Source organism: Balaenoptera musculus, chromosome 13 (assembly GCF_009873245.2).
Source record: "Balaenoptera musculus isolate JJ_BM4_2016_0621 chromosome 13, mBalMus1.pri.v3, whole genome shotgun sequence".
Taxonomy (NCBI): domain Eukaryota; kingdom Metazoa; phylum Chordata; class Mammalia; order Artiodactyla; family Balaenopteridae; genus Balaenoptera; species Balaenoptera musculus.
This window is the reverse complement of record NC_045797.1, coordinates 50,806,753-50,934,999: the sequence shown is the minus strand read 5'-3', so window position 1 is coordinate 50,934,999 and position 128,247 is coordinate 50,806,753. Positions and strand designations below refer to the sequence as shown.

The 128,247-nt window shown below is 48.8% G+C and overlaps 1 protein-coding gene across 1 annotated transcript; it reads right to left on the bottom strand.

The window, feature by feature from the left end:
- Positions 1–18,501: 18,501 nt before the first annotated feature.
- On the bottom strand, positions 18,502–74,255 carry KCNK12 (potassium two pore domain channel subfamily K member 12). Its single transcript, XM_036873924.1, has 2 exons — positions 73,027–74,255; positions 18,502–20,843 (listed from the first exon to the last, which is right to left on the bottom strand). The coding sequence occupies exons 1-2, from the start codon at positions 73,415–73,417 to the stop codon at positions 19,942–19,944; spliced, it is 1,293 nt and encodes a 430-aa protein (XP_036729819.1). The 5' UTR covers positions 73,418–74,255; the 3' UTR covers positions 18,502–19,941.
- Between the last annotated feature and the right edge of the window lie 53,992 nt (positions 74,256–128,247).

Genomic DNA, 128,247 nt, shown 5'->3' with positions numbered 1-128,247 from the left:
TGGGGTTATATCAGTAACATGTGACTGCACCTCTTCCCTAGGCTGTTACTTCTAAGAGAAGAACAACCCTTTCTCCACTGTTGTATTTGCACAGCATTCAGTGTATGGCCACATTGGGCACTCATTTAGAATGAAATATATTCATGCAAAAATCTTTGTTCTGCCTCTGGACCTCAGAACCTTAACCTCATCTTCCACCTCTGTAAATTGAGGATGATAATAGAATTTATCTAATATACCTATCTACGAATAATCAGAACTTTTTTGCTTTCAGGTGAGAGAAAGCCAACCTATACCAATTTATACAAAAAGAGACATCTGGGGTCGGAGCTGCTGGAAACTGGAGCAGTGCCGGCTGGCCTCCCTCCCTCCCTCATCCCTTCCTGTCTGGGTGTTGTCCTCGTCCTCAGGTTCCTTCATGTGACAGGCAGGAGGCCTTCATACCCTTACAACTCTCAATCCAGAGAAAAGAGGGCCTCTCTCTTTAGGGTCCACATGTAAAGTCCCAGGAAGGATTTCAATCACCTTGACGTGAGGCAAAGGCTACCAGAACCATGCCGCATGGGGGAGGGGCTTCTTAGAGGAAATGGGGGGCAGTGCCATGATGCGAGGAAGTGAAGAAAGGGTGCTGGGCTGAAGAAAAGGGCACATGGCCACACACTTCTTTTTGGAGGCTTGCGAGGATCAGAAGAGACATGCTTCGGGAAAAGCGGAGCACGGCGTCTGGCGACCCCTCAATAAGTGTCAGCTGCCGCTAACATGGCCGCTGGAGGGAGGGGAGGGAGGGGAGGGAGGGGAGGGAGGGGAGGGAGGGGAGGGGGAGGGGGAGAAAGCGGAAGGAACAGGAACAGTGATGGGGCAGCTCTGCGCCTTGCATGGGGTGGCCAGCTCGTGGCTGAGGGGGTGACACTGCCGCCTTCACTCCACCAGTCGCCCTGCTCTGGCCTTTATCTGCTCAGAGGGGCGTCTGGTTCTCATTACCACAAAGGCCTCTGAGGAGAAGGGGATCTCTTTGTGCTGAGGCACAAAGAATGAAGGTGATTCTCAAGTCTGGAAAAGGATGCTGAACTGGGGCGTGAATTGGTGGCTGGTGGGGCAATGAAAGGAGGAAGGGTTTCAGAAAATCATTTTCTAGGAGCCGTAAGCTACAGCCTGGCTTGGTTTCCAAGTAGAAGTCATCCTAAGGCCTCAGAGGTGTTAGTCAAGGAGGGGGGGCACCAGAGAGTATTCGGTTGGCCTCAGCATTCGGGATCCAGGGGAGCCCTGTGCCTCCTGTTCGAGGCTGAGGGGACTCCGCTGAGTGTGGACAGCAAAGCCGGGGGGCGGGGGAAGGGAACAAAAACCGATGAGCACCTGGTGTGCGCCACGCGTCTCATTTAATCCGCACGCAAACCTGTAATCTACACAAACACGGAAGCGGAGGCTCAGGAAAGAGATGCTACTTGCCTAAGGTCACTGAGCTCACGAGAGATGGGAGGACCGTCCCCACCATGCCTCCCGCCCCAGTGAGCTGGCGCCCGGAGAGAGCACCGTCGCAAGCAAGCCGGCCGGCTGATGGAGGCGAGGTGGGTGCTTTCCCTGCGTACCCGCTAGTAAATGGAGATTCAGAGAGGTGAAGGGCCTTGCCCAAACTCAACACGGCTGGTAAGTGGCAGAGCTCGGCCTTCTGTCTCTAAATCTGCAACCCTAAACAACCCCACTAGCCGCACTGGCAGCGTTTTCTCAGCAACGTCTTTGCAGGAATCTTGCGATCAAATTCCTGGTGGGTAGTGGCATGCAGAGATGATGGGGTGTTTCATTCATCATGTTGATGGGTCCTTGTTTCTCACTGTGGCAACAGAATTTGTAAGATTTTCCTCTTTTATCAGCTGAGAAATGCTGCCCCACGCTGTTTATCAGGCACTTTTGTAGGGAGATACTTTTCCCCTAATTCTTCCAGGGGTTGCCTTAAGTTTGGGCAGAACTCAGGTGGCGGGGAGAAGTTTTTAAGGAGGTGGAGGCTGACTGCTGGTGCTGCAAAGCCCTCACTAATGGGCTCTCTGGCAGACTGTAGTGTAGGGAATGCCTGGCCTGAGGCAGCTGTCTTTAATGTATCCATCATCTGCTCATTTAGCTCGTGGTGGTTTCACATTCCCTCGTGGACGGTCCAATTAAGATCTTGGAAGGAATCTGGACTCTGTACATTGTCCTCAGTGGAGCAACTGAGAGCTGAACACAGGAAACGGAAAGCCGAGACAAAGCCAGGGCCCAGGTTAGGAAAATGAGACTCTGAGGCTTCTTCCTTGTGCAGGAGGAGAAAAATGTCCTAGTGGTGTCCATTAGAGAAGGAAATGTTTTATCAAATCAGATGTAATCCTGGCAATTGCCTTCTGTTGGAGCTTGAAGAGAGGTCTGGGAATGTTTAATCTCCCAACACTTTCTCTGTACCTCCCTTAAGACACTTTTCACTTTCGCCAAGTCATTTGTATCTTGGTCTTGATATTTAATTTTCACTTCTGTGGACAACTTTCAGTGGCTTGTACATAGAAGGTGCTCAAAAAATGATGTAATATAGATACATGGATGGATGGGTAGATGGGTAGATGGATGGATGGATGAATAGATGGATGGGTAGATGGGTGGAACAGTGAATGGCTGGATCAATGGATGAATGGTTGGTTGGGTAGCCCCTTATAGTCAGGTTGGCACAGGAAAAGTAGAATTTGTGGATTGATAAAGGGAGATAAGAAGGGAACTGAATGTCTGTGCTAAACACTGTGTCTGGCGCTTTATAATATCATTTCACACCAATGCAGTAAGGTAGGTTTGTTTTTCCATTTCAAGATGTTGAAACTGATGCTAAGAGAGGTTAAGGAGTTTGCTTAATGGGACCCTCATCCAGGTCAGTCTGAATAGAAAATCACACCACACTCTAGAAGTCAACCCAGCACCAAGTAGACACCAAAAGTTGATTTTTATGATGTTGTTTACTCAGAGCATTGACTCAGAAAGCATGTGGGTGCTGGATTAAAGTGGATTGAAGTGGAGTAGGCTCGGGCTTGACCGAGGGTCTGCAGTAGGGGCTGAGGGAAGAGCTGCCCTCCACCAGGCCTGGATGACTCAAGTGTCAGCCTCAGAAGACTCTTCTCCTCCTTGGTTTGAGAGGAGTCTGAGGACAGGTGTGGCCTCAGCAGACCTGTCCTGGAATGCTGTGTGCTGGAACCGGTGGGGCCCAGGCCAAGGCCAGCTGGCCCTGCCTATCTTGCTCCTTCTCCCCTCCCATGTCCCCCAGCCCTGCCTTCCCCCAGGCAGCAGATCACCCCTTTCTCAGTGCTTATTCCAGAGTGTAAAAGCTGAGAGCAGGTGTCACCTGATGGACAGGCCTCAGAGGAGGAGTGAGATGAGGTCTCATTGCGGGAGCTGGGGGCTGCCCAGGAACAATGTTTGCCAGGCCTGGTGTCACTCTCAGAGGAGATGGGGCCGGCTGGGAGCCAGTGGGCAGAGCGGTTTGGGAGCCCAGCCTGTGGATTCGGTTCTGGAGACTGAATCCTTGGTGTGACAGCCCAGCATGATTGTGGTTTGACCCCAAAGCCTACCGCCACCCTGGCTGTGGGCCTGTCCCTCCCAGAAGCCCTGTCTAGGTGACTTGTGGGGTGAGGCTCCATCAGCAGGCCCGCCCTTGATGGAACCGTCTGCCAGGACTGCTCTGTCTCTTTGAGGCTGGGCTTCTGAGCTTCTGACAAACCACAAAGCTGCTGGACCTTTGTGCCCTCCCACCCCCTCCCCACCCCCAGCCCCTTGTGGTACCAGTGAGGCCTGCTATTTCTGCCTTTAGCTTTGCCATAAACAGCCCCATGCAAGGGTTCTATTGTCAGTCATCTATCTGTGTGGTAGTATAAGTGGAAATCACGGTATCTCCTTTCTCCCTGGTTATTTACACTTCAAGTCATATTGTGCAGAAAAAGTTTCTGTCAGCAAAAGAATAGTAATCCTCCTCATTTCTATTCATCAGGCCTCCAATGGTAGACATAATTTTTCTCATATGTCATCTTCTGGGCATGGAGTATTATAACCCTGTTTTACTTGCATCCCTGTGGAGGGCTCATTTGCTTACGTGGCAGCTCTGGCAGGCCCAGGCAGTATTGGCATATCTTTGTACAGGGATCAGGGGTCCCTGTGGCCTTTGGAGTTGGCAGGGGGGAAAACAGCCCCAAGATGGAGGAAAGAGATCACCCCCTCCATCCACCAGGATGTTGACACGGTAGAGAAGAAACTCCTTATGAGGTTGCAAAGACTTAAGGCACTTGCACTGGACCTTGGAATTCTGTGGGGAGAGGTACTTTTGGGTATGACACTGTGTAGTGCCATGTGAGTACCCTTTGATATGCATTGTCCCTGGTTCCCTGAGCGAGAGAGCTATGGGAAGAAGAGACAGCCGGGCCTGCTCTTGGGGACATTACTAGGGGCTGTGACACTGGTAGAGAGAGAACGTCTACCTTCCAGAAGAGCTGAAAATGGGGCGTGTGTGAAAGTGATACAGCGGAGTGACGTCACCAGTGGGCGTGCGAGAGGAGCATGTCAGGGTCCTTCCCACTCACGTGGAGGCAGGAGGCAGAAGGGATAAGGGTCACCTCTGGTGGCCGCAGCAGGACAATTTTTATGACCACCAAAGAGAACACATCAGCCCCTCAGGTCCCTGTTCGGGGAAGAGAGGGTCTGTGGGGCTGGGATCTGGTGCCGATTCTGCTGGGAGGGGCCGTGGAGCCAAGCCCAGCTGTGCTTCCGGTGCTCTTCTTGCCCATTTTGGCCACTGGCCTCTGCTGGCGTGACCCAGGGAGGCAGAGTCTGCCTTCCAATGAAGAACTGGGCCCGGGTGCAGGTGTGTGCAGGGAAGGGTCTACTCAGCAGGCTGGGGGTGCTCACATCTGCACGTTCTCAAAGGCCTGGCCCTTGAGCTGCTCCGGGGAGATAACCTCTGAGCCCTTGGAAGATCCTGCCTGATAGCAGTGTCTTTGCACACCTGGAAACTCGAGCCACGCTACATAGTTTACACAGTGTGATTCATGGTGATCACCTGGGCCCTGGGCAGTGCTGTGTTGGTTTGCTCTCTGGAGGGCCTGAAGGCTGAGTAGCTAAGGTCAGTCCGTGGGTGCTCCCTGCCTGCGTGACTGACCCTCATGAAAACCCTGGACACCAAGTCTCAGGTGAGCGGCCCTTGTCGGCAAATACTTCGTACATGTTGTCACACATCAGTACTGGGAGAATTAAGTGCTGTTCATGTGGTTCTGCTGGGAGAGGACGCCTGGGTGCTTGCACCTGGTTTCTCCTGGATTCTTGCTGATTTTAATCTGTATCCTTTCACTGTAATAACCCACAACTGTGAGTAGAGTAGCTTGTCTGAGTTCTGTGAGTCCTTCTAGTGAATCATTGGACCTGAGGGTGGTCTTCGGGACCCCTGAGAAAAGAAGCCGGGGTCTGAGCCTCATGTTTGTTGCCAAAGTCCTACAGCAGGTGGTCTTGCCAATTTTCAGCACCAAGATGCTGGTGGAGGAGCATTGTTTTTTCTTCAAGTGGTACCATTGGTGAAGCTGGGGAAGAGATGCCTGAAATCTCAACCCAGGGGCAGCTGCTGACTTGCCTGGGGGTTGCACCTTTTCTTGAATGTCTCAGGTGGTGTGCTGGCCACTTCATTTTCAGTGAGCAGCAAGTAAGCACTGGTGGGGACTGGGCCCTGACACGGGCACTGGGGCACATGGGGTCGGGGGTTGATGATGGAGAAATGGGGAGTAAAGAGATTTTATACTTAACAATTGTGCTGTTTCCAAGCTATGTCTCTTTTTATTTTCACAAGCTCCCTAAGAGATATGAGCTAACATTTTAAACTCCACTTTGTGGTTGAGAAAAGCAATCCCCAACAAGGCTGTGACTTGTCCAAGTAAACAGTAAAAGGGGGGACAATTTGGCCTTGTTCTTGGGGGAGATCATGAGCTCCTGGAGCAGGTGGGGACACACACTCAACCATGATGAGAACAACTATAGATGCACAAGTGTGTACCGGTCAGGATAAGCAATGTGAAGCTGCAGTAACAAACAGTCCCCACATTTCAGTGGCTTGACATTTCAGAGGTGTATTTCTTGTTCATACAAAGTCTACTGTGGATCTGGATGACTCTCTGGGCAACTGTCTGGGGGACTCTCCAGGTGGGCTGGGGTCACCTGGGGTTAGACCTTGAAGGCCTTGAAGTGAGAAATGTTAGAAGAGAGGGAACCTGTAAGCAGCGGAGGAGAGCATCCCCTTGGGGGTATGGGTCAAGGCCATGTTCTCCCTGGCTATGGCTTGACATCATGGAAAAAGCAGAGGCTGTCTGCCAGAGGTGCCAGCAGATGTACTTCTGGTCCAGGCTTTTCCCACATACAGCCAAGAGACTCTGGCCAAGTCACTTCTCTCCACCTAGGCTCCTCATCTGTAACACAGGAGGGTCAGACTAAACCATGGTGGGCTATGCAGGCATCTGTAGTTTGGGAGGATTTCTTGGATCTCCCATCCAGAAGAGAGGTGGCCAACTCAGGCTGGAATCTGGCCTCATCCACAAGCTGCTTGCCTGTGTGGCTCTAAGCAGTTTCCCCAGTGTGCAGTGGGTGAGCTGGAGCAGGCAATAAGATGGCAGTGATACTCGTCTTGCTCCTTCTGTGGTCAGATGGCTTATTTCACCACTGCCTCTAAGGGGGCACTGAAGTTGGTGGTAAATCTCTCTGGAGTTTCTGAAGCAGGAGTGAAGCTCCTCCATTGCATCAATGATGGAGCAGCGGGTGTGAGCCCAGCCTGGAGTCCACGTGCGGGCCCCACAGTCACGGTGCAGAGAGGATGGGGCGCTCACTGCGTGAGGCTGTGGGAGGAGTGAGGGGGTCTTGCTGCCTTCAGGAAAAGGGGTTGAGGGGGACTGTAACATCCAGGAGAAGGCTGCACCCTAAGACATCTCCGGGCCAGAAAGCTTGACTCTGCCTCCAGCATTTTGCGTCATTTTCATTAACTGGTTTAGGATGAATAAAATTGCAATAGTAATACTTTTTCCGCTTTCTATTATTTCGATTTTTAACCAATGAAAAAGAAAATTCCTTGTTAGGGAGAGTGGGGTGAGAATTGGAGGGCTGGGGAGGGGCAGACCTTCCAAGTTTCTGGAACAGAGATGCCCCTGGCTTTCTAGCCAGGAGGACTCTCCCTCCCGCCACCCTCTTGCCCCAAGCTCTGGATGCTCAGAAGAGAATCTGGGGAAGTTGGAACATGGAAGAGAGAGACAGATTGAGAGATTTCCTGCGAATGTTGGGGTGTTTGGTTAATAGAATTAGAAGCCGGGCTGGCAGAGACCCTGCCACATAAACATTAAGTCAACACAGGAGACTGAGCATTTGTTAGAAATGTTACAGGGGATGGCTGGGAATTTTTTTTTAAGGGAAGGAGTGTTAGGGCTTCTATTCAGTTTCAGTTCTCTGAAGCCTGAGTCAGCAAGGTTGATCCATGATGCCATCAAATGGCCTTTTCTGTGGCCTTTGTCGGATCAGTAGAGCTCCCATCTCCATATGCCAGGAGCCAGGGCTTTTCCCTCCCTCTGCTCCATCAGAACCTGGTCTCAGGAGAGGCTCCATTGTCAGTCATTTACACTTTAGTGTGAAATGTTATTGTACTCACTCTCCTGGAGCGAGTCTGCATTCCAAGACTGAACTTTCCTATGAAAGTGGCTATCGAGTCTGCATTCCAAGACTGAACTTCCCTATGAAAGTGGCTATTGCTGTAAAAGGCATTTCAACCCTCAAAGAACAGGGAACGAGTTAATTTGGGGTAAAGAGACAGTGTTAGCCCAAATCTTTTTGGTTGCAGGATAACCTAACTCAGCCCACAGGCAAAGGTAAAGAGACAGTGTTAGCCCAAACCTTTTCGGTTGCAGGATAACCTAACTCAGCCCACAGGCAAAGGGGGAAATTACAGGTTAACACCGGTAAAGAAAGGCTGAGGAAGCTCCCAGATTTGGAGGAAGAACTGCAGGCACTAGGCCTCAGGGAGCACAGCTGGGCTCAGGCAGGCGGCTAGGCCAGCCTCTGCTCGCTCTGCACGGTGGCTTCCCTCTCCCCTCCTGGAGGCAGACCCTCCATGTGGCAGAGGAGGGGGTTGATCGCTGGCTGACAGCCCCTGCCGGCAGGATGTGGCAGACAGGCATTCAGCATCTAGTCCACCCTCCTCGTAGCAGGCTGTCCTGTACTGCAGAGGCTAGAAGGCTGAAAACTACACTTCCCAGACTCTCTTGCAGCTACCATTCTGGATGAGATTCCAAATGTTAGATGTACTTGCACAAGATTGGACGTAGAGCCCATGCTTCTGCTGCTTTCTGTTGGCAAGCGGGTGTATCTGGTTTTTGGGGAGTGGCTTCTTGATCATGGTGGCCTTCATGAAAAGGGCTGCTTCCTGGTCATAAGAGAGATAGCACCACCCTGTGGGTGTGTCTCTCCTGAGAGTTGGTCCTGAGAGCCCAACCTAGAGTCTTTTCAGCTTTCCCAGTGATGGGCCATTTAACAGCCCAGGTTAAATTAAAAAATGAAGCCCATCAGAGACCAAAAGTAGAGTGCGGAGTGAAAAAGTTTTCTGCCAAGAAGGAAACCTGATCCAGGACAGGGTCTAGGAAGGCCGTTAAGGCTGTTTCGATGAGGATTTTTTTTTTTTTTTCCTGGCTGTGCCCTGCGGCTTGTGGGATCTTAGTTCCCCAACCAGGGATCGAACATGGGCCCACAGCAGTGAAAGCACCGAGTCTTAACCACTGGACCACCGGGGAATTCCCTGGATGAGGTTCTTGAGGAAGAGAATTGGTGAAGATCTTTTAAAACCAGAAGACTGCTGTAATGCACAGCATGGTGACTACAGTTAATAATACTATATTTCATAGCGGAAAGTTGCTGAGAGAGTAGATCTTAAAAGTTCTCATCACGGGCTTCCCTGGTGGCGCAGTGGTTGAGAGTCTGCCTGCCAATGCAGGGGACACGGGTTCGAGCCCTGGTCTGGGAAGATCCCACATGCCGCGGAGCAGCTGGGCCCGTGAGCCACAATTACTGAGCCTGCGCGTCTGGAGCCTGTGCTCCGCAACAAGAGAGGCCGCGATAGTGAGAGGCCCGCGCACCGCAATGAAGAGTGGCCCCCGCTTGCCGCAACTAGAGAAAGCCCTCGCACAGAAACGAAGACCCAACACAGCCATAAATAAATAAATAAATAAAAATTTAAAAAAAAAAAAAAAAAAAAAGTCCTCATCACAAGAAAAAAAATCTTGTAACTTTGTATGGTGACAGCTGGTAATGAGAATTATCATGGTGATCATTTTGCAGTATATACAAATATCAAATTATTATGTTATACACCTGAAATTAATGTTATATGTCAATTATACCTCAGTTTAAAAATAAAGGCTGCAAATTCCCTCTCTGTCCCATAGTAGGAAAGCAAAATCTCTGAGTGATATTGGCTGGATTTGTTGGCTGTGTAAGCATTTGGGGAATGGTGGTGGCCTGTTGTGTACGAGTGGTGCCTGTCTCAGGATTATGGTGTCCAGATGTCTCTCCTAAGCACATAAGACCCTGCCCGGGGACTATGGCATCAGTGCCCTGTGACATGCCTGAGTCGTAGTATGTAATTCTGTCAGGTTGTCAGTGTCAGTGGGCTGAGTGGCCAGGTCAGAGTTTATCACCTACAATAAATTTTTTCTGCTTAAACCAGCTGAACTGAATTCTGTTGTATTAACTTTACCCTGACTGGTGTACTAGGCCTAACTTGTATTCCAAGAGAAGAAAGGGCCACTCTATCACCTCCAGTCCTTGTAAGGCCAGGAAGCTGCTTGCCTGGCCAGGGGCATGTGCCCTTCCTTAGACCAATGATTGTGTCTTTAAGGATGTGGGACCATGATTGATCCAGCCTAGAGGGGAGGGTGGCAGGGACCGTAGGTGGTCTTACTCCACACCATCCCAGTTCCCTTGCCCTTGCTGTCCTCCTGTATAGAGGATTGAAAGCAAAATGCATCATCTCCTGGCCTCCCCTGTAGGTAGTGGTGACCATGGGACATTCTTCTGGTTAATAAGATGCCAGCAGAAAGTCCCTAGGGAAGCCTGGGAAAAGGCTCGCTGGGAATTCTCCCTTCCTACTTCTTGCTGCTGGTAACATGGATGTGAGACTTGGAGGTGTAGCTACTGAAGTCACAAGCATGAGGACCAAAGCCAGCATGCTAAGGACCCCAGGGCAGAAGAGAGGAGGAGCTGGCTGTACGGCGGGCATCACCGAGACACGCACAACCCCACACCACCTGCCTCCAGACTTCTGGTTATCGTCATCAAATAAACCCCTGTTGGGCTTCCCTGGTGGCGCAGTGGTTAAGAATCCGCCTGCCAATGCAGGGGACACGGGTTCAAGCCCTGGTCCGGGAAGATCCCACATGCCGCGGAACAACTAAGCCCGTGCGCCACAACTACTGAGCCTGCACTCTAGAGCCCGTGAGCCACAATTACTGAGCCCACGTGCCACAACTACTGCAGCCCATGTGCCTAGAGCCTGTGCTCCGCAACAACAGAAGCCACTGCAATGAGAAGCCCGCGCACCGCAACAAAGAGTAGCCCCCGCTCGCCGCAACTAGAGAAAGCCCGCGCGCAGCAACGAAGACCCAACACAGCCAAAAAAAAAAAAACCCTGTTTCTGCTTCTTTAATCTACTCTCTGTTGGGTTGTCTGTTAATTGCAGCTGAATGCATTGGTAACTAACACAGGAGGCACCCTATGATCCACAGGCCCGCTAGACCACAGGGAGATGGGCTGGAGTTTTTTGCAAAGGATAGAGTGACAGGGATACTGTTCCCATAAGAAGGAAACAGGAGAGCATCCTGGGCAGACAAAGACAAAGGCTCTAGGATCTACTTTGACAGGCCTTCTCAACACACCTAAAGTTTCACCTGCAGACAGCTATGATTCCAACTACGAACATGCCCCACAATCATGGTTTGTGCCTACTGAGTGCAACTCAGCAGTACTGCGACGTGGGTGTGAGAGGGTCTTTAAGAACCTGATCTGGAGCAAATTTAGGTGGAGGAGCAAAAAAGATGGGGTGTGGGTAGAAGAGGTCTCTAAACTCTGGTGTTAACTGGCTGCTGAAGTTTTGATAAATGAAGGATGTATCTTATTCTGTGCCAGGTGGAAAGTAGATGAGGGATGGGGAGCCACAGGACTAGAGCTGGGGTGAAGTACAGAGCCACCCAGTGCTGGGCATGGGGCTCAACCCCAAGCCCTGGCTGTGCCTCCTTCTGGGGTCACCCACCACCACGTCATAGCTCCTCGACCACAGTGGGCGGGCTTCATGTCTTATTGACTATAAGTGCTATAGGGCTAAGCGCAAAGCATACACGCAATAGGTGCTCATACGTGTTTGTTGAATGAATGAACACAAGGCCAGGCAAATGGGCTGGACAGAGCTGTGGGCCAAGCAGGAAGGCCATCTGGCTTCTGCTGGAGATTGGCTAGTGAATTGCTGTGTGACCTTCTCCTTGCTAGGCCTCATTTTCCTCCATCTGCAGAATCAAGCAAATGCTCCTTTTTTGTTCCCTCTCTGCCAGAACATTCCTCAGTGAATGTTCAGATCAAAGGGAACAGCTCTATGAAGTTTTGCTTCATGTCTTATTTGCAGCAATTCCTGGAACTAGGCTTTTAATAGAAATGTTTGTGTGCCCGTGCATGCACATATGCATTTGGACCAGGGGCTCTCATGTGTGAGGACATGCATCCCGAAGAAATCTACCCATGGCCCCAACATCTATGGGGGCTGTGGTGGGAGAGGCTCCCATTTTACCAATGTGGATGTCACCCACAGTGGTATAAAGTCCTAAAGGAGGCCTCAAGGGGTAACCAAGGCATGGGGGAGGGGTGGGTGCCCCATGGTGAACAGCAGCAGGAGGGCTTTCCATAGGGACAACGGAGAAGAGGCCACTTGGAGGTGGAGGAGACCACAGTGGGGCCTGGTGGTTGGGGAAGAGCTTCCACTTCAACTTCCGCCAGCCCCGGCCGCAGAGCCCCCATGGGGTTCAAGCTTTCTGATTGCAGAGCTCCTCTAGAGCAGCACTGCAGCACAGACCTCGCAGCAGTGAAAGAAATATTCTGCGTCTGTGCTGGCCAATATGGTAGCCATTAGCCACATGTGGCTCCTGAGCACTTGAAGTGTGGTTAATGCAGCTGCAGAGCTGAATTTTTAATTCCACTTAATTTAAATTCATTTAAAATTAACGAGCTGTGCGTGGCTGGCGGCTACTGCATCGGACAGCACAGCTGTAGAGAATGGTACAAATGAAAACCAGGACCCGGCGCTGGCGGAGGTTCTTACAGGGTTGTGGGTGTGCTGGAGCCGCAGCTTTCAGCAGGAAGCTGGCCAGTCCTCAGGGGGCACAGTTCCTTCCCTCCTGCATCCAGATGGCTGGTGCTCCTCAGCGCAGTCCATGGTCAAAGAAGAACAGGGACAAATTGTTGAAGCTGGGTTGGGCATATGGCTGAGGTTAGCTAACGGTGGTTCTTTTTTTTTTTTTTTTTTTTTTAAATTTTATTTATTTATTTATTTTTGGCTGTGTTGGGTCTTCGTTGCTGCACGCGGGCTTTCTCTGGTTGCGGCGAGCAGGGGCGACTCTTCATTGCGGTGCGCGGGCTTCTCACGGCGGTGGTTTCTCTTGTTGTGGATCATGGGCTCTAGGCGCGTGGGCTTCAGTAGTTGTGGCATGCGGGCTTCAGTAGTTGCAGCACGCGGGCTCAGTAGTTGTGGCGCACAGGCTCTAGAGTGCAGGCTCAGTAGTTGTGGCACACGGGCTTAGTTGCTCCGCGGCATGTGGGATCTTCCCGGACCAGGGCTCGAACCCGTGTCCCCTGCATTGGCAGGCGGATTCTTAACCACTGCGCCACCAGGGAAGTCCCCTAACGGTGGTTCTTGATAAGAATCCCTGTGGCACTCTCACATTTCTCCTCCCAAACCTCAGAGTTACAGAGCTGAGAGGCCAGCCCCTCACTTTGCTGACATGGAAAAGGAACCTTAGGGAGGGGAGGAGATCTGCTCACAGTTGGCCAGAGAGGCAGAAGTGAGCGCTCATCACCGGGCGTTCGTTGCCTTATGGTTAAACCTTTCTTGAGCGATTCCACCAACATCCCTTCTGTGAACATTTCCCTCAGAATGGAGTAGGAAGGGGGCTTGAAAGTAATTTTCTTTGCAGGGACTCCACTTCTTACAGTCAAGAAAGCACTGTGCAGGCTCCAGGCCCACAGGACTGCACACAGCTCTCCTCTCTGTCTTCTCACAAAGGGCTCCTTCTGCAGCCGGCTCACCGTGGCCCCTCTCGGGCTCAGCTTGGACAGCCTGCCTCTGAGAGCCTCCCCTGACTGCCTGGCGGGCTGGCCGCCTCTCTGTGGGTGCTCCTGGCAGCCCAGACTGCCCGCGGACGAGGAGCACTCATCCTGCAGAACTGCGGGGCCCTGTCCGCTGTCAGCTTCCCACAAGCCTGGAGTAAGGGCTGTGCTGTCTTTCTCACTTTGTCTCTCCAGCCCCTAACATGGCAGGGGGGTCCTGGCCCCAAACTAAACAAATTACTTATCCCCTCTGACCCAGGACAAAATGAAGGGAAAGTACCAAATTCCCAAGATTGGTAGGAGATTAAGTGAGAAAAATATGCAAATCTCTTGTCCAAGTAAATATAAGTGTTTTTTTTTTTTCTTATCTTCTCATCAGGAGAACAGAAAGGTAACTGACCAACTGACCATATAAGGGAGAGGGTTGGCAATCCATCCAGGATGGCTGGCTGGGGATCTAAAATGTCATAGGAATCATAGGCCTTAGAGCTTGAAAGGAAGGTAAGGACCACTTCATGGAGCTAAAACACCCACCTGAATTGATTACACAGCTGGGGCATGAGACCCAAAGAGAGAGGAAGACTGATGGGTGAGCAGAGCCCAGGCCTGTCCAATGCCACAGCTAGCTTGTGGGTCTCAGCTGGAAGCAGGGTAAGAGAAAGGCCTCTTTCCAGAAACACCACAGGCTAGAGTTTTTCAAACTGCTGGGTATAATTCCTAGGCAGATCAGGAAATCGATTTGATAGCTTTGACCAGCACTGAAACAAAACAAAACCAAAAAACCAGAATGGAAAATAGTACACTGTGTATCACTGCAGCTGTACGAAATCTTTGGGGCTGGGGGGAGCCAGAGAGTGATTTTGCAGATTGAGGCAGGCAGGGCCTGCACTTGAGTGACCTGTCAATTACTTCTCATCTCTAGGGCAAACTGAAGGAAAAAGATGATCTGGGGAGGGGGCTGTGGAGGAGAGAGGAAGTCTCAGTGGAGTTTGGCGATGGTGATTAAAGAGGTGCCAAAAAGGAGAGGGTTGCAAAGGCATCGTGGGCAGAAGCAATCATCTGGCTGCAGCCTTCTCCCCCAGCTGGCACCACAGAAAGGACCCCCTGCAGAAGCAATAGGGGCTGCCTGGTCTCTTATCATGAAATGCCTCTATAACAGTGATACTGTATTTGTGGAGCATTTACACTTTTTGGCGTTCCCAGCCTCCTGCGAGGTGATGGTGAGGTGGGGGGTGGTGGTGGGGGGATGAGATCGTTCTCCCATTTTAGAGATGGGGAAACTGAGGATCTGATGAAGCCGACTGCCAGATGCGGAGCTAGAATCCAGACCTCCTAGCTTCTGAATGCGTGCCCTTTCCACACCACAGTGTGAGTGCTCTGTGTTTAGAGTGTACGTTTCAGACCCTGGTTGCCCTTTAATTAATTAATTTATTATTATTATTATTTTTTTGGCTGCGCCGCGAGGCATGCGGGATCTTAGTTCCCCGACCAGGGATCAAACCCATGTCCCCTGCAGTGGAAATGCGGAGTCTTAACCACTGGACCGCCAGGGAAGTCCCCCTGGTTGCCCTTTAGAATCACCCGGGCAGCTGCCAAAAAAATTCCATTGCCTGCCCGCTCCCCTCCTCATTGAAATTGAAATCAGAATCAGGGAGTGGGAGTGGGGCCAGGGCATCAATATCTTTCAAAGCTCCCTTCAGAGAATCTAGTTCACAGCCAGGCTTGGAAACCACGGCCACAGTTGGGGTCATTTCCCCCAGTGCTGGGTTCCTCATGCACCTACCTTCTTTCCAGCCCTGGCCATCAGAATCTGCCTTGGCCCAGTCTGGCCAGGCTGCCTGCAAGGTCCACTGGTGCCCTTAGCTCAGATGGATTTCACTGTTGTTTTGTAAAGTAACTCCCCTGGGACGCTGCCACCCTGGCCCGATCCTCATCCTCAGAGCTGACATCTCTTGGGCCCCCCCCCCCCCCCCGAGAGAAGGTGTGATTAGGGAGATGGGGAGGCAGGCGGATTTGACAGACGAAAAGCAAACAGCTCAAAGGGGTGGCAGGCTGCATTTTATTCATCGTTAATTTAAACACCCCTCAAGCCCTCTCTTGGAGTGTTGCTCGGAAAAATAAATGTATTGTCTAAGAAACCCTGCAGGCTTGCCCCGCATGCTCTAACCCCCTCCTGAGAGAATGGGTAACATAGAAAATGATTTATAAAGCAAGGGGGGCAGCTTCCCTAGGGAGGAGGTGGGGGGAGGCTGACAGAAAGGGGAAGGGGGTCCTGGGCCAGGTCGGTGCAGAAATCTCACCGCTTCAGTGATGAGACTGGCCGGGCGTGGTACCTGCAGGTGTCAGAGCTGCTCCAGGGGCGAGAGTCCGGGCCCTGAGTCCATGCCGATGAGCCCGTCCTGGGGGTCAGGAGCGGTGTCAGCAGCCCTCCCCGCCCCAGGGTGGAGCCTTCGGTGGCACCAACCAGCACATTTTATAACAACCATTCCAACAAAAAAACGGGCCCCAGCCAGCGCCTCTTCTGGACTCAGAAGTGCCTCAAGCAGTCTGTCTGAATGTGCTTTCCAGACAGTGTGCGTGTGGAGTTGTGCTTTTTGTTTGTGAAGAATGTAAAAAGTTACAGTAAGGTGGAGCCGCCTGGCCCACGGCTCCTGTGGTCTCCGGCTCTGTGGGCTGCCGTGGCCAGGAGGGCTCGGGCGCCCCTCACCCAGGGCGCAGGAAGAGGGATCTGCTAGGAGGCCTGTCTGAGAGGCGGAGCCTGTGTACATTCAGCAGCTGTTTTCCAGGGTTTGGCTTGGGTTTGGTCGCTGGCGTCTGTGTAAAACACATACATGCAAAGTGTCCATGAAACTCCCCCCAAGACAGGGAGGAATTTTCCAGGCCCCTGCAGATCTCCAGGGAGTTAAAAATGCAAAATCCTTCTCCTTAAAGTGGCCCAGACCAGGATTATTTTTCCGTGGGGAAAGGGGCTAGTAGCTCTTTATAAGGCTGACGTGTGTGTGTGTGTGTGTGTGTGTGTGTGTGTGTGTTGTGTGTACACCCATGTGTGTGCATGATGCTGTGATGTGTGACACTCCTGGCAAAGCCCAGGACTTCGTGGCATTTTCCACAAGCTGAAGGCCTGAGGCTGCCTGAGCCTTCCGACTCCTTCACCAGGCCCGGGGGTGCCGGCTTCAGAGGACACAGGGCCCTGACCACCTGGCCTTCTTAGAGAGCAAGGGCACCAAGGGTGGCTCCTTCCCTGCCTGCTCAGCTCTGAGAAGGCCCGGCTGCAGTCTAAGATCCTGGCCTCTGTGTGGCCACAGCCGAGTGACAAGAGCCCATGCTGTCTGAGAGCCCATGCTACCTTTACGGGAGCCCCAGAGCCCCAGCACAAGAGGGGTGAGTGTGGGCCTCAAGTTAGGAAGCAACTCGTGGAGCCTGGGGACGTTGTGATTACAGTGAGCTACCAGCTGTGGGTCATACTGGAGACCCCTGCATGGTGGGAGAGGCCACAGCATCTAAGAGGAAGGAGCCCTTTCTTAGCCTGAGGTTCAGAAGAATCTGCACCAAAGAAAGGGGTCCCTATCAATGTCTATAATCCTGAAACGATGGAAGGATCCCATCCCAGCTTGTCAAGCAGGTCTGGTTCTCTATGCTCGCCATCCTGTCAAGCAGGATGTCAAACAAGCCCTTTAGGCATGGGTCTAGGCTCCAACAAACCCCCTGACCTTGGGAGCCCGGCTTTTCCCAGCAGCCCCTGGCATCTGGGGCACTGAGCCCTTTGGCCTGAGGTAAAGGACAATGATGATTGAAAAGGGCGGCGGTAGGGGGGAACCAGGGGAACATGGACAAAAATACGTGCATACCACTGAGTCCTGAGCTACCACTGTACACTAGAGGACTGGTGTTTCTCTGGGAGGTTGCTGAGCAGGAAGGGTCCCTTTCCTAGCTCCCTTGAACCATGCTTTCGATTCCTTCAGCAGCGTGCTCAAGCTGCCTGCAATTGCCTCCTTCCAAAGCCAAAGCATAGGAAAAGAAGTGAAAACAGCTAAGGCTGCAGCATGAGCAACTCAGAATAGACTTTAGGAAGCAGTGGTGACAGAGAAGACTGCCAAGGAAGGTTATGAGCTTTCCTACTCTGGAGGCAGGTCCTGTTCCCGCCTGTGGGGATGGGATTCTTTGCAGTCCTGCGCGCCAGTCAGCAGATTGCCCGGATGCCTTTTTGGCCCGTCTAGCTCAAGGAGCCATGATGACTGTGTCTTAAGCCTCCTGTTCTCTTCCTGGGGCTCACTTTCTCTGGGTTGGCTGCTATTTTGCCTGCTATTAAGTCCTCATGGTCTAGATGTCTCTGTCATGGGGATGTCTACTTTCCCCTCTGGATAGCTCAGATCCCCAAATTATTTCCTGTTGCCTAGGCGACACCTCTAACTGGATGCCTTTTAATCTTTCCTTCTTTTAAAGGGATAAACCTGATACTTTATTTCTAGGTCCTGCTAGAGGACTCTGCCCTAAACAATGCGTGCCTCTCTGAGCACAGTGTGACCGCAGCCGTTGCTCAGATGGGGGAAGGGTGGCAGTGTTGGGGAGGCTCATGGAGCTGGCCTGGCTGACGTCACAGTGCATCCTGGAAGCGTGGCTCTCTGGAAGCCTACCCTTCAGGAACTGGCAAGACTGACTTCTGTCCTGGCCAGCTCCTCCTCACTGGGGCTTCACCCCAGCTTACAGTCTGTGTTTAAAAACCAATCCCAATCCAAATTAGAAATTATCCCTCACCCCCCAAAAAAGAAGTTACCCAAAGTAGCTGGAGAGTTACTCAGATCTTAACTTGTTTTTTCCTTCCTGCCATGAACTGGAAGGGGCGAGGGGAGGCTGACATTCAAGTATGACTCTTAATGCTGTGTGTGTGTGTGTGTGTGTGTGTGTGTGTGTGTGTGTGTGTGTGTGTGTGTGTGTGTGTGAGTGTTCTAGGCACATATGCTTCCTTCACTGCCAGGGAGGGAGATTTTACGGCTTTTGATGCTTCTCAGGCAGACGGTGTGAGGTGTCCTGGTGCTTTCCTAAGACTTCCTGTCAGAAGCTCTATATATATTGGTGGGTCACACCGTGTCTGACTAGACTCTGGTATTTGCCCTTGGGATCGTCATCTTTTTGGATGAGAAAAAATGGGCCAAAAGAGTATTGTTCCTTTACAGTCCAAGACCCCCATCTCTTCAATGAAGGCTGGGTATCTGGCCTTCCTCCAGGTCAGTGACCTCCTATGAGGTAGAGGGTGAGTCTGGGAGAAACTGTCCTTCACCTTGAGGATCATCCAGAGCAAAACTTTAATCCTAAAATTGCTTCCATCCACCAGCTCTCTCCCTCCTGCCTTCCTCCACCTCCAATACAGACTGTGTGTGTAGAAAAAACACATTCACTTGAATATTAGTGGGGGCCAAACAGGGTGTAGAATGGGATGTGTCCCAAATACATCATGGGCTCTGGAGTCAAATTCTCTGACACTTGCAGGATGACTGCTTTGGTTCCTGGTGCTGCAGGCCCTGGTGCCCACCAGTGTAGCTGGCAGAGCCCTGATGCAGAGGAGGGGCAGCTGGAGGGGGTACCGCGCTCTGTACCCTCAGGCTGTCTAAAAGGGAAAAAAAGATAAGAAAAAATCCACACCAACAAAGAAAAATCTTGTCTGAGAAGACTCAGACATTCCTGGTTAATAACGAAAAGCATTCCCGTGGATGATGCTGGTGAAAGGAAGGAGCGTTGAGGGGATTCAGAGATGTGCCCTGAGCCTCAGAGATCAGCCAGCTGAAGCGGAGCTGGGCTCCTGCAGCCTGAGTGCTCCTGGCCCTGCAGGCCACTCCAGGCTTTCCCTCTTTAAAAGGAGTTGCCCTGTGTGCTGTGCTAAGTGGACTAACTCCAGGCTGAGAAAGGCCAGCCAAGCCCCTTACCACTGCGATTCCCAAATCTCTGGGAAATGCCACAGTCCGCAAGTTGGTGCTATGTTTCATCCCATTGCATAATACTACGCCATTCTCTGTGTGTAGCGGCTGTACTATATATATACATCAGGAGGCAACATATGGCTCTCCCCATCCCCACCTGTCATAACTGTGACTATATCACTTCTGACGACCAGAAGGAAGCTGCTGGGCTGGGCCAGGATTCTAAATGCTGCGGAGGTAATTCAGAGCCATGAAAAGTTGCACCATATGCTTTGGGGTTGCCAGCTGCTTACGTGCATCGAGACGGGGTTTAGTGCCAGTCTGCAAAACCCAGGGGTGGCACTCTTCTCACTGCTGTGTGCACCGGGCGAGGGTCTGGGGTGCCACTTTTTCTCTCCCTGGAGGAGAATCTGCTGGGGACCACAGTTCTCCGAGAGGGAGCCCATAAGGAAAACAGGCTCCCCCCAAACCTGCCCTTGATAACATCAGGCCTGGCCAAATAGTATTTCTTTAAAAAAAAATTTTTTTTTTTTTTTGGTTTCATTTTATTGGATAAAGGTTAAGAAAGCGCCAGCGTCTGAGAGAAGGAAAGCAAACGCCGCCCGGCTGCACCCCAGCCTGGTGAGGGTCCGTGGCGCGGCGAGGCACGCGTCTACCTGGAGGCGCTGGTCTCGGCCAGGCGGTTGTTCATGATGCCCAGCGCGCCCACGCCGCCCGAGAAGCCGTTCTGGCGCGTGTTGACGCACACGCTGCGCGGGTAGCCGTTGGCCGTCTCGGACAGCTGCTTCTGCAGCAGCGCCAGCGACACCTTGTTGGAGGCCGTGAGGTCGCGCATGGAGATGAGCTCGCCCGACAGGCGGCGGCCCTCGGCGTCGCTGTCGCGGGCCGCGGGGTCGGCGCCGAGCGCGGCCAGGCGGCGGCGCAGCCGAGAGCCCGGGGTGATGGCGTTGCGCCGGGCCAGGGGCGCGCCGGGCGCCGGGCAGCAGCGCGCGCAGCAGCGGCAGCTCAGCTTGCGCAGCATCCAGTTGAGCACCTGCTTGATGAGGATGGAGATGACGTTGAAGAGCGAGTAGATGCAGCACACGCCGAGCAGGATGAAGAGGAAGTTGCCCAGGCGGTAGAGCCCCTGGTTCCGGTAGGCGGCGTGCTGGCTGCTCACCAGGTCCCCGAAGCCGATGGTGCTGAAGGTGACGAAGCAGAAGTAGAGCGAGTCCACGTAGTCCCAGCCCTCCACGCTGGTGTACATGGCCGAGGCGCAGCACGACAGCAGCACGGCGAACAGACCCAGGATCAGCAGCACGTGGTACACCGAGGGCTTCCAGCCCGCCAGGCAGTCGGCTTCCGAGAGCGCCGAGCCGCGGCGGAAGGTGGCGGGCAGCCGGCCGCTGCGGCGCAGCTGGCGCTCCCGGCAGGCGCGCATGATGAAGGCCAGCAGTGAGATGATGCGCTCCAGGAAGAGGTTGAAGAACAGGATGGTGCCGGCACAGCCGAACAGCCCGTAGGCGATGAGGAAGGCCTTCCCGCCCACCGTCGCGGGGGTGGTCATGCCGAAACCTGTGGAGACCAGAGCAGGGGTCAGCGAGGTCCTGGCTGAGCAGGTGGTCCCCACCCTGCGCGGGGCAGGCATCTGCAGGTGCTGACATGGCTCCTATGCTGAGTGGCATCGCTCAAGTGGTATTTAGACATTTCTCTCCCTTGGTGGCACTAGATATGGTTCCTAATCTGGGCAACCCCTAAACTGATGGAGGAGACATGGCCCCTCGTCTGGGGGGGGGATCTATAAATCAACATGGGTGAGGCAAGATGGTCATAGGATTGCTGGGGACCAGGTAGGGTGTGTTCAGTCCAGGTAGCTATATTTGATGGTCTTTGAAAAGGGGTTTATGAAACGGACAAATGGATTGTTTGAGAGTGAGTCCACAACCTTCAGCGAGTAAGCGTGGCTCTGCCACTGGACATCAGCTCCTTCTCACCCAAGGACCACCATCACCCTTGCTCACACTTGTAGCCAAGGGAAAGGTTTTGGCCCCGCTGGGTTCTGTGCTGCCGTGTGTCTGGAGTGGCTTTTATCCTGAGAGGTCTGCTCTGTGCCAGGGCAGCTGCTCAGTGCTTTGACTCTTGTAATTAAGTCTTAATTTACCCATTTGTTCAAAGCACAGTCTTTAAGGGAGCTTCTCTATCAACTGATTTCTGCAGAAGGCTTGGCTTCCCGCCAGGATGCTCGGCCCATGTCATCCAGGGCAGTGCAGAGTGGCGGCTCTGCTCCTCCAGCCTGAGCTCTCAGCCAGCTGCTGGTTGTGATGTCCTTGTGGGACCCATGCTGCCTGCCTCTGGTTATGGGAGGGGATGTAATCCCTTAGCATGAAGATCTACTGCTGCCTGGAGTCTGAGCAGAAAATGCATCATCTGTCTGAGTGGCACAGTAGCACCTATCAGCACCTCTGTAGCAGAAGTTCAGGGGCATCTCTGTTTAATGCATGCCCGACCAGTGGGGTGGCGCCAGCTCTGGGAAAGGGGTGGCTTACCATTTCCCTAAAAAGGCCAGGGAAAGTTTTTTTCAGAATGATCCCTTAAACTTGTATGCTAATCATTTTCTAGATTCCTTGGAGGAAATGCCCAATTGCCCGACATTGTCTTCATCTTATGCTTAATGACTCAAGTTAGGAGAAAATCTTATAATGATACCTCTGTCGAGGAAGATGGAGTATGTCCCTAGATTCAGAATTTGGCCGTAAGAGTGTGAAAAAAGCCAAACTAGCAGTGTAACCAGGAACTCAATACAGGGATTTTGCTACACTTTAAAGCCAAACTTAAGTTCTTGAATTCATGAAGAAATCAGCTCTGAATCGATATGACTATACGTGGAGTGGGAGTGTTTGTATTTGTATGTGTGTATATTTATAAAAAGTCCTAGGTTGATAACCCAAGTGTCCAACAGCCTAATTCATAGTCTGTTCATACAAGGAAATACTATACAGCAAAGAAAAAGCACAAACCACTGCTACTTGCAACAACATGAATGAATCTCACAAAAAGAATGTTAAACAAAAGAAACTGGACACAAAAGAAGTATCCCATTTGTATAAAATTCAAAGCCAGGCAAAACCAAGCTACAGTATCTTTTTAGGGATGCATACTTGGCTGGCAAAATTATAAGGGAAATCAAGGAAGTAATTTTGATAAAAGTCAGAATTGGGGTTTCCTCTGGGGATGGCAGGGTGTGGTGACTGGAATGGGACCCGGGGGACTCTGGGGTGCTGGAAATCTTCTGTTGATCTGGGTGGTGGTTACATGGGTATTTGTTGTATAATTACTTTCAAATTGTGTGTTTTATGATTTTTCTGTACTGTCATGATAAGAAAAACTTCAAAATGCCTAGACTATTAGAACTGTGAGGGACCTTAATTCTGGTCTGCCCCTCGCTGTATAGGTGAGGGAGCAGGGGCAGAGGGGACATGACCTACAGCTTGTGGGGGACAGATGCCATGCATGTGTCCTGGCTTCTAGCTCGGTGCTTAGACCATCATACACAGCACTGCTGCTACCCATGAAGGGAAAACAACACCTCTCGTAGGGGGATCACTTGGCTAAATTCCTAAAGAAATGAAAAATCCTGAGCCTGGAATATTAATACTATGCCTAAGAGGATATTGAATGGGATTTTCCTATTTTTGAGAATTTTCAGCTAAAGTCTTAAAGCTAAGAGTGACATGTAATATGTTAGCCCTCATTCTAAAGAGAAGTTTTAGATACATCTGTCATATCGATTAAAATAGCAAAATGGGTCTGGTGACTAGTAACCCCTACTACCCACTTCCAGGCTGTACAGAAAGGTTAGAAATTATCCAGGGATAAGGGGAGACGGTCCTGAAGTAGGAGGGGTGCTGTGGCACCCGCAGGTCTAGAGATGGTGGTGGTGGTGATGGTGAAGAGAACGTCAGGCTGCAGCAAGGGCAGCCTGGCAGTTCATCTCCCAGTGGATGCTGGCTGAGCTGCAGACGCTTGAAAGCTTACCCAGGAGCACTGGAGTGGAGCATGGTGAGGGTTTCGGGAGAGCCAGAGGTGTCTCCTGGAGTCTGACGCTGTGCTGGATAGTCCTCTGGGTCAGAGGCTGACCGGAGCAACCCACACAGGCAGGGACAGGAAGAGGGCACCAGTGGGAGCAGTCTATACTCCCAGGGCACCTTGCACCAAGGATGGGGAGAGTGACATGGGTCAAGCAGACTCTGCAGACGGCAGCCACATCTGAAGAGACTCTGCCCGGGAGGGCTGCCTGCTGGATCAAGGGTGCCTGAGGGGCGGAGGGCAGGGGACAGCATGCGACGTAGTCACAGGAAGCACCACCCGCTCAGGGAAAGGTGCAGGGCAGTGGTCCCTGTATTGGGGGGAAATCTCCAAAGACCCATATGAGCTCCACGAAAGGGTATGTCTGTCCTAGCAGTGGGCATTGTGATGCCACCAGCAAAAGCTAAGAAAGGATGATAGTGGCACCAGTGATGTAAGACCAAGAGGAAACAAACAGATGACCCCTCCCACACTGCAGGTCCCTGAGCCGGGGGCCAGGTCAGAGCTGGAGGGAGAGGCTGAGCTTTGATTAGAAGTGAATTTGAGGATGGGATTTAGATTGGGTCGGACATCTGAGAATGGGTCTCAATTTTAAAACTGGTGGTACTTAAAAAAATATTATTTGGAAAACTCTAGCATCTATCCAAGATGTTGTTAAGGAATCCAAAGGAGAATTCTTCAAAACCATAGATGAAGACAAAGCCATTTCCCGTGCCAGCCCATTTAATAAACTGGTTCCAAAGGCCCACCACTCACAGTGCCAGCCCCGCAGGTCTCGTTTCGCTCCGTCTCTACAACCTGTGAGGGAGGCACACCCCTGTTTAACAGATGAGGAGACCTCGGGTCAAGGGGCTAAGTAGTTGCCATGGCCGCACAGCCCAGAAATGGTGGGGCTGAGCCTGAAACCCAGGTTGGCTGGTGTCTAACATCCACCTTCTCTCTGCCACCCTAGACTGTCTTCCGAGGGCACCGCAGGGCCTCCATGCCTCTTAGAAAACCAAGGGGGCTGGCAGCTGGGAGACCACTTTCATGTGGGGGGGGATGGCTGACCCTCAGTCACAACTCCTGTCCCCAAGGGTCCACTCTCCTCTTGTGGCTCTCTCTCCACTGACTGTTGCTGGGGAGAGGGGCCACTGCTCCTCCCTTAAGGTCTTCACCAAGGTGGACTCATCCCCCTTCCCGTGGCACAGCTAAGACAGCGGGGCAGTTCAAACCAGACTCAACCCAGGGCTTGGGGACAGCAGGAGGAGGCACAGAAGGGACCACTGCTTCTGGCCCCCAGTCCAGCCGGTTGCCCCCAGGCAGGGGACTCATCTGCCCACTGGGCTCCTCACAGGACTGCCCCTGCCTGACCTACCCCCGAGTCAAAAGCCATCTCCACTCTCGGGGAGCGTCTTCACATTCCTCCCAAATCCTCCATGATTGGACTCCTGGCTTCTGCCCCAGCACCCCCTTTAGAGTCTGGGTTTCTAGCTGAGGATCTGCCTCTTCCCTGGATGACAGAACCCAGAATGAGCCTTATTTTTCCACCCACGCTTCTCCTTCCCCACAGGGCTGTGGCCTTTGCCAGGGCCTCTGCACAACAGCAGCACCAGATATGCACCTGGAGCACCGTCATCCACCTGCTCATTCCTTTTTCCGGCAAACACTTCCTGAGGACCTGGTTTGGCAGGCCTCGGGCTGCTCTCAGGGCTCTGGTGGAAAACCAGACACCCGCACAGAGGATCCGGGCTGCCTTCTTAGAGGTTTTGCACAGCTCCCCACCCCTCTGCTGCCAGTGGCTCAGCCCTGAGCCAGGGCACAGCTTTACCCTGCTGCCCCCATGCAGAGGCTGGGCCAGACCTGTCCTGAGGTCTCCTCATGGCTGTGACTCCAGGCCCAAAATGATGCCAAGTGCTTGACTGGCTGTGGCACTCTCTGCCCAGAATGAAGGGGACAGGCAGGTCAGGAGGTTCTCTGTCCAGCACAGAGGGCACCCAACACGAGTGTCCCTCTCACTGCCCCGATTCCTGAGGTCTGGCTCCTGTGCCCACTTCACCTCCCTTTGCTTTCCTACAGACCCATGTCGGCTCAGCTCCAGAGGCAGGGCGGAGGGGGCACGGTCTACCCTCCTGCCCCATCAACGCCAAGAGGCTCAGAGCTATGGGCTGCTGAGACCCCTGGGCCAGGCCTCTTGCTGAGGGCAGTAGGGTCCGTGCCCAGTGCTGCTGCCTAGCCGGATGCTTCCCAGAGTGGAAGAACAGTCCCCCAGGCTCTGGGGAGCCAGGCTGGCTCTGGAGAGGGGCCCTGAAGCTTCAGCCAGAGAAAAGGCAAACCCAGCCACCCCGAAAATCCCCCTTTCCCCCACTCACACCCTGCAGAGGCAGGCGTAATCTGTCCCCGGGTTCACACCAAGCCTCTATTTTGTTTATGCCACAATTGATCTGCCATCCCAGTTTGCAAAGAGCAGACACTTGGGGGCTTTATTATGCCACTTTGACAAAAGCTGTGAAGCTCATTCCCACAGCCTGTCTGGTGCCGCCTTCGCAAATGGGGCCCCGGTGACAGGGCCTCCGGAGTTCAGCTCCGAGAGCCTGGAAGTGAGATGGGGAGACCAGCACTGGTCTGAATCGGGCCCTGGGTGGCAGCCTCTGTGCTGGACACTGGACGCATGTCCCCTCATCCAGTCCCTCCAACCACCCTCAGAGGGACGCATCATCAACCCCAACAATGCAGGCAAGGACGTGGGCCAAGGGAACTGAAGATACTCAGCCAAGTTACCGTTTGTAAGTGGCTGAGCTGACCCTGAAGCCCTTTCCACTGCGCCAGATGGGAAGCCTGAGCTCATCACCTCGGGGACTTTTTCCCACTGGCTCTGAAGTATCGACTTGGCGGAGGGGAAATATAATTTATAATCCAATCTGGGATACTTTTGAGCGCAAATAATTACCCCAGGACAGCAGGTGTAAACCAGAGCTGATCCAAGCAACTGGGATGTGTGATTAAAATGCAGATTCCAAGGCAGGTCCCACCCCAGAGGCTTATTTAGTGGGACCCAGGAATCTACATTTTAACAAGTGTCCCCTGATGATTCTAATGTGAATGGGCTAAAGCCCTTCCTTTAAGAAACAGTATTATGCTGTATCCCTGATGACCCTACTGGTTGGAATCTGCCCAATTTCAAATATTTTGATTTAAATTTCTTTTTTAAAAAAAATTTTCAGCTTTATTGAGTTACAGTTGACATATAAAACTGTAAGATATTTAAAATATACATCATGATGATTTGTTGGTTTAAATTTCAAGTGACCTAAAACCCTTGTCGTGGACATTGCAGCTGTCTCCTTAACAACCATCACCCCACCCCTCAACCTAAAGTGTAGCAGCCGGGCCCCTTGGAGAACTGACCCAACTGCCGGGGGTGGGCTCCGTTAGTCTAGGCCAATCAGGAAAATCCAGTCCCTTACCACGACTGGCTCAAGGATGGATAGGCCTAAGCCAATCAGTGAAGGCCATTTTCATGGCTACAGAGACTTGCTCAGGAATGGGTATGTGACCCCATTCAGGCCAATCAGATGAGAGGAGAGTTTCTCTGATAGTTTCTGGGTTAAATGCGTCTCACTTTTTAAAAAATACTTATTTATTTTATTTATTCATTTTATTTTATTTATTTTTGGCTGCATTGGGTCTTAGTTGCGGCACGTGGGATGTTTATTGAGGCACGAGGGATCTTTCGTTGCGCCGTGTGGGCTTCTCCCTCTCTAGTTGTGGCGTGCAGGGTTTTTTTTTTTTTTTCTCTCTCTAGTTGAGGCTCGTGGGCTTAGTTGCCCTGTGGTGTGTGGAATCTTAGTTCCCCGACCAGGGATAGAACCCGTGTCCCCTGCATTGGAAGGCAGATTCTTTTTTTTTTTTTAATTTATTTTTGGCTGTGTTGGGTCTTCGTTTCTGTGCGAGGGCTTTCTCTAGTTGCGGCAAGCAGGGGCCACTCTTCATCGCGGTGCGCGGGCCTCTCACTGTTGCGGCCTCTCTTGTTGCGGAGCACAGGCTCCAGACGCGCAGGCTCAGTAGTTGTGGCTCATGGGCCTAGTTGCTCCGCGGCATGTGGGATCTTCCCAGACCAGGGCTCGAACCCGTGTCCCCTGCATTGGCAGGCAGATTCTCAACCACTGCACCACCAGGGAAGCCCAAAAGGCAGATTCTTTACCACTGGACCACGAGGGAAGTCCCTAAATGCTTCTCACTTTTAAGAGCTGCCTTGGGTGTGGAGGGAGCAGGAGGTGGCCCCAGGAGTGGTTGGTGGCCACCTGTGGCCGTGAGGAGCCAGCCTTAGATGAAGCTGACACTGCAGAAGGCTGTCAAAGTATCCTGAAAACCCTAATGAGCTGTCCAATCAAACTGGCCAGACTGCCTGACCTACCCTTGGACTTCCAGTTACATGAGCCCATAAATCTCTTTTCCTGCCTAAGCCTTCTGTGACAGGCAACCAAACACACTCCAGCTGGTGCCGATGGTTAAGGGCCTGGTTAAACATCCCAGGGTCAAGGAAATGGTATCAGACTTGAACACAAAGCTTTGACTGCTGTTGTAGCCTCTATCAGCCAAGTGATCGAAGCAAGTCACTCTAACTCCTCTGAGCCTCTATTTCTTCATCTGTAGAACGTCAACCTCCTGATGCGAGCCCTCTCTGTGAACTGTAATATAACCTGCCAATGGGTGTTCCTCAAGATGAGACAGTAGACTTAATGCGACGTAGAGAGAATGCCCATGATTAAGAAAAAGAAATTTTAAGTAAAGTGAAACACGTTTATTTACTGCGGGACTTTTTAGAGCACTCACCGTGTTAATGTGATTTATGAAACCACCAGGGCTATGCTAACACTATCCAGCGTTCCCCAAACTAATTTGACCATCGAATGTATTTAGTCACCTCAGGTGACTTGAGTATTTCAGAGAGTAATATTTGGGAAATGCCATACTCTATCCTCATGAAGAATTAAGGATGAGGCATTTAAAAACATTCTCGAGGATTTCCCACGCTTTAAAAAGTCACTGCAACACTGCAATGCCTTTTCAGTGCCTGGCATGTAGAAGGTGTTGGGCCACGTCTGCTGAGTGAATGAATAGACTGTGACTCTACTTGTTTGGAGCAGTGATTCTCAAACTCGATTATCTAGGACCCACCTGGGGATCTTGTTAGCTTCTGGGGTGGGGCTAACAATTCCAAATTTCTTACCTGGTCCCAGGTGAGGCCACTGCAGCTGGTCAGTGAACCTTATTTTGAGTACCAAGCACAGATGACTTATAGTATTAATTACCTCCAGGGGCCTGTCTCCACAATGAGATTGGGAACCCCTTGGGAGTAGGGACCAAATTATATTGGCTATTTGGAAGCATAGGTTATATGGGCTGCTCAGGTTTGAATCCTAGCTCCACTACTCCCTAGCTGTGTGTCTTTGAGCAAATTAATTGACCTTTCTGTGCCTCATTTTTCTTATCTGTAAAGTGGAGATGATATTTGTATTTTTGTACTCAACTGAGTCAATATGTGCAAAACACTTAGAATAGTGCCTAGCACATTAATAAGCCCTTAATAAAGTCTTCTTCTTTCTGTTCTCCACAGTGAGCAAGGGAATCATGTATAAATTAGGCACTGATAGTTATTTGTTGACTGAATAACTGAAAATAAAAGTTTCAAGAACATCTCAAGGGTGAGAGTTAAATATCAGGGACAGTGAGAAGGCTGAGGTGTGGGGTTGGTGGGCAGAGGAGGGGAAAGGACCCATTAAGACTCATCAGATAAAATACAGGACTCCCAAATAAATATGAATTTCAGATAAACAAATCAATTTTTAATGTAAGTACATCCCAAACATTGCACGGGCCATATTTACACTAAAAAATGCTTCGTTGTTTTTCTGAAATTCATATTTGACTGGGAGTCCTGTATTTTTATCTGCTAAATCTGGCAGCCCTACCCATGGCCCTACTTGTCTGCTGGGCACACTACTTTGAGGAGCGTCTCCTAACATCGCCTTCTCCCGGGATCCTTCCTGACTGGCTGGAGGAGGGATAACAGGCTCACTTTAGCAATCAAGGAGCCTAAAGGTCACACAGAAGTGGGCCTTGCCCACACAAGGCCAGGCCAGCAACCTAGTCTTCCAGCGCCTCTTCCTCTCCAAACAGGGAACAGTGGGAGATGTGGAGTGGGCTGTGGGCAGAGGGTGGGGCTGCCATCGGGCTGCTCTGTGGTTGGAGCTGAGACACGGACTCTTGGGGAGAAGAAGGGAAGCTCCAGGCCACGTTCCATGGAGAAGGGCTGGACGCTTGAGAGGAGACACTTCCCTGGGACTGGAGCCCCAGGCCTGGAACCTCAAGGCTGCCCATGTCATCCTTCTCCAAATCCCTCCCCTGAGGAGGACAACTGACCAGCCTGGCCAAACCTTTTGGGAGGGCTGGGAATGAAAGGAAGGCTGGAAGAACTTTAGTGACGAATGGAAACGCGGAGGGGATAATAATAGCTGAAATGTGTTGAGCCCTCACTATTTCCAGGCACTGTGCCAAAGCTTCATGTGTATCAATGCATATTCCATCCTCACAGCTCTGTGAGGCACTGGGTAGCATTCATTCTAAGTCACAGCCTTTTTCCTCAAATTTTAACAGCCCTGAAATCAGGATGCATCTTACGATCAATGACTTGACATGGTTTATTTGGCAGCATTCTAAATTCTTAATGGTACACGTTATTGGTGCATTTATAATTGATGGTGTCTTAGATTTGATGAACTACAATGGGAACTATTATCATTCCCATTTGTGAGATTAGTAAACTGAGTCACACTTAATAAAGACACTTAGGTTAAATAACTTGCCCAGATCACAGAGCAAGCAAGTGGCAGAGCCCAGGTGTGAAACTAGAGGAGGGAGCTTGCGATGTGATAAGGGAGAAAGTTAAACGCACAGGAGTTCAGAAGAAAGAGACATAGGTTGCTTTTGGTTGGAGCAGCAGTTCTTAACTCTGGCTCCATAATGGAATCACCTGGGAAATTTAAATTAGTCCCCAGACCAGCTTAGGTCAGAAGCAGGGCTGATGTTCTCCTGGTGCAGAGACTGGGAGAGTCTTATGGAGGAAGAGGTATCTGAGTTCAGTCTTGTAGGGTGGATGGGATTTCGAGAGGGAGGAAGTAGAGGGCTGGGCTTGAGAAAGGTGTGCCCTGCCGGGAGAGCGCTGTGTACAAGGCCAGGGTAAAGGGCTGGGTTCAGCCTGGCTGTTTCCCACGTGCAGCTTGGCGTCTAGCCCACAGACAACGTTTAGTAACTCTTGCCGATGGAGTGGATGAACCTGTGGCAGAAGGAGAAGGACAGGGCTGGGAGACCCTCCCATCCACACTGTACTCAGGCTGAACTTGCAGGAGCACTGTGGCTGTGAGGGTGTCACCCGACACCGACACCGCAAGAAGCTTCTCCATCATCTGGGCCTGGCATCCAGCAGCATGTCTGGCCTTGTAGAGACTTACAAACCCTGGAAACATCAAGCTGCAGAAGATAAACTCAGGGAGTCTCCCTTCCTGCAGGCTTGGGAAGGGCCAGCATCAGCTTTCTTGGAGAGTTGAGAGCAGAGGCTGTGGCGTCAGGCTCTGGCGCCTCCACTTGCTGATGGGCCAATGGGGACACGTTATTTCTCCCCCTAAAAGTGGCCTGATGACCGCCTACTTCGTAAGGTTTCTGTGAGGAGTAAACGAGGAGGTGGCTCCCTGGTGAGCTCAAGAAGCAGCAAGCTTAACTGGGAAACGCCCGGGCGAGGCCCCAGCCCTCACACTGCAGCTGGAGAGCCGAAGGTGGAGCAAGGAATGGGCGAACCACGAACCACGGACTAGGAGTTTCGGCAGAAAGGACAAGCCCCCTGTACACACACCTAAGACGACGCTACCGCTAACTTGCTGTCCCTGAGTCTCACCAGGCCTCTGTGTCCTCGGCGGTCCCCGGTGAGTGGCAGCGTCCCATCTGGGCTGGCTTCAGGCTCTGGTCCCTGCGCCGGGGTTGGGGGGGCGGGGGGGAGGCACCACCTTTTCCAATCCTGAAATCAAGGGTGGCAATGGGGGAGGGGGACGCCAGAGAGTGGGCCTGTGGTGGGAAAGCTGAGACTGTGGGCTGCGATGTTTGCTGCCGCTGGAGGGTTTGTCTAAATTGTAACCGAGATGGGCAGCTCCCTGAGGGCGCAGCCCTGGGCTCCTTCCCACCGCAGCCGGGCGCAGGGCTGGGCTCGTGCTGGATGCTCCCTGACTCAGGACAAAGAGGCAACACAGAAAAACACAAGTCACATGGAGAAAGCGGACCCTTCCATTCTCCTGTTCAATTTTGCTTGTTCTCTGGGGGCCTTTGGGATGATCTTTGTTTGCTGAGAGCAGGGGGCGTGTGGGGATGGCTGAGAGGGCAGAGGGGCTAGGAAAAGAAGGCTGAACCCCGCAGGCTGCAGGTCGGGGATTTTTAACATTAGGAAAGTGTCGGTAATTTAGGAGTGATGGGCAAGTGACCCCAAGAATCAGCTTCGAACCTCGGCGCTGTTTTCCTCGCTAGTGGGGCTGATTGAACCTGCCCCCTCTGCGCGCTTTATCTGTGGGATTAAGGTTTTCTCTCCTCACCAGAAATCATTCAGCAAAATGAGTTATTAAAAGCCAGTTAACTACTCCTGCCTCCAGCAAGCTCCCGCTTACCAATCTCTCCCGGGGCCCGAGCTGGAGCAGCTGTGAAGCTCGGGCCCTCGGAGGTGGAGGGAAGATGACTCATTTACATAGAGCCCTTCCTCCGTCCTGCCCCCCAGATCTGTCCCTGTCTCTCTGATGACTAATCCTTTCCAGGGATGAGCTCACCGCCCCTCCTGCCCACCACGAAAGGAGCAGAGCCTTAGCCTCAGCCCAGAATTTGGGGAGAAGACTGGCTCCAAGGCCAGGGAAGGCAGGGACGGTCCCTGATGGGACAAAAGTCTGGCCATCAAGAGCCCGCGCTGGGGCAGTGAGATGAGGAAAGCCCTGAAGCCCGCCCAGCCCTGGCCTTGCTCCCTCCACCTTAGGGTCCCACACACACACAGGGCTGTGGTGAGGCTGAGGCCACCTCTCAGAAGGGCAGACACACCTGCCGTGGGGAGAAAGCAGGTCCACCAACCCGGAAGTGTCAATACGATATCAGCTGAATTACATTTCATCTCAAATCCTAGATCAGAGAGTAGCAGATTTTTTTTAAAATTAATTAATTTATTTATTTTTGGCTGTGTTGGGTCTTCGTTTCTGTGCGAGGGCTTTCTCTAGTTGCGACAAGCGGGGGCCACTCTTCATCGCGGTGCGCGGGCCTCTCACTATCGCGGCCTCTCTTGTTGCGGAGCACAGGCTCCAGACGCGCAGGCTCAGTAATTGTGGCTCACGGGCCTAGTTACTCCGCGGCATGTGGGATCTTCCCAGACCAGGGCTCGAACCCGTGTCCCCTGCATTGGCAGGCAGATTCTCAACCACTGCGCCACTAGGGAAGCCCAGGAGAAGATTTTTTTTTTTTTTTTTTTTTTAATTTTTAATTTTATTTTTGGAGGAGAAGATTTTTAAAAGGGAATCTGCGGTGGTTCCTGTCAAGCAAAGGCCCCTGCTCTCACGTGCACAGTTCCAACTCCTCTCAGTTAATTCAGTTTTTATCCACCTGGCGAAGCTCGGGCTCATCGCTGCCCACGCAGCTGTGAACCACATTTGAAGGAGGGCCTCTGCGCCCAGGCTGAGGGGAGACACGAAGAAAGGGGCCAGTGCCCTAGAGGCTCGTGCCTCGGGGCCGCTCCTCAGGGCTCCGAGTCCATCCCGCTGACTTGGCCTTGGTGCCGGGCCGCCTCGCCATACCTCTTCTCACAGAGGGCGGTCTGGCGGGCTGCTCCAGAGGAGCAAGCAAGCCAAGGAGGCACGATGAAAACAAACCGCACTGTAAGCTGCGGCCAGGGGAGCGCTCTGGAGGGTCCCCGGGAGCCCTGGGCGTGGCCTGCTGACGTGGCCCCTAGCCCGAGAGGCTGGTAAGCCAGCACGAAGGGCTCCATTAGGGTCCGGCTGGGTCAGGATGGCCTAGACTTGTGCCCCTGGACTGAGGCTAAGGGCTGAGGGCGCCGCCTTCTGCAGAGGGGGCGGCGGCTGTTCCTACCGCACATTCTGCTCCCAGCCCCCCTGCGGGGAAGGGAGGTTGGTCACTGGCTTACGGGGAGGGAGGGGCGGAGGGGCTGGATGGCTAGAGCCTTAGGCTATGCGCCGCACTCCGCTGGTGCGTTCACAGAGGGATCCCCGGAGCTGCTCCCGGAGGCTGCGGCAGTGTGTGGCTTCTGGTCACTATTGAGGAATGGAAACCGAGGCTCAGAGAAGTAAAATGACCAGTGAGAGAACACCACCAGCATTCAGGTCCCAAGCCCCACATTCACGGCTCTTTCCATTCCACGTCTTAAGGCCTGACTCAGCCTTTGGTTCAGAGATCGTGGCTGTGATTTTGTGGTTTTTGTTGTTTTTTAAAATTAATTAATTTATTTATGGCGGTGTTGGGTCTTCGTTGCTGCGCGCGGGCTTTCTCTAGTTGTGGCGAGTGGGGGCTGCTCTTTTTTGCGGTGCGTGGGCTTCTCATTGCAGTGGCTTCTCTTGTTGCAGAGCACAGGCTCTAGGTGCGTGGGCTTCAGTAGTTGTGGCACACAGGCTCAGTAGTTGTGGCTCGCGGGCTCTAGAGCGCAGGCTCAGTAGTTGTGGCACACGGGCTTAGATGCTCCGTGGCATGTGGGATCTTCCCAGACCGGGGTTTGAAGCCGTGTCCCCTGCACTGGCAGGCGAATTCTCAACCACTGCGCCACCAGGGAAGACCCTGTGATTTTGTTTTGAAACATGCAAACAACTGTACCATGCAGGAGGACTTGCTGTGGCCAAAATGCCTGCCCTGGGCCTATGGCATGAGTCCGTACCAGATCCCAGGCAACAGGAGACGGAGGCTAGGGCTCAGAGGTGTTAAGGACCTTGTCCAACGTCCCAGAAATTCCAACTCAGGTCTGCCGACTCCAAATCCCACACTCCTTCCACCTCATGGTGATGACCTTGCCTTTAATCCCCTCCCCCCACTTGCACAGAGAGGCCCTGATGACTTGGGACCCAGATTTCTGGTTTTCTGAAAACATTCTTTCTCCTTCTGGTCCATTCTGCACATTGTCCCAGATCGATTACATTGAAGCACGGCCCTGCCCAGATCTCTCTCCTGCTCACTCCACAATGAGCTCCCGAGTGACAGGAAGATCCGGAATTTCTTAGACTGGGATTCAAGGCCCCAACTTTTCTAGCATCAGCTCCTCTCTTTGAACCTTCTTCTTCAGGGCCACGAGTCCCCTCACTGACCCATACACACACATATTCATCCGCCAGGTAGTTACTGAAAGCCTGCTCTGTGTCAGGCACTGTGGGGATATGAGGTGAGCAGGACAGGCAGAATCCCAGCCTGAAAGAACCTAGTGTCCAGCAAACATACCAAGAATATTCCCTCCTCCGTGCCTTTGCACCCGCCATTCCCCATCTCTCAAAGTCTGCAACAACTTCTTTCCTTTTCTGTTCACCTATCTGAATTGCATTTGTCACCTGACAGCACTTAAGAGTTCATCAGGCATTTAATTATGTGCTGCTCACAATGGCCCCTGTACTACTGACTGTGGTCCCACAGGATTATTTAACCTTGTGTGTTTCTGTGTGCCTTGCCAATGAGGATGTGATCCGTGTCTTAGGTTTCCTCTCACACTTTATAATGCAGGAGCTCAAGAACAGCTGCTAACTTCCTGGCAGAACCAGCGGTTTGTCTAGTGACCACCAGCAGGTTCCGTACCAGAAATATGGTTTCCGTCTTAGTTTCAGTTAATTTATCTAACATGTTTTTGAGACCTGATGTGTGCCAGGCATGGGGGAGGGGAGGAATACTCAGATGTACAATATTGTCCATGCCCTGCTGCCAAAGGCCACCAGGTACACACCTGCAGTTGAACAAAATTGAGTCTACTGACTCACTTTAACAAGGGAGACTGTCCACCATGGGGGGCATCGCCGTCAGCAGGTATCAGAAAGGACTCATTCAGGATTTGGGCTTGAGTTAGGTGACTTGGGGGAGGGCTCAAGAAAGCAGGGCTTTGCTCTGGATTGGATGCTACCAAAGCAGGCTGTGAGCAGGGGTAATTCCAGGATTGGGTATTTTAATAATTCTTACCTAGAAGGGGCAATGATGGAGGAAGGCCAAAGCTGGGATTGGTAAAGAAGCAGCAGTTGCTCATGTTAACCAGATGGGGGTGTTTGGTCATTTTTGTGGTTTGGATGATGTTCTTATTTGGTCTCCGTTCAGACATGATTACCGGTGAGTGGTTTGGTTTTTACTCTCACTATCCCCTGGTCCCAAGGTGGCCTCATGTGATGTAGATGTCCTGGGAAATTGCTTATGTTCAAGGTCAGAACCCCACCCCCACACTCCCTGTTGCCTAGCTGTGAGTGCCGGGCCGGCTCCTGGCTCTCAGAGGTTGCTTTTGTCTTTCTCAAGACAGTTCTGCACTTAGTGTTCCATAAGATGCTATTCACTATTTCTTTTTAAAGAAATTCCTTCCAAATCTTCCAGTTTATTTGGCTATATATATGGGAGACATCATAGAATGCCAGGAAACAAGAGAAGAGGTCTGGGTGGGCTTCCTAGAGGAGGTGCTGCTGGCTGAATAGTAAAGATGCCTTACCCAAGTAGGTGGAGGCAGTGGGAGAGAGTCTTGGAGGTCTGGGCTGGAACTTGGGTTCAAGGGTCATGTGGATAAGACATCCCAGGAAGCATGTACAGTATGAGAATGGGGACCCCTGGGGAACCCCAGCATTTAAAGAGCAGAAGAGGAGCCTGTGAAGGAGGCTTTCATTCACTCAACAAATAGTTACTGAGGGCTCACTATCTACCAGGCCCTTGGGAGTCATGAGTGATCAAGACAAAGTTCTCTCACGAGGCTTACATTTCAGCATGGGAGATGGATAATAAACTACAAACATAATGTTCAAGTAAACTACGTGGCATATTGGAAAGTGGCAAGTGTTATGGAAGAAGAAGAAGGAAAAGAAGGGGAAGAAGGAGAGGAAGAGGAAGGAGAAGAAGAAGAGGAAGAGGAGGAAGAGGAAGAAGGAGAAGGAAAAGGAAGGAGGGGATGGGGAGGGGAGGAGGAGGAGGAGGAGGCTTCTCTGGTGGCGCAGTGGTTAAGAATCCGCCTGCCAATGCAGGGAACATGGGTTTGAGCCCTGGTCCAGGAAGATCCCACATGCCGCGGAGCAGCTAAGCCCGTGTGCTACAACTACTGAGCTTGCGCTCTAGAGCCCACGAGCCACAACTACTGAGCCTGCGTGCCACAACTTCTTTTTTTTTTTTTAATTAATTAATTAATTTATTTTTGGCTGTGTTGGGTCTTTGTTTCTGTGCGAGGGCTTTCTCCAGTTGCGGCAAGCGGGGGCCACTCTTCATCGTGGTGCATGGGCCTCTCACTATCGCGGCCTCTCTTGTTGCGGAGCACAGGCTCCAGACGCGCAGGCTCAGTAGTTGTGGCTCACGGGCCTAGCTGCTCCGTGGCATGTGGGATCTTCGCAGACCAGGGCTCGAACCCGTGTCCCCTGCATTGGCAGGCAGATTCTCAACCACTGCGCCACCAGGGAAGCCCGAGCCACAACTTCTGAAGCCCAGGCGCCTAGAGCCCATGCTCTGCAACAAGAGAAGCCACTGCAATGAGAAGCCCATGCTCAGCAACGAAGAATAGCCCCTGCTCGCCGCAACTAGAGAAAGCCTGCGCACAGCAACAAAGACCCAATGCAGCCAAAAATAAATAAATAAATAAAAATTTTAAAAGAAGAAGAAGAAAAAAGACTTGGCTGAGGGGGTGGGGAGAGCCTGGGGAAGGGAGGAGGCAGGTTGCAGCATTAAGTGGGTGGGTCAGGGCAGGCCTCGTTGAGGAAGTAACATCTGATGAAGGACTGGAAGGAGGTGACATCTAGGGGAAGGGTGTTCCAGGCCAATCAACAGCCAGAGCAAAGGCCCTGAGGCAGGGAGATGGAGGTGGGGGAGAAGAGAAGAGGGAAAAATAAAGGAAACACTGGACAAAGAGTTGGTCAGCAGATCTCTTATGGACACTCTCAGGGCAAAGTTTAAGTTACACAAATGCCCCAGAATATGAAAAAAACCAAGGAAACTTCCACAAGCCTCTTAGATAGCCTCATCACCAGAGGGCAGACAGCAGAAGCAAGAAGAACTACAGTCCTGCAGCCTGTGGAACGAAAACCACATTCACAGAAAGATAGACAAGATGAAAAGGCAGAGGGCTATGTACCAGATGAAGGAACAAGATAAAACCCCAGAAAAACAACTAAATGAAATGGAGATAGGCAATTTTCCAGAAAAAGAATTCAGAATAATGATAGTGAAGATGATCCAGGACCTCGGAAAAAGAATGGAGGCAAAGATCGAGAAGATGCAAGAAATGTTTAACAAAGACCCAGAAGAATTAAAGAACAGAAAAACAGAGATGAACAATACGATAACTGAAATGAAAACTACACTAGAAGGAATCAATAGCAGAATAACTGAGGCAGAAGAACAGATAAGTGACCTGGAAGACAGAATGGTGGAATTCATTGCTGTGGAACAGAATAAAGAAAAAAGAATGAAAAGAAATGAAGACAGCCTAAGAGACCTCTGGGACAACATTAAACGCAACAACATTCACATTATAGGGGTCCCAGAAGGAGAAGAGAGAGAGAAAGGACCCGAGAAAATATTTGAAGAGATTATAGTTGAAAACTTCCCTAACATGGGAAAGGAAATAGCCACCCAAGTCCAAGAAGTGCAGGGAGTCCCATACAGAATAAACCCAAGGAGAAGCATGCCAAGACACATAGTAATCAAGTTGGCAAAAATTAAAGACAAAGAAATATTATTGAAAGCAGCAAGGGAAAAATGACAAATAACATACAAGGGAACTCCCATAAGGTTAACAGCTGATTTCTCAGCAGAAACTCTACAACCCGGAAGGGAGTGGCATGATATACTTAAAGTGATGAAAGGGAAGAAGCTACAACCAAGATTACTCTACCTGGCAAGAATCTCTTTCAAATGCGATGGAGAAATCGAAAGCTTTACAGACAAGCAAAAGCTAAGAGAATTCAGCACCACCAAACCAGCTCTATAACAAATGCTAAAGGAACTTCTCTAAGTGGGAAACACGAGATGGTCACAGGAACATACATATAGATAATTACCTTAAACGTGAATGGATTAAATGCTCCAACCAAAAGACACAGGCTTGCTGAATGGATACAAAAACAAGACCCATATATATGCTGTCTACAAGAGACTTCAGACCTAGGGACACATACAGACTGAAAGTGAGGGGATGGAAAAAGATATTCCATGCAAATGGAAATCAAAAGAAAGCTGGAGTAGCAATACTCATATCAGATAAAATAGACTTTAAAATAAAGAATGTTACAAGAGACAAGGAAGGACACTATGTAATGAGCAAGGGATCAATCCAAGAAGAAGATATAACAATTATAAATGTATATGCACCCAACATAGGAGCACCTCAATACATAAGGCAACTGCTAACAGCTCTAAAAGAGGAAATTGACAGTAACACAATAATAGTGGGGGATTTTAACACCTCACTTACACCAATGGACAGATTATCCAAACAGAAAATTAATAAGGAAACACAAGCTTTAGATGACACAATAGACCAGGTAGATTTAATTGACATTTATAGGACAGTCCATCCAAAAACAGCAGATTACAGTTTCTTTCAAGTGCGCACAGAACATTCTCCAGGATAGATCACATCTTGGGTCACAAATCAAGCCTCAGTAAATTTAAGAAAATTGAAATCATATCAAGCATCTTTTCTGAGCACAATGCTATGAGATTAGAAATCAACTACAGGCAAAAAAACGTAAAAAACACAAACACATGGAGGCTAAACAATACGTTACTAAATAACCGAGAGATCACTGAAGAAATCAAAGAGGAAATCAAAAAATACCTAGAGACAAATGACAATGAAAACATGACAACCCAAAACCTATGGCATGCAGCAAAAGCAGATCTCAGAGGGAAGTTTATAGCAATACAAGCCTACCTCAAGAAACAAGAAAAATCTCAAATAAACAATCTAACCTTACACCTAAAGGAACTAGAGAAAGAAGAACAAACAAAACCCAAAATTAGCAGAAGGAAAGAAATCATAAAGACCAGAGCAGAAATAAATGAACTAGAAACAAAGAAAACAATAGCAAAGATCAATAAAACTAAAAGCTGGTTCTCTGAGAAGATAAACAAAATTGATAAACCATTAGCCAGACTCATCAAGAAAAAGAAGGAGAGGACTCAAATCAATAAAATTAGAAATGAAAAAGGAGAAGTTACAACAGACTCCGCAGAAATACAAAGCATCCTAAGAGACTACTACAAGCAACTCTATGCCAATAAAATGGGCAACCTGGAAGAAATGGACAAATTCTTAGAAAGGTATAACCTTCCAAGACTGAACCAGGAACAAATAGAAAGTATGAACTGACCAATCACAAGTCATGAAATTGAAACTGTGATTTAAAAATCTTCCAACAAACAAAAGTCCAGGACCAGATGGCTTCACAGGTGAATTCTATCAAACATTTAGAGAAGAGCTAACACCCATCCTTCTCAAACTCTTCCAAAAAATTGCAGAGGAAGGAACACTCCCAAACTCATTCTATGAGGCCACCATCACCCTGATACCAAAACCAGACAAAGATACTACAAAAAAAGAAAATTACAGACCAATATCACTGCTGAATATAGATGCAAAAATCCTCAAAAAAATACTAGCCAACAGAATCCAACAACACATTAAAAGAATCATACACCATGATCAAGTGGGATTTATCCCAGAGATACAAGGATTCTTTAATATACGCAAATCAATCAATGTGATACACCATATTAAAAAACTGAAGAATAAAACCATATGATCATCTCAATAGATGCAGAAAAAGCTTTTGACAAAATTCAACACCCATTTATGATAAACACTCTCCAGAAAGTGGGCATAGAGGGAACTTACTTCAACATAATAAAGGCCATATATGACAAACCCACAGCAAACATCATCCTCAATGGTGAAAAACTGAAAGCATTTCCTCTAAGATCAGGAACAAGACAAGGGTGTCCACTCTCACCACTATTATTCAACATAGTTTTGGAAGTCCTAGCCACAGCAATCAGAGAAGAAAAAAAAATAAAAGGAATCCAAATTCGAAAAGAAGAAGTAAAACTGTCACTCTTTGCAGATGACATGATACTATACATAGAGAATCCTGAAGATGCCACCAGAAAACTACTAGACCTAATCAATGAATTTGGTAAAGTTGCATGATACAAAATTAATACACAGAAATCTCTTGCATTCCTATACACTAACGATGAAAAATCTGAAAGAGAAATTAAGGAAACACTCCCATTTACTACTGCAACAAAAAGAATAAAATACCTAGGAATAAACCTACCTAGGGAGACAAAAGACCTGTATGCAGAAAACTATAAGACAATGATGAAAGAAATTAAAGATGATACCAACAGACGGAGAGATATACCATGTTCTTGGATTAGAAGAATCAATATTGTGAAAATGACTATACTACCCAAAGCAATCTACAGATTCAATGCAATCCCCATCAAATTACCAATGGCATTTTTTACAGAACTAGAACAAAAAATCTTAAAATTTGTATGGAGACACAAAAGACCCCGAATAGCCAAAGCAGTCTTGAGGGAAAAAAACGGAGCTGGAGGAATCAGACTCCCTGACTTCAGACTATACTACAAAGCTACAGTAATCAAGACAATATGGTACTGGCACAAAAACAGAAATATAGATCAATGGAACAGGTTAGAAAGCCCAGAGATAAACCCACGCACCTATGGTCAACTAATCTATGACAAAGGAGGCAAGGATATACAATGGAGAAAAGACAGTCTCTTCAATAAGTGGTGCTGGGAAGACTGGACAGCTACATGTAAAAGAATGAAATTAGAACCCTCCCTAACACCATACACAAAAATAAACTCAAAATGGATTAGAGACCTAAATGTAAGACTGGACACTATAAAACTCTTAGAGGAAAACATAGGAAGAACATTCTTTGACATAAATCACAGCAAGATCTTTTTTGATCCACCTCCTAGAGTAATGGAAATAAAAATACAAATAAACAAATGGGACCTAATGAAACTTAAAAGCTTTTGCACAGCAAAGGAAACCATAAACAAGACGGAAAGACAACCCTCAGAATGGGAGAAAACATTTGCAAATGAATCAACGGACAAAAGATTAATCTCCAAAATATATAAACAGCTCACACAGCTCAATATTAAAAAAACAAACAACCCAATCCAAAAATGGGCAGAAGACCTAAATAGACATTTCTCCAAAGAAGATATACAGATGGCCACGAAGCACATGAAATGCTGCTCAACATCACTAATTATTAGAGAAATGTAAATCAAATCTAAAATGAGGTATCACCTCACACCAGTTAGAATGGGCACCATCAGAAAATCTACAAACAAATGCTGGAGAGGGTGTGGAGAAAAGGGAACCCTCTTGCACCGTTGGTGGGAATGTAAATTGCTACAGCCACTATGGAGAACAGTATGGAGGTTCCTTAAAGAACTAAAAGTAGAATTACCATATGACCCAGCAATCCCACTACTGGGCATATACCCAAAGAAAACCATAATTCAAAAAGACACATGCACGCCAATGTTCATTGCAGCACTATTTACAATAGCCAGGTCATGGAAGCTACCTAAATGCTCATCGACAGACGAATACATAAAGAAGATGTGGTACATATATACAATGGAATATTACTCAGCCATAAAAAGGAACAAAATTGGGTCATTTGTAGAGACGTGGATGGATCTAGAGACTGTCATACAGAGTGAAGTAAGTCAGAAAGAGAAAAACAAATATTGTATATTAATGCATATATGTGGAACCTAGAAAATGGTACCGATGAACCGGTTGGCAGAGCAGAAATTGAGACACAGAAGTAGAGAAAAAACGTATGGACACCAAGGGGGGAAAGCAGTGGGGGGTGGGGGTTGTGGTGGGATGAATTGGGAGATTGGGATTGATATGTATACACTGATGTGTAATAAAATGGATGACTAATAAGAAAAAAAGAAAAAAAGAAAAAATAATAATAAAAAAAAAAAGAAAAGAAGAAAACCTAACACTTGTTTGATTTTAACATGAGGGACAAACAGATAAACAAGTAGTTTTATAAAAAGAGGAAGAAATATAATAAATATTCAAGTAGATTTCCAAGGACAGCTAAGATGCTGAATATAACTGTTTTTTTCCTCTATGAGCAGAATCTTGTGCCAGTTTAGAAGGTATTAAGATGATAAGAATAGCCATCAACAGTTTTTAATATCTCTGGACAATGAATAGAGCAAACTTTTACATCTTATCTCATTTGATCATCACCATAACCCAGGAAAAAGAATGTCATCATTGTCCCATTTTATAGATGAAAAAATTGAATCCATGGGAGATAATGTAACATAAGTGGCATCTGACTTCCTCGAGTCTGAGCCCCTCTGCTCTCTCTCAACCTCATCTCTCAAGCCTATAATCTTTCAGTGATAACAAGGGAAATATTTGAGGGCATATCAGTTTGTATTTTGTATACAGTGTTAATATACACTCAATCAATGTGTATCTACTAAAAATTTTACATGACAGTAATACAAAAAAAAGGCCAGTCCCTCTGGTTGCTGTGCTAAGGACACCTGAGGGGTGGGACAGGGAGTCCAATTCAGAGGCTGCGGCATCAAAGAGGTGGGGTTGCCCAGAGCAGGGCGTTAGCTAGAAGGGGACTGAGGAAGGGACACCAAAGGGAGGGCACAGACACAGGAGAGAATGAAGTCACTGAAGCTAGAGGAGGAAGCAGGAATGAGGGGAGGGGGCAGGGATCAGAAACTTCTAGAAGGGTCTAGTAAGATGGGACCCTAACTGTTCCCCTGGGATTTGGGGAGGAAGCTGGCTGTAGACGTGAGGGGAGGGAGTACAGCCTCGTGGATGCCAGACTGAAGGGGGCTGCAGAGGTGCCGAAAGGGGAAGAAATGAATGCGTGTGGGGGACTGCCTTTGAAGCAGCTTATGGGGAAAACTGGGACACCCACACCTGGGAAGGCCAGAGCCAAGACAGGCACTTCACTTACTTTACCTCAGGAAGTATTATGGACTGAATGTGTCCCCCCAAAATTCAGAGGTCGAAATTCTAACCTCCAATGTGATGGTACTAGGAGGTGGGGCCTTTGAGAGGTGATTAGATGAGGGTGGAGCCCTCATGCATGGGATTAGTGCCCTCGTAAAAGGGGCCCAGAGAGCTCCCTTTCTCTCTTTCCACTATGTGAGGACACTGCGAGAAGGCGGCCATCTGGAAACCAGGAAGCGGGCCCTCACCAGACACCAAATCTGCTAGCGCCTTGATCTTGGACTTTCCAGCTTACAGAACTGTGAGAAAGAAAGAATGTTTAAACCACTTAGTCTGTGGCATATTTGTCATAGCAGCCTGAACAGACTAACACAGGAAGGTTGAGTCAATTGCTGGAGTATCAGAGTACAGTGGTTAAAATCCCTGGCCCTGGATTCAGAGATTTGGGTTGCATTCAGCCCCCAGCACTCACTCAGAGCTACTGGCCAAGGCTTCATGTCCTCATCTGTCAAATGGAGACAGTATTACCTCCCAGTATGGCTGCAAGGGTTACCTGGGGTGGCTCCTGTGCTCGGCACAGAGTGGACACTCAGTAAACATGCTCCTCACTCAGGTTACACACCTTGCAGAGGTCAGAGAAGGGAGAATGCTTAGCTGGGCAGACCTCTGTCTTGGAGAAAATACCTAACATTTCATAACTGCATGTCAAGTGTCAGATCTTGCTTTGAAGGCATTCACTTCCTGTCTTAGTCCATTTGGGCTGCTGTAACACAATTCCACAGACTAGATAGCTTATAAACACAGAAATTTATATCTGACAGTTGTGGAGGCTGGAAGTCCAAGATCCAATCACCGGCAGATTCAACGTCTGTGAGAGCCCTCTTCCTAGTTCACTGACAGCACATTTTCACTGAGTCCTCACTGAGTCCTGGAGGAAGGGGCAAGGGAGCTCTCTCAGGTTCTCTTTTTTTAAATTTTTTTTATTTGAATTTTTGAATTGTATTTTATTTATTTTTTTATACAGCAGGTTCTTATTAGTTATCTATTTTATACATATTAGTGTATACATGTCAATCCCAATCTCCCAATTCATCACACCACCACCCCCACCCCACCGACGCTTTCCCCCCTTGGTGTCCATATGTTTGTTCTCTACATCTGTGTCTCTATTTTTGCCCTGCAAACCGGTTCATCTGTACCATTTTTCTAGGTTCCACATATATGCATTAATATACAATATTTGTTTTTCTCTTTCTGACTTACTTCACTCTGTATGACAGTCTCTAGGTCCATCCACGTCTCTAAAAATGACCCAATTTCGTTCCTTTTTATGGCTGAGTAATATTCCATTGTATATATGTACCAACTTGGGTTTCTTTTATAAAGGCACTAATCCGAGTCATAAGGGCCCTGCCCTCATGACCTACTCACTTACCAAAGTCCCCACCTCCTAATAACAACACCGTGGGGGTTAGGTTTCAACATATGAATTTTGGGGGGACGCAAATATTTAGACCATAGCATTCCCTCACATGTGCACTCACCTGTTCACTCACTTTTGTAGCATCATGAAGTGCCTACCGTGTGCCAGCCATGAGGTGTGTCTGCTGTACCAAGGGGCTTAGTGTCTGGCCTGGGAAGTGGGAGGGCATAGGCTCACCCCATTAGGGGCTTGAACGAGCCCAGAGACCCTAAGCAGTAAGTCCCCTCTTGTGGGAACTCCAAATGCCATCTCAGTATTAGGTCAGGTCATCAGAAAATAGCAACCATGGACCATATTACCTGCTCCCCACAGAAATGCCTTCACTGTGATTTAATGTTTTACCTCATGCCTTTAGGAAGGGGTGGTAGAAACATCCATTTGAAGGCCACGTCTGTATCTTTAGCAAAACCAAAGAAAAAACTATCACTGCCCATGCCCCTTATTTAAGACTTGTGAGATTTGTTTCTCCTTGAATTCAGGATCCAAAGTGCTGGTTTCCTAGGGGCACTCGTTCACTAGCTCCCTTTTAGTGAACGCTGAGTGCCCATCTGCCGGCTCAGTAGAGGCTCAGAGCCAGTGCAGTGATCAGTTGCTGTAGGATGGCGTCTAGCACGTGGCACATCTCTCATCAATTCTTAATTATTTTCAGCTCCCTCCCTCCCTCCCTCGTCCTCTTCCTTCTGTCCACAATATCTGTTGAGCACCTGCTAGGGGCAAGCCCCGTGCTAGGATACAGTCCTGCCCTCTTAGAACGTACAGTTCAGCTTATTTTAGTTTTATCACCTAAATTTGTTCAAATCCTTTGTGGAAGTAAGCTGGCTTTTAGTCATGTATAATAAGCAACAGCAATTTCCAGAAATCTCCAAGTCATAGTAGTCCCACCAAATACATGGACCCTCTTTCTCTAAGGTGGTCTTTAAAATGCAGACTGACTCTCTGTCACCCAGGGGGGTCCTGACATGTTTCAGTTTGAAGGCAGGGGAATGGCCTCAATGACCTCTTGTCTCCCCAAAATTCATATATTGAAGCCTCTAGTATCTCGGGATGTGACTGTATTTGTAGATAGGGTCTTTAGAGAGGTAATTAAGGTAAAATGAGGTCATATAAGTAGGCCCTAATCCAATATGACTGATGTCCTTATAAGAGATTAGGACCCAGACACACACCAAGGGAAGACCATGTGAGGGCACAGTGAAAAGGCAGCCATCTACATGCCAAGGAGAGAGGTCTCAAAAGAAACCAACCCTTCTGATGACCTTGATCTTGGACCTCTGGCCTCCAGAATTGTGAGAACAGTAATTTCTGCTGGTTAAGACACCCAGCCTGTGATACTTTGTTTCCGCAGCCCAAGCCCCTGTTTGCTGGGCTGCAGAAGCGCTGCATTGCTGCGCCCTTGCTCGTTCTGTTTCTGCAGCAGCCAAGGCTGCAGGGAGCTCAGATGCAAAGCTCAGTTTCTAAGCCCTGATGGGGAAGGAGGCTGTGTTTATATTTATCCTGCTAACTGCAGGGGACTGTTTCTACCCAGAGCAATAACCTCCCGGGGGAGATGGGGGCATCCAAGGAAACAGCTGCCTCTGTCGGCCGGCTGGGTTCCTCTAGCAGGGCCCACACTCTCAGGCCCCACGCTTCTCAGCTTCCTCCTCCCTTCAAGCTCTCTTTGATGCCTGGCTCTCCTAAGCCCTACATGGGGCTCAGGCTCCCAGACCAGAGTCTAGTCTACCTGGCACACACAGATTGTGAGGAGGATGACTGCTCTCACAACCTCTCCAGAACGTGCCCAGATCAAGGACTGGTGCTTTTGCAAACAAGCTCTGATGCTAATCTCACTTAACCTGTCTGACTACAGATCAGAAGATTCTATCCGTTGCATCACTGGCCCCTCCGAAGATGCTAATCTCACTTAGATTCAGCACAATACCAGGTACTTAGTAGGTGCTCAAAAACCAGAATAAAAAGTGGGGTTTTGTTTTGTTTAAAAAATTTAGTCTACATTCATACCTTCATAAACTGTAAAGCGCTTCTGCCACCTGTCCTCCTGGGAGCTCTGAGGGGATGGTCTCCTGGGAGTGGATCCCAGCAACCCTGGGCTGTTTTGGGCTCCTGCAGCCAGCCAGGAGCCTACGGGAGGTTTCAGCTGGACCCTGGCCACATTGCATAGGTTCTTGTTTTATCAGAGTAATCGCTGCTGCACGGGGACCCTTGAGGTCCTCAGGGATAGTGTGAGGTGAGAGTACCAAAGCCAGGGGGAGGCGCCCAGGCTGCTGCTGCTGTGGAGAGCCCGAGCCTTCAGGAAGCCAGGACGCCGCAGGGACAGGCAAGAAAAGACAGGGAGAAGCTTACGGGTTTTCAGTGCTGGCTATGGAAACACTTTCTACTCCTGGTGGATAAATACATGGGTCAGTCTATGTGCCGACATGTGAATGTGTGCTCTTTAAAGGAATTATTTGAGGTGGGAACTTTAATTTACTTGAGCAGGGGTGTCCATGGAACTATGAAAGAAAGATCCGCCAGGGCCTTACGTAGCAGACCCTGTCACTACCGCAAATAGCTACAACCCCACTACAACAGCATGCATGACAACCACTTTTTTTTTTAGCTCTGATCACTGCACTGCATCACTTTCCTTACGAGGCTTCTGCGGGGTTTATGGTTTTAGAGGTCATTTTCCCCCAGTTTATGTACCTTTCCCTCAAGCATCTATGATGTGGCATATACATCATCTATACATGGCATATACAAGCATCTATAACACTCTCCTGTTTTCAGATGCACAATCTGAGGCTCAGAAAGGCATGGTCTAAGGCAAGTAAGTGGTGGAGGTGGTGTCAGAAATCGGGTCAGTGACCCCACGGTGGCTGGCCCTCCCCTTGCGGGTCTGTGACAACACTGTCTGGGGCTTTCAGAGCAGAAACCCGTGGGAAGCTCAGCTGTCCCGCTGGGTACTCCTGCCCCCCTGGCTGGACAGCTACCCCAGAAGGCAATAGGGGGCATTCCCCCAGGCGTGTGCCCTGTTGGATCTTTGGGAGAAAGGATGGTCGGGAGGTCCTGGACGCTGCTCCCGGACTGGTCTTCTGGGAGCTGGGCCAGCAAGCTGGGGTGGGGAATGGCTCGTCCCTCCTCTCTCCCTGCTGCTGTGATTCTGGAGATCTGGAGAAGGATGTTCCACATTTTTAAAGTCTCTGTTTCCCATCCCTCTGCCAGGGAGTGAGGCATGGTCCACCGGCTTCAGTTCTCATAGCTATTCTGCCACTGATGGGAGGAGGGCAGAGACTCTTTCCACCAAGGAGCCAGGAGAATGCCCCATCACTGCTCCTGGGAGCAGGCTCCCCCAGATGTGGTGCTGAGTCCCCAGGGCCTGCCCTCCCTCGGCTCTTGGTGGCAGCAAAAGGCCAAGTAACATTCTTTTTTTTTTTTTTTTTAATTTTATTTATTTATTTATTTTTGGCTGCGTTGGTCTTCGTTGCCGCGAGTGGGCTTTCTCTAGTTGCGGCGAGCGGGGGCTACTCTTCCTTGCGGTGCGTGGGCTTCTCATTGCGGTGGCTTCTCTTGTTGTGGAGCACAGGCTCTAGGTGCACAGGCTTCAGTAGTTGCAGCAGGCGGGCTCAATAATTGTGGCTCGCGGGCTCTAGAGCGCAGGCTCAGTAGCTGTGGCACACGGGCTTAGTTGCTCCGTGGCATGTGGGATCTTCCCGGACCAGGGCTCGAACCCGTGTCTCCTGCATTGGCAGGCAGATTCTTAACCACTGCACCACCAGGGAAGTCCCCAAGTAACATTCTTGAAACCCCCAATTTCACCTCTTTTTTTCAGACTGACTCCACTATCTCAGAGGAAACCAACCTTGACCCTGATGCTGGAGGCACGGACATGCCCGAACCCCCCCTTTGCTGCCCCATCCCCTGCCTCCCCCTTGACATACACATGGTGTCTCAGGGATAAAACAGACCAAAGGAATTCTCATCATATCTGTTCTTAGCGCTGTCTCAGCCTGTCTCTCAAGGCCTCATAGCTCAGGGGAGCCCCGCATCTCTCTGTGTGGAATGCTCGCCACGTCAGCTCCAAAGGACAGGGCTTGCTTACTGACAGCAGCACCTAGGAAAGCCTGTCTCTTTCAAACCCTACTTTCCCAGGCCTTCAAGATGGCTAGCACCATTGTTCTCCACGTTTTTACCAAAATACATCACCCCTGTGTGCTTTCCTGTCTGAGTAACTCATAGGTTGCAAAAACTGTAATTTCCTGGGATCTGTTTTAAATGCCCTTTGCTGGCAGATGTGGGCTCAGCAGGAGTTCTCTGTAATTTTCCAGCCTCCTAAATGGCCCCCCTGTAGCTAACATGTACCATGCACCGAACATAACTCACCCGCTTTCCACCCCGCCCCAGATGACCCAATTACTCACAGAGTCTTCAGCAGGGCCCTCCTGGGGGTCCCTGGCTAGGTCCTGGGCAGGGGTGGGTGGATGCAGTCATGCTTCTGACAAACTACAGCACATCCTCTCCAAGAAACACTACGTATCCAACAACAGGGATGCTTGAAAAGTTTATTTCTACATCATATATCAGTATATAAAAAGCAGGACCCCAAATTTTTGTCTAGAAAAAAAGGCTTGTAGTGATTCTATTTTAGCGGTGAAAATGTGGGGATTTTTTTCCCCCTTTCACTTCTTTTTCAAGAATTCTAATGAGCATGTATTATTTTAATGAATTACAGACAGCTCATTTTGTCATTATTTTTTACAGTCAGGGTCTGACAGCATGGTGGGGCGGGAAGTCACACACCTGTGAGAAGATAAGGCAGTGAGGGGTTGGGGTGGGTGGTCAGATGATCATAAGCAGAAGTGAAGTTAAGAAAGAGGGTTGGTGAAGCCTGCATTATCAGGGTGGGCTCTGCAGAGGAAGTGGCCCTTGAATAGCGCGTGGACTTGGGGGAAGTGCAGGGGGATGGATGGGAGAGGGTATTCTGGGCAGAGGTAACGTTGTAATGAGGACCCAGAGGTATGTGGTACCTGGTCTAGCTCGGCTACAGCTAGTGCAGCAAGGGGAACATTAACTCCCTTGGGCTTGGAGGGGTTGGGCCAGTTTGTAGAACCCTGAACTGTAAAGGAGGTTTCCCTGGAGGAAACCAGGGAGGCTGCTGCCAGAGGATGGACCCTTTGGGAGGTCTGGATACAGGCCAATGTCTTTCCCCAATTCAGTCCTTTTTTTTTTTTTGCCACGCCGCACAGCTTGCAGGACCTTAGTTCCCCCACCAGGGATTGAACCCGGGTTCCAGTAGTGAAAGCCTCAAGTCCTAACCACTGGACCATCAGGGAAGTCCCTCAGTCATTTATTAAGTACCTATCATGTCTCTTAATTCCTCATCATTCAAGCAGCACCAACTTTGCCGCCCAGGGCAGGGTGGGAGGTGGGTGGGATGGCAGAGACGGTAGGGCCACCTGGGTTAGAATCTCAGTTTGGTCACTTGTTAGCTCTTTGATCTGAGAAAGCCATTTGACTTCTCTTTGCCTCGGTTTCCTCATCTGTAAAGTGTGGGTATGAATGGTACCTACTTCCACAGGAGGTGATGAGGATTGCAGGAGATAAAGTGTGAAAAGCACTTAGCATGGGGCTTAGAAATGTTGACCATTTGTGCTGTTACAGAACAAGGAACAGAGTTTCTAAAGATAGGGTGTAAGGCAGAATAGAGAAGAGGAAGGTGGGGAAATGAGTACAACCCCAGACTGAATTTCACTAAGCTCCTTTTGTTCTCTTTGGGGAATTAATTTGTTCAGGAGGCCAGCTGGCATTACCTAGGTGCTTTTTGGGGAAGAATCCACCCCCACGTTAATCTCCCAGAGAAAGAGACAACTACAGTCCAGACCAGATGGGGGAAAGCTGTAAAGGAAGTAGCACTTAAGGGGCCCCGGAACAGCCCCTCCCCCATTCCAAAACTTCCAATGGCTTCCCAGGGCCTAGAGCCATGGGTCCCAGTCATCTGACTTAGATGCCTATGACTCTGCAATTATGGCAAAGGCGTCTGGATTGATTTGTTCAAGTGAGTCTTGTTCTCAGCTGTCATAACTTTCTCCTACATCCTTGTGCTATTGGTGTCCAAACATATGTAAATGGTTTTACGATGACGAAAAGATGCATTTAAAAGTGGTATTGAATTAGTTCAGAGGAATTTGTGTGTCAATATATATTTTCCCTATTAATGAATGGATACCGGAAGTATATGTGACTCCTGTCAGACAGGTTCTGTAAAAATATCTCTAGCTGTTAAAGTGATCCTCGCACTTAAAAAGGCTGGGAGACTTCTGATTTAAAATGATCATCTAATCACCTGATCGTATCTACTCTCCCTCCCAAGAATCTATGAAATGATTCTTCTATGAAATTCTATGAAATTCTATGAAATGAATCTATACCATCCCTATGATGGTAAAGGGATGTAAAGGCTCAAACACTGAGAAGGGGGAGGGAGATTTCCAGTGGATGAGGAATTTAAACAGACTTCGTTCGGGAAGGTGCACGGCAGGTTAGAGTGGTGACTGGTGAAGGTGAGTGCAGCTCAGAGAGGACGATAGCCAAGGAGGGGAGGGAGATGAACTGTCCCAAAGAGCCCTGGGGAGACTTGGGTCTGGGCAACACCACCCAGATAATGGCTGGCTGTTCACCCACTGACCGAGAGGGAGGCTGGGGTCCACAAGCCCCACCTGTGCACACTGAGTTTCCAGTCAGAGTTTCGATTCTAATTCTTAAATGTGGGTGGACAGCCACAGTTCCGACACCTGAGGAAAGCCTGGGACGTCTCCCTCTAGCTCAGTCCTTCCTTCATCTTCAAGACCAGTAAGCCTCCATCTTCTCTTCTGGGTCCCACGAGCATGCCCTAGGACTCCGTGCTTCCGACCCTGGCTGTATATTGGAGTTCCCTGAGGAGTTTAACAAAATATGAATTCCTAAGCCCCACCCCTGGAGAGTATGATGCAGTTGAGTTGGCGGGGTGGGTGTGTGGGGTGATCAAGCCTTTTAAAAGCTCCCCAGGTAATTTTAATGTGCAGCCAGGGTTGAGAACACTGTCCTAGCTGATCTTTGGTAGGGCTTTAAATAACACTTACAAGAGTGGTTCTCATCCCTGCTTGTACATTAGAATCACCTGGAGAACTTTTAAAAATATCAATTCCCAGGCCTGACCCCAGAGATTCTGATTGAATTGGCCTAAGGTCAGGTCTGAACATTGATTTTTTTCTTTTTTAAAGTTTCTTAAGTGACTTTAATAGGGCTGCAGCCAGCGTTAAGAACCAGTGGTCCATAGACATACAAATCCTAAATCTGCATCTCAGTCCCAACTGCCTAACTGGCAACCAATTTGAAGTCTGAGAGACATCTCAAAATAAATATTTTTAAAACTGAGCTCTTCTCATCTCCCTCCCAACCACCCCCTCCTTAGTTCTATTAAAGCTTCCCTTATCTCAGTAAATGACAAGTCCATCCTGCCAGTTGTTAAGGTCAAAAATCTTAGAGTCCTTTTTGATTCTTTTCTTTATCTCATACTCTACATCTGATCCATTAGCAAATCCTGCTGCTCTACCTTCAGAATATACCCAGAATCTAACCACTGGATTTTGCTTCAGGTCATGAGGGAATAACTGGATCCAGATTTCTTTCCCAACATAAACAACTAGGAAACTGGACAAAATTTATGACATAATTATTTTCAGACGCTGGAAAAGAGGTAGTACAAGGTTATGGTTCCTGAGAGAGGGAAACAAACAAGGTGAGACCTTTGATTGCCCTGCTTTTCTGCCTGGAGGCAATTTTCAGACAACAGTAGAGGGAGGGGAGATCCAGAACCCAGCAGTCTCACGCAATTGAGGAAACAGAGATTTGAGTTCAAGGAGGACAAGGCAGCTTCAAAAAAAGGCAGACTTGCAGGGTAGCATACGGGAGCGGAAGGAACTACCAAGAGAAAGAGTTCCAGAAATCTGTGCAGGGGTTCCCCTGAGTATTTGGCTGAATAACAATCTGTGCACGTATAGGGTGAAACCAAGGGAGAAAAAAAAAAACAACTTCCAGGAAAGAACAATTGCCAAAGAGCTGTAAGCCAAATAATTCCCAGAATTCTCATAGAGCCAGGAATCACCTGAGTTCCCATCAGCCAGGGTGGAGAGGTTTCAGTGAATACACAAAGCATTCCTGAGAGCCCCAGGAAGGTTATGCCTAATACTGTGGCTAAATTAGTCCCAGAGAAAACGCTCTTTTAGACCTGACTTTAAAAAGCTTAAAAACAAGTCTGGAAAAGATCACACTTATCTATAAGAAGCTTAACTGTCTGCCATAACAGAGTCCAGCCCTGTTTAAAGGAAGACAACATAATCAAGCATCAAAAACGTAAAACTCACAGTGTTCTGGTCTCTAATAAAAAAGTATCAGACATGCAAAGAAGAAGGAACATGTAATCCACAAACAAGAGAAAAATCTGTCAACAGAAACAGAACCAGGAATAGCAGAGATTAGGGAATGAGCAAAGACATTTAAACAGCTGTTATAAATATATTAACTACGCTCAAGGATTTGAAGAAAAAGATGAACGTAACGAGGAGAGAAATGGAAAAAAAGTTTAAAAGAACTAAGTGGAACTTCTAGAGATAAAGAATATAATATGTGAAATAAAAATTTCACTGGATAGGATTTACAGTAGATTAGACACTGCCGAAAAAAAAGATTGAACTTGAAGACCTAGCAATAAAAACTATTCAAAATGAAGCACAGTGAGGAGGAAAAAGACTGAAAAACAAAAAAGAAAGCAAAGATAAGAGCCTCAGTTACCTGTGAAACAATATCGGTGGTCTAACATATGTGTAATTGGAGTCCGAACAAGAGATGGTGAGGGGTAAAAAAAAAAAAAAAAAAAAATTTGAAGAAATAATGGTCAAAATTTTTTCAAAGTTAATAAAATTTATAAACACACAGCTCCAAGAAGTTCAATAAGCCCCAAGTAGGATGAACACACGCACGAAAACTATACTGAGGCACATCAAAATCAAATTGCCGGGCTTCCCTGGTGGCGCAGTGGTTGAGAATCTGCCTGTCAATGCAGGGGACACGGGTTCGAGCCCTGGTCTGGGAATATCCCACATGCCACGGAGCAACTGGGCCCGTGAGTCACAAGTACTGAGCCTGCGCATCTGGAGCCTGTGCTCCGCAACAAGAGAGGCCGTGATAGTGAGAGCCCCGCGCACCGCGATGAAGAGTGTCCCCCACTCGCCACAACTAGAGAAAGCCCTCGCACAGAAACGAAGACCCAACACAGCCAAAGATAAATAAATAAATTAATTAATTAGTTAAAAATCAAATTGCCGAGGGAACTACCTGGAGGTCCAGTGGTTAGGACTCCACTGTTCCACTGCAGGGGGGTGCAGGTTTGATCCCTGGATGGGGAACTAAGATCCCACAAGCCATGCTGCATGGCTAAATAAATAAATAAATAAATTTTTTAAAAAGCAAAAAAAAAAAAAAAAAACCAAATTGCTGAAAATCAGGGAATGAAGAGAAAATCTTAAAAGCAGCCAGAGAAAAAAAGGCGTGTTACTTACACATAAACAAAGATAAAAATCACAGACTTCTTGTCAGAAACTGTGCAAGCCAGGAAACAACCTTCTAAATGCTGAAATTAAAACAAAAAAACAAGGGACATCCCTGGCAGTCCGGTGGTTAAGACTCCGTGCTTTCACTGCAGGGGGCATGGTTTGATCCCTGGTCGGGGAACTAAGATCCCGCATGCCATGCAGCATGGCCCAAAAAAACCCAAAACAAAACAAAAAGCAAAACAGCCGTTCAACCTAGATTTCTATACCCAGTGAATATGTTTTCTGAAAGATATTCTGAAAGATCTAATCACTTTTCTCTGACACTGCTCATCACACTCTTGTCCAAGTCACCATCATGTCCTACCTGAAATATTTCAAAAGCCTCCTAACTTGTTTGCATGCTTCTACACTTGCTCCCCTACACATATAAGGTCATCTCATTCCTCTTCTCACAACCTTCTAATGGCTCCCATTTTACTCAGAGTAAAATCTGAAGGCCTGGCCATGGACCACAGACCCTACATGATGTAGTCCTTGGCTATTGTTCTGACTTCACATTCTAACGCTCTCCCACTTGACCTTCCTTCAAACACTACTCCAGCCACACTGGCCTCCTTGCTGCTCCTCCAGTAAACCATGCAAGCTCCTACTTAAGGACCTTGCACTTGCTGGAATACTCTTCCTCCAAGTAGCCACAAGGCTTGCTCCCTTGCTTCACTCCATGTCTTTGCTCAAGAGTCATGTCATCAGAGACCCTTTTAGATTACCCTATCAAAAAAAGCACCCCCTCTTCCATCACTCTTCATTCTGTTACCTTTTTCTTTCAGTAGCATTTATCACTGTCTGACACTTACTTATTTGTTGACTGACTGCCTCCCCCAACTAGAATGTTAGCTCCATATAGCAGGGACTTTGTCTGCTTATTCACTTTTGTACACAAAATGTGAAATCAGTGACACACACATATACACACACGCACTGCATCCATACCTCAAGTTTGTTCTAACTCCTTGATGCATAAAAACATTTTGGTGCCAGTTCAGGGGAAGGCAAGCCATTGGTTGAAAGTTCAACTCTAACCACAGGCTGCCCTGCACATAGCTCAAAGGGGCTGGGAGGAGCTCTAAATGACATGTGTGTCACTTCAGTGGCACCACTCTGTGGCTGGAAACCCTGGAAAAATTACAAGGGAGAACAGCCAGGGCCTTGCAGATGCTGGCTCATTCATTCACACAGAGAATTGGGCCTCTCTCTGCTGGGTCTGCATCAGCTCTTTCCTCTCTGCTCAGCCCTGGGGAGAGGGGAGGGTCAGGAGCTGGGATAGAATTAATCAGAGTACTCAGCACCAAGTTGAAGCTAGAGTGTCCTTCAGCCATAAACAGCTATAAAAGAAGAAAAAATTTTATGGAAAAACGTTAAAAAAGATGTAAACCAGGGATTTAGAAGAAGGTGAAGGTGATTTCTAGGGACAAAGACGACATGAATTAAGGTCATTGCTACACCCCAACCTTCATTGCATTCAGGCCATCCTCCCCCAGTGCCTTTCTCACCTGCAGGGCACAGGAGGCTGCCCTCAGCAACCTCTGAGCAGGGAGGGGAGGGCTGCCCTGCTGAACCCAGCTTTGGAGGAGGGGCTTTGTCCCCCAGCCTCAGCCTGACTTCACTTCCCACCTCCTGTGCACCTGCAGCACCCTCATCCCCCTTCCCCCCATTATTAGACGTGCACACAAATCTCTGGATGCATCATAGAGATCCCCAGGCACATGGTCAGCCCCTTTCCCTGGATCTTCATGTGTGATCTTGATGTCAAGAAATGGGGGAGGAACAGAGAGTGAGAACCAAGATTAGTGGGGGTCATATTGAGTCATGTTGAGTGCTGCACTAGATCCTGCCATTTGGCTCCTGAGAACATCTCTCGCACCTTCTCTTCTCCTTTCCAAAGGCCACAGGATCCCCGGCCCCTAGCCCTAGCCCTCTCCACCCAAATCACTCTGCACACAAATATTCAGCATAAACACACATAAACAAAACAACAAACATTTATTGACCCTTGGCCTATTATGTGGGGTCCTCCCCACAACCCCATGAGGCAGACATCATTGTGAGAAAGATTTGTACACAGCTGCTAAGTCAAATGTGCCAAATTCTGCTCTTTGTTCAAAGTGTGTACACCACTGGCTATAAAATTAGAACTATCAAATATCATGAGCCACTTAGAGCTCATGAAGAAACAATACGCACTGGCAATCTTTTGAATGAGTTTGGAATCACACAGCAGTTCAGAGATGATATTACAAACTCAAGGATTTGCCACCTATAGAGATACATAAGCTCCCCATAAAATGAAGGGGACAGCTCTTAGTGGGCTGATTTAAATGTTCAAAGTGAACAGCCAAAACAAGGGACTTCAAATCATCTGGTTGTTTCCAGGCAGTCTAGAGACCGGCAATTTACACTAACTAGATTGCCTGATTTAATGGCATAACTATATAGTGACTAATCAGCCAGAATCCTCTTCTCAAACACTCATCATCACTTTACACTCTTGCTCAAGAACATGTAATGGCTCCTTATTGCTCCCCATGCCAAGTCTAAGATGTTTCTGCCCAGCTTTCAAGACCCTCTGATATGACCTAAACCTATAAAGGCAGTTTTACCTGTTGTTGGTTCTCAACATGCCTAAGGCAGGCTGGTCCTGACCTCACTCACACTGCTCCCACAGGCCTACCCTGCAACCTGAGAGGTGGCATCAGACACGCTGGAATAAGCAAAGGATTTGGGGTCCAGCTTTACCACTCACTGTGTGATCTCAGCCAAATTATTAATAAAAACACTAGCTCATATTAGAGTGCTTATTAAATGCCATGGCCGGATGAAGCACCTACATTCATGTTCTCATACAATTCTGCCAACAACTGTGTGAGATAGGCACTGTTTTGTTCCCATTTTATAGATGTTAAAACAGAAGTTTTGGAAGTTTGTTCATTTGTTCAACAAACACCAAGTGCTGTGCTGTGCGCTGGGAATATAACAGTGGGTGCGGAGACGAGACCCCTGTTCTCATGGAGCAGGGAGTGGCTAGAGGTTAGGCAACAAACAAGTAAATACAGGAACTGGATGATTTAGGAAAGTGGTACATACTCTAATAAGACCGTAGTGTGATGGACAGCAGCTGGGGGTGAATGGGGGACACGATTATAGTCAGGTAGTTAAAGAAGGCTCCTCAAGGGGTGCCATTTTAGTTTTAGATATTGAGGCTTGAATGTGGTTGAGAAGTCAGCCATGCCAAGACCCAGGGAGCTGGACTCCCAGGAGCAGGAACAGCAAATGCAAATGCCCTGAGGTCTAATAAGTCCAGTCTGGACACCATAGTGAGTTGAGCAAAGGGGAGAGCAGTACCAGTGAGGCTGAGAAGAGGCAGGGCCAGGTCACACAGGGCCTTGCATGTCATGGTGAGGAGTCAGATTTCCTGCAATGGGGAATCACTGGCGGGTTTCAAATAAGGGAAGAGTTTGACTGATGTATACTTTTAAAGACCTCTTTGGCTGCTGTGTGGAGAAGAGGTTGTCAAGAAGCAGAAAGGAAGCTGGAGGATTGGTTAGGAGACTGATTTAGTTGCCCCAGCAACATACAGTGGTTGTGATCAGAGTAGACCAGTAGTGATGGGCACAGAGACAGGGGATGAAATAGGAATGTATTTTACAGATTGAGCTGACAGGATTTGATGATGAATATGGAAAATTAGAGAGAAAGAGGAATCAGGGCAGCTCTTCATGATGGTGCCATTTATTGAGATGAGGAAGACTGGAACAAAGCAGAAATCAACAGTTCTATTTTGGCCCTTGGACCTATGGTCTTGAAGCATAGTGTGGAAGATTGGGGTTATTCTTCTGGAAGTCATCAGCAGATAGGTGGGCTTTAAAGCCATGGGGTGTGAAGGGGATCAGAGGATGTGACCCCAAAATATGCAACTTTGGCATAAGGATTATTTTGAGCTGGAGGCAATAGAGAAACAGCAGACTCAGGAAAAGCTCTCTACCCTTCCCCTATCTGCCCAAAGGTAGGGTATAAATTTTCCTTTGTGAAGGTGTCCCCCCTCTCCTCAACTATACCAGGAAAGAAGAACAACTCTTAATAACCAGAGACACTTCTCACTCCAAGACTGTACAAATTGGAGTCTGCACAACAAACCTTACTAAAATAACCCTTACCTTCCTTTCCTCCATATATTTACCTTCTCACAATTTACCACTCCTAGAAGCCCAAACCCTTTTGCCTTTGCCTTATCACTTCTCCACAATTTACCGCTCTTTGTTAAAATGGTATATAAGCCTCAGGCTTAACTGCTTCTTTGGATGTCAGTTCTTTTCTATGAAGCCCTCCATATGCACACATAATAAGACTTTTCTCATGTTAATCTGTCTTTTGTCAGTTTAATTTGCAGTACTCCAGGTATAAAACCTAAGGGCATAGAGGAAAAAAGTTTTCTTCCCCTACAGGTTAAGTGACATTGTCTGGAGAGAGAATCCAGGGAGAAAGGCCTAAGGACTGAATGTGGGGCCCTCTAACAATGAGAGATCACACAAAGGAGGGGATTCAGTGAAGGAGACAGGATAGCAGCCAGTGAGGGTCAAGGAGAGCATGATGTCTCAGAAGCCAAGAGAAAAGAGGATTTCAAGGAGGAATGGCCAGTGGTGTCAAATATTGCTGAGTTGCTGAGTAAGATGAAGACAGGGAAGTCATCACTGGATTAGCAGAAAGGAGGCCATGGGGGATCTTATAAGAGCAGACTCAGTGGAAATATGGGGTAGATTCTGGATCGATGTGGATCCAGGGGAGGAAGGGAGATGTTGACTACTCTTTGGAGAAGTTTTCCCGTAAAGAGGAGCAGAGAAATGGGGAGGTAGCTGGAAGGTGATGCAGGGGTCAAGGGAGGGGTCTATTAAGAAGGAAGAAAAGAGAGCATGTTTGCATGCCAATGGAGGACAGACTGACAATGTATGGGAAGGGTCATGGCAGAAATAGTCTTTGAGAAAGTTGGAGGGGATGAGACCCAGTGAAGCAGGCATTTGAAAGTGGACAATCTGTCTGCTATCATAAGGAAGAAGCAGCTCCACATGATGAATGGGTTTGCGGTTGTAAAGATGAGAGTCCCTGTCTGATGACTTTTCTTTTCTCAGTGAAGTGTGAGCAGAGAGTGAGGGCTATGGGAGGCTGGAGGTGGGAAGAAGAGGGATAAGCGGTGAACTGACACAATGGAAGGTAGTAGGAGGGTCTGCCAGCATGGAGTGTCCAGCTGGTCCCCAGGGTCACTAATTTAAAGTTGGACCAGTCAGCATGTTTGCATGGTTTTCTCCAGCCATGTGTAGCAGCTTGGGTACAGGTAAGGAATAGGTGGAAAGCTGGCATTTTGATGGTACCAAGTTGGGGACAGGGACACAATGCAGGGAGAGAGAGAGAGAGGCAAGGAAGTTAAGGGTCCTTGCAGAGGGAGTGAATCTAAGCTGGATTAGAAAAGAAATGAGGGCCCAAAAAAGATGATGGAAACATAGTAGGAGACTGCCAGTTTGGGGTCCAAGGAATACTCTGTTGGGTCAACAGAGGATGAGAGCTGGAAGGATGGGAGGGGGTGATCAGAAGGTGAGCTTTGAAGGTAGTGCAGTTCACTGGTCATAGCAAGGACGTGGGTAGAACAGAGTACCTGCCAGAGTGGGATAGAGAAAAACATTGCTGTAGGTGAGATGGTCAAGGAATGTGAGGCCCGGGTCTTGGATGGATCATGCCTGGGAGACTGGAGAGGGGTGAAGAGGAAGGCAGTGAGCCAGACTTCTTCAGTGAATGAGCAGGAGATGTTCCCTGGCAACCCCACCAGTGAATGACAGAGCTGAAATTCTAACCCAGGCCAGGGCCCTCAGCACCTGCTCCTAACCACTACACTGCACTGCAAACTGTCTCTTGGTGTTGCAGATTTCTTCCTTCTTAAAATGGAGACACATACAATACCCACCCGCCTGGCTGAACAATGCACATCGAGGAGCTTTATAAGGCACTTTCCGTACATTGGGCATATGCTCCGTCGGCTGGACTGCTCCAGTGGACCTGGGCAGCTCGTCACTACAAGACACACCACCCACATTAGCTCTTGAAATACACACTTCTGAATGGCCCACTGGGTCATGTGTATTGCTCACTAATTCGACCAGAAGCCCTTGACTTTAGGCACTGGGCTGCCTCAGGGATTTGGGGTTTGTGTGAAGGTGGCAATGGCAGTAAAGGGGACTTGATGTGGCTGCCGGGTTGGGTTCCTGACATACTGGCTGCACGCTGCATCTCACTTTATTTATTTATTTATTTTAAAATTAATTAATTTATTTATTTTTGGCTGTGTTGGGTCTTCGTTTCCGTGCAAGGGCTTTCTCTAGTTGCGGCGAGCGGGGGCCACTCTTCATCGCGGTGCGCGGGCCTCTCACTGTCACGGCCTCTCTTGTTGCGGAGCACAGGCTCCAGATGCGCAGGCTCAGTAATTGTGGCTCACGGGCCTAGTTGCTCCGCGGCATGTGGGATCTTCCCAGACCAGGGCTCGAACCCGTGTCCCCTGCATTGGCAGGCGGATTCTCAACCACTGCGCCACCAGGGAAGCCCTGTATCTCACTTCAAATGCACTGGTGTGCTTGGCTACATACAGAAGCCCCGGAGTGAACACCTTTGCAAATTGAAGCTTTCTTTTACAAAGTGAATCATCATCTGATTTGTAAGTGGAGATTTTCGTATTTTACTTTTTCTTAAACTGGTGCCTAGGCAGAGCTGAAAATCTTGGAAACGGCCAATTATTCACATTTATGTTCTTTCCACAAATATTCGTGGAGCCCCTCCCATGTGCCAAGCCTGGTGCCAGGCACTGGGGGATGGAGCAGAGAACAGGAGAGACAGGCTCCTGGGCGCTGGGAGGATCAGACCCCGGCAGTTTCACTCAACGTGGGCAGAGTTTTGTGTTTTCCTTTCCCTCTCCGGCCTGGGCTGTCCCTGAAGCTTTTCTGGCAGGTCCTGGTGTGAGCAGCTCACCACGAGGTGCTCAGAATTCAGAACACTTGGCAGCAAGGGAATGAGGTCGTGGCCATTTGGAAAGGATTAGGGAAAAGTCACGCGGAGTGCGATTTGGGGCTTGTGTTTATCTCAACTGTAACTTTCCAGAAAGCTGGGACACCCCATTCCAATAAAAGCTTCCCCAAGTATTTTTAGAGGCATTGTGATGGTGCTGGGCTGTGTGGATAGGGGTGGTTTTCTGGATTTGTGGAATTGCATTTAGTTACTGATAAAACTTCTGTCCAATTTGTGAGCCAACATCTGGTTTCTAAGGGGTGTGCCATGGGCTGGTGATGGAAAAGGTAGAACTATTGAGCCGAGAGGCAGAATTCAGCAGGGCTTCCTTGTGGCTGGAAGCTGCGGCCAAGGCCAGGGCCAGATGGGGCATCTGGGTCGGTGGGAGAGCTGGGGCCAGAAGCCTGGCCTCATTGTTCAGAACTGAACTTCTCCCACCACTCCTGGGGCTCTGGGGGCTGAGGCTCAGAATCGTCTGGTTTGGTATCAATCCAATGATTCTGCCGGGCCCCAGGCAGGGTAGGACAAGGACCCAGCTGACTCAGAGAGCCACGGAGACAGCACTGTCCGCCAGGGGAGCCCCAGCCAGAATGAGCTAGCTGTCTACTGCACACCTGCCAGCCACTGAGAGATGGTTAAAGCGACGGCCCAGCAGAAGGGCCAGTGCACAGCCAGCCCCTCCAGCTCCACAGGGCGGGAGGGAGAGGGAGGTGCTGGGAGGTTCCTGGAGCCCAGCCTGGGCCCAGTTTTTTCCACTCTCTTTTTATTATTTCCAGCAGTCCAAGGTTTTTAGTTACTCACACTCATTTATTCATTCCATCCATTCAACATTGATTAATCGCCTACTTTGTGCCAAGCATTCTGCTCCATGATTTGCAGAAACTACCTCTTTGCTTTTCAATTATCCCCATCTCCAGACACGGTGCCCACTTTACAGTAGTCATTCAATGCATGGCTGCTGCCATATGGCTATTATTGTCATTAACTGTAGCAGTGACAAGCACTACTAAGACAGAGCTCCTGACCTGGAGGAAGGAGAAAGGATACCTACTCTGTTCTGGGTCCGGTGCCAGCCTTTACCATACCTTACCCCACCGAACAGAGGCTGGTATTATTGCCAGGGAAACTGGCATAGAAACAGGTAATGACCACGTGTCTGGGGGCAGTAAGAGGGGCTCCAAGAAGGTCTCGCTCTAGTGGCCTCGTTTAAGCTGCACCTTGAAGTCCAAGTTCACGTGGTGGAAAATGGAGAGAAAGGGAAGAACATTCCAGGTGGAGAAAACAGCCTGAGCAATGGCCTGGAGGCTGAATGTGCCTGGGGTTCAGGGGTGGGGTGCAGGAGGGATGGCCAGAAGTTAAGAGTGGCTAGAGCTAGGGGTGCACCAGCAGGTGCTTGGTTTCATGCCTTCCCTCAATGTCTGGGTGGGTTTGCCTCCAGGACATGACCTTGGACAGTCCTGAGCTGGCCGTGTGCCCAGACTTTCCTGGCTGATGTGCTCAAGTGCGGACCTTCTGGTTATTTGCTTTTCTGGTCCCGCCGCTCTGTGGCCACTGCTGCTATCCCAAGTGCAAGGCTGAGGGCCCTCGGCTCATGAGGTCCTTTCTCTGGGCAAGAGCTTGGTGCAATTGGCCCCCAAAGTTCCCATCAACGGCTCCCAGAGTTGTAGTGAGCTCTGCGTGAAGCACCATGCTGTGCCTGCCTGCGGCCTCCCTCAGAAAGGGAGCAGGGTTGTGTAGGATGGAAAGCTCAGTGTAGCCATTGGGGCTGCAAGGAGCACAGCACAGCCAAAGCCAAATCCCTAAACTGTGCTTGAGCCCTTGCTGACACCACCTCATATTCACCTCTTCTGCCCCCACCCCGCAGCAGACCCCAGACTGGGCTGTGACTCTTCTCCCTCTGTGGTCGTGCATGGCTCAGGGGCAACAGAAAGGATGCTATACAGTCAGGAGCCCTGAATCCTCTATCCTGCCATTGCCTCCTTGCTGTGTGAACCCAGGCAAATCGCTTAACCTCTCTGAGCCTGTCTCTTCGTCTGTGAAATGGGATAATAGCATCCTCTTTGCTGTCCTAGGGTTTGGGGGAGGTTCCTGAGTAAACATGGGTAAAAACACAGTAGACGGGCAAGCATGACGTGTGTGTGTGTGTATGTGTGTGGGGGGGTGACAATCAATGAGACCAGCGATGTTTCGGTTACCCTCTTGCTCCCCGGAACAAAGGCCCTGGCTGCTGCCACGGTGGAGTCTGGAGAGGGAACATGCTGGCAGGCCCTGCAGCCTCCCCTGTCCTGCCCTAGGACAGGGGATGCTTTTTCTACCCATCAGGGGAGCTGAGTAGCCCCAGGGTGAAGGGTCCAGAGTAAGGTTTGGGCCTGGGGACCTGGAGCAGCACCCTGGCTCCCACCCAAAATGGGGCTGTTCACCTCAGTGCCATCCTGCAGCCTCCTCCACCCGCAGTCCCAACACCAGAGTCGCCTCAGAGAAGCGTAGCGAGGCCTGGCCTCAGCCCCATCTGGCCTCTCTGCTGGTCTCAGCTCCACGACCTCCCCCTAAGCCCAAGCACTGCCAAGAGGCCTCAGCCCACTAAACCAGGATGGTGGGCAGGGGTGTGGCTCCCCAGGGCTCTGCTCTGGGGGTGAGAAGCAGAGACGTACCGGGGGACAATGGTCTAAACCACCACTCAGTCACTTGTTCAGTTATTCACCAAACAGCTTCTTTAAAGAGATCAAAGAGCACACACATGAGGAATTATTAAGACATTCTAGGGCTTCCCTGGTGGTGCAACGGTTAAGAATCCGCCTGCCAATGCAGGGGACACGGGTTCGATCCCTGGTCCAGGAAGATCCCACATGCTGCAGAGCAACTAAGCCCGTGCGCCACAACTACTGAGCCTGTGCTCTAGAGCCCGCGAGCCACAACTACTGAGCCCACGTGCCACAACTACTTAAGCCTGCGTGCCTAGAGCCCGTGCTCCACAACAAGAGAAGCCACCTCAGTGAGAAGCCCACTCACTGCAACAAAGAGTAGCCCCCACTCACCACAGCTAGAGAAAGCCCGCATGCAGCAACAAAGACCCAATACAGCCAAAAATAAATGAATAAATAAATTTAATTTAAAAATATTTTTTAAAAAAAGACATTCTAGTTGAGGAACCAAAGAAAATGCATTTTACAAAGCACCCTCCCAGGCCAGTTATGTAACAGCGTAGGACAGCAACATGCCCCAGAGACAGCGGCCGATGAGAGGGTGGCAGATGCCACAGTGCAGGGGCGGCTGAGACCCAGAGGGCTGTACGCAGAGTGGTGGGTCGGCGATGAACTGGGCCTCGGTCTCCCCCCGTGCAGGCTGGCAGCCCAGGGCTCACCCACGAGGCTTGCCCAGTTGAGGAGCTGATGCCGCACATGTGGATCAGCTCATTCAGCCCTCGTAGGTGCCCGTGGGGGAGGGAGGATGGTTGTCCTCACTTTACAGAGGAGGGAACTGAGGTAAGAAGAGGCACTTCCTCTCACTGGGAGCACATGGCTTGTCAGTGGCGGAATTGGGACTGGGACCCAGTCTGCAGAGTTGGTGCCTTTAGCCTGCACTAAACTGCACCAGAGGATGTGAGCGAATAGCCTTCCCAGATATGAGAACATCAGAGCTGGAAGGGACCCAAGTGACCCCGGCACTCCCTGCTTTTAGGAATGAAGACCCTGAGGCCCTGCGTGGTGACGTGTCCTGTCCACAGCCGTGCGGCCAGTGAGGGGCAGAGCGGGTCCAAGCTGCCAGTTCCTGACTCACTGCTGCTTCTCTCTTCCCGTGCTATGCCCAGTGCAGTCTGGGAACCCAGAATATGGGCGTCACTGGGAGCTAATGAGGAATGCAGTCTCAGGTCCCACCCAGACCTACTGAACAGAAAGTGCTCTTGCACTTTGACAAGAGCCTGGTGATTTGCATGCACTTTACTGATGGAGAAGCACTGCTCTGTGCTACCCTGCCTTCCTAGTCGGCAATATCTGTTACTGTGAGAATAAAGACATTGTATCCAGACACTGTAAGACTTCAAATTACAAGATACTGGAAGCTCCATCCTGGAGTCACCTGGGATCTGGGGGAAGTGACAGAGTGGGTCCCCCAGAGCTTAATCCTTCACAGGGCCCTGCACACCCGTCCTGCTAGTGAGCTTAGTCCTGAGCTGGGCTTGCCCAAGCCCAGGGAGGAGGTGACACTCACAGATGGTCCAGAGCATCCTTACCAGAGCCACTGGCTGCTACGGTCCCCCAAGAATTAGAGCTGGCGGTTGGCTAGGGAATGGCCTGGTTTAGGACAGAACTTCCTGGGGCCAGAGCCTGACAGCCGTGGTGGCAGCCAAGAGCTGGCTTGGGGTGAGCCAAGGGGCTTCGGTTCTCTCTCACTCTCTACCAGCACCTCTCCTGTACTGTCTCAGTCCCATGGAAAGTCCTTTGTCCTCAGAGCCTCAAGACCCTATGCCTCCCCAAACTTCACCTCGTAGAAACCCTGCCACTGACCCCAGGTGAGATCAGAGCCTGAGACTGCCCAGCGCGCCCACCTCAGCCCCACATTCTGGTTGGCTGGCTGGCAGCCCCTGGCCAAGCCCTGGATCCTGGGAAGGTCAGTGGAGCTGGGCAGAAGCAAGGGGAGGGCTAGGAGACTAGGGAAGACCCCGGGCTGGGGCTGCGCACAGGAACACAATGGCTTTTTGCTCCATCTCACCTCCTCTGAATCTGAGGTCACCACGCAAGGGCACGGAGAGTCCCTCTGTAGCTGACGGGGGTGGCGGCACTGAGCTCCACCTTCTAACACAGACCTGAGGCTCCACCACAACCTGCAGATGGAGCAGGAGCTTCTCCCTGGAGGACCCCTCCAAGGCACTCGACTTACTTTGCTGCGCCTCAGATGCCCTACCCCCCCTCCCTCCAAGCTCTTCCCCTTTGTCTCTGATGTACTGTTTAACTTTCACCCCTTCTGGGAAGACTGGTATCTGCTCAGAAGAGCCATGGCGGGATCTGGTTGTGTACTTGTCCCATCATTTGGGGTGTGTGTGTGTGTGTGGTTGTGTGTGGGTGTGTGAGAGAGAGAGAGAGACAGACAGACAGACAGAGAGCTCTTCAGCAGTATTCAGAAAACTTTTCCAAGGCGGCATGAGAGCTCAAGGACCTCAGAGTCCACATAGGCAGGTCCTGGGTCAGCACCAGCTCTCAGCAAATGCCCCTCTGACTTGCTGTGCAACCTTGAACAACCTCTCTCCTTCTCTGAACCTATGTAAAATGAGGAACAAGGCTAACTTAACCCTCTTCAGGTTGGTCTTGGAGGAGCACCAGGGCTCCTCAGAGAAGCTTTCAGGGAGTACATGGCGTCTAAGGGGAGGTCTGATGGGTGTGGCTCCAGCTCCCCTGTTTTCTGTAATAGGCTGCTTGTTGGCTTTTGTTGACAAAATGGTATAAATGCCTGGGGAAAGTTCTGGAAGATTTTTATGGTGCTTTCCAGCTGGAATACTCTAGAGGTAGGTGTCTGCTCCATGTGGCACAATTCTGGGCCAGTCCAGGCTGGGGTCCTTGGGCACAGTCAGGACCAAAGGGAAGAACCCTCTTCCTCAACTGGCTAGGCCCAGGAGTGGTGGCAGACATCCCTGGGAAAGCAGGGGACAGGAAGGAAGAAGGTCCAGGTACCCCTTCTCTGTCTTTGATGGCCGGGCAGCTGCTCCTGTTTTCCTTCCTGCCCTTCTCCACCCATCCAAAATTTCCCAGAGGAAGTGGCTCTCATTAAAGCAAGGGAGGCTGAAGATGCTTTAGTCACTGACTTGTTCAGTGGTCAGCTCAGCCCCTGGGAGTGAGTGCAATCCTGGAGAAAACCAAGTGAATCTGTGGCCTGTTTCCATGGGGCAATTTGCTGGGTAACTGTCCAGTCTCTTCTAGGCTTTGTAGAGGTTGTAGGCTCAGCTCAGGAGAGATGAGACAGTCCTTCACTCCAAAGGGACTGGCCCCAAGAGCCATGAAGATGGTAGTGTGCCCTAACTATCAATTTCACTGCTGGGAATTCAACTGAAGGAGATATTGCGTAAAGAAAAGGCCATCATAAAGATGATCACTGTGGCATTACTCACAACAGCCCCCAAATTGGGAACCACACCCAGCTACACAGCAATAGGGGTAGTAAATTACAGAACATCAGTTAGATAGAGTATTATGCACCCATTAAAATTAGTATGCGGAAACATGGAAACAACACTGATAAAAAAATGTTACCAAAAGCAGCTCAGCACTTGTCAAGTAGTTCCCTTTCTTTTTCCTACAAAAGGTGACAAAGAACTGCAGGGGAACTTGCAAAAATGAAAACAGTTATGTTAGGGCAGAGTATTATGAGTTATTATAATTATTGACTATTTACAATGTGCTGGGTTCAGCGCTGGGTGCTGAGGACGGAGCAGTGAATTAGAATGTATTTCCTTGCTCTCCATCTACAGCTTCAAATCTAATGATGGATTTTTTCCCCTAAATGTCCTTCAAAGTTGTCATAGCATCATCTTCCAATAAAAAATAGCTGATGAGAGAAATAAGCGAGGAAAGGTACTCCTCTCCTTCTGGGTAATGTATTTCATTCCCAGCATTAGAGCCGCCTCCAGCTGGATTACATACATGTCAGAAGAAAACCGAATGTAAACGTGGTAGTGACATTTCGGACTCATAATGTCTTAGTTTCCTTTGAAGCAAAAACATTTTAAAAACTCCATGTTAAAAAAGAAGTAAAAAGTTAGGACTTGTTACTAATCTTGCAGTTGAATAATTAAGTATGCCTAATTCTGAAAGTAGCAAGCTAAATTATGCAGTGCCAAAAGTGACATCTCTTATACCTACACCATCCCGGCTACAGCGGCATGGTTTTAGCTTTATAGCTAAAATATGCTGCCAGAAAACCTAATAAAAGGAAGCAAAAATATTTCTGTTTATATCAAGCTGCCATTTGAGAGAGACTTTTAAATATGTTCTTCCCTATGTGTAAATCTGACAGCAGTTGCATAATTAAAACCCCAGTGGAGAGTTTCCTTTTAATCTTTTCAAAGTAAACCAATAAAACATCCTTTAGGATGTGAAATGATGGATTAATACTCTTTGGATTGTTTGAATATCTTTGAGCTAGGGCCTGACTCCAAGAATACTATTTAGTACTAAAAGAACACCAGCCAGTGTCTTTCTCTTTAGGAGTTCATGTAATCATGGGAGATGCAGATAACAACATGCCAAAGGCGACACATGCATGGTTATGAGTTCTGCTTGTCTTGGATTTTGTTAAATGGAGGAATGAATAAATAGATGTATTTACATTAAAACAAACTTGATTTCAACCCCCTGGGAATATGTCATATAGCATAAATGGCAGAAATAATAATTGCCCAGGATTTCAGTTCAGTGTAAGCAATCAATATGAATAATTTAGACCACAAAGTGGATTTTCATTTTGCTTAAGCTATTCAGACTGACTTTCTATTCAGCCTCAACTACCACTGAACAATCACTGGCAAATCTTCCCACTGGGTCTATGTTGTGTGGACAGCTGCAAATTACCTAGCTCCAGATATGGGCCTTGTTCAAGCCAAAAGTCAGGACAAATATTCTACCTCATCATGGTGTTTCATCTAACATGAGTACACACAACCACACCTGAATTTTTCTTCTGTGTCTCCCTCTAGCTGAAGGCCCATTCCTGCCCCTTCTTCCCCTCCCCTACATACACACACACACACATGTGCAAAAGAAGGCAGAGAGAAAGTGGTTGCTGTCCTTGGACCAGAATTTACCCGAATGTCTCCTACTTGTTAGCATTTCTGTCTCTAACTTTCTTGGTACTGGCTCTTGCCTTCCCAGCTGTCTAAGACTTACCAGATGCTTCTAGTCTATCTGACCTCTAAGATGTGTCTGATCCTTCAAGTTTTCTCTGGACTTAATCAGCTGTTGGCCTGACCAACAGACCAGTCCTTTTGCTCAGCCCTGCTGTGGTGTCTGTCAGACACACACACAGATACACACACACACACACACACACACCCATTATTAAATACTTCAGCCTCAAACAGGAATGTGCCCACCAATTATATAAATGAAACTGGTAGAATAAACACTGCATAACTTGGATTCTGGACCCAGCTGAATACATAATTAACTGTGACCTGAGACACGTCCCTTAACACTCTGAGCCACATGGGATTGGACCAAAGGACCCCTCCTTGTTCCAATCATCATTAGTGAGGCTAGCCAAGATGTGGCGCCCATGAACACTACAATCCAACTGCCCATGTTGGAATATGCTTCAACCTTTGTCTTGTAGAATAAGCTTTAACCTTTCAACATATTAGCACTTGGGGCCTGATACACACAATATATCACAATATATCATATTTATGGGATGAATGAAGAAAGGGTTTTCTATACTGAAGTCTAGATGAATCATTTAGTTGGGTCTCTACAATACAAGAAAATGTCCACACTGCTGCATGGACCATACACACTGTGATAGTCAAATAAAACTGAGTGCATGCTAATTTTCCTCTTCGCTGGATGAGGTGGCAGATAGAGAATACTGACTGCCCATTTTGGATTCAGCTTTGGCTCCCTGAGCTGCTGAATCCATAAAAGCACCAGTAATAATTGTCTCTGAAGACTCAGGGCATTTAAGGGAAAGGAACTACATAAACAGAAGTGAAACTGACGTATGTAGGTCTTTACTTAAATCTCATCCAAGAGAAGCCTGAAATAAAAATCATGCTACTTTGGGATTCAGCAGAACTTATCTGACAGAAGTGGCCAATTTGAACCACTGCCCCACACCACGTCAGCAGGTGGATAACTGCCAGAGACCCTGCTACTTGTGTGGCTCTCTTGGCACCGCTGCAAAGGGGCTAGTTCAATGCTGAGCTGTCCACTGGCTGGTTCTGGCCCTGAGTGCAGCTCTTCTCAGAGATAAATATCTCCCTGCAGCAGATTTTGGAAACAATGTGCTGGGTCATTTGTAACATAGCCACCAGCTTCAGCATAGCCTCCTACAATGCTTGCCTACATCCCAAAACACAAATCAAGAAAGAGAACATAGTTTCTTTCTGCTTGACTAAAGAACAGCCAATCCTGCTCGTAGATGAAAGGCTCGGGCTTGGAACAATTTACCAACACACTGACTTGATTTTGTGCAAAGAACTGAGAGAAGCTGTAGAAGCCATGGCTGGGCAGTGAATGAAGGCATTGATGGGAGCTCATCAGAAAGGCACAGAGACCACAGGTCACTGGAATGAGGCCCCATTTGGATAGACTCATGGCCTGTAGGGGAAGGGGACACTGCTACCACCTTTCCCTTAACCTGTGGGTTCCATTAGGAAGCCAAGGTCAGAGCACACCGCTGGTAAAGAAAGGCTGTGGCTGCCCAGTATGTGCACAGGTTGCCTCTAGGTGAAAGCAAAAGGGTGTGTTTACAAGAGGAAGAGCATAAATCAATAATGAGCTATGAACACATGATGTCATCTTCCAGGACTAAGCATCTTTAGTACTTCTAAAGCACTTTAAAGAAAAAAAAAAGAAAAAAAAAAACTCTAGTTACTATAGCAACTTGATGTAGCTCTTAAAAGGGGATTTTTTTTAAGGGGGTCATTTTATATCTTCAATCACCATAACAACATGATATAGCTTTTAAATGGTATTTTTATCCAATTTGTGTGTACTTTGGACTTGGGCCACATTTGCCTTTTCTATTTAAAGTCATCAGATCAAACATGACACATGAAAATTCATTGAAAGGAAGCCCTTTCGTAGACTATACATATACACTCAGAGAGCCATCTCTAGCTGCTCATATTCTGCACATGGATGCAGTCTTTCTCTCTGCCTCCCAGCAGCCACCTACAATGGCTTACACTGGTCAGTTAGTCCATTCCCCCGTCTCTAAGCTGGCATACCAATCCAGCCCAGAACCCACCCACAGAAGGCGTGCCGGTGCAATCCCTCACCTCTCAGCCCAGTGGATCCAGTCCCCTCCTCCAAAACTACCACCAGGGGCTAGTGCTTTGGGGTGACTAGAGACATGACCAGCCAAGTGCCTTCTTCCACCCTGGGACTGGAAGCAGGAGTAGATGAGACACAAAGTCTTGCCAAAGTGAAAATCTTGTATTTATTCTGCACTCTATACAGTAACGGGAAGAGGTCTGTTTCACGTGACACCCAGGGCCCAGGGAAAGGGGGAGGGATGGGGAAAGTGGGTGAGAGGAGAATAAAGAGAGGGGCAGGGTGGAGTGGGGAGCAGTGATGGCTCCACAATCTCTACAAGAGAGGCTCAGAGGAGGGGCGAAAGAAATAGGGGGGCTTCGAGGAACAGTTACACAGCATTTTTTGTACAGTGGCACAATCATGAACTATTTTACCAAAAATAAGAGGAAGGGATGATGGAAAGTACAGAGAAACTACCCCCTGCACCCAAGCTACCCCCTTGGTGCCACTATTGGTTGGAAAAGATAGCAAGGTAACAAAGAAGAGAGGTCAAGAAATTGGAGGGGAAGTTGGAAGTGGGGAGGGGGGGGAGTAAGAGGAGAAAACCAGAACCAGAGCGGCCGAAGTCCTATTCTCCAAGTCTAATGGGGTGGTGTAGGCTGTAAAGAAAAAAAAAAAAAAAAGATGCGAAGGAGATCTAGGGATTCGTTTGGGGAAATGGTCGCCTTCCCCAGGGTAAAAGGGCTGGAGGACTCTGGGGGAAAACGCGTGTAAAAGAAGAAAGAAGAAGAGAAAGGAGATAACAACGCTGTGAGTGGAGAGAGGAAGGGCTTTCCAAATCACCTGGATGAGGAAACCGAGGACTAGGGGGCGTGAGAAATAAGAAGGAAGCAGCAGGCCCCTGATACATCCCAAGTCCTTTTTTAGAAGCCAAAACTGAGGCACAAGCGGTTAGGTCACGCAGTTGGCAAGTGCTGGAGCGCGGGCGGCCCCCGGTCTGCCCAGCGCCCGGGTGAGGGTTTTCCCCGTTTGGCCTCTTTGCCAGGCAGTCACCGCTGGGTGCGCGCCAGAGATGGGCCTCTCAGGCCACCTCCCGCGCCGAAAGCCAGTAAAGAGGGAGACGGAGCAGGAGGAGGGGGACGGGTGGGGAGGAGAGGGCGAAATGAAAGTAGGCAACGGGGCCTCAGAAGGGAAGAGGGAGCCGAGGGACGCGGCTCGAGCCCCGAGCAGTGGAAAGGGCGGCAGGTGAAAGACGCGGAGAGGAAAGTCGCCCGCTGGGCGCGCCGCTCACCTATGGTCGACACCACGGTGCCCACGAAGTAGAAGGCGCCGGGAAAGTCCCAGCGCGGGCGCAGCGCGTCGGCTCGGACGCCGGCTGCCAGCGCGGCCTCGTAGTGCCGGAGGAAGGCGCGCAGCTCCGGCTCGGCCACTCCGTGCGCCGCGCTGAAGTTGCGCAGCGTGGCGCCCCAGCGCGCCCGCGCCTCCGCCTCGCCCGGGCTCTCGAGCGCCGAGAAGACTGTGGCGCCCGCCACCAGGTAGAGGCCGATGAGCGCCGCCAGCAGCACGAAGCGGCCCGTGTCCTCGTTGAGGTGCGAGCGGCGGCAGCAGCAGCAGCAGCAGGAGGGGCGCGGCAGGCGGCGGCGGCAGCGGCGGGGCGGGGGCCGGGGGCTGCGGGAGGACATGGTCCGGAGCTCAGCCCCGGGGCCGGGGCGGCGCTCGGGGCCCGGGCCGCGACATCCCCCCCGCGGGAGCAGAAACGTGAGGATGGTGACCAGGGGTCGGGGGCCGCCGCGGAGCCCCTCGCCGCCTCCTCCAGAGCCCGGACGGCGGGGCGCCTCCGCCTCCTCCTCGGCGCTCAGGCCGCACACGGGTCCCGCGGCCCTTCGGGCGCCGGAGCTGGGGCGCTCCTCTCTGCGCCCCGACGCCTGGCCGGCTGCCGCGGCTCCTCACCCACCGCCCTCGGGCGCGGGGGTCTCAAGGTAGGCCCCTGCCGCCTTGTGGCCGGCGTCCACGGGGCCCCGGGCCTCATACTCCTCTCCAGACAGGCCGCGGGCTGCGGGCGGGGCGGGCTGTAGAGCCCGGGCGCCTAGGACAGGGACGGGAGAGCAGGGCACGAAGAGAGACCCCGGGCGCGTCCCATGAGACGTTCCCGGCTCAGTGGCTCCCCGGCGCAGGCTCCGTGGGCAGTCCAGCTCCCGCCCCCGGGCTTGAGCTGGCGGCGTCGGCTTCGGAGCCTCGGAACCGAGCTGAGTCCGGGTAAGCGCTCCCTTTCCAGCTCCAGCCGGAGAGCCGCCCGGCACGGAGAGGCGGAGTCACCGGCGCCCGGGGCGGGGTGTTGGGGGTTGGGGAGTAAGGAAGGGAGAGAAGGGGTGGGGAGCTGGGTTGCTGCGACGCCTCCCTGCCGTTCTGGCTGCATTAATGCGGGGCACCGAAGCAGGTGTCCGGACTGCGGTGCTGGCCACCACGCCGCCAGGGAACACCGTCCAGTCCCTGTCCCTCCCTGCGCTTCGGCCCCGGAATCCCTCCCTTCTGTCCAAGCTGCCGCCAAACTTTGCTCAACTTGATGTTGTCCTGCGGTCTCAGGTGCTGGAGGCCGAAAGACGCCAATGCCCTGACACCGGGCTCTCCAGCTCCAGTCCGAAGTTTAAGTTCCCTGTCGCTCGTGTCTTCTTCCTGCATCCATCCACAGCGCCAGGTCTCGGAGGGTTCCTTTGGGGAAAAGATCCCGCTTAGGAGCGGGGAAAGGGTCACTCGACTCGGGGCGACCGGAGAATGAGGGCGTCTCCTCCCCCTCCCGACCGAGCGGGCGGCCGGCGTCAGCACCGCGGACAGCGCATCGGTGCCGCAGCCGCCGGGCGGGCGGCGCTGGGGCTGCGGGGACCCGCGGCGCGGGACGAGCTGGTCACCCTGCTGCGCTGTGCTTCCCCAAACCCTCGGTTTCCCTTCTACCTCCCTTGTGTCCCCTCAACCCCTAAGGCAGGTGCGGTCGCGGAAGCGGAGTGCTGACAGGGAGGGGACGCTGCGGAATAGAGACGGGGGTGGAGTCAAGAGCGAGTAGAGGACCAAGGGGCCACGGGAGAAGGAAGCGTTCAGGCCCACCGGCTGCTGGATCTCCCTTCGTCACCCCAACCCTCTGACCCTCCGGTCCAGGGTGGGGGACGCCGGATAAGAACCTGGCTGCGGCAGGGTGGATAGAGGAGGTGCAGGGAGAGCCCACTAGCCGGCTCCCCCGAGGCCGGCGGCGGGAAGGCTGTGTTTTTGAGCGCTGAGGAGGGTGTGTGTGTGGGGGGGTACATCGTCGCCCCCTCCGTCGCATGGCAACAGGGAAACACGGCGGGGTCTCGGCCCCAGAGCGGGAGCTTCTCCGCCCTCCGCGGGCCGCCTTTGCCGGGATCTCTAAGTTCTGTGTCGAGCAACGTCCTTGGTACAGACAGAAAACCGTCCTCTTCTGGCAGCCAGCCCCTTCTCTGTCCGTCCCGCTTCCACAGGAGATGGGGGGGGGGCTGATGATGATGAGACGATACAGATAACAGAAAATGAAGATAATTATGGAAGCTGTGCTTAGCTACCCTAGGTGGGTGAACCGTGACTAAATACAGAACTAGCCCCCCACCCCCAAATCTCGGGCGGTCTGGTCTCCACAGCAAACACTCAAGCTAAGGCCGACCCAAAGTATTGGCATTGTCAGTCCCCTAAGCGTCAGGGGACTCAAAGTCGTTCCTGAGCAAGCCTCCACCGTTCACTGAGCATTTGAAAGCCTGGAAACCAGGTCCTTCTGACCGCATGCCCCGACATGGAGACTGGAGGGCAGGGGGTAGGGGTGGGGTTTGGGCAAGAGAGCTGTCCAGAAGCTAAAAGGCATCTGACTTCAGATGTTGCTTTTCCCAAACCAGGGCACATCCGAGGCATGGATCTTCCTAGAAGTTCTCCTCCAGTTTATGGACGGAGCCAACTATACTCCCCTTTGTGTTAGGGGAGGGACCAATGGGAGAGGATCCACCCCTAGCATAGTCAGAATCAGCCTTACTGGTACTGGATGGCATGTGGTTAACTTCGCAGTGGTCTTCTCAGAAAGGGGCAGGGGGAACCTTTGTGTGAGGGGGAGAACATCTCATCCACTGAGAATATACAGCCCTCTCCTCCTTTTTCTGGAGCACAGTGGGAGCCTTATGTAGACACAAATTTTTGCCATTGCAGACTATTGTTACTATTGGCAAAATGCACTTCAACTATTCTCTTCAAGCCTTTGCCTCCCCTGGGCTCACCACTGGTGTCACCCCAGCCTGTTCCCCTATCCCTACCATACCCCCATCTCTACAAGCTTCTGCAGGCAGGGAGGACAGCCTAACCATGGGCCTCCAGGGCTGGATTCCACTTGACTGGTCAGCTCTGACAGAAGTCCTAGAAGTGTCATTCCAGGAGTTGTCCCTGGAGTCTCCAGATGCAGCTGAAGGGCACTGCCAGATCTCTCACTGGTTTTCTTTGCCCAGACTCCCAGGTCAGGGACAGAGTGCTTTGCTGCAGTGTTCTGTTCCTCTGGACCTGCTCCTTGCCCAGCTGGCAAAGGGCCTGCCTTGTCCTCCAGCTTGTTATTCTAGCTTGATTAGTGGCAAACCCCTGGCATCAATCTCAACTGTGAATGACCTAATCAATTTATATAATAGGGAAATGATGAGTTCCCTGAACATAGGCTCGGGTCCTTTGGGGAACCAGTGCCATGATGAATGCTGTTTTTTTGCCCACTGAATCCATATAAGTCACTGGCTTCCAGCTGGCTACCCTCAAAGCTTTTACCTCAGCCCTGAATTGCTGCAACAACCTCCAAAGAATGGGGGCTTGCTATCACAGATGTGTCCGTGCTTCCATCTATCCTGCCTGCACCTGCCCATCAGTGCCCTGATCATGCCCATTTGATCTGATCATGTGACTGATGTCCCTAGACGACAGTCTCCAATGGTTCCTTCAAAACTATAAAAATTTAGTCTCAAACACTTGTGGCTGCTATTCAAAGCCCTTGATGATGTGACTCCCAACAAATCATTCTAACCTCACCTTCTACTACTTGCTACTTATCCCCCAAATACTCCATACTCAGCCCAATCACCAGCACTTTGCTTATGCTATGGCCCTGCTGGAGTGTCTTCTTCCTTCTCTTCTTCTCCAGCTCTTCATACATGCAGCTCAACTCAGGTTAGACCTTTTTTCTTCCAGAAAACTTTTTCTTTGTAGGATATTTTGACCCAATCACTTTGACTGTCATCATTTCAGCTGTAGATCATTTGATTCTGAATGTCCTCAAGAACTTCAGACAAGACACCAGAGCAGGTACAGCCTCGCTCTGTCTCTGCCTGTCTCTGTCTCTCTCTCTGTCTCTGCCTGTCTCTCTCTCTCTGTCTCTGCCTGTCTCTGTCTCTCTCTCTGTCTTTCTGTATTTTGTAAAAGAAAACACAATGGCAGGAGTGTTAATCAGGAAAATTAGGTAAGGTCAAGTGCAATCAATTGATGATTCCACTCCTAGGTATATGCCCAAGATAAATGAAAACATACATTCATGCAAAAACTTGTGTGTGTACATTCATAGCAACATTAATCATAAAAGCCAAAAAGTGGAAACAACCCCTATGTCCATCAACTGATGAACAGTTCATTACAATGTGGTATAACCATACAATGAAATATTCAGCAATAAAAAGAAATGAAGTACTGATTCATGCTACAACATGAATGAATCTTGAAAACATTATCCAAAGTGAAAGAGGCCAGTCACAAAAGATGACATAGTGTATGACTTCATTTGTATGAAATGTCCAGCATAGGAAAATCCGTAAAGACATAGTAACTTAGTGGTTGCTTAGGGCTGGGGGATTAAAGAGGAATGGGAGTGACTGCTAATGAGTATGAGATTTCTTTTGAGAGTGATAAAAAATATTCTAAAATTGATTGTGATGATTGCACAGCTCTGTGAATATAGTAAAAACCTTCAAATTTACATTTTAAATGTGTGAATTGTAAAAAAACAAATACAATGCAACTAATCAAGCAAATCTTTATTGAAAAAAATGGAAACGGAACTTATCCCAAGAAAAATAATTTCTTTAAAATAAAAAAATAGGAAAAATGGGAAACAGTTTAGCAATATGTAATGTCTTTTTTTTTTCTCTTGTACTAACTTTTATTTAAAGTCTATTTTGTCTGATATTAGTATAGCCACTCCATCTCTCGTTTGGTTACTGTTTGCATGGAATATCTTTTCCCATCCCTTTACATTCAATGTATTTGTGTCTTTGGATGTTAAGTGAGTCTTTTGTAGACAAAATATAGTTGGATTATGAGACTCTGTGTCTTGCAACTGAACTCGTTAAGAATGCCTATGATTGTACATCTGCCTCCTGATATATTTCCAAATAATCCATGAATAGATATATTTATTGAGGATCTACCAGCTACAAAACAGTGTGCTATGAACTGTGTGTGTGTGTGTGTGTGTGTGTGATGAGCTCTGCTGTTCCTGCAAGAGCTTAAAGCCTGGCTGGGGAGACAAGATATGCATATGGGAAGCAGTAAGGACTATGCTACAGCAGATCGAGTTAGGAGCTGACTGTGTGGTACTGATCGTGGGAGGTCAGAGAAAGGGGTCTGTGATGAGGGCTGCAAGAGTCCAAGGTTTTGGGTAGCAGTCAGTATGTGGGCTGGTTCTGAGGATGGGTAAGGTTCACATGTACTGGAAGAAAGGGAACATCCCAGCCAGGAGAACTGAGCTGGGTGCAAGAAAGTGAAGCAGGAAAGAGCATATTTTGTTCAAGGAACTGTGGCAAGCAGAGAGTGGATGTGGGTGAGAAGAGAGGGAAGAGTCTCTCTCTTTTATATTCCATGACCTCATTCTCTGGCCTCTAAGCCTCTCAATATGACGTTAATGCATGTAATAACTGACACTGTGAAACTCAAAGATGAATGCTTTCCTTCCAGAGTGAGAATCAGGTATCTAATATAAATGGACTTGGGCTTAATGAAGACAATTTTATGGCAAACTTTTAGTTTCCCCACATATACCACCACATGGGGTTAGCTGTGGCTGCAGAGGAAAAGAGGGGCAGATGTGGAACATATTGGGTATACAGTCAAGGGCTCTAGTGTTAAAACCTCCCTGGGCTCCAGTTTCCACAACTGTCTTTGCAAAGAATGCACTGTGTCATCTTTATATCAACATGATTCTTGAGGATTAATGAAGTCGCTGACGCCTGTCTGTTTATAAGGAGCTTGGAAATGAAGCCCAGAATCCTAGGGTGAGAGGTTGCTATGAGGCCACTGGAGACCACTCCTTGCCTCCTAATTTTCTTGTCCAGAAAGCTGTGGGTTTCTTGTCTAAATGTCTCCATGAGTCCTCTCTCACAATGCCAAATCACTTTTTATTAAGAAGTGATTTTTAAATGTCTATTTCAATTCTTTCTTATTTTAAAATCTGATTTTTTGTTCTGTAGGTAAGGCCATACGTGTACTGATTTTGTCCCAAATAGATTTTGATATAGCTTTTTAAAGACTATGTAAGTGACGTATAAATAACTTAGAATAATTGGAAGATTCAAAAAAACAAAAAAGGAAAAAACAAAAATTACTCCAAATTCCATTCCATTATCCAGAGAGAATTACTATTATCAGTCATTTTAATGACTCTCCTGCCTGCTTGGCTGGCTCTGTCTATCTACACATACATATTTAATTTTATTAAAATTATGGGATATGTTACATACCACTTTAAACTTACTCTTTAATTTAACGTTATAGGTCATTCAAAAAATATTTCAAATATTTCAATTCAAACATATCTGTGGAGCACCTACTATTACAGGTACCTGGATTGATTAATGATCATGGAGCTTACATTACTTTCACGTTTTTTAAAAATGTATATATATATATACATATACATATATATATAGAGAGAGAGAGAGAGAGAGAGAGAGAGTCATTTGTTGGCATAGTGCCCTTCCAAATGAAGATGTAGCTAAATTTCACATTGGCAGGTATTTCTGGATTTTTAAGGTTCCCCCCTCATCCCTTTCCCCTATCTTTTTGCATCATTCTTTAGTTTCCTATTAAAATATCAATAGATGTTTGGGTTTGGCTTCTCAGTGAGACTGCTAGTTCCCACTCAAATCCATTCTCCACCTCTTTTTCTGCAACAGAGCACCCATTTTTTTGTGGTGTCAATGTGCCCACTTAAAAGACTATATTTTCAAGCCTCCTCTGTAGTTAGGGGAGACTGTTTTTAAGTTCTAGCAAAATATTATATGGGACTTTCAGGAAGGCTGAATAAACGAAGATAATTCCATAGGAAAGGGTGCCCTTTTATCCTGCCACTATTTCTCCTTCCTCAGTCATGCATCCTACAATGTGGATGTGATAGCTGGGACTCCAGCTGCCATCTTGTATCATGAGGTGACCTTGAGGAAGGAAGCCACATTGTAGTAGAGCAAGATGATGAAATGAGCTTGCATAACAGAGAAATGCCTATCTCTAGTCTTACATGGGAGAGAATTAGCCTTTATGTATTTAACCCACTTCACTAATCAAATATTCTGAATATTCAAAAGTTCCTGACTGAAATCAGTCTGAGATGAGACTTTAGACCTTCAAATACTGTGAGACAATCAACAGGCCTGACTCCTTCTTCTGCTTCAAATTTTCCCTCTCATCCCCCAGTTTCCCCTCTCTCGGGTATCTTATACCTTATGGTCTCATGATGGTTGACTTACCTCTATGTGTGTGTGCGTGTGTGTGTATTTCCACTTTATTCCTACATATTCTTGCAATTGAGGGAGCTGAAATATCAGCAACTTTTCTAATTCAAAAACACTAGGTTACCAGACCCAAAAGCAAAGACAAAGCAGAGGAAGAGGGCACAAGGAGAAAGATGCTTTGGAGTTACAATAGCTAATATCTCATTGTTTGAATGAGTCATAGGTCTAAGAATATTGAACTGATCTTTAGAGATTAGAGCATTTGTTTTAGCTGGGCAACTCTTAAAAAAGAGCGTCGAGCCCAAGAAGAGAGAGGAATGGAAGACAACATTGGAGAGCGGGCAGTTTTTGGAAGCAGTTGTTCTTATAACGAAACCATTGTTCAGATTGTTAACTGGGCTGTGGTTGTGAAACATGTGCAAAGACGAGATTTGTTCATTAGACATCAGTTAAAACTCTTGTGCTGAAGATGAATCAAAGCACAGAGCGTCATGCTCACCTTAAACAACTGAGAAGGAAATATGCTCTTTCCCTTGCTAATAGCCCAGCGATGAGCCTTGGTGGGTAGAGATATTGGAGGACGGTGTGGGAGTGGGGGTGATGTCTGGAGGATTGATGGAGGTAGCTGTGGGGATGGGGTGGGAAGAAGAATCTTGGGGACCCCTTTCCAGTATTACATAAGTCAATAGGGCTTCTAGGGGCAGCAGTGCTCCTTGTGGATAGAAGATCTTCTCTACAGATAAACATGTGAATGTGATCAGCCTGCCTTCATTCCTCCCTACCCCCTCTTTCCCTCCTTCTTCCTTTCCTTCCTTCCACCTATACAACAAATATTTCTGAACCTCTACTCTGTGCCAGGCACTATGCTACTAAGGATTCTGACTCATTACAGATTTTTTTAGGATGGAGTAGGAAGGAGGGTGGAGTGCCATTGGGGGTAGTTGGAATCATAGATAAGAAAGCTAAGGCCCAGAGGGACAGTCAGAGGTGCTCACATCCCGCAGTGCATTTTCAATCTCTGTCCACCCAAAGCCCACTGGACTGGCTGGGTGTGAAGCGGAGTGTATTCTCTCTCTGTGCGGTCCTGGAGCCTCCAGCATCCAAGTTCCCTGGAGCTCTTACTGAATATGCAGTGCCCAGGGTCCAACCCAGACCTGCAGAATCCCAATATCTAAGGGATTGGGTCTGGGAACTTGCGTGGGCCACAGACTTCCCAGGTGAGCCTCCTGGACCCTTGAGTTTGTGGAAGTTGGGCTTGGGCCATTGGATCAACTGAAATGAGCCTTACAGGGTCAGAGTCTGGAAATATACTTGACCATAATTCCTGTGTCATGAGGAAAGGTAAAAGAAATGCAAAGCCTGCTCTAGGGCCAGCTTTGCCACTCACTGGCTAGGTGACCTTGGCTAGTCGCCCTCAGCCTATGGGTAATTATTTGAGCCAGACCAAGCAACAAACATCCCATTCCTTGATGCAGAATCATGACTGTGTCCAGGTATCCTGGATGCTCAGCTCAGGCACAAAGCGGTGATGTCATTAAAAACCTTTCTTATGAGTAATTCTTAAGAGATACCTCTTCAGAGTTGAAAGACATTCCATTTCTATCCCAGACTCTCCTGCCTTGTTGTCAGGGAGGTTCCTGGAAGCCTAGGAACCCAGAGTCAGTCTTTCCCAGGAGCAGAGTCATGAAAATGTGTCTGTATCATCTCCAGGGTCCCCGAGGATGTCGGCCTGAAGCCCCAGGTTTGCAGACCCTTCTGTTCAGCCTATTCAGCAGCTCATGCCCTTGTAGTAGAACAGTTGAGAATTGTCAATGAAAAGGGAGACAAAAGGGACCAGCTCCGGAAGAGTTTGCCAGAAAAGTTCCAGTCTCCCCAGTTTGCTGAGCCGGGAGGAGAGCGCTGAGTAAAAGCACTGTTGTAGATGGATTACAATCTGGGAGGTGCTTTCTCATTATATGAGCCCTCATTATGTGACATGTAAAAAGCATAGTATACTGTAACCTGGGGTAAAAAGCCAGCGAAGCATTGGCTGGATTCACTCTGGGAGGCATGGCTGCCCTCAGCATTCCTCATAAGCAGATTTTATGAGGAGAAAAGCCCAGCTGGGGGTGCGGGAAGGCCTACGTGAAAATGCTGGGATTCCAGTGACTCTCTCCTCTCTTCCCACTTCCCCAAAGCGAGACTACATCTCAAAGGGCCTCAGGTTCATCGGAAAGATCCCAGGCTCATTTGCTCGTTTCTTTTCCATTTTCCAATAAGTATTATGGGGCATCAACTACATGTCAGGTGTGCTGCTAAGTGCCAGCTACAAGAGCCAAAACTGACGCTGTTCCGGCCTTCACACAGCTTCAGGCCACTGGGGAATCACAAATCACAGAAGTAAATGAGAAATTAACAACATAACAGTACTGTGAGTGAAAGCTTCATGGCTCTGCGAAAATGCGTACAGGGAGATTCGACCAAACAGGGCAGAGCTGTGCGGGCCTGACCAAGAGGAGGGCGTGCGAGTGCCAGGGAGCAGCCGCACAGGGGGAACAGCATGTGCAGAGGCCTCTGGGCAGCTGGGAGGAACTGAGGAAGGGTGCTGGGGGGTGGGGTGGGGCCGCCCCTGCAGGGCTCTGGAAGCCCTAGGAGAATGCCTCGGAGGAAGGGGAAGCCGATGTCACGTGCTAAGCAGAGGGTGCTGGATTCTCAGGTGGCCTCTGATTCTCCCAGGGCCTCATTGTGGGTCAGGGGAGCCTGATCTGGAACCCTGACTTCCTCCCTCTCACCTGCCACATCTAGGCAGACACCCAACTCCTGTCCATTCCACCTTAGAAATTGCTCCCAAGTGGACCATCCTTCCGGAGTCCACTGCCACTGCTGTGGTGGGAGTTCCAGCGTTCCTTCGCATGAACTGTTGCTGTTCTCCCAAGTCCTCCACTTGAGAGTCGTCCCTCTGCAATCCACCCTCCCCAGCGGCTTCCTTCCTAAAACACACCCTCGGCCTCTCCCTGGCTTGTGCACTTCTGGTGCTTCCCAGAGCCTAGAGGAGCAATCCCAGTCTCTTCAGAGCAGCCCTCAAGTCTCTGCTCTTTCTGGCCTTACCGACCTGCTACCTTGTCTCCTTACTCTCCAGCGTCCTCCTCCCCTCCCTGTACCCCTGATGCTACAGCTGCAGTTCAAGGAACTTCTCAGCCTTCCTCAAGCACACACGTACCATCTCTACACTGTTGCCTCTTCCTGGAATGCCCTTCCTTCTTTACTGGAAACTCCATTTCCTTTGTCAACACAGCAGTAGACATGTCACCTCCTCTGCCAGGACACCATCAACCACCGCCCTCAACCCCAGCAGGAAAATTCTACTGCTACAGGTCTTCCTCCCTGGCTAGGGAGGGCAAACCTCTCTTGAGGGCAAACACTCATACAGTACTGGCCCACAATGGATGCTCAAGAAATGATGAAAGGAAAGACCATATATCATATGATTCCATTTATATGAAATGTCCAGAACAGACAAACCATAGGAGATAGAGAATATATTACTGATTGCCAGGGGGTAGGGGGAGGAGGGAATTGGGAGATACGAGGTTTCTTTTTGGGGTAATGGAAATGTTCTGGAATTAGATAATGGTGATGGTTGCACAATATTGTGAGTATACTAAAAAAAACACTGAATTATGCACTTTAAAATGGTTTAAATGGTGAATTTTATGGTCTCTGAATTTTCTCTCAACAAAATTTTTGGAAAAGAAATGAAAAGGTAAATGAGTAATGAAACACTTTTTCTTATTTTCTAATTTCCTTTTATCTCGTATCCTTTCCCTATTCACTTCCCCAATGGCCAATATTTTAATTGAAATGAAGAATTTATCCAATCACCAATCATATCTGAATTATAATAAAATACCAGTTGGCAGTGTTGGATCAATGGGGTTTGACTCTTTTGCGATGTGCCTTTTTCTTGCTCATGTAGAAACTTTGAAGGGGGAGAAGCTACCTGCTCTGTGTCATCTTCAATACATCCATTGCCCACTTTGCTAAAGACCAAACTTGGACTGGTATCAGTGAAACAAGCTATCATTAGCATTGTTTGTAGGTAGACTGTAACCAAAATAACTTTTCAAAGCCCTTCATGCCCATGAGCTCATTGGTTCATCATGAAAATCTTCTGGGGAGGAGTGTCCTTTTGATGGAGAGAGAAATCCTGTGTCCTTCCTAGCTCGGGAGTGGCCAGAGGTGCTGAGCTGAGCTCTTCTGACCTGTTGGTCATTTCTGCTGCTGAGAGAGGGAGAACGTGCTGAACATTTTTCTATGTGTGGGTTGTACTTGTTACTCTCGTACTTGTTATTTAAATTGTACTTGTTACTGTTGAGTAATAGCAGCCTCCCTGGGAACATCAGAAAACACTAGAAGGTGTAAGATCGAAGACATCACTGCAGTCACTCCAGCAGAGAAAGACAGCAACAAACCCCAGTTAATGAAGTTGCTTATGTTGACTCCACTGCAAACAATTGACTCAAATTCCCGTCTCCAGCCCCAAGAGACCTGAGACACACCATTAATTGGAAATTACAGCAAACCTCCTTCACCCCAAGATGTCCCAAACACTCTTGTGATTACAGAATTCTCAGCTGAGAAACTTAAGACCTGATTTACAAAAATGGATTGGGGACCAAGTTAATCTATGAAAACCTTTGTAAATATTTTCCCATGGATTAATAAGGAAATCCTCACTTATATTACAAAAGAGAATTTCAACCTTATCGCAGACAAAATATGTGAGTAATTTGTTACAAGCTAACATTTTCTTGGCACATACTATATGCCAAGCACTATTCTAGATGCTTTAGATGTATTAATGTGTTTAGTCCTCACAACGACCCTATAAGATAGGTGTTCCTGTTGTCCCTGTTTTATAGATGGGGAAATTGAGGCACAGAGAAGTCAGGTAATTTGCCCATGGTTACACAACTAGCAGATGGCAGAGCTGGAATTTGAACCCAGGCAGCCTGGCTCCAAAGTCTATCCAACAAGTGGAGTCCACAGGGCTGTGTGGTTAGTGGGACAGGCAATAAAAAAACATTTTGGCTGAAACATTCTCAGTGGAGGACACAGCACACAGGAGTAAATCTGCATTTAATAGGATCTCACTGGAGATTAATCTGTGATCGTAAATGCTTTCTGTTGTGCAGTTTGCTTTTTTCCCCAGAGAGGGAACAATCCGCCTAGACTATTTTCATGTTTATGAACTGGCAGGTGGGCCAGGTTAAGGGCTTAGGAGCTGATGGGGAACAGAGTGAAGCTAAGTGGGCTGGGCAGTGAACGAGGTGAGGTCAGCCTCCTTATCCAGCTCCCAGCCCCTCCATCCTACTGGGCACCCTCCTGACTATATTCTTCATGTGACTCCTGTCCTTGCCTCCAGGACACTGGATTCCCTCCCATTTCAGAAAGACTGAAAATCACCTCCCTTGTCCTCTAGAGAGAAGTGCCCTGATGGGCACTCTGAAGGCAGAGATGGTTAATTAAATTTTCCAGTAAGTAGACAGTGGCTCCCTTAGTTCCCTGACGTGGGGTCAGCACTAATTCTTTAAAAAGAACACTGTAGAAACTCAGCAAATTCTGAATATAAGTTGGATGCTTGCCTGACTTGGGCCCAGACAAAGGGCCTGGTACCCACCTTCTCCTTGCCCCCTCCTTACTTCCTGAGAAGCTCAGCAAATACAGCGTTCCTTCATCCAAGCACAGGACCTGAGGGCAGACGGGAAGTGGGGTCCCTGAGGTGGGTTATTCCCTGCTCCAGAGGATGGAAGCTTTCTGGAGTGAATGCCTGTGGCTGGGTATATTCCTTGGTCAATCATCACCAAGTCTACAATGGGAGGTTCTAACAGTGTGTGCTAAACGAGTGCTGGAAAGGAAGATCCTGGCACGGGCCACAGTGGTTGCAGAAGGAGGTCCGTGAAAGGAGGACTTGGATCCTGTGTGAGAGAAATGGCAGCCCCCAGGGAGGGAAGGGGCAGGAAAAAGATAGAGAACTCCTATTAGCTTGTTCTGGTGTGGCTAAGATTGTTAGGTGGTTGAAGAGATGATTCTGGAAAGGTCCACAGGGTCAGTGTGGCTGTGAGAGATACCGGCCATGTTTTCTAATCTGGAGTCAGGACACATGGTCTGATCCAAATGTGGCATTGGGACAGATGACTGAAAATGAGGGCTGTGCCAGGGGACCTGAGGCCCATAGTCAGGTCCACTTACACAGGAATTATTCCTCTTGTGCCGTGTCCTCCAAAAATGTCTCAGCAAGAGGAGAGAGGGATCAGGAATGAGAGAGACAGGAGAAGCCATGATCTCTGTGGTCCTAGAGTAGACATTGGCGGTTTCTGCCCGCCCAGACTCCACCCAGACTGCCTTTGGAGAACACCTTCTTCCCCTTCACAGTTTTCTGGTCTGGCGGGGTTGGGGGTGGTGCGTAGGCAGGTCCAGTGAAGCTCACCCCCACTCCTGCCACAGGGACGGGCTGAGACCCAGCCCGGCCAAGCAGCGCACTCCATCCACCTGCTACAACAAATGAGCAGGCAAATGAGACTTAGACCTGGGACTTTTGGTGGATCCTTCGGGGAAAGCAAAGCTCTCATTCAGTGGGGAACCTTAGCTCTATGGATCACGTCTGAGTGGAGGGTCCAGAAGCCAACGTGTGGCTGAGCCTGCCAAGGGGGAAGCAGACTGAGAGATGGAGAGAAAGAGAGACTAAGTCCTGATGAGGTTCTATGAGTGCCTGCCTGGATTTTCTGATTACTCAAGCCCACAAATTGCTTTTTTAAACTTTTTTTTTTTAATTAATTAATTAATTTATTTTATTTTTGGCTGTGTTGGGTCTTCGTTTCTGTGCGAGGGCTTTCTCTAGTTGCAGCGAGCGGGGGCCACTCTTCATCGCGGTGCGCGGGCCTCTCACTATCGCGGCCTCTCTTGCGGAGCACAGGCTCCAGACGCGCAGGCTCAGTAGTTGTGGCTCACGGGCCCAGTTGCTCCGTGGCATGTGGGATCCTCCCAGACCAGGGCTCGAACCTGTGTCCCCTGCACCGGCAGGCAGACTCTCAACCGCTGTGCCACCAGGGAAGCCCCTAAACTTTTTTATTTAACCACTTTAAAATGAACAGATCGGTGGTGTTGAGGATGCTCGCAATGTGTGCGACCACCACCTGTGTCTAGTTTCACTTCCAACGCCCCAAATAAAACCCCATCCTCATTAAGCAGTTACTCCTCATTCCTCCTCCCCTCAACCCTAGCAAACACCAATCTACTTTCTGTTTCTGTGGATTTACCTACTCATCTAAATGGAATCATACTGGGAGTTCCCTGGCAGTCCAGTGGTTAGGACACGGCGTTTTCACTGCCATGGCCCCGGGTTCAGTCCCTGGTCAGGGAACTAAGATCCCGCAAGCCGCAACCTGTGCAGCATGGCAATAAAAAAAGGAATCACACTATGTGTGGCCTTCTGTGACTGGCTTCTTTCATTTGGAATAGTGTGTTTGAGGTTCATCCACATTATAGCTTGATTCAGTGCTTCATTCCTTTGTAAGGCTGAATAGTGTTCTGTTGTTTGGATGGACCACATTTTGTTTATCCATTCACCTGTTGAGGGACAGTTGGGCTGTTTCCACCTTTTGGCTGCTGTGAGTAGCTCCACTACAAACATTCAGGAACAAGTATTTGTTTGAACACCTGTTTTTAATTCTTTTGGGTATATGCCCAGGAGTGGAATTGCTGGGTCATATGGTATTCTATGTCTAACTTTTTGAGGAACGGCCAGACTCTGTCTCCACAGCAGCTGAACACAAATTCCTTTTTTATTGTCCTGCATGACTCAAGGAGACCAGCTGGATGCCAAGGCTGTGCCCTCACTGTCCCCAGGGCCTCCAGCAGGATGTTCCTCACTGGTTTGGAATTGTTCCTGGGCTGGTGACTGCAATGGTGCAATCCAACACCCAGGAATGATCACAGCTAAGGAGCCCCATCCCATTGCCCCTAAGGCCCCTAAGGAGCCGTGTCTCAGAACAGCCTTCCTCTTCCGCTGCTGGGAGAAGCACATCTGGGCAATGTCCCTCAGTCCATCTGTCCATGCTTTCTGCCTGGGCAGCCTCCCCCAGAGCAGTGCTGAGAGGTGGCAAGCTGGTTTGGGCTGAATTTCAGGTTGGGTCAAGGCTATAGGATGGTCTATCTCTTCACAGACCCAGACCTTTGGGGCTGAGTTGGGCGAGATAACAGCTGCCCACCCATCATCATGGTGGGAATGCTGGCCTGGGTGACCGTGGAGAGAACTGAACCCAGGGTGTCAGAGGAGGTCATTGAGAGGACATGACTGCTAGCTGGACCCGGGCAGTCAGAGGCTCCTCACTCCCTCCTCTGTCCTTGGAATGTACATTCTGCCCACCGTTCCCACAGTGGGAACTTTTCCAAGGATGCAGCCTTGAGAGAACAATGTGCTATTGAGACTAACTGAACCCAGTTAAAGCCTCTTTATAAACTTTTAAGATTTTGGTGGGCAAGTGCAGAGATCTACTCGTCTTGTGTCTATTGCAAGACAAGCCTCGTGTGTAAGTTCCCTTGCTTATTAAACCTGCCACCCACCAATCTGGAGTGGTCTGCCTTTTTCTTTGGTTTCTCCTTGCCCCCAGTTTCGATTTCACCCAGAAAGCTCCCAAGTTCGTGAACCAACACAGAGCCTGGACACTGAGCTTTATCTGCCACCCGCCCACTATGTGACCTTAAGCAAGTCCTTTTCTCTCTCTGGGTCTCAGCCTCTCAGGTGTCAAATGAGCGGGGTCAATTAAATGATCACACTGACTGTCTTGGGTCTGGGTGACTCCCACCCCGCCTTGCTCCCAAGTTTTCTCTTTCTCTCTGAATCTTCATAAAAGTCTAGGATTATTATTGCTAGGCAGCTGGCCAAAGTCACAGCAATAATCCAGACCTCCTGTTCTGGTGCCTTGTCCCTGCCCTCTATGTGTGCGTATTGGTTTCCTGGAGGACATTTGTTCTTAGCGCCAGTGTTTTCCTGTGGCTGTTACTCTGCAAGCAGCAGTCCCCCTGCAGATGGTTGGTGAGGTGTGCTTCCCATAACTAGCCCCTAGTGAGGTCGGAACTCCCTGGGGCTGCGTGAGAAGGCAGCTCCCTTCTTAAGTGCTGAGCCCAGAGAGGCCAAGTCCAACCTCATCAACAGTGGCTTCTTAAGTGCCCCTGCCCATTCTCTGAGCAGTGTCTGGGGTGTCTCTCTGTTTGTCTGTCTCTCTTCCACACATAGACAAACAGCTGTCACGGACCCTGCCCTGCACATACCAAGTCTCCACTTGAGAATGCCTCTCTCTAATATTATTCTAGTTAAATGTTCACTCTGTTTTACAGCATGGATAAGTGTACTTGGCACACCAAAAAAAAAAAAAAAAAAAGCTATAATAGACTTAACTGTTTGTTTATATTGCTATCATAATAGTAATATTATTATTATTGCCTAAATCTTATAAATCCAATAGATATGAATGACAGCTTCCTAATTGTAGTTGCAAGACTATTTTCAACGCCTAAATATTTTTGAGTTTCCATATAGGAAATCTAATGTTCTTAAACTGGTCTTTTAAATACGACAAGATAGAGACCAATGCTTGGGCACCCTCTCTGTCTATGGGAGGGGGGCCAGAATGTGGTCTGAGGAATGTTCTGTTCATGTCATGAACCCCTGATTTTTCAAGAGCCAATAAGTTGTTTGCTTGAAGGATGGGTTTCGTGTGATTCCCAAGGCTTCATTGCCCCATCCCTTGATGTCCTCTCAAGGAGTAGAGGTTACAGAAGCTGTAGATGGGGTAAGGGTCCTTGACCACAGGCAGCAGCAAGGGGCCTTGGTAATGAAGGGAGGAGGAAGGTGGGCAAGGCCTTGGTAGAGATGGCCAGCACTGGGGCTTCTGTTCAATGCTGCGGATGTTGGCAATGGGATGCAGGTGATGGGTGAGGGCTGGGGTTGGCCGGGGGATGGGGGGTAACTAAATGACCCTTAGGCTGTTCCCCACCCTGAGATCCCAGGCTCTGTGAGAAAAGCTCTCTCGAACTGCAGCCCTTGAGGATTTTGTGCCACGTGGCTTCCTCCTGCTCTGGGAGGTGCTCTCAGGCTCCTGTCTCTCAAGCCATCTGCATCTCCCCAGGCAGGGCAGGCGATGTACTCTTCCCCACAGCAGGCAGCCCAGGACAGGCACACACTGTTTAAAAATGGACTCGCTCTTGATTGATTCATTGACTGTGGGTAGCAGTGCCAGGAGTGGACATGTGAGCTGGAGACCCCTTATCCTTATCCCTCTGGTCCATGGCCCTCTGCCACACATCAGAGCAGGATAGAGGCACAGAGGGGGTGAGGCTGTGTGTGTGTGGTTGTGATGGGGGGATGTTTGGGGACGTCCGTCCATCCATCAATCCAGTCAGATCAGTTCAGGCTCCTCCCTGGGCCCCTCCCTGCTCTCTGTCCCTCAGGCCATGGATAATACAGACTGGCAGGGCCAGTTGCATCTGTACTAAGGGGAAAGGGCTGGCAGAGCCCATCAGCCCCTTTCTTCTCATTTCTCCAGCGAGCCAGGGGTCTCTGCCCACTGGAGAGCCCTCCAATCATGCCAACCAGGAGTCTGTGTCGCCCTTTTGCCTGGGTGAAATAGACAGCTTCCTATGTGGTATGAATTAAGACGTGGAAAAGCCTCCAGTGCCGCCTGAAATACATTTCTCTTTTGTGCCTGATCTCCTGTCATTAGCAGTTCTCACCTTTAAGTTTTAATGGTTTAACTATTTATGGAAAGGGGAGAATGTTACACTTGAAGACCCCTCTCTTCTGCATTGTATTTCTCCTGTGAGAGAAGGGCCCTGGGGTGACACAAATCCCACTCCCCCACCAGGTCTGGAGCAGGCTGGGGGTGGAGGACCCTCAAGTCAGGTGGGTGTGTAGAAGACCAATGGTCTTAACTTCCCTATTTTACTGTGAGTGTCACAGCAGTGTCCGAAGGAGCGGACAGGCAGGGGCAAGGGGGAGGCTTGATGTGAGTGGCTGTTGAATTGAATTTCAATTCAACTCAGTCTGGCTGGCTTACTGAATCAATGTTGGGAAAACACAGCGCTCTCCTGGGAGGAGAGGTGTTTGGTATAAATAGAAGGTATTATCATTGTGAGGCAACTGGGGGATGTCACGTCGCTCAGTGCAGCTCAAGGCAGCTGTGAGAACCCCCGCTGTGGGCTGCAGGGCTGCCAGCCACCTGCTCTCATTTGCTTGTCCATAGAGAAAGGGCCCTTCCTCCATTCGGAGCTCACCCTCAGGGTGACCTCAGCAAATCCAGAGCCCTCTCTGAGCCCTTTGCCCCTTCTCTGCTGGGCACATTGAGCCACCTCCATTCTCAGGGGGCATTTGATGGGGTCCTAACCATGCCCATGAACGGACGATAACAAGGGATTATCACTCTCCACTCAAACTCTGAGCAAGCGTCGTGCCTTTCCCCACACATCACCGTGCTCTTTATTTTTCTTATTTTTTTTAATCCTCAGGATTCTCTCTATTTTATTTAATTTTTAAATTTTTATATTTTTGGCCACACTGCGCGGCACATGGGATCTTATTTCCCCAACCAGGGAACCAACCAGCACCCACTGCAGCAGAAGCGCGGAGTCCTAACCATTGGACAGCCAGGGAATTCCCGTGCTCTTTTTTTTTTAATTAATTAATTTTATTTTTGGCTGCGTTGGGTCTTCATTGCTGGGCTTTCTCTAGCTGCGGCGAGCAGGGGCTACTCTTCGTTGCGGAGCACAGGTTCTAGGTGCACAGGCTTCAGTAGTTGTGGCTTGCGGGTTCTAGAGCACAGGCTCAGTAGTTGTGTCACACGGGCTTAGTTGCTCCGTGGCACGTGGGGTGTTCCTGGGCCAGGGCTCGAACCCGTGTCCCCTGCATTGGCAGGCGGATTCTTAACCACTGTGCCACCAGGGAAGCCCCCCTGCTCTTTATTTTTAAGCAGTTTTATTGAGATATAATCTACACACCATACAACTCACCCATTTAAGTGTATAATTCAGTGATTTTAGTTTATTCACAGATAGATAAGCCATCACCACAATTTTAGAACATTTTCATCACCCCAAAAAGAAACCCTGTACCCCTTAACTATCGCCCCCCATCACCCTGTCAACACCCCAAGCAGCAACTCTCCTTCCTATCTCTATAGATTTGCCTAATCTGGACATTTCATATAAATGGAGTCATATAATATGTGGTCTTTTGTGACTGGCTTCTTTTACCTAGCATAATGTTTTCAAGGTTCATCCATGTTGTGGTATGTGGTTCCTTTTTATGGCCAAATAATATTTCATTGTATGGATATATTATCTTTTGTTTATTAATTCATCAGTTGTTGGACATTTGGGTTGTTTCTACCTTTTGGCTACTAAGTACATTTTTTGTGTGTGGACATATGTTTTCATTTCTCTTGAGAATATACCTAGAAGTGGAATTGTTAGATCATGTGGTACCTCTGTGTTTAATCGTTTGAGGAAACCCACCTCGTTCTTAACAACAATTGTAAAGCAATTAATTGATTAGTTGGGGCCCTAGGCAATCATTCAACAAATACTTATTTAGCTCTTTCCGTATTCCAAGCACTCTTCTAAAAGTTGGGGAAACAGCAGTATGAATAGAGGTCAACCAGCTATGTAGCTTTACTGCTGTAAGGACTTTGGCTTTTATTTTAAATAGAATGCAAAGAACTTAAAGGTTTGTTTTTTCCCCCAAACGGTTTATTGAAGTATAATTTACAAACACTAAACTGCACACATATGAAGTGTACAATTTCATGAGGTCTAACATGTGTATATGTCCATGAAACTATCAACACAAGACTGAACATTATCCCCCAAAGTTACCTTGTGCCCCTTTATAATTTCTCCCTCCTGCCCCTCTCTCCCCACCTACTCCCAGGCTACCACTGATCAAACTACAAATTAGCTGCATTTTCTAGAATGAAACAGCTTGTGCTCTTTTAGTGTGGCTTCTTTCACTTGGCACAATTATTTTGAGGTTTATCTATATCGTTGCTTATATTAGTAGTTCATTCCTTTTTATTGCTGAGTAGTAGTCCATTATATGAATATAAAACAATTTGTTTCTCCATTCCCCAGTTAATGGACATTTGGGGTGTTTCCAGTTTGGAGCTATTACAAGTAAGCTGCTATGAACATTTGTGTACAAATCTTTGAATGGGCATATGCTTTGGTTTCTCCAGAGTAAATATCTACGAGTGGAATATTTAACTTATAAGAAACTAGCAAACCATTTTCTAAGTTGATTATAGCATTTTACATTCCCACCAGCAGTGTATGAGAGTTCCAGTTGCTCCACATCTTTTCAAACATTTGGTAGGGTCAGTCTTTTTAATTTTAGCCATTCCAATAGGTGTGTGCTGGTATCTCATTGTGATTTTGACTTGCATTTCAAAATGACTAGTGTTGTTGAGCATCTTTTCATGTATTTGCCATCTGTATCCTCTTTGGAGAAGTGTCTGTTCAAATTTTTTGCCAAATTTTAAAAAATGGGTTGCTTATACTCTTATTATTGAATTTTGAGAGTTCATTATCTATACTGGATACAAGTCTTTATCAGATATATGATTCGCAAATATTTTCTCCCAACCTGTAGCTTATCTTTTCATTCTCTTAGCAGTATCTTTCAAATAACAGAAATTCTTAATTTTTTTAAAAAATAAATTTATTTATTTTTGGCTGCTTTGGGTCTTCATTGCTGCGTGTAGTCTTTCTCTAGTTGTGGCGAGTGGGGGCTACTCTTTGTTGTGGTGCACGGGCTTCTCATTATGGTAGCTTCTCTTGTTGCTGAACATGGGCTCTAGGCCCATGGGCTTTAGTAGTTGTGGCTCGCGGGCTCTAGAGCACAGGCTCAGTAGTTGGGGCACACGGGCTTAGTTGCTCCGCGGCACGTGGGATCTTCCCTGACCAGGGCTCGAACCCGTGTTCCCTGCATTGGCAGGCAGATTTTTAACCACTGCGCCACCAGGGAAGCCCAGAAATTCTTAATTTTGGTGAAGTCCAATGCATCAGTTTCTTTCTTTTTTGGTTCATACTTTTAGTGTTACATCAAGAAAACTTTGCCTAACCCAAGGCCACAAAGATTTTCTCCCATTTTCTTTTACAAGTTTTATAATTGGAGGCTTTACCTTTAAGTCTATGATTCATTTTGAATTAGTCTTTGTATATGGTGAGAGGTATGAAGTTCATTCCTTTGCATTTGGCTCTCCAGTTGTTCCAGCACCATTTGTTGAAAAGACTTTTCTTTCTCCTCTGTATTACCTTTGCACCTTTGCTGAAAAAACACTTGTCCTTTATACCTGGGTCTATTTCTGGACTTTCTATTCTGTGCCATGGATCTATTTGTCTATCTTTATGTTCCTCCAGCTTTATTCCTCTTTTTCAAAGTGGTTTTGGTTATTCCATGTAAATTTTAGAACCAGGTTGTTGATTCTACAGAAGAGCCTTTTAGGATTTTGATTGGGATTTCATTGACTTTAGGGAACAATTTGGGGAGAATTGACATCTTAACAATACTAAGTCTTATGAGCTGTGACCACATTTGTTCATATCTTTGATTGCTCTCAACAATGTTTTGTAGTATTCAGTGTCCAGGTTTCTGCAGGGTAACTGTTTAACTGTGTTCCCACATATCTTAAAATGGATTGGTCACCTACTAGGTGAGCTCCAGGTCTGTAGCAATAGACCTGGGGCCACTTGCTGGGAATATGGAGGTTGTTATGAACATATGGTATCGGCAACTGCCCACTTTCCCTGCCAGGGAGTGCCATATGGCTGCCACTTGGGGATTGACAAGCCTTTCTGGCTACCATCTTGCAGAACTGCAAGACCAACCCAAGTGCCTTGGAGCTTCATGCCCAACCCAAACCTGGCACCCAAACCCACAGAAGCAGGATTGAGCCTCTCTTGAAGAAAGCCAGCTCCTTCCTCACCCTCAGCTTTGTGTGTATCCTTCCTGACTTGGGCTCATCATCTCGGATCTGCATATGTCCCTTGAATCATTTTCTTGGACACTACTACTGTCTAAGTTTTTCAAGGAAAACACCCACAGATGAGAAATAGGCAGATTGGTGCTATTGATGCCAGAAGCCAAGAAGTAGTGGTGTCAGGTGAGTCTGGAGCCCAGAAGAACTTCTGTGGATTCTTCCACTGGGCGTTTCTAAGATTGGTCAGTTCCCTCGCTCATGCCCCATCCATTTAACCTCGTACTAAGTTAAAGCCAGGCTGGTCTCCTTGCTCATCTCCAAATTATTTCTGCGTGGGGTGGGATAGATGTATCCCTTATGTCACTGTAGTCATCATACTGCTTGAGCATCATACTGCTCAGATGCTCAAGAACTATCCATGACTCCTCAGTGCCTTCAGAATAAGGTCCAAACTTCCTGGCCTAGTATTCAAGGAAGCCCAACATCTGGTCTTTCTCCACATGCCCCAAATACTCTGTTCCAGTCACACTAGTCCTCTCACTGGCCTCAGATGCTCCCATCTATAAGCCTTTGCTTATTTATGCCCTGTCCTTCCCCTCCCCACTTACCTGTCCAAATCTCAAGTGGATTGATTCAAATCCCATTTTTCTATGAAATGCTACTAACAATTCCAGGTTTAATTAGGGGTTTTATTTTACAACTTGCTTTCACTTTGAGTAGTTTTATTTAAAATACTTAATTATTAACTAATAATAATTAATAAGAGCTTCCATTTAATGAGAGCCCTGGTATCTATGCCAGACACCACACACACGTCACACACACTTTTTTACATTTTTTGCTTGGTTTATAAATGTTTGTTTTCTTATAAAAATTTTTTCTGGCTTCCCTGGTGGCACAGTGGTTAAGAATCCGCCTGCCAATGCAGGGGACACGGGTTCGAGCCCTGGTCTGGGAAGATCCCACATGCCGCGGAGCAACTAAGCCCGTGCGCCACAACTACTGAGCCTGTGCTCTAGAGCCCGTGTGCCACAACTACTGAAGCCCGCGTGCCTAGAGCCTGTGCTCCGCAACAAGAGAAGCCACCGCGTTGAGAAGCCTGCGCACCGCAACGCAGAGTAGCCCCCGCTCGCCGCAGCTAGAGAAAGCCCGAGCATAGCAGCAAAAACCCAACGCAGCCAAAAATAAATAAATAGATTTAAAAAACAAATTTTTTTTTTCAAACTCACACATCAGAAGTCTGGACTCCCAACAACCCTAGTTACAGATGGTGACATGGAGATTGAGAGAGCCTAAGTAACTTGCCCAAGTTCCACAGCAAGTGAGGGTTGTGGGTGAGATTGGAGCCCCGGCCTGTGTCCTTTCTACTCTTGCGCACAGACTCCTATAGCCCTGGAGGACTGGCAGGCCTGAGAGCCTCATGTTACAGAGGAAGGGGATTGAAGGCCAAGAGTTTTTTCCCTTCAAGCCATGCAGGAAATCAGTGGGGCCTTCCATATTTTAAACAATTGTGATGAAGTACACATAACATAAAATTTACTATTTTAACCATTCGACAGTGGGTAATTCAGTGGCACTGAGTACACTTCCAAAGTTGTGCAGCCCCCATCACCCTTTAGTTCCAACACATTTCATCACCCTGAAGGAAATCCCGTACCTGTTGAGCAGTCACTCTCTCTTACCTCCTGCCCCCAGCCCTTCGTAACTGCTAATCTGCTTTCCGTCTATTCTGAACATTATATAAAAGTGGAATCATATGATTTGCGGCCTTTCACATCTAGCTTCCTGTTGCTGGGCCCTTTCCTTTAAATGCTGCCATTTGAGACATATTATCTGTGTTGTAGTTTAAAATCATGTGTCGAACAGTTGTATCAAAATGGTATGAGCCCTGACTGGTGGTACACAGCCTGGAGCCCAGGTTTTCTGATCCCGAGTGGCCAGGAAGATGCACACCCCTGCCTGCCCTAGTGCTTTGAGTCTGGCCCACAGCCTCTCACTTCCTCTAATTCAGGAAGCCCCGCCTTCTTGCTTTTCTCCCAGACCCCACTCCCACCCCAAACACACAGCACCTGCCACAGAGCTGGGCTGCCTGAGCACACCCAGCGCTAGCTGAGCTGCCTGCAGCTAGCAGAGCGTCTGACCTCGTCTGGCACAAAGGGCCCAGCAGGCGCGGCCAGGGACTGCCTCCACGACCCCAGTCATGGTCTCTGCTCAGTCTTCTGAGGTCAAGCCATCAGCATTAAGCGTGAGTACCTTCCCCCATGCCCTGTCCTTGTACCCTCTCCGAGGTTGTCAGCCCTGGACTGGGGTGTGCCCTGTGTGTGCAGCTGAAAGCAGCACTCGCCAGCAGCTTGGATTTTCCTCCTCCTCGCTTGTGATTCCTCAACACGCACACGACAAGCACCAACGACAGAGGCGAAGACTGATTAATTCCAAGTCTGGGGCTGGCGCTGGTACAGACATGGCTAGATACACAAGTAAATGACCGCCGAGGTCTTCTGCTGACTCAGCACTTGGAGGAGCAGGTGATAAACGCTGGGGCCTTCTGGAGAGCTCTGCCTGCCCAGGCATGATCTTCTCTTTCAGCTTTCCTACCTGGAAAACAATTCCCAGCCACTCTTACCAATCTATCTGCTCACTAAGCCAGATGACATTTTGTTACAAGGGATTTTCTGCTCTCAAGGGACCTCCCTCATCAAGTCCAGTTTCCTGTCCCTACCTCTGGCGCCTGAATCCCACAGTAGAGGGTCTTTGGGATGGAGTAGAGTCTCTAACAGAGACTCTTTACTGCTCCTGGTCTTTACTGCTGCTGGTCTCTGATAGAGGCGGTGCCTGCCCAGGGCTGGCTGTGAGAGTGGTGAGATGTAATCTCCATTTACAAATAAAAACATCGTACTTGATAGGCTGACACAGCTTCCACCCAAGTCTGCCAGCTTCCTCTTCAACCAGATTGCCCTCCCTAAGCCCTTCCTACATAGACGTTCCAGAGCCACCTCCAACCCTCGGTATGAATGAGTTTATTCGGCCTTTCCCTGGGAGGGAGACAGAGATCGCAGGCCTGTTCTAGTTGCTGGGTTTCTGCATCTCCGGCTCTGGGTGCGGGTATGAGGTAAGTTCTTCTCCTACGTCCCACGTGCCTCTGTGTACCTGGAAGCAGGTATGCAGTGAACAGACACACTGCTTTTCCCCTCTCTTGGGGAGCTGTAAGACTTTGCTTCATGCAGTCAGCACTGGTGTTGGTTTAAGGTGGTGCGTGGGTTATGGATCCCAAGTGCTGTATGTGGCTGAGGTCTCCCGTGCCCCAGCCTGTTGTAAAGGTTTTCCTAGGCCCGGCCGGGCTGCTAGTGTATTTCCCCTCTTGCTGTCTTACCCCGAGTGTGACCTAACTGAGATTCAACAGTTTCTTTACTGGGCATTTCATTTGTTTCCAGTCGTTAGGCTGTTAGAAATGATGCTCCAAGGATCATCTTTGTGTCTGTCGTTGAAATGGCCTCAAAGGGAGACCGACAAAGATAGGAGGGATGCTCAGAATCCAGCTGGACTTAAATACATTCAGGGGGCGTGGCCCTGCCAGACCGGAAGAGCATGAAAAGAATTCAGAATAGCATTAAGCAGTCAAGAGACAAGTTCCAATGGAGTGCAGAAGGAATGGGGGTGGGAGGAGGGCGAGGTGAGGTTTGCAAACTCAGACCAACCTTGATAATTAGGGAAGGTGTCATCCAGGGCGCAGGCTGTGAGACCACCCCATTTGGAGGGAGTGGACTGGGAATCGCCAAGTTTAAGCAGAGCTACAATATAATTGGGCTCAAATTGTCCCTGTTGTCATGAGAAAAATGTCCTTATGTGTCTATTGCCCCAGATCTCATGCCCCAACCGAAAATGTAGTGTATGGATGGGTAACTCTGGCCTAGCAAGAAAGTCACCCCAATTTGCTTAGAATGGTAACCCTGATTCCCTTGAAATGATAAAATTATTGTTCCCTTAGCAAGTTAGAGTTTTTCACCCAGAGAAGGCTTAGAATTAAGTATGAACATGAAAAAGTAAATAAAAATCCTGGTATTGTTAGTTTTTTTATTATTAAATTTAGGAATAATCTATGTATATTTGGTTTTTAAAGTGTTTGTCTAGAGTAACTGATAGATTAGCCCCTTGAGTCCATCTTTCCCTGCCCCTCCCACACAGTGGATTAAAACAATGACAGTCATAATTTTGCTCTCTTCAGTCAGGCAAAATTGGGGCCTGCCCAATTTCAAAGGGAAGAGAGCTAAAGCGCCACTTCTTCGTGGGGAGTGGTGTGATTCTGGAAGGGCCTGTGGGAAAGGAAATATTGCTGTGGATCTCCACAGCTACCCAGCTTGTCTGGACAGTCCCTTTGAAGCCCTTTAGGTTTTCAGTGGTCGTTTCCTCAAGGTCCCTTTAGCCTCCACCTGGCACCCAGTCCCAGTGGCCCATTTGGGGGCTGTATTATGGTAGCATCCTACTTCCAGGTCCCTCAATCTGTATCAGGTATCTATTGCTGCACAGGAAACCATCCCCAAATGTGGTACCTTAAAATAACGACAACACTCATTTTTCTCATGAATCTTCAGTTTGGGGCAGGACTTGGTGGGAATAGCTCATCTCTTTTTCATTCCGTTCAGCTGAAGCAGCTGGAAGGCTGGGGCCTGGCATCTTCTGGAGGCTTACTCACCCAAATGTCTGGCGATCCATCCCAGCTGCAGTTAGGCTGAGACCAACAAATCCATCCATACCTTCCCCACGTGGCCTGGGCTCCTCACAACATGGTGGCTGAGTTCCAAGGCCACGTGTCTAGAGAGGGAGAGGCAGATGGAAGCAATATTGCCTTTCATAGCCTAGCCTCATGAATCATACAGCGTCACTTTCACCACATTCTGTGTTGAGGTAGTCACAAAGGCCCACCCGATTTCAAAGGGACGGGGGGTAGTCTCCAGCTCTTGGTGGGGCAGCAGTAAGGTTCTGGAAGAACATGTAGGACCAGAGATATTGCTGTGGCCATTTTGGGAAACTACAATCTGCCCTATTTCTGCAGGAGTCTGTCCTTGGCTACGGGCTATCCCAGGGCATACAAGCTCCCAGGTGCTTTCAGCTGGGAATAATAGTGACCAAAGGGCTGTCTTCTAAGGTAGCCACTGGTGTAGGCCCATGGAAGTTGGGGAGGAGGTGCACAGAAACGATCAAGGGGAGGTCTAGGAGCTCTGGGAAGCACATCAACAGTGTCTGTTCCAGGAAAATAAAATACTGATAACTCAGAAGTCAAGGTGAATTATATTCCTATTCCTTGTCTCATGCGGTCACAGGCATCTCAGTTTTTCAGGAAACATTAAGTGACAAAAAAAAAATGTGAAGCCAAGATCAGCTAGAGGCTCATTTATAACCAAGAGTTGGCCTGACCTGGCATATCCATGTCTCAAATCCTTTTGGTCTCTGACCACTCAAGGGATGGACCAGTGGCCCTTCCTTAAATCACACTGTTATTCATCCATGACTTGTTTCAATCCAATGGAGACTGGAAATTAACCATTTTGCTTTTACACATGGTCCTGTATGCGTGCAAAATGAAGAAGTCCTTATCCACTGAACATGTTCTTAAATAAGGTTTGGATGATAGCTACCAAAATATATTTATGTTTGTTTGTTTTTTATTTTATTGAAGTATAGTTGTTTTACAATGTTGTGTTAGTGTCTGGTGTACAGCAAAGTGATTCAGTTTTATGTATATGTACATATTCTTTTTCATATTCTTTTCCATTATGATTTATTACAGAATATTGAATATAGTTCCCTGTGCTATACAGCAGGACCTTGTTTTATCTATTTTATACATAGTAATTTGTATTTGCTAATCTCAATCTCCTAATTTATCCCTGCCCCACCCCCTTTCCCGTTTGGTAACCATAAGTTTGTTTTCTATGTCTGTCTGTTTCTTTTCATAAATAAGTTCTTTTGTGTCATATTTTAGATTCCACATACAAGTGATATCATATGGTATTTGTCTTTCTCTTTCTGACTTACTTCACTTGGTATGATAATCTCTAGGTCTATCCATGTTGCTGCAAATGGCATTATTTCAATCATTTTTATGGCTGAGTAATATTCCATTGTGTATGTATACCACATCTTCTTTATCCATTCATCTGTCAATGGACGTTTAGGTTGTTTCCATGTCTTGGCTATTGTGAATAGTGCTGCTGTGAACATAGGGGTGCATGTGTCTTTTCGAATTATAGTTTTGTCCAGACATATGCCGAGGAGTGGGATTGCTGGATCATATGGTAACTCTATTTTTAGTTTTTTCAGGGAACCTCCATACTCTTTTCCATAGTGGCTGCACCAATTTACATTCCCACCAACAGTGTAGGAGGGTTCCCTTTTCTCCACACCCTCTCTAACATTTGTTATTTGTGGACTTTTTGGTGATGGCCATTCTGACCAGAGTGAGGTGGTACCTCACTGTAGTTTTGATTTGCATTTCTCTAATGGTTAGCGATGTTGAGCATCTTTTCATTACCAAAATATATTTAAAGATCTTTATCAGGCCGCTAAGACTGTAGTGTTTTGGGTATGGTGAAGTAGCTTCTCTGAGAAAACAACAAGAAAGATCTTTGCTCTAAGGATGAGCAAACATGTTCAAGGGAAGTGGGCATGAAATAGCTACAGGACATACTTGTCATCTGCTAATGCCAGGAAAACCGTTTAATGTATTTGTTGGGACTGTGTCACGGAGTAGCCTTTTCCTCTCTAAGATAAGAAGGGGTTTTTTTTGTGTTACATCAAACCTAGAAGTTTTTCTCTTACTGTCAAAACATCACAGGTGCTTAGACCCCTCTCACCACCACAGTGTATCTCTGAGAACGCTCAGAGTAAAGGAGGAAGGTTCACTGAGGGTCCCAGGGGTCCCAGGGAAGCATGGGGCATGTGAGATCCCATTTCCAGACAGAGCAGACATCGTTTGCTCCGTAAAGCAGTCTCTGAAGGAGTCAGCCTGGCTCCAGTTCTGACATTGCGGGGAGAAGAGCCTGCCAAGCTACCTCCGTTGCCTCAAGGCAACTGACTAGACTGGTCTGAAGAGACACCAATTTTGGCAGGAACATTTAGGGATCGGCTGCACTTGCGCTGGGCAGTCCACCAGGCGAGCCATGCCCGCACTCCCTTCCAGAAGGACTGTAGCAGGGCGGTGGCACGCACATGACCTCATGTAAACATTCAGTCGTATCTCTAGAGACCATGAGTTCCCAGCTCTCTAAGGCCCCAGGCCTGTGGCTGTGACCTCCGAGGCTAGATTCTGTCTACTTTGCTCTTCTAAATCAAGACTCTCTCATCCTGATCCATCTTGGAGTCTTTAATGGAGGAAAGTTTTAATACACAAAGTGTCTTCACTCATCTAATCCCAGGCCTCTGTCTCCTTGGAAAAGTAAGGTGCTATCCCCAACCAGAAGAGAAAGCCATTATAAGATCTCAAAACACATGCCTGGGCAGCACTGAAGGAGAAGGATAATTACCAGCTCTGGGGAAATAAATACAGCAGGCTCTTCCCATGGATTCCAGGGTGGTGTTCTGCCCAGACCTCCCTCTTTCCTCTTCCTCTTTGGTGGATGGCATGGGAATGAGCAGACCTGCTCTAGGCTTTGCTGCTGGAACTTTTCCTTCAGCAATGGGAAATGCCCCAGATTTGGAGATTGGAGACTTAGAAACTAGCCCCAGCTCACCCTTCACTAGCTGTGTACCTGGGGCAAATCCCTTAGCCTTTCTGAGCCTGCTTCCTGCCTAAGCCTGCCTTCCCTTCCTCACAGAGGTGAGGTGGAGGACAGATGAGATGTGTGGGAAAGAGCTTGGGGAGTTCCAGAACTCTCTGTCCTAATATCAACGGTCGTAACTGGTACTGACTCAGCACAAGGTTCCCTGTTTCGGGACGTGGCACAAGATTTCTGCAGGACCTGGAAGACACAATAGAGTTGAGTGATCCCTCCTGACCACTGGGTTGCCCTGGAGACAGACATTGCAAGGCCTGACTCCCCCGATGCACCCTTTGAACCTCTCAAACATGCAGCTTCTCAGAGCAGGGCTGTGGAGGGGGACGGATGGTGGATACAGTGACAGGAATGGATTCCTCCTGTAACTGGCCACTGACACAGAATGCAGAAAGTTAGCTTGCAGAATTAATGAAGACCTCAGGGAAAAGCAAGAGTTGGGATGAAATGCCAGCCTCATGCTGAGTTGAGTGTGATCAGTGAACTGGAATCTGTGGCTGGTTTGAGCTGACCACAATCCCTCTTCAGCTGCCCAGAGCTTCCACCTACCATGACGAGCTCTCAGGAGAGGCTTGCTGTCCGTCACTTCATCTTTGATACAAATGGCAGCTGCTTGGCCCTTCTTCAGGTGTCTGCTCTCCTACTGCAGAGTGGGCGGTTTTGGCCCTGGGTTAAGCTCTATCAGCTCCTGACTAGCAGGTTGGAGAGGGTTTTTAGGGGCAGGAGATCTCCCTGGTGTCCCTGAAATTCCTTACTTTCTCTTTGGGTCAGGCTGACCTTGGAGAACCCTGAGATCTGGGCCATGAGATGTCTTGGGGATGATTTTCAACTTTCAAATGAAAGAAGCAGGTCTGGAGAGGATCTGCACTCTGATCCAAATGGGACGCTTGGGGCTCCTTTGACAACTCCAAGCGTCACCGCTTGAAGCCCAGCTGTTTTGCTCAGCTGTCTGTAAAAACAGGCACTTTTCTTAGAATGGAGCCTCCTCAAGGTCAAAGGCCTTTGAGGGAGGGATACCAGGAGTCCAGACATATCAGGGATGAGTCCAGGGATACCAGGAGAGCCCCGAGGGAGTGTGATTTCAGGAGCTGGGAAGGAAGCCTCCCCTCCTCACCACCCATTATTAAAAAAAATAAAAATAAAAATAAAGTTGTAATTTGATCCTTGGACTGCAGCTAAAATGCAAATTCCCCTGGGAGGGTCACAGTACTTTAGTCACTGGTAATTTACCTTCCCCTGTGAATGAGCTCTACACCTACTCTTGGAAATCTTTATTGGAACAAAGCAGGTGGGCCCTGGAGGATACTGAAGGCCCGGAGCTAACAGTTATGGACTGAGTGCCAGAAGCCAGGCACTGTTAGACACTAAGGTTGTCCTCTCTTGTTGGTCTCACAATAATTAGGCAGGATGGGTCTTATCCCCATTGTATAGATGAGGAAATTGAGGCCCAGCAAGCCATTTGTCTAAGGTCAGTCAGCCAGTAGCCGACACAGCTGGGACTGGAAACCAGATCAGTCTGGCCCCGAAGCTGTGAGGATCTCTCTGCCCCCCACTCCTTCCCCAGCTCAGAGGGGAAGGGTGGGGACCCAGACACCTTAATGCACAGCCGCAGGACTTCAAGGAATGACTATTCCAGGCCACCATGTGCTCTACATGGTGGTTAGTGCTCTGAGTCTAAAGGAAGAAATCCTAGAGCAGTGGTTCTCAAATCTGCAATGTGCATTAGGGAGCTTGTTGAAACACAGATGGCTGGGCCCCATCCCCAGAGTTCCTGACTCAGTAGGTCTGGAATGAAACATGACATCTGCAGCTAAAACAATTTCTGGGTGATGCTGGTCTGGGAACCACACCTTGCAAACCACTGACCTAGTGTGTGTCTCAGGGAGTTCCTCTCTGGCTGAGGGCAGGATGTGCACTTGTAAACAAGCAGAGAGCTTTATTAGATGGGGGTGAGGAGAGACTGCTGTAATAGAGACCCAACAATAAAGCCATGGCTTAAGGAACATAGAAGTTTCTCCCTTAGTGACAACCTGCGGTGGATATTGTAGGGCAGCACCCAGATCCCGCCTTTAAGACTGAGGTACCACCTCCCCAGTGCTGGGGGGCTGGGGTGGGGAGTTGTTGAGGGCTCATAGCTGAGTCCATCTCTGAGAATTGCCCTTGGCGAAAGGAGCTGCCTCACCCAAGTTATGGCCCTTGCGCAGGCAGCCTGCATCCCAAAAAGACTGGTAGATATGGAGAACGAAGGTCCCACCCCTTTGTCTCCATCTGGGACAACCCTGAAGGGCCATCCTAGATCCAGAGCTCCCCGCTGGACCAGCTGAGGACCCTCGTCCGACTTCACTGCAATTCAACTTCTGCTCTTGCACCTGGCTGGTGCCGTTCCTGAGTGGTGTAGCCTAGTACACCTCCGGGACCGTCTGTTCCAAGTGAGCTGACCTAAGACACAGTCTAAAGAGAGCTTTCCTGGTTGGTGGGTGGCTTGGCCGTGCTCAGAGGCCCAGGTTCTCTTCATCTCATTTCTTTGCCATCCCTTCGGCTTTGCCCTTGGCTGAAGCCAGGCTGCAGGTTCCTCTGTGCTCCAGTTTGTGGAAATTGGAAAGAGAATGTAGAGGAGGCCCAGTTTGCCAATGACACTGGCAGGGATGTGGCACACATCACGCACACAAGTTTCTCCAACTCAGTCACGTGGCTGTGCACTCCCGCAGGGAGGCTGGCGAGCAGCGTGAGCTGGCCAGCCACTCCAGGCTGTAGCTCCTACTCTGGAAGAAGAGGAAAAGAGATGATGGTGGACGTCCAGGGGTCTCCATGGCAACCTCTGAATATGAATTTGCGTGGCCCCAACTCCATGTGCCACAAAGGTCTGCAGCTGGAATAGCAAACGTGAGCCGTTTACTGGGCACGGAGATCCATAAAGCATTGCCATTCACAAGGAGGAAAGCCCCTGTGGCTGCTGGAGATGCTGCTCACCACGGGTCAGCATAAAAAGCTACACCGTTGATTTTGCCCACTATCTACAATGCTGGTGTAACTCTAGGCATTTCTCTGAAAAAGTTTAGCCCAGTGTAAGTGAGATAAAGTGACCTGATAGAGATAACCTTCAATAGGCTCAATAAAAAGAAAATCATTCCCAAGCTTCACTTTGTCATTATTAGCCACAGATAACTTGTAAAATACCTTCCTTTTGATCATGACACACGTGATTGCCTGCTTTCACCTGTCCCCTCCTCATCCCAGGATGGGGAACACGGAGGACGGGCTTGACTGTGCTCAGATGAGGAACTGGTTTATTTATTTATTTTTTTAAAAAATTAATTAATTAATTTATTTTTGGCTGTGTTGGGTCTTCGCCTCTGTACGAGGGCCTTCTCCAGTTGTGGCAAGTGGGGCCCACTCTTCATCACGGTGCGCGGGCCTCTCACCATCGCGGCCTCTCTTGTTGCGGAGCACGGGCTCCAGATGCGCAGGCTCAGTAGTTGTGGCTCGCGGGCCTAGTTGCTCCGCGGCATGTGGGATCTTCCCAGACCAGGGCTTGAACCCGTATCCCCTGCATTGGCAGGCAGATTCTCAACCACTGCACCACCAGGGAAGCCCCAGGAACTGGTTTATTGCACCTGGATGGGGCACGCTGTCCTCAGTGGTCCCAAGAAGTCTTGTCAATAGGCCTGGAGCCCAGGGTGGCATCATGCTGACCCTGCCATTCTCCACACCCTCCCTTACCCAGCTTAGAGTCCCTGGTCCATCTTATCAAGCCTTTGTTGCAATTACCCTCAACTTCCTTGCCTCCCTCCCCCTCTGTTAAACCCCAGCTCCTCCCCGCTGTGCTGGAGAAGCTGAGAGCTGCTGTAGAAGAGCTTGTATCTGGGCTGCGTGGCCTCTTTCTCTTTATGACGCCAAACCTCACGTGTGCACTGGACACCAGCAAGCCATCGTCACACGGCTTCCTAGGGGAGCCCTGTCCTGCCTGCCCTCACACCCATGTTCCCTCTCCACCTCAACCTTCATGGAGAAAACAAACCATTAGGGGGAAACTCCTTCACTGACCTCTTCCCAGTCCCCCCCATTGCCCACCTGCCCCTCCCTCCTGTCACAACGGAAGACCCGTCCCTGTTCCTATCTGAGGCCAAACGTTAGATAGGAACTTCTTGGTCTGTAAATCCTACCCCCCAAACTCTGGCGTTTCTATCTTCAGCCCTGCCTTCTCCCCAAGCTGCAGGGTGCATATCAAGCGTCCCCACTTGGTGTCCAGTGGGCAGACCAGGGGCTGAAGCGGGAGACACAAAGCCAGACTAGTCTGACCGCTGCTGGGGTCAGTCACAGAGGATGGTGCCCTCAGAGAAAGAAGACTCACCCTCACCCCAAGCCTGTTAGAGAAGACATTGCTGAGTTGGGAAGATCAGTGAGAGGAAAAAGCCTTGAGAGGTCGTTGCCACCAGGAGGGAGATTCCGACCTGACCCCTCCGGTGTCATTCGCCACAGGGTAGACTGTAGCCTGGAGAGGTTTGGCAAAGGCCTCCTCCAGCTCTGCTCCCAACAGGCTGTGCCAGCGGCTGCCCTGTGGCCTCTGAGATGACCCACCTCCCTGGGGGGATTTCAAGGCCGGCCTCTTCCTGGGCAGGTGAGGTGGGAGGCCAGGCTTGAGCCATTGTCCTGCTCCCTCTCAGGGGGCGTCAGGGGGGATTTGCCGATAGCCTTTGTCCCGGTGCTGCTTCTGGAGAAGGGGACCAGAGCGGTGAGGAGGGAGGCCCCCCGCTGCCTGCCTGGGGGATCTGGGAGCTCTGGGTTCCCAGACTGTCCACAGAGGCACCTCATTAGGAAGCTGCCTGGCGCTGGGTGCGGGGACAGGCTGTTTGTTCACCCTTTTCACTGACCCATCCCCTCTCCAACTCCCCACTCTTTCCAAGCAGCCTGTTCCTTGGCCAGCGTCTGGGAGCCAATTTATTCAGGCCCTGAGGTTTGTATTGTTAAGGATTTTAAAATGTATTAAGAAATGTGCAAAGAGCTTTGTCATCACTTTCCCCTTTCAAATTTATCTGAGCGACTGGATCAGGAAGTCCCTGCCTGCCTCTTGCCCTGGCAGGCCCCCAGGGGTAGCTGGGTGTCCCAGGGGCAGGAAGTGGGGTCTTAGACCCCTTCAAGCCATTCCTCTGGCCACATATCCTGCCTGGGCTGTAATGATCTGAGCCAGCAGGAGGGGACGGGGGGACACTTCTCTCTGTTCTGTTTCTTCACTCCCTGTTTTACAGGGGCTGTTAAGTGTCCAGAAGGCAGAGCCCGGGACTTTGGGGCCCCCTGGCACCCTGGGTGCACTACAGGACACAAGGAGGACTTGAGTCATGACGATCACTGAGAAGGGAAGGCGACGCGTCCGTCTACACCATCTCAGTGGGTCTGTTTTCCATCCCCCGCCTCCGATGTGCCTCTGACACAGGTGCAGGGCATGGGCCAGAGTTCACCAGGGCCTGTCCTGAGCACTCTCCTCCTGGCTGCGGACAGGATGTTTGACGTTGCTCTGAGCTGGGCTCAGGCACTGAAGAGAGAATGCTCATCTCAAGATGGGTTTACAGGTTATTATGGGTTCACTTGTGTCCCCCCAAAATGATATGTTGAAGGCCTAACCCCCAGTACCTCAGAACGTGACCTTATTTGGAAACAGGGTTGTTGCTGATGTGATGAGTTCAGATGAGGTCAGACTGGAGTAGGGTGGGCCCCTAATCCAATATGACCTGTGTCCTTATAAGAAGAGGACAGAGCCACTCGGGCAGAAGACCCTCATGTGACAATGGAGGCAGAGACTGGAGTGATGCATCTGCAAGCCAAGGAATGCCGAGGGCTGCCCGCAAACCCCAGGAGCTAGAAGAAGAAGGAAGGATTCTCCCCGACAGGTTTCCGAGAGAGCAGGACCCAGTCGATACCTTGGTTTCAGACTTCTGGCCTCCACAGCTGTGAGACAGTGCATCTTGCTTGTTTTCTGCCACCCAGTTTGTGGTGCTTTGTTGCAGCAGCCCTAGGAAACAAAGACAGAAGTGAAAGCCACCTCAGTCCAGAGCACCCATTTAAAGAGCAGTGACATTGTCTGTGCCCTGCCAGTCAATGGTGCCAGTATGACCCATCCATCAGTCATCCTCCCCAAGTCTGTCCCACTCATTGCTCCACTCCCAGAGGCCCTAGATGTGGTGCGATCACAATCAGGGTGAGTGGGTCCTGCGTGACAAGCCCCACTGGGATCTCGGCAGAGGTCAGGCCTGGGGTCAGGGGCTGGGATCATGTCTGCTGCAAAGCCTCATTAGGGGCCACTCCTGGGAAATCTACAAGACACGTTTGCTCCCTGAGTCCATGTGGTCCAAATGAATGCCTCAGCCAAACAGAAATTATCACAGGTCATGAATCTTCAGAATCAACTGGAGGATACTCGATGTCCTGAATGTTAAATTTGTGAGTGCTGTAGGTGTGGCAAAGAGTGAGGGGTCCCTGTGCCATTCCAGCATGCGTCCAGCCTGCTTGAAGGGTGCCCAGTGGCCCTGGGTGTGCAGCCCTGTCTCCTGGGCCGTGTATCATGCGTGGGAACTCTAATGCGCTTCTCTCACGCTCACCACTAACTCTGAGAAAACTCAGCTCTCCTAAAATGGCACCTGGCCAATCTGAGAAAAAATTCAAGTCTTCAGTAATAACAATAAGCTGCATTTGTTTGCCTCCTAAACTCTGTTCCAGGTACCATCCCATTCTACCTTCACAACAGGCAGATGTGGCCTTTTATCCCCTTGTTGTAGATGAGGACACAGAGACTCAGAGAGGTTGAGGACTTGACCCAAGGTCACACAGCTGGTGATGGGCAAAACTGGAACTTGAGCCCCACTCTGTTTGACTCCAAAGCCCTGACTTTCTCCACTGGGTCCTGATGGGGACTCACTCCACCCTCCTCACAGAACAGCTGCCTACTTTCCAACAGGAGCCTTTTAGAAAACCATAACCCTTAGGAATTTCAGGCACCATGACACGCAGCAGTTGGAAAATGTTGGTGCAGCAAGTCCTTCTGGGGCAGCCTTTATGCCTATGAATCCAGAAAAGTCTCGACGCTTAGTTCTGGGTCTATTTTTAGCTCCTTTCACCCTTGCCAGGCGTGGCCTGAAGTTCTATCGGCCGCCCTGAGCAGAGCTGCCAGGAAGATTGAACTCTACTTATTAAAATGCTCGTGGCATTTGAGACGAGGACCTTTTCCCAGTTAATTCTAATCTGTCAGTACTCATTTTTTCCTTTGAAGCCCAAATAGCAACGTATCACCTCCCTAAACAAAGGGCCAGCAATGTCTTTGACCCCCTCTTTGGGTTAGAGTCATGGGAGGTGTCAGGATCAGGAAGCTGGGGCTCGTGCTCATGTGTGTAGGGGAAAGATCATGGGGTTACATAAATTATATGGCACCTATTCCATGGAAAGCAGTGCAGCTATTAAAATGCCAATGTATTTATCAATATGAAAAGTCATTTGTAATATATTGCAGAGTAAAAAGAAGGAGTTACAAAACTGTGTGTAGCATAACCCATTTTGTATCTAAAAATATATCTACACCCAAAAATTACCAGGAAGGCATATTCTGAAATAGTTATAATTGTTATTTCTGGGTGCTGAGATTATGGATAATTTTCTTTTCTTTTGTCCACTTATCTGTTTTTTCTTCTAATCTCCCCCCACCCCAGTTAAACATGTATATGTTTAACTGTAAACACAACAAATTTACTGATATATGTAGAACTTTAACAGCAAACCTTGTGCCTGAATTTCAGTGGATACTGGTCCCTCTCAAATCAGGTCACAGTAAACTTAGGTTTGAATGAATTTCTATTCAGGCCCATATTCTATTCATTTTTTTACCTAGTTTTCTATTTTGAAAAACTTAAAGCCCACAGAAAAGTTGCAAGAATGGTACAATCAGCACCCCAAGTCCTTCACCTAGATGGATTGATTGATTGCATTTTCGCCACATTTGCTTTATCTCTGTATGTTGTTATATGCATTTCTAACGCCCCAACATCTGACACTGTTTTCTGTGAATGAATGAATGGCTGCAGTAGCAGGAAGGTCAGTCCTTAATGAGCAAGGTGGCTTGTGCAGCTGGTGCTACCTGAAGTCCAGCTGGTGGCAGAGGAGAACCAGAGGCAGAATGGCCCCCCAGGCAGAGAGCAGCATGAACAAAGGCTTGGAGGGCGGCAGCATGGAGCTTCTACAGAGCTGACCGACAGGGAGTGGGATGGCAAGTGGAGGTAAAGCTGAACACATGAGCACTGGCGGGGGGGACGGACCCAAAAGGTCTCACCTACCACCCAAAAGTATCAAAGTGTAAGGGCAGCCACTGAGGTTTTGTGTATTTTAAAGATCTCTCTGGGAACTTCTCTGGTGGTCCAGTGGTTAAGACTCTGTGCTTCCACTGCAGGCACACGGATTCGATCCCTGGTCAGGAAATTAAGATCCCGCATGCTGCGCAGTGCGGCCAAAAAAAAAAAAAAGAAAGAAAGAAAAGATCTCTCTACTGCCATGAGGAACATGGACTTGAGAGGTACAGGCAGAAGGAGAACCAATAGCTCTTGAGGTGACTGCCTGGGTTTGGTGAGGCAGGGAGCAATCCAGGACAACTCCAGGGTCTGGTTTGGAACATGTGAGTAGAGATCAGTGCTGCTTCTCTAGGTGGGGAGCGCAGAAGGGGGAAAAGCCAGCGGTAAGGGGTAGGGGAGGAGGGGAACTGCTGACTTCCGTTTGGGTACTTTGTGGTTGAATAGCCTGTGGGATATCCAGATGGAATTGCCCAGCAGGCAACTGACTATAGGTCTTGAGCTCAGGACCAAGGACAGGTCTGGAGATGGAAATTTTGTAATCCTAAGAATCAAATGGGTAGGATGACCACCATCATGGTTGGCCTGGGATGGTCCCTGCTCATGCCTATGTTGTAGCATATTTATTAATAGCTCCCCCTTTTGCTTGCCTGGTCTGGACAATAATTTATATGGTCTCCCTGAAAAGTTGAGATTGGTTGCTTCCTGTCTTCACCTGCTACTCACCGCTCCCTGGCTTGGCCTGGCTCTGTGGGTGCTTTCTCCTGTATGTGGTTAATTACTAGAGGTCTGTGTCTTCTATCCTTGGTTATTTCCCACCGTGTTTCACGTGCTACATTTCGAGTAGACAGTGCCTAAGAAATATCTGTGTGTCTTGTGGTTGAGAGGTCCCCATCTACTGAGGAGAGAGAGGGTGGGAGAGGTTCTGTGGGTTACCTTGCTGGAGGCTGGTGGATTGAGATGCCCCTTTGGTCCAAGCTCCTACTAGGTATGGACTTTAGGAAATGTTGGAGAGGTGAGGAAACTCTATAAAGCATTCCCACCTTGCTCCTTTCCCTCGCCCCCTGCTGGGACTGCGACAGCTGGAGTGCTGATAATACCTGCCCCCCAGGGTGCCTCCTCAGAAGCCCTGAGGGCAGCCAGCCCTGAATGAGTCCTTCTGGAGCCCACGTGATGGGCTGATGAGAGCCATGCCCTGGACAAGCCCTGTTCCCTCCACGTGGCCTTTGCTTCAGCCAGACAGCCCCCAAATGTATCCTAAATACTTTTGCCTGTGGGACAAGGAATGCCCTTTTCCCAGGCCCTCATGCCCCCCAGCCCATGTCTAACTGTTAAACTCTACCTACCCAGGACTTCCCTGGTGGTCCAGTGGGTAAGACTCCGTGCTCCCAGTGCAGGGGGCCCGGGTTTGATCCCTGGTCAGGGAACTAGATCCTGCATGCATGCCACAACTAAGTTTGCATGCCGCAACTAAGAGTCTGCATGCCACAACTAAGACCAGGTGTGACAAAAATAAATAAATATTTTTAAAATAAAATAAAAACTACCTACCCTTTGAGGCTTACTCGCATGTGTCCTGATGCCCCAGGAGACCGTCTTGGATCCATCCCTGCTGGATGCAATGCTCACTTCATCTGGAATGTCCCAGTGGCATCCACTGCCTTCCTCATTGTTTCATCTGGGCTCTTTTCTTACTCCTTGGAACTCAGGGTGGAGACACTTTTGCATTTTTGTGTTTCTGTACAATGCCAAACATGGGAGTAATTACTTCATGATGTGTATGGAAAGTGTGTGAGTTCAATCGCTAGGAATTTAGTCTCCAGATAAGAGGGCACCGTTGAAGGTCATGAAGCAGGGAATAGAAGGATGAAAGCAGAATTTACATTTATTCATTCATTCAACAAGTATTTCTTGACAACCTCTATGTACTAGACACTGTGGTACATAGTGGATTTAAAGAAATAACCCCTAGCTTCAAGGACCTCATTATTTAGATGTGAGAGGGAACAAGACAGATGTAAACAGTTACCAAACAATGCAATAAGTACCATAATAGTGACAAGACAGTGCATAGTGGAGTCGGGAAGTGCTTCACCAAAGAGGTAACATTTAAGCTGAGTCTTGAGGCATGCATAGGAGTTTGCCAGACATCAGGGAAAGGGTACTGCTAATAGAGGGAATAATAAGGGCAAAGTCACTGAGCCCCAGAAATGATTGTATAGGGGACTGAAAGAAATTCAGTGCAAGGGGTGAGGGGGAAACAAGTATGTCAGGGGAGGCGGGGAGATGGAGCAGGGGAGAAGGAAAGGGGCCTGCCCTGAGGCAAAGGGCAGGGTTTTAAAGAGAGGTAAGTTGTGCTGACTGTAGCAGTGAGGAGAGTGGAAGACAGGTAGTTGTGAACACGCAGCTGCTCCCCATCGTTCACCTGGGGCTGCCTGAACTCCTGGTCATGGCTGCTTTACTTTGGATTGTAGGTCCCTACAGGGAACTGCCTGTCCCATACCCCAGAGTTGCCGGCAGCTGCTACAGATCCCAGCCACCGCCTCACCTACTCTCCTGGTGAGAGAGACCTCGGCAGGACTGGTCTCTGGCCTGAAACCTCCACCAGCAAGGAGGTACGTGTGCCCCTACGGAGTGGGCAGATGGCAAGGACTGCCCTCCCAGCTGGGCAGCCTCGCTGGGCGGGCAGTGCCCTTTCTAGTGTGCAGGAGATGGCAGGGGCCGGCAGGCCAGTGTCCGCCCTCCCAGTGTCCACACTTGGCAACCCCACCTGTCTCCAGCCAGCTGTGTCCTTGCAGATGAAACTGGCAGAAGGAAGAAGCTGGGCTCCGAATTGGCTCCCTGAGTTTTTTTTAAATCACAATTTTGATGTTTCCTGTGCTGTTGGCTGACACCAGTAGTCCTTTTTTACTACCTCTTATATGCTTCCTACATACTCTTGGTCATCCCGGGTGCAGGACGGTCCCCTCCTCTGACCCCCAGCACTTACCCAGTCCCTGTTCCTCTCTGGTCTGTTTGGAGAGCAGGCTGGCCTTTCTGTCTTGTTGTGAATGTTTACACAAATGGAAAATGTCAGTTTAATCTGTAAAGGAGCTCAGGTGGGAAAGTTCCCAAAGCAAACATCCGAAGGTGCAGTGTGTTTCCCCTGAGGGTGGTCCACAGGGAGAAGCTGGTGCAGTGTCAACTCACAGCCTCACATTTATTCAGCACCCTCTGTGGGCAAGAGCCCCTGCCCTCCTGGATATTCCAAAATAAATAGACAAATCCACAGCCTGTTAAATCCCAAAGTCAACGTCACAGTGCCGTGCGAGCTTTCGGGCAGGCACGACTGGCCCTGGGCGCAGGCAGAGAAAGTTTGGTGGAGGAAGGGCTCACTGTAAACTAGTCTGGGAACCAGGGTGGGAAATGGAGATGCTTCCAAGAGGAGGAGACATGAGGAGTGGTGAGGGCATGTCAGGCTGGTGTAACAGTCTGACCAAAAAGCTGAAAGGAGAGCTCAGGGACATAGGTGGCAGGTCTGGAGGGTGTTGGACAGACTCAGAGAGCCTTGAATGTCTGTCCAGGGAGTTAGGCCCTTCTGTGTGCAGGAGAGGAAGTGAGGCACGTGAGTGGGCACTTACATCTAGTACTAGTCTTCCTGGTGGGTATCTCTGCGGCCTGGACCCGTCTGAGTTTTAAAAGATGTTGATGCTTCTTATGTGTATCACTGGATGAACTCATTTCTGAAATCCCATTAGCTGTAAAATAACCATGTTTCTGAGGTAGGAGAGGATGGTGATGTAGTGAAGGAAAAACTTTTCCTCTACCTTTATAGGTTCAGTTTCCAGAGCCTGTTAATTAAAATGACAACAGACATTAACAGGAAGAAAATGTTTTATTTACGTACATCATGCATATGTGTGGAAGTGCTCAGTGTTGAGTAACTCAAAAGGGTGGTTAGAATTGGGGGTTTATATACCTAATTTAGTAGAAGAATGGAAGGGAGAGAAAAGGCTCTTATGGGGAGAACAAATGGGCTTCTTTAGGAAAGACAAATGGGCTTTTTAGGAGAATAAATGGGAGATAAGAGAATCTGTGATAATGTTTGTCAATACAGGTACGAGTAGACCTTACCTCTTCTTCAGGGCCAGAACTCCCCCAGAGAGAGTTAATAGATTGTTAAATTATGGTATATTTGCTCTTGGTCTCTCTCTTAGAAGCAGACCCATCCCAAAGAGGGAATTTATGGCAGTCCTGATTTCTCAAAATTTCTGCTTTTAGGCAGATAGGGGAAGCTCTGAGAAGGCTTCTTTCTGCATCTGTTGAATCTCAACTGTCTACAGCTGAAAATAATCGTTATACCAATTCTGGGGTTCTGAGTTACTCCCCACGGTGAAATAGGTAACATGCAGGAATTCCTGGCCAATCGGAGCTAACCTTCACAACCAGAGGAAACCAGTGACTGAAGATTCATTCTCACTGTGTAGACCACGCATCTGAATCACTGGGGTTCAAAACAATCACAGTTTCAAAACAAATCTGATGCTGGAGAGTGGGGAGACTCTTTTGGGATTGAATGATCCAGATAATTGCAGTGGTGGTGATGCCCTCCCAGCATGCCCTGCTGGGGCGGTGGGAGCACATTAGTCACGGGTTGGGGTGAGGAGAGGTGGTCGAGGAACAGGGGATAAATAAAAGCGGTGAGCAGTCTCGTCTCCAACAGGCCTGCAAGGGCGGGCTGTTGGTTGAGGGTGACTGCCAGCATCCCAGGCAGGGAGACATGAGTCACACCCTGAGAGGCTGACCTGCCAGCACCCGGCCTCTCTAGGAGAAGGAGGAGGGAGCAGACGCTGGTGATTCCAAATGCCAGGCTTGCCCTCTTGCTGTGGCCTTGGGCTTGAGATCTTTGTCATCCCTCATCAGCAACCTTTGCAAAGCTACGTGACTGACTGGCCCCTGTTCACAGTTCTTCTGCTGCTCTTTATCCTTAAACCATCAGAGGCTCTACTTCTGACCGGAAGAGCTAGAGCCAGCCAGCCATTGTTCTGGTCATAACCGGAGCATTCGTACCTTTGGAGCGGCCCCTTGGGACTGTTCTCTCTTTGCGACGGTGGGGGCTGGTCTGTGAAGATGGGAGGGAGGAGTGACTTGTGTCACTGTCTTCACAGCAGCCGGCTCTTCCCCAAGGTTTCAGTCTACTCTCACTCCCTTCCCCTGTGTGACCCTTAGCCCACACCGGAGGTCTTCTGGCCAGAGCGGTGGTCTCTTCTAATGTTCTGAGAACATCCAGGACCTCACGCTGGAAAGGTAGCACCTGAAAAGCTACTCGTTGCTGGGTGGGATTTCCAGACACCATGTCCTGCAAGAAGGGCCAGGACCGCTCCAGCTGAGGACAGACAATTCCCTCCGGGACCCACTTTCAAGGAGCCGGAGGCCGGAATCAGAGTCTCCTCCTGCCCTTCCCCATCTTCCTGGTACTGAGTACTAGAGTTAGTGCCCCTTTTTATCTCCACTCTGTGTTCTGCGGCCTCCTAGGTCACAACCTCACCCCCGCCCAACCCAGCCCCCTCTCCCTCACTTAGGTCTGTGCCCACCCTCTGCTATATGCCTGGCCTCAGGTGGGTCTGGAGCTTAGGGCCAGTGTCACAGGCTTTAGCCTTGCTGGGGGCAGCCTGGGTGGGAGCTGAAGTTGGGAGTCTTTTGGCAACCTTGGCAGAGAAGGGCTGAATCTGAAGTAGCTGAAGGCCAGTATTCTGCCCGTGTGAGGGATTTTTATTCCCAGGGATCCTGATGGACCACTAGGGCAGCCTTGTTAGGCGAGCTGAAAGTTCATCTTTTTTTTCACAACTGGATGTTCACAGTGTCTATGTACTTGCCTTTTAAAAATGTCATCATCTAGACGAGTTTTATTTTATTTTATGTCCGGTCTTCCTTTTTATCTTTTAAGTGGGAAATGGAGAGCATGTGAGGGAGCAATTGATAGGCTTGCTCCAAGCAAGGGACACGAGATCCCTTCCCCCAGTTTGCCCCTGCACGTTCCTTCCACAGCTCCAGAGCAGAGCTCGTATTCCAGCCGCAGATGGAATACCTTGAGCCAGGCAAGGCTGACAGCCCTGGAACAGGTGTGGCTACTGTGAAATAACACGGAGACATCTCAGAGCAGGGACCGCCCTCCTTCTCAGAGCAGAGAAGAGCTGGAAGGAGACAGGATGCTTCACATCCACAGCTCCTGGCGTACTAAACACCCAGATCTCCCCTGGGTTAGGAAAAAGCCGCCGTTTCACTGAGGGGGGGCCCCTTGGTGAGCTGCCTCCATCCCAGCCTTGAGATGATAATTTGAGATTTTCACTAGGGTTGGTTGGAGATTCTCGCTATGCAATATGGCAGTCATATGAAGGTATTTAAACCTACATTTACATAAATTAAAGTTTAAAAATCAGTTCCTGTTGCACTAGCCACATTTCAAGTTCTCCATAGCCACACGTAGCTAGTGGCCACCTCATTGCACAGCACGGATACAGAACATTTCCGTCATCACAGAAGGCTCTCTTGGAGAGCCCCGCAGGTGTCTGGGAGAGACGCTTGACACAATTGATCAAATCCCCTTTACATGGACCTGTCCATTCCATCGATGTTGCATACATGCTTCTTTGACCTTCTGGTGGACATTCAGAGGCTTCATTCCCACTGTTGACTCCCCCAAGCTTCTTTCTCAACCCAGAGATCTGGCTGTCCTGGCCTTGTGAGGCCTCCCTTCTAGAAAGAACAGGTAGCCTGCCTCTGATACAGGCTGGCTAGGCAACCCCCAGGCATTCCCAGGATCAACTAACGACCTGACATGTACTGCCCAAACGAATACCACTCTGTGTCTGGCAGTGACAGTTCTCACTAGGCTGTCCTTCTGTCTCACTGCTAGTTAGTAACTGAATGGATGACGAAACCCGTCAGATACTCCCATGTCTGAGGATATTACCTTCCTGGCTCCTCGGTGTCACCCCTCCCTTCCCCCAAGCGTTACCATCTCCCCAAATAAAATTGGCTATTAATATCCTAGGTACAGCCTGCCAAACCCCTGTATTAGAATTACTTGGTGGGAGGGGCTTGTTTAAAATGCAGATTTCTTGGCCCTGCACCAAGCCAATGGAATCAGGATCTCTGTGGGGAGGGGGCGTGGGTACTGAATCTGGGAACCACTGCCAGTGAGGAAGTAGCTCAGGAACCATCCTTGGAGTCCCTGGAAACTAGAAATCAACCCCCGTTGTATTCTGGGGTCTCTGGTATATTGCAGACCACACCACCCTGGGGGGCTGAAAGCTGGATGTTGGGAGCTGCTGGTGGTAGTGGGATGACCGATGTTTCCCACACCCTCTTGTTTCTCCCCCTGCCCATCCCCCATGCACACACACAGGTGCACACACACAGGTGAGTATGCACATGCACATGCACATGCACACTACTCGCCCATAAGGTCTGCTGGGTAACTAACAGACCCTAAGAAAATCCTGTTCCAGGCCCTTCCTGTGAGGCAAGAAGGAGTTCTGGGCCTTCTCTCACAGGCCCTACTGCATGGACCCCCCAGGAACTGAGCCTTCAGGGCCTGCCGTGGAGAGACCTTCTTCCTTTTCTCTAAATCAGGGTTTCATGACCTCAGCCCTGCCCCACTTTGGTGAACATAAAACTCTACCTCTGGGATTCTAATGTGCCATTGTGTCCCCTCTTCTTGTCCCTCCAAAATATCCTGTAGTTTGTGTTATAAAAATAAGGTTTCCCCCTTGCTTCCCAAACATAAAATTATATGCACATAACACCTAACAGAGCATGAAGATATAGTTCATTACTGGTAAGAAAGTCACACCGCTAGAGCAGTTGCTCTAGCATGAGCGTGCTCCAGAATCCCTGCGGGGCTTGTTAAACCGATCGCCAGGCCCCGCCCCCAGAGGCTCTGATTCAGGAGGTCTGGGGTGGTGCCCAAGAATTTGCATTGCTAACAAGTTTCCAGGTGATACTGTTGCTGGGTGGTGGAACCACACTATGAGAAGCGCCGCTCTAGAAAGACTATCCTTATACTCCCTCCCTTGAGCCCAAGGAAAGGCCAAGCCTTCCTTTAAAACACTAAGATCATCATATGGTCTGGTCTTTCTCTGGTCTCCCTCCATCTTCAGATTGGAGTATCTAAAAGACAAATCAACCCTGGTCTCAATAGCGCTGATGGCCTCTCCCGGGGAATCTTTGCAGTGTTATTAGACCAGGTCTCTGTCCCTGCAAAGGCTCCATCCACATGGGGTAGCTGTGAAGAAAGGAAAGGAAGTGAGGAATGAAGAACACTTTCTTGCCAAAGTTATACTGAGCACAGGTTTCCAAACACCACATCCAGGAGTCTGGGGGGGTGTGTGGTATGGTGTGTGGTGTGTGTGTGTGTGTGTGTGTGTGTGTGCACGCATGCATGTGTGTACACATGTGTGCACACACATGTTTATTGTTCCTTATCTATAAATTGTCGTAACCATAGCAGAAAACTCACATGGTGAATCTGAACAGCATTGGTGGAGAATACAGGCCTCCTGTTCCAGCCAGGACTTGGAACAATTGCTCTGCTTGTGTATTTATTTGGGCTTTGGCATCTCAGCAATGAAAAAGTTTGTGGAGTAAATGAGGAAAAGATGGAGAACTTTTCTGCTCTGTGTTTATAGGTTTTGGCTTTTCCCAAACAATCCATCTTGAGGTCTTGCTATCAAGCAGGCAAGCAGCACGCTGATGGTCTTGTTAGAAGTTTTCCACTATTTATTTTTTGCCCAGGGAAACAATCTAGTTCTCTGCCACTGAGGCTGTCAGGCAGTAAGAGTGCCTGAGCTCACTCCGTTGTTTATGGGGCTTTCTCTGAATCTCCAGCCCTTTCCCACAGATGGGAAAATCAATGGAAAATCCCTCAGCAACAACCCTGAGTGGCCCATCTGTCCTCAGCTGTCCCCTAGTCGCTCTTTGTTTAGTGTCTCTCACATTGATCAGCTGGTCTCTTTCCCCTCTGGGCTGCTCAGTCTCACCTGGACATTTACACTCAGTTAAAGGAACTTTGAGAGGAGGATGGCACAGCTGGTGATGGACTTACATGCATGCCTTCCCAGGAAAGACACAGGGAACTTGGAGGATGTCATCTAGAGGAGGGTCCTCGGGGGACACCACCCCGTCTTCAAATATCCAAGCAGCTACAAGGCAGAAACATCTTGATCTTGCTTCCTGCACTCCAAAGGGAAGTCCTAAGTTGTCAGTCAGGCTCTTTGCTGGGTTTTCCTGTCCCTTGGAGCTTTTCTCTCTCTCCCCCTCCCTCTCTAGGAAATCTCACATCTTCTTAGAGCTTTAAATGTCATCTGTAGGCTGATGACTCCCAAAAGTATATCCCTGGCCCAGATCACTTTTCGAAAATGTAAACTTATATATTCAACTGCTGACACACATCTCCACTTGATATCTCCCTGACATTTCCAACGTAAAGTGTGCAAAAGCGAACTCTTGATCGGCACCCCTAACCCAAATCTCGTCCTCCCACAGTTTTCCCCATCTCGGTAAATGGCACCAGCCTCCGCCTAGTTGTCAAGTCAGGGATCTGGGAGTCATTTTTGGCACTTCCTTCTCATTCATACGCCACATCCAATCCATCACTGAGTTCTGTTTATTCTCCCTCCAGAATGTGCACTGAGCTCCCCTACTTCTCCCACCTTCATTTCTACCACCCTCAGTCAGGCCTCCACTGCCTCTCATAGGGACTGCTACAGGCATTCCAAATGGTCTTTCCTGCTTTCCCATCGCCTGCCTCTAATCAATCCACCCTCCCACACAACACCCAGGGAGACATCTGAAAACTCCACATCAGATCATGTCGTCCCCCAGCTTAAAACACTTCAGTGGCGTCCGAGGCAGTTAGAATAAAGCCCAGGCTCCTTCTAAGACCTGCAGGGCCCTGCGTGATCAGGGCCTACCTCCCCGTCTCACCTCATCTTGTACCACCCTCTCCATCACCAGGCACTTGAGCCACGCTGACCTCTTATAGCTCCTCAAATGCACCAGGCTCTTTCCTGATCCCTCTGCTTTGGCTGGCCTTCCCCCAGGGTCCCCCGTTCCACTCCCTTTAATCTTTTACACACCACCTTTCCAAATAAGCCATCTATTTTAGTTATCCATCGCTGCATAACAAATCATCCTCAAACCTAGTAGCTTGAAACAACCATCTTCTTATTTCTCACTGTGTGGTGAGGTGTCTCAGGCTTAGTGGGGTGGCCCCTGTGCTGGTCTTGCTTGGGGCTCTCTCTCTCTCTCTCTCTTTTTTTTTTTTTTTTGCATGATGCAATCTCGTTTTTTGTTTTTTTTTTTTGGTAAAGTCATAACACATTTATGTGCCAATGTGTCCGCATATATACATATATATGCATTTATACATGCTGGTATATGATTACGTGTAAGTGGAGAAAAATACAGATGACACACTCTAGGTTGTTCACATATGTTAATTCAGAATAAGGCTAAGTGGGAAAAGACTTTTTTTTTTTTTTTAAAGTGGCCATGGTCACACGGCAGGTAGGGCTGAAACATTCAACATGGTTTCATTCACATGTCTGGCGCCTTGGCAGGAACATCTCAGCGGGCACACTGGGATGGCTGGGCCTCTCTATATCATCCCAGGGGTTTGCCCTCTCCACATGGTCTTTCCAGGGGAATGGCCAGAGTAATTTGGGCCTGGAATGATCCCATTGAAAGCCTTTGTAGAATAGAGAGCGGTGGATATGTATATTTGTTAGTGTGACTAAATGGTTCCCAGGAGTCATGGTGTCATATAGTAGAAAAGAGCAGGACTTTGGAGTCTAAAATTCAAATCCCACCTCTGCTTCTTGCTTATTAATTAAGGCTCTTTTGGTTGCAGCAATAGAAACGGATTGTGGCTAGCTTAAGCCAAAAGGGGAATTTGTTGGAAGGATCACATGGCAGGGCTGACAACCACAACTCAACTGTAGAAGTCAGTGGCCTTTCTCCAGAGTGCAGCTACTAACCTGTCTCGACCTCAGTGATTCCTTATCTTTGTGTCTCTCATTCTTTAATTTCAAGTCTCATGTCTCTCAAGATTCTGTTTGACCCAGTTTGGTTTCAGTATCACATTCCTGGTCAATCAATCAGCTAAGGCCAGAGGACAGTCACATGGTACAGACAAGGCTTCTGGGACCCCCTGAGAATGGGATGCATGGCCAGAAAAGGAAATCAGTGGGAGGCAGTTGGGGACCCTAAGAGGGGTCAGTGATGCTTGGTCAAGTTTCTGGTAAGCCTCAGTTTTCCTCACAAACAAGGTAGGAAAATCTACTTCTCAAAACAATGTCCAGGAACTTCCTTGGCGGTCCAGTTTGTTAAGACTCTGTGCTCCCAATGCAGGGGTTGCGGGTTCAATCTCTGGTCAGGGAACTATGATCTCACATGCTGCATGGTGCAGCCAAAAAAAAAAAAAAAAAAAAGAAAAGAAAAAGAAAAAAGAAAAAAAATTAAAATAAAACAAAACAAAACAGGGATTTCCCTGGTGGTCCAGTGGTTAAGAATCCGCCTTCCAATGCAGGGGATGCAGGTTCGATCCCTGGTTGGGGAACCAAGATCCCACATACCATGGGGCAACTGAGCCTGCGCCACAACTACTGAGCCCGTGCGCTTGAGAGTCAGTGTGCCACAACTAGAGAGAAGTCCGCACGCCACAACGAAGAGTACCACCGTGAAAGATCCCACATGCTGCAACGAAGAGCCCATGTGCCACAACTAAGACCCTATGCAGCAGAAAGAAAGAAAGAAAATAATAAAATAAAATAAAGTAAATATTTTTTAAAAAAGAGCCTATGCATTCCTAATTGTAATGAATATCACCCATATCCCTCTCCATGTTGGCCTTACCGATTATAGACACTCCCACCACAGGGAATGGTGTCCCTAAATCAGTGTTTTATCAAAGTTTTTTTTTTTTTAATAATTCATTTGATGAAAACTGTTCTCTTATGTAGTTTTTATTTTTAATAAATTTATTTATTTAATTTTGGCTACGTTGGGTCCTCATTGCTGCGAACAGGCTTTCTCTAGTTGCAGCGAACAGGGGCTACTCTTCATTGCAGTGTGCGGGCTTCTCATTGGAGTGGCTTCTCTTGTGGCAGAGCATGGGTTCTAGGGGCACAGGCTTCAGTAGTTGTGGCACGTGGGCTCAGTAATTGTGGCTCGTGAGCTCTAGAGCGCAGGCTCAGTAGTTGTGGCGCATAAGCTTAGTTGCTCCACGGCATGTGGGATCTTCCCAGACCAGGGCTCGAACCCGTGTCCCCTGCATTGGCAGGCAGATTCTTAACCATTGCACCACCAGGGAAGTCTTTCTTATGTAGTTTTAATTTGCATTTCTCTTATCGTGAGTGAGTCTGAACATCTTTCAGAGAGACTCAGAAGCCAGCTGTATTGTCCTTCCTTGGGTGGTTGGTGCACAATCTTTATGCATGTTTTTATTGGTTATTGTTCTTTTATTATTGTTATTGTTATTAATTTTTATTTAGGACCTCTACAATGATGGAAATTAGCCCTAAATGAGTAGTAAATATTTTTTCCAACTTGTCACTTGACTTTTTAAAGATGGTTTTCGTATAGTTTTTATTATTATGTAGGCACATTTACGAGTCTTTGTTTTAGAGCTTTTTTGGTTTTGTCTTACACCAACAAAGGATTATTCAAAAATCTTTTCCCTGTGGTTTCTTCTAGTATGTTTTTAACTTTTATTTATTTGTACATTTCGATATTAGACACATTTGAAACTTATCCTGATCCAACTTCATTTTTTTCCCCAACTTCATTTATTGAATAATTCCTTTTCCCCCACTGGTTTGAAATGCTGCCTTTACTGTACACTGAATTTCTCCAAGTACTGGTGTCTATGTGTGGGGTTTCTGTTCTGGCCCATGGGTCTGCTGCAAGCACTCTCTGGAGACACAGCTGGAGAGAGCCCTCTCTTGTTTCTCACCTGTGTCTCTGGCCCCTCCTTCTCTGCTTTTCTGGGTCTTCCTTCTCTCCCCTCCTCTGTTTCATGGCACCCTTCCTGTGCTATCCTAGTACATTTTCCCTTCTCTCTGCCAAACAGATCTCATCTGGCTTCACAGCTTTAAGTATCAGCTGTGCGTTGATGGTATGTGGCGTTATTTCTCTGGCCCAGATCTCTCCTCTGAACTCCAGACCCATGTAGCCAGCTGTCCCCTCAGTCTCCACTTGGAGGCTTCATCTGAATTTCAAACTTAACATTTCTGAATTCAAGCTCCTTATCTTTCCCAGAACCTGCTTCTCCCACAACGTTTCCCACTCAAGAAACAGCAGCTCCATTTTCTCTATAACTCAAGTCAAAAATCTTCAAGTCTTGACTTCGCTCTTCTCTACATCCACTCTATCAAGACCTGTCAGCTTCAGAATCCAATCAGCTCCCACCACCTCTATCACTGCCCATCATCCCTCACCTGAGTTATGGCAATGGCTTCCTCACCAATCTTTCTGTGACAGCCCTGATTCCACTCTGCTCTCCAAGACTATTCTCCCTTCAGCAGCCAGAGTGATCCTTTTAAAATGTAGTCATATCCTGTTCTCCTCTGCTCAGAACTTTCCAGTGGCTCCCAAAGTCCCACAGAAGTCTCCAAGATCCACCTAATCTGGCCCCCAGCTACCTCTCAGAACTTTATTCTCTTCCATGCACCCACCCGCTTGCTGAACTCCAGCCACACTGGTCCCCCTTCTGTTCTTTGACTAAACCAAGAGGACTCCTGCCTCAGGGCCTTACCACATGCTGTTTCCTCTACTTACAATGCTCTTTCTCCAGCTACACCTGAGGCTCTCTCCTTCACCTCCTCCGTGTCTGTACTCAAATGCCACCTTCTTGGAAGGTCTTCCCTGACATCTTTATAAAATAGAAATCCTACCCTGTACCCTGACTTTCTATTCTCTTACCCTGTACTTACCAACCTTGAAATATTATATACTTGTTTGTGCGTCCATTTATTGTCTATCTACTCTTGCCAACACGAAAGCCCCCACGAGGGCAGAAACTTATTATTTTCTTTTCTGACACTCTTTTGCATCTAGAAGGGGCATATACTAAGTACTCCATAGATACTTGTTGACTAAAAGAATGAATGAATGAATCTGTTATGCTCTAGTAGCACATTTTATTTATTCTTGCTTTATAATACCTATTTTTCATTCAATCCAAGATGCCATTGATTGTGAAGTGCACCACTATTTTACGTACTGCTGTCAAACCATAACACAATGCTTTCTTACCACTTAAAACTTTAATGTATACTTATGGAAAGAGCACTTTTAGACTTATGTGGACACAGAAGTTTATCATATATCACACTTGGACATATATAAGAAAGAAAATTTGTATGAGCAAAATAAATTGACTAAAGTAGTTCTAAAAGGTCTTCACATTCATATTTTGATTCTGGCCATTGATGTCCTTGTTTTTCCAACCAATATTGTCCTCTGTGCCTTCAAGAGTCCCACTTTGATGATGCAGCATTTCTTAAAAGAATACCCCACTACTGTCTCCAGGATTTCCTTCCAAGTCGCTGACAATCTTGGCCAGTGTTTTTGTGTATGGACAGGTGATGACAATTACCTCCTGACTGTACCTCCATGACACACCTCAATTTCAGGGATGTTAAATTGTAAAAACAACAACAGACAGAGAGCAGAATCAATGAATTATGGTACTTATCTAGTAGGACTAATTCCCCCACTTCCTCTTCTTGTCCAACTTTTTTTCTAATTATTCTCATTTTTTCTTTATGAGTAAAGTTAGGAAATCTTATTTATGCAAATAAATGACAATATATGACAAATAAATGATAAAAGCACAAGCAGAACCAGATCTAATCACTTGGTTAATTATTTTATGCATTGGTTGTAAGGGCCGTTTGTATTAGAGTGGAATCAACACATACTGGGTACTCACTCCCACCCCATGTTCTTGGCAGACACTGCCAATTCATCAAGGTTCTGTTTTTCATGGATCCCAGAGGAGGCCTTAAAGTCCTTTTCAACAAAGCGTTCCAGGCAGCCGTTAGCAGTTGATTAGAGTCTGTACACAGATTAAATCCCTGCCAAGCCAACAGTCACCCAGGGCATGTGGAGGTGAAAGGGCAAAAAAGTCTAAATCTGTTATCATTTCTTCAACAAGACAAGATATGCATTCTAAACACCACTACCCCTCCTTTGGGAAAAATTGTGTCCCTGGATCAGTTGAAGGCTATTTAAAGACTTCCCCATTGCACCTCCAGGCTAGCTGAGTTCAGAGCCCCAGATCAGACCACCCATGAATGGAGTTGTATAAGACTGCCTTGGACAAATCTGACAGGCCAGCAGCTACGTTTAGTTTTGAAGTGTTCTCTTTTCCCACCCTAAGGTATTTGGCAGTTTCCACCTAGGATCCCTCATTCATACTCAGGAGTAAATCACTTCCAACCCCGGGGGACCAACACCTTGGTCTAAGTTGTGTTTTTGAATCACCTGGGCATCCTGCTACAATACAGGCTCTGGCTGGGTGGGCCTGGGGTTGGGCTGGGAGGTGCTGGTTAGCTCAGGCTGCCGTAACAGAACACCACAGACTGAGCGGCTCAAACAACAGAAATGTATTTCTCATGGTTCTGGGGGCTGAGGAGTCCAAGTTCAAGGTGCCAGCAAGGTAGGTTTCATTCTGAGGCCCCTTCTCTGTGCTTGTAGGCTGCCACCATCTCGCCGTGGTGTGCTCACATGATGCCTTCCTGTGAGTGCAGAGAGGGAGCGCTCTGGTGTCTCTTCTGATGATGACAATAATCCTACTGAATCAGGCCCCACCCTTATGTCCTCATTTAACCTTTTTTTTTTTTTTGGCCTCACTGCGCTCGGTATGCGGGATCTTAGTTCCCCGACCAGGGTTCGAACCCACGCCCCCTGCAGTGGAAGTGCAGAGTCTTAACCACTGGACCACCAGGGAAGTCCCTCTCCTCATTTAACCTTAATCACTTCCTTAGAGGTCCCACCTTCAGAGAAGGCCTGAGGATCAGGGCTTCAGCACATGAATTTTAGGGGGACACACTCACTGGGTTCACAGCACTAAGGATCAGAACACTCGGGAGGAAACGTCCTACTTTGTCGGGTCACCACGGAAAGCAAGTATGCCCCTGACACCTACACAGGCCTGACCTCAACACCTGAGATCATCAAGCTGAAGGATTTATCAGTGACTAAATCCAGCAATACTGTGTTGCTGGCAGGAAAAAAATCCGTTGTCTAATTATGAACCTCCACATCCCAGAATTGTGGGGCGAAGCCTTTTTTCAACTCCTTTTAACAGAGCTTCTCTCTGTGGCAATTCCAGCCAATTAAGCCTACTCTGCAGGTCCCAGGCAGAGAGGGCTCTGTGCATGCGCTATATTTAGTGCCCAGGTGGCAGATGGACATCTGCCACGCTGAGCCCAGCACTACTGTGCTCACCACCCCAGCGGCGTCAGGATGGCTCCCGGGGCTTGTGTGGCAACACGGAGGCTCCCCGCGCCTGTGTTAACCCAGGCCTCGCACCCAGCCCCGAATGGCTTCAGAAAAGCTGACTTAGGTGGCGTGGTGCCTCTTTATGGGCACCATGCCCTGGGCCTGGTGGCTTTTTTTTTTTG

What these genes read in the sequence shown, in the direction of transcription:
- KCNK12 (XM_036873924.1), bottom strand. Translation starts at nt 73,417, where the DNA reads ATGTCCTCCCGCAGCCCCCGGCCCCCGCCCCGCCGCTGCCGCCGCCGC. An exon ending in CACCGTGGTGTCGACCATAG is followed by an intron (nt 20,844 to 73,026) that starts GTGAGCGGCGCG and finishes TGGTCTCCACAG; the next exon opens with GTTTCGGCATGACCACCCCC.